The 116,319-nt window shown below is 44.7% G+C and overlaps 3 protein-coding genes and 3 non-coding genes across 25 annotated transcripts; 3 read left to right on the forward strand and 3 right to left on the reverse strand.

Moving 5' to 3' along the window:
- Positions 1-9,578: 9,578 nt before the first annotated feature.
- CSRNP2 (cysteine and serine rich nuclear protein 2) lies at positions 9,579-31,927 on the forward strand. 8 transcript variants are annotated; one of them, XM_055357213.2, is made up of 6 exons: positions 9,614-9,872; positions 11,751-11,784; positions 16,530-16,766; positions 19,098-19,357; positions 25,200-25,496; positions 28,469-31,927. In XM_055357213.2, the coding sequence occupies exons 3-6, from the start codon at positions 16,616-16,618 to the stop codon at positions 29,390-29,392; spliced, it is 1,632 nt and encodes a 543-aa protein (XP_055213188.1). In that variant the 5' UTR covers positions 9,614-9,872; positions 11,751-11,784; positions 16,530-16,615; the 3' UTR covers positions 29,393-31,927. The 8 variants fall into 8 exon arrangements, with proteins under 8 accessions (XP_004053174.2, XP_055213188.1, XP_055213189.1 ...); XM_055357214.2 differs by lacking the exon at positions 11,751-11,784 and adding an exon at positions 16,151-16,304; XM_055357209.2 differs by lacking the exon at positions 11,751-11,784 and adding an exon at positions 16,151-16,438 and having other exon boundaries at positions 9,765-9,872.
- A 779-nt stretch (positions 31,928-32,706) lies between these two features.
- On the reverse strand, positions 32,707-45,156 carry LETMD1 (LETM1 domain containing 1). Of its 7 annotated transcripts, none has more exons than XM_004053128.2 (9): positions 44,663-45,156; positions 43,958-44,109; positions 40,932-41,047; positions 39,286-39,368; positions 37,119-37,305; positions 36,894-36,995; positions 36,637-36,789; positions 35,017-35,113; positions 32,707-33,773 (listed from the first exon to the last, which is right to left on the reverse strand). In XM_004053128.2, exons 1-9 carry the CDS (start codon positions 44,782-44,784, stop codon positions 33,703-33,705), a joined length of 1,083 nt encoding a protein of 360 aa, XP_004053176.1. In that variant the 5' UTR covers positions 44,785-45,156; the 3' UTR covers positions 32,707-33,702. The 7 variants fall into 7 exon arrangements, with proteins under 7 accessions (XP_004053176.1, XP_004053177.1, XP_018894128.1 ...); XM_004053129.3 differs by having other exon boundaries at positions 44,770-44,824; XM_019038583.2 differs by lacking the exon at positions 40,932-41,047 and having other exon boundaries at positions 39,286-39,334; positions 44,663-44,861.
- Positions 45,157-55,517: 10,361 nt separating this feature from the next.
- Positions 55,518-55,621, reverse strand: LOC115930253 (U6 spliceosomal RNA). The gene has a single exon (XR_004066906.1). It is a non-coding gene; the product is annotated as a U6 spliceosomal RNA (small nuclear RNA).
- A 9,409-nt stretch (positions 55,622-65,030) lies between these two features.
- On the forward strand, positions 65,031-114,197 carry SLC11A2 (solute carrier family 11 member 2). 7 transcript variants are annotated; one of them, XM_019038584.3, is made up of 18 exons: positions 65,031-65,460; positions 65,560-65,794; positions 83,186-83,257; positions 85,329-85,477; positions 88,521-88,646; positions 89,050-89,169; positions 93,544-93,650; positions 94,552-94,622; positions 94,726-94,793; positions 96,998-97,153; positions 98,184-98,342; positions 99,341-99,427; positions 101,034-101,153; positions 101,626-101,775; positions 102,293-102,366; positions 103,019-103,172; positions 105,531-105,584; positions 112,174-114,197. In XM_019038584.3, the coding sequence occupies exons 2-18, from the start codon at positions 65,746-65,748 to the stop codon at positions 112,249-112,251; spliced, it is 1,794 nt and encodes a 597-aa protein (XP_018894129.1). In that variant the 5' UTR covers positions 65,031-65,460; positions 65,560-65,745; the 3' UTR covers positions 112,252-114,197. The 7 variants fall into 7 exon arrangements, with proteins under 7 accessions (XP_018894129.1, XP_004053169.1, XP_063550065.1 ...); XM_063693996.1 differs by lacking the exons at positions 65,031-65,460; positions 65,560-65,794 and adding exons at positions 67,675-68,276; positions 69,322-69,584; XM_004053121.4 differs by lacking the exons at positions 65,031-65,460; positions 65,560-65,794 and adding an exon at positions 67,510-67,633.
- LOC115930263 (U6 spliceosomal RNA) lies at positions 79,724-79,831 on the forward strand. The gene has a single exon (XR_004066916.1). It is a non-coding gene; the product is annotated as a U6 spliceosomal RNA (small nuclear RNA).
- LOC115930306 (U7 small nuclear RNA) lies at positions 82,892-82,953 on the reverse strand. The gene has a single exon (XR_004066949.1). It is a non-coding gene; the product is annotated as a U7 small nuclear RNA (small nuclear RNA).
- Positions 114,198-116,319: the final 2,122 nt, after the last annotated feature.

The raw sequence follows: 116,319 nt of genomic DNA on the forward strand, positions 1-116,319 counted from the left end.
TGGGTGACAGAGCAAGACTATCTCAAAAAAAATTTTTTTAAATAAAATAAAGTATAGAAATGAGGTCTCACTGTGTTGCCCGCCAGGTTGGTCTTGAACTCCTGGGCTCAAGTGATCCCCCGTCTCATCTTCCAAAGTGCTGGGAGTACAGGTGTGAGCCACCGTGCCTGGCCAAGACTAGGTGACTTTTTTGTTTTGAGACGGAGTCTCACTCTGTTGCCCAGGCTGGAGTTAAATGGCCTGATCTCAGCTCACTGCAACCTCCGCCTCCCGGGTTCAAGCAATTCTCCTGCCTCAGCCTTCTGAGTAGCTGGGACTACAGGCGCGGACAACCATGCCATGCTAATTTTTCTATTTTTAGTAGAGATGGGGTTTTACTATGTTGGCCAGGCTGGTCTTGAACTCCTGACCTCGTGATCCACCCACCTCGGCCTCCCAAAGTGCTGGGATTACAGATGTGAGCCACCGCACCTGGCCCAAGGCTAGGTGACTTTTAAGGTTTCTTCCAAATCTTTGCATTTGTGACTCTTACTGCAAATGATGCATAAAATTAAATGTATAGATGAGGCACAGTGGCTCATGCCTGTAAGCCCAGCACTTTAGGAGGCCCAAATGGGAGGATCACTTTAGGCCAGGTCAGGAGTTCAAGACCAGCCTGGGCAACAAAGTGAGATCCCCCCCACCCATCTCTACAAAAAGTTAAAAAAATTAGCCAGGTATGGCAGTGATTACTTGAGCCTAGGGTTGGAGGCTGCAGTGAGCTGTGATCATGCCACTGCACTGTAGCCTAAGTGACGAAGTAAGACCCCCATCTCAAAGAAAACAAAACAAGAATTATATCTCCCTCTGTCACCCAGGCTGGAGTGCAGTGCCAGTTATAGCTCACTGCAGCCTCAAACTCCCAGGCTCAAGTGATCCTCCTGCCTCAGCCTCCCAAGTAGCTAGGACTACAGGCACACACCACGAAGCCCTGCTAATGTTTTTTTGTAGAGACAGGATCTTACCATGTTGCCAAGCTAGTCTTGAACTCCTGGCCTCAAGCAGTCCTCCTGCCTTAGCCTCCCAAAGTGTTGAGATTACAGGCATGAGCCACCACGCCTGGCCTTTATTAATATATTGACTATAAATTACACTTAACTATTTTTACCTGAAGTCAGGGTTTTTTAGAGTAGTCTTCAAATTTATGGAAATGAACTTATACAACTTTGAAATTATAGATCCTTAAATTTACCAGAAAATCTCTTAGGCTTTCTTTAGCTACAAAAAATTTTTATTGTGCCAGTGATGTATAATTGGTAAGAATTGGCATAGTGATAGAACACTGTAATTATTCAGTTTGCTTTAAAACATTGCATATGTTCACTAATAATCCTTTCAATTAAGTGAAAATTTTATACTAGCTTTTTCATTATGAAAGTAATACACAGAATGATAAATTCAAACAATAAAGAATGGTATCATATAACTTTCCCCCTTACCTCTTAGTCCCACTCTGTAGAGGTAATCATTGCAAAGAATTTCCCCCATCACACATGCACACACATACACACACACACACACACACACACACACACACACACACACACACACACACACAGATGGGCTCATGTTATACTAATGACCTGCAATTTGATTTTTGTATTTAGCATATCTTGAATATCTTACTATATTAGAATTTTTAGTTCTACATCATTCTTTTTAAAAACTAGTTATTCTGTATGGATGCCATTTAGGTCACATATATTTGAACATGCATCTTTTTTTGTGTGTGCGTGTCACCCAGGCCAGAGCACAGTGGCACCATCTCAGCTCACTGCAGCCTCTGCCTCCCAGGCTCAAGCGATCCTCCCACCTCAGCCTCCCAAGTAGCTGGGGCTACAGGTGTGTGCCACCACACTTGGCTAATTTTGTATTTTTTTGTAGAGACAGGGTCTCCCTGTATTGCCCATACTGGTCTTGACCTCCTGGGCTCAAGCATCCTCCTGCCTCAGCCTCCCAAAATGCTGGGATTACAAGTGTGAGCCACCCACCATACCGGCCTAGGCCATTTAGAGAAGAGGTGTAGCATCCTATTTGACTTACTATTGCCTGTACTTCTTTGAAGTATAATAGGTTCCATGTAGAAAAATCTGCTGTATAAAGACTTGATAATTAAAAGGGAGTTATTGGGAAATATTAATAAAAGGGGAGGGAAGTCGTTGGAGGACTCTAAGGATTGAGTAGTCAGTACGTGAAATGTGGCTGTTGAGTAATCAGATTGACTGTTCAATGTTATGGCCCAATGAGAATGTTTGCCCACATAAATGATTTATTTAAGAAGCCATATAAATGGAGGAAACATGGCTGGGCGTGGTGGCTCACCCCTGTAATCCTAGCGCTTCGGGAGGCTGAAGCGGACAGATCACCTGAGGTCAGGAGTTTGAGATCAGCCTGGCCAACATGGTGAAACTCCGTCTCTGCTAAAAATACAAAAAAAAAAAAAAAAAAAAAAACAAATTAGCTGGGCGTGGTGGTGGGTACTTGGAATCCCAGCTACTCAGGAGGCTGAGGCACAAGAATTGCTTGAACCCAGGAGGTGGAGGTTGCAGTGAGCAGAGGTTGTGCCACTGCACTCCAGCCTGTATGAGAGAGAGAGAGAGAAGAGAGAAAAGAGAGAGAGAAAAAGAAACTGACTCTATCTAAAAAAAGAAATTTTAAAAAGACAACCCAAGACGTGACAAAAAAGTAAGGTCCACATGAAGGGGCTGAAGTTCTGATTCCTGGAAGTCCAGGTACTGGGTATGTTGTGAGGGCAGAGTATGATCTCTGAGCTGGAGGTTCCGGGGGAAGCTTGGCAAGTAAAGAAGGTGTGGGATAATGGCACCAACCATTTCTAATGTATGCATAATGGAGGAGTGTTCTCAAAACTCTGTGTATCCCCACATATTCTGAGAAAGTGTTTTGTATAGGGTTACCGCAGAGATTTGAACTGTCTTGCAAATCACCATGAAGGGCTGAGCAGAGCTTCGGTATTCAGTCTTGAAAGCAATTTAGAGTCCAAATATTTGAAGTCAGGATTGAGCTTCTCCCTCTTGTAGCTTTTTTCTCTGGCCAAACCTAACAATTCCAGATTTGGGGGGACAGGAGAACTGAAATTGAAGAACCATTTTATCATTTTACTGAATTATTTATTGGTCTGCTTCCTTGGTCACGGATGGTTCTTCTACAGGAATTTGATCTGTTATGGCCCCCATGGGTCTTATGAGAACTCCAGTCTCCGTAGGAATGGCACAATTGTCCCACCTAGCTGCCCCATTTATATATATATATATATTTCTTTTTTTTTTCTTTTTTTCCTTTTTTTTTTTTTTTTGAGACAGAGTCTCTGTCACCAGGCTGGAGTGCAGTGGCGCGACCTCGGCTCACTGCAACCTCTGCCTCCTGGGTTCAAGCGATCCTCCTGCCTGAGCCTCCTCAGTAGCTGGGATTACAGGTATGTGCCACCACGCCCAGCTAATTTTTATATTTTTAGTAGAGACGGGGTTGTACCGGGTTGGACAAGCTGGTCTCAAACTTCTGACCTCAAGTGATCCACCAGCCTTGACCTCCCAAAGTGTTCGGATTACAGGCATGAGCCACTGCACCCAGCCTATTTCTTCCTTAGCTTCTTTTTTTGTTTTTAAGAGACAGGGTCCTGCTCTGTTGCCCAGGCTGTGGTGTGATCATAGCACACTGTAGCCTTGAACTCCTAGGCTCAAGTGATCCTCTCGCCTCAGTCTCCTGAGTAGGTAGGACTACAGGCATGTGCCACCACACCCAACAAATTTGTTTTGTTTTGTTTGAGGCCGGATCTCACTTTGTTGCCTAGGCTGGAGGGCAGTGGCACCATCACAGCTCACTGCAGCCTTGACCTCCTGGGCTCAAGCGATTCTCCCACCTCAGCCATCCAAAGTGCTGGGATTACAGGTATGTGCCACTGTGCCCAGCCCTAATTTTTATTTTTCGTAGAGACAGGATCTTGCCATGTGGTCCTTGCTGATCTGAACTCCTGGCTTCAAGCGAGCCTCCCACCTTAGCCTTCCAAAGTGCTGGGATTATAGGTGTGAGCCACCACACCCAGCCTATATATTATGTCATTAGGAGTAATCCTACATCATTCTGCTTCTCCTGCAAATGCTCTACTTTCTTAGTTGTGAGTTAAGGCTTTCCCTGCTAGAATGCTTGCTTTTAGTTTGTGATTAATTTTTGTTTCATTATACCAACTCCAAAACTTAAATGAGGAAGAATATCCTACCACTGCAAAATGGAGTGAGTTGGGAAAGATGCCCTTTGTGACATGGGAGTAATGCCACCAGCACTGTTTTTTCTGCATACTTTATTTCTCCTTCCTGGTTCTTTTAGTGACCTTGTGTTTTATCTTCAACCTTGAATTTTCATCTATTTCCACTTCTTCCTTCTTCTTTTCACGTCTTTCTTCACACATTCTCTACAGCATTTCCCCTGTAGTGTTCCTTGTGAACATAGGCCTAAGCTAAAATCTATCTTGCTTGAAAATTTATTTATTTATTTTTCTTGAGGTGGGGTCTTGCTCTGTCACTCAGACTGGAGTGCAGTGGTACTATCTCGGCTCACTGCAAGCTCCGCCTCCCGAGTTCAAGTGATTCTCCTGCCTCAGACTCCCAAGTAGCTGAGATTACAGGCGCCTGCCACCATGCCCGGCTGATTTTTGTATTTTTAGTAGAGACAGGGTTTCACCATATTGGCCAGGCTGGTCTCGAACTCTTGACCTTGTGATCCACCCACCTCCGCCTCCCAAAGTGCTGGGATTACAGGCCTGAACCACCGCGCCTGGCCAAAAATTTCAAGTAAGTCTAGCATTTGCATTTTCAAATTCAGACACTGAAAAGTTTATATGAATTAAAGTTTTCAATTGGATTAATATCAATTATAAGGGGACTTGCTATTTAAACTAATATTGTATTATTTGTTGTCTTATTGTACTATTTTTTACTGATATGGTATTTTGGGACATGAGTTATAACTGGTTTACCTATTATGCGAATCTCTGTTTTCATATATTAGATTTGTTTAAGATGAGGTGCACATTTTAATTAATGTAGATTCTTGTTTTCTTTTCCTTTTTTTGTGTGGGGGGAGGACAGAGTTTCACTTTTGTCGCCCAGGCTGGAGTGCAATGGCGCATATGACTTCTTTGGTGTTTGTGCTTTCAGTTTGCTGTGGCACTCTTTTTGTCAGATTTACACATACTGTTCTCTTTTTGTTAGTGTGGAATTAGTCACAAAGAGGTGCCTGTCTAGATCTGGAATATAATTAAATGTCAATTAGTGAAGTAGCATAACAACTTTAGGGCTAAGTCTACAGACTCCTTTTCAGAAAAACAAACACAATGCCTTAGATTTTTATTTTAACTCTTTTTCTCTAAGAATTTCAACACATTATATCCTCTGTCCTATTTATTTTCACCTCTCTGGGGAATGTGTTCTCGTTTATCTTTTGGTGGTAAGAGGTAGTTGATACAGTATATATTTTGGTGTCAGGCCTGCATTCAAATCCCAGATCCTTCTCTTCCTGGATATGACTTTGGACAGAGTAATCTTTCAAGCCTCAATTTTATCATCTTAACCCTATGAATTAAGTATTAAAAAGGAGGTAATAATTCATAGAGTTATTTGAGTTTTAAAGGGATTATGAGTGTAAAACAGTTTATACTGAATACTATACACCTGTTCATTAGCTCAATAATCTAAGGATACTACTGACTATAAGATCACCTTCACACACAGACATAGCTGCAAGACCAAAGTATAAAACACTGCCCAGGGCCAGGCATGGTGGCTCATGCCTGTAATCCTTGCACTTTGGGAGGCAAAGCCAGGAGGACTGTTTGAACCCAGGAGTCCAAGTCCAGCCTGGGGAACGTGAGACCCCTCTCTCTATTAGAAAAGAAAAAAAAAAGGAAGAAAGAAAAGAAAACACTGCTCGGGCCATGATTTTTTTCGTTGTTGTTGTTTTTTGTTTTAGACAGAGTCTCGTTCTGTTGTCCAGGCTGGAGTTCAGTTGCGCGATCTCGGCTCACTGCAACCTCCGCCTTCCTGGGTTCAAGCGATTCTCATGCCTCAGCCTTCCAAGTAGCTGGGAGTACAGGCTCGTGCCACCATTCCCAGCTATTTTTAGTAGAAATGGGGTTTTGCCATGTTGGCCGGACTGGTCTTGAACTCCTGGCATCAAGTGATCCACCCACCTTGGCCTCCCCAAGTGCTGGGATTACAGGCCTGAGCCACCGCACCCAGCCTATTATTTTTATTTTTAGAGACAGAGTCTCTGCCGGGTGTGGTGGCTCAGGCCTGTAATCCCAGCACTTGGGGAGGCTGAGGCTGGTGGATTGCTTGAGCACAGGAGTTCGTGACCAGCCTGGGCAACACAGGGAGAACCCCCCATCTCTATTTTATTATTATTTTTAATTAAAAAAGAGAGAGAGAGGGTCTTGTTCTGTCACTTAGGCTGGAGTGCAGTGGCATGAACACAGCTGTCACTGCAGCTTGACCTCCTGTGCTCAAGTGATTCTCCCACCTCAGCCTCCCAAGTAACTGGGATCACAGGTGCATGCCACTGCACCTGGCTAATTTTTAAAAATTTCTTGTGAGACAGTCTCCCTCCATGTTGCCCTGGCTGGTCTCAAACTCCTGGGCTCGAGCAATCTTCCCTCCTCAGCCTCCTAAAGTGCTGGGATTACAGGTGTGAGCCACCATGCCTGGCCCAGATGATATTCTGACTGATCAAGAGCTTATTGCCAAATTGAATTCTGCCGTCTTCTCCAAGGATGTACTAACATTGGTTTGGCTATCTTCTAGTTTGGTGGCATTAACCAATTGAGGTTAATGCATTGGGCACTGGGGCTGATGGTACCCTGATGAATTTCCATGACTGCTGGAACACTGGATGTGTAGGCATATGAGACACTTTTTTAGCATCCTCAACATGGGCATCAGGCTGGTGTTTTGTTACTCAGCCTACTGATTCTATAGAGTGGTCTAGGATAGTTTTCTCTTCCCTTTTGTCTTCTGTATGCACAGGAAGAATGGGATCATGAACCAAACCTTCTACACAACTGAATAGAAAGCTTATGATTAAAAATAGCTAACATTTACACAGCACTGACTGTTGTAAACATTTTCTAATATATTAGCTGTTTAATCTTCACAAAACCCAATGAGATAGACATCGTTATCCCTGGCTTGCAAATGAGGAAGCTAAGGCAGAAAACTTATGTCCCTTGCCCGGGGTCATGCAACTAGTAAGTAGAGGAAGTGGGGTTTATATTCAGGCAGTCTGGCTCCAGGATCAATGCTCTCGATCACTCCAGGATCCATGCTCTTGATCACTCATTATATTGCCTCTGAATTTCAGCAAAGAGAGATGACAAGTGCATGTTACCAAAAGATTGCTTTTTTCTGATCTACTGCTTTTTTATTTTGCAGTGTAGTGTCCTAGCTTCTTGGAGTCTCTGATGTCACCTAGGGGAGAGAACTGAAATTCTTAGCATGTTTTCCCAAGCCATCCAGCCTCTCAATTCTAAAGCTGAGATGGCTTGGTAGCTAGTGGATCTGGCTTCATAGTTTCTTGGTTGCAGTGAAAAATGTACCAGGTTTTGGAACCAGCCTAACGTGAGTTTAAATCCTGCTGTCCAACCATCTATCCAATAAATACCTATCATGCTCTTAAATGTCAACTACTAGGCTTTGTACTGTGTGTTGAGGATACAGTAAACAAAACAATTCCTTGGTCTCACCGAATTTAGTCAAGTGAGACAAGACAAAAACAAATAGGTGGATGCTAAGAAGAAATATAAGGCACAGGGATAGAAACTAAGGAGAAGCACCATTTTAGAAATATGGTTAGGCATTTGTGCCCGGGAGTTTGAGGCTGCTGTGAGCCGTGATTGTGCCACTGCACTCCAGCCTGGGTGACAGAGTGAAATCCTGTCTCTTAATGCAGGGAAAAAGAAATATGGTTAGGGAAGATCTCGGATATGGGGACATTTGAGCAGATATTATGTGAGGGAGTAAGTATGTGGCTAGCTGGTGGAAGCCAGACAAAAGGCCCTGAGGTAAGAGAATGATTGCCCAATTGAAGGAGCTGCAATAAGGCCAGTGTATTCAAGCAGAGTATGGAAGGGGGAAAGTAGAAGCAAACAAGATGACAGAACAAAATGAGGGGGCGGGGTGGGGGGCGGGGGACAAGAGAATGCAGCTCGAGCTTGCCGAGCCTTATAGTTCAAGGGAAAGACAACAGAGAAGAAACCAAGGCTATGTGTCCTTGGCAAATCACATACAACTTTTGACTTCTTAATCTTGGTTTTCCCCTTTTTTTTCTTTTTTCTTTTCTTTTTTTTTTTTTTTTGAGACGGAGTTTCGCTCTTGTTGACCATGCTGGAGGGCAATGGTGCAGTCTTGGCTCACTGCAACCTCCGCCTCCCGGGTTCAAGCCATTCTCCTGGGTGGGCCTCCCGGGGAGCTGGGATTAAAGGCACGTGCTACCACCCTCGGCTAATTTTTGTATTTTTAGTAGAGACAGGGTTTCACCATGTTGGTCAGGCTGGTCTCGAACTCCTGACCTCATGACCCGCCCGCCTCGGCCTCCCAAAGTGCTGGGATTACAGGCATGAGCCACCGCGCCTGGCGCCCTTTCTTAAAAATAGGTTGCGGAAGGGCGCGGTGTCTCATGCGCATAATCCCAGCACTTTGGGAGGCCGAGGCGGGCGGATCGCCTGGGCCCAGGAGTGCAAGACCAGCCGGGGCAACATGGCGAAAACCCTTTTTCTATTTAAATAAATAAATTAGTTTGCAAAGTTGAGAAGATAATTTTTTTTTTTTTTTTGAGACGGAGTCTCGCTCTTTCCCCCAGTCTGGAGTGCAGTGGCGCGATCTCGGCTCACTGCAAGCTCCGCCTCCCGGGTTCACGCCATTCTCCTGCCTCAGCCTCCCGAGTAGCTGGGACTACAGGCGCCCGCCACCACGCCCGGCTAATTTTTGTATTTGTTAGTAGAGACGGGGTTTCACCTTGTTAGCCAGGATGGTCTCGATCTCCTGACTTCGTGATCCGCCCACCTCGGCCTCCCAAAGTGCTGGGATTACAGGCGTGAGCCACCGCGCCCGGCAGCAATTTTTTTTTTTTTTTTTTTAAAGAAAACACTCAAAGCACTCCCTCATATAAGTAGATAACTCAAGATATTGCTTGTATTCTTTATAACCTGCGCAGGCTGCAATAAGTCATATTGCTGAAGACTAAGACCCCATGAGCGAGGAGAAGGGGGGATCATGTTCCTAATGGCGTGTGGTCCTGGCGAAAGAAAAAGGGAACTTTGGAGGAGAATTCGTTTATTTAAGATCTGTAGCTGAGTCTCCTCTCTTCCCCCATTAAAAGGTTGCAGCAGAGCTGCCGCCTCGGGAGCCGGTTTGCCCGCCGGCTTCGGCTTTGCAGCAGTTACCGCCTACAACTCCCGGCATGCTGCTGGGTGTGGGGCCGGCACGTAGACTCCATTTCCCAGCCAGCCCCGGGTCTCGGTCAGGACGTGCCGGCGCCTATAAGAGCCAGTGCGCTGCGGCCGGAGCCTATTGTTAGCCGGAGCCGGGGCGGTTCTGGGCGTCTGCTGCCGGGGGCGCCCGAGTTGCCGGAGCCGCCCGGCCCTCTCTGCCTGCCGGCTGGGCTGCCCACCGCCCTCCCTCCCCGCCCTGCCGCCCTGGGAGCTCCCCGGCCGTCGCCGCGGGGCCCGGGACTCGCTCGCTCCTCCCTCCTTCCCACCCGGGCTAGGGCGGCGGCGGCAGCGGGGGCGGCAGAGACCATCACGGGAGGAGGCAGCTGCGGCGGGGCCGGTAATGGGCCTAGGGGTGCGGGGCGGAGGGTGCCGCCTCGTCCTTTCTCGGGATCGGCCCTCGGGCGGCCGTGGAGGAGTGGTCAAGCCCAGAGCCGTGCGGATGGAGGGGTCAGAAATGAGAGGCTCGGACGGGAGCGGTCGGGGGGCGGGGAGGTCGGGTGCCGTTGGGAAGGAACCGAGTCGGGAAGAGGCGTGGGAGCGAGGGGCACCGAGGACGCTGGCCCGGACTGCGGGGGCAGCTCGCGGGAGACCGATGGGCGGCTTGGAAGCCTGCAGGATTGCGGATGAGGATTGAGTTCGGAATGGAGTGGAGAATGATGTAGGATGGAGGAAAGTGAAGGAAGGGGAGGGGGAACAGAGGAAAATGTGGGAGGAGTGGTTGGGAATTTGTGAGTAGCAGGCAGGAAGGGATGAGGAAGGCTGGGTAGGGGCTGCAGAGGATTGGAATGAGCGGGAAGGTTAGCAGGAATCAGAGGGAAGTGGGCCGAGAGCTGAAGGGTTCGGCAGGAGTGTTCATTAAAAGGAACTGGTGACTTGACATGTCCCTTCGCTCCGGTTCCTGATGTCTCCCATATTTCTGGCGTCGTGTGGGAAAATGAAAGCATCAATTGCCCTGGTTGCTAGCTTGATCTTTTTTCATAGGCCCAATTACGCAGCCAACTGCCACCCGTCCCTTTTAGTGCTGTGGTCTTGATTCATCCTTTTAAAGGGGTTGAGAGTGGCAGTGTGACACACAAACTGTTCTTCAGAATGAAATGCTAGAAGTTATCCCCACAAGACAACACTGTCCCCTTGTCCTGCAGTTTTCAGTTCAAGGTAAATCCATAGTTCAGATTTTTTTCTTCACTGGCTTTCTGTCTTGCAAATCCACAAAGCCAGGATGTTGGTTGTGCCGGTGTTATAAATGACTGGATATCCTTGAGAGTTAATGCAGCATCATGTTCCAGTTCTCACAAAGATCTGTCTTCCACACGATGGTAGTTTAGGCATGGAAAATTCTAACCTTGTGTTAGTGAATGGGTAAAAATCGGGGAGTGGGGGTGGTGAGTGCACAGCTTTCTTTAAACACCTAGCTTAAGCGGGGGGTTTTCACTTGGGTGCTTTGTAAGTTCATGATCCTGGTGATCACAAAGACACATGGATCCATGAAATTCATAGTATTTGAGAAACAACCACAGTATCTTGTAAAAGGAGAAACAGGGCAGGTCATTTTATTCAGGTTTATGGTAATACAGCAGCAAGCCTTCCTTCCAACCCAGCTACAGATGGTAGCCCTGACCATCTTACTGGAGATTTTGATTCCTTGACCTTTAGCAGAAGGTTGGGTTCCAGTCAAGTGAAGAGGCTTTCTCCTGTGAGATGTAGCTTATTACTTTGGACTCATTTAAGAAAGAGACTTATATTACCTAAACTTTGCAAATAGATTCTTCCAGAAAATTTTGCCTGGGCAGTCCCTCTTGCTGGTCTCACATATGCTGTTTTTTTTGTTGTTGTTGTTGTTGTTGTTTGTTTGTTTGTTTTGGTGGTTATAGGAATCCTTTTAGGCCTGAAAAAAACTTAGATCTAGTACTAAAATATACATATGCTGGTGGAACTGTTTATTAGGTGCTAGCCTGATGTATTGTGTGCTCTGGATCTTAACTGTTTCATATACCATTGGAAAATGTTCAGCTAGAAACTCTTGAGAAAAGACCATTAGACATGTAGCCAGAAAGTGTCAGCTGACCTTTCATTTCACTGGCATTTAAAAGCTTTAAAGAGAGTTGCGTTATTTTCTCCAAAAGCATTTGTTGAGTTGGTCATTTTGACAGTTAACTGTCAGTTTTTACCTGCATTCCTAGGTGCTAAAACTTACAAGTGTCTCTCTTGAACACAGGCATTGATCCTCTACCAATGAATAATTGAGAGAGGTAGGAATGACTGATTTTTCTAGTTGTAGTTTGAAAGATTAATTTGATGAACTGGAAAGTATGGAAACTATTCTGTTACTATTGCAAAGAAAGATTTATTTTTTAAAAAAATTTATTTTTATTTATTTTATTTTATTTTTTGAGACAGGGTCTGGCTCTGTCACCCAGGCTGGAGTGCAGTGGCACAATCTCAGCTCACTGCAACCTCTGCCTCCTGGGTTCAAGCAATCCTCCCGCCTTAGCCTCCCAAGTAGCTGAGACGACAGGCACACACCACCATGCCCAGCTAGTTTTTGTATTTTTAATAGAGGTGGGGTTTTGCCATGTTGGCCAGGCTGGTCTTGAACTCCTGGCCTCAAGTGATCTGCCCGCCTTGGCCTCCCAAAGTGCTGGGATTACAGGCATGTGCCACCATGCTGGGCCAATTTTTTGAAAATACAGAGACAGGGTCTTGCTATGTTGGCCAAGTTGGTTTTGCACTCCTGGCCTCAAGCAATCCTCCTGCCTCAGCCTCCCAAAGAAGGATTTCTTCAGGGCACTATGGAAGTGAACAGGAGGTTTGTTCTTGGTGCCCAGTGAACGTCTTCATCTAAAAGTCGAGTTCATATCAGAGAGTTGGACAAGGGGAGCTGGGCTGAAATTTAATCTTATATTGTTGTTGGGACATAATCTTTTTTCTTTTTAAAAAAATAATGGAGCTAATGTCAGAGAAAATGCTGCTAACAGAGCCTGGGTAGGGTGAAGAGAGGAATCCTTGAGGATTTCCCTGAGTGCCATCCATGTGAGTGGAAGAGTTTGACCATAAGTCAGTGTACATGTTATTTACACACATAGCCATAGGTTCCAGTTATTCTCAGACAGCTTAAGGAAAATACTTTTCTCCTAGGTGTCACATCTTTTTTCTTCTTTCTTACCTATCTCCTATCATTGCCCAGAAACCACTATTCCAGAAGTAGAGAAAACACAGAAAAAGAGGAGGAGAATAGAACAAGCAGCCAGCAATCCTTGCTGCATCCAAGTTCACAAAAAGTAACCTAAAGATAACTGATACTCCTGAGGGCAACTGGGTTAAGACCGTGGAGAATTCTAGTAATAAAGATGATTTTGGAGCAGACCCAAGTTCATATGGGGCTTAAAGAGAAATATTCACAGGAGATACTACCAGAAGCCTGGGGACACCTGAGGAAAGAACAGGAGTGGACATTTACTTCCAGTCATAAATCCTTGAGTGTTTCCAGGCTAAGGAAAAAGACCGCCTGCCTGCCTGCTTGCCTGCCTGCTTGCCTTCTTCTCTTCCCTCCCTCCCTCTTTTTTTTTTTTTTTTTTTTTTTTTGAGACAGAGTCTTGCTCTGCCGCCCAGGCTGGAGTACAGTGGCGTAATCCCAGCTCACTGCAACTTCCGCCTCCTGGGTTCAAGTGATTCTCCTGCCTCAGCCTCCTGAGTAGCTGAGATTACAGGCACGCACCACCACACCTGGCTAATTTTTGTAGTTTTGGTAGAGACGGGGTTTCAGCATACTAACCAGGATGGTCTCGATCTCTTGACCTTGTGATCCACCCGCCTTGGCCTCCCAAAGTGCTGGGATTAGAGGCGTGAGCCACCACACCCGGCTTTTTTTTTTTTTTTTTTTGACAAGGTCTCCCTCTGTTGCCCAGGCTAGAGTGCAATGGCACGATCTTGGCTCACCAAAACCTCCGCCTCCTGGGTTCAAGTGATTCTCCTGCCGCAGCCTCCTGAGTAGCTGGATTACAGGCATGCGCCACCACGTCTGGCTAATTTTTTTTTTTTTTTTGGATTTTTAGTGGAGATGGGGTTTCTCCATATTGGTCAGGCTGGTCTCGAACTCCAGCCTCAGGTGATCCGCCCGCCTCGGCCTCCCAAAGTGCTGGGATGACAGACGTGAGCCACTGTGCCCAGCTTTATTCTGTCTCCTTAAAAAATTCCACCCACATAAGTATTCAGTCACAAGGGGCTCCCCCTCCCCGTTACAATAGAATGGAATGAGAAATTTGTTTGTTGATCGGTATCTTTTTTTTTTTTTTTAATACTTTAAGTTCTAGGGTATATGTGCACAACATGCAGGTTTGTTACATATGTATACATGTGTCACGTTGGTGTGCTGCACCGGTTAACTTGTCATTTACATTAGGTATAATCCCTCCCCCCTTCCCCCACCCCACGACAGGCCCCAGTGTGTGATGTTCCCCATCCTGTGTCCATGTGTTCTCATTGTTCAATTCCCACCTATGAGTGAGAACGTGCGGTGTTTGGTTTTCTGTCCTTGCGATAGTTTGTTCAGAATGGTTTCCAGCTTCATCCATGTCCATACAAAGGACATGAACTCATCCTTTTTTATGGCTGCATAGTATTCCATGGTGTATATGTGCCACATTTTCTTAATCCAGTCTATCATTGATGGACATTTGGGTTGGTTCCAAGTCTTTGCTATTGTGAATAGTGCCTCAATAAACATAATGTGTGCATGTGTCTTTATAGCAGCATGATTTATAATCCTTTGGGTATATACCCAGTAATGGGGTGGCTGGGTCAAATGGTATTTCTAGTTCTAGATCCTTGAGGAATCGCCACACTGTCTTCCACAATGGTTGAACTAGTTTTCAGTCCCACCAACAATGTAAAAGTTCCTATTTCTCCACATCCTCTCCAGCACCTGTTGTTTCCTGAATTCTTAATGATCGCCATTCTAACTGGTGTGAGATGGTATCTCATTGTGGTTTTGATTTGCGTATCTCTGATGGCCAGTGATGATGAGCATTTTTTCATGTGTCTGTTGGATGCATAAATGTCTTCTTGTTGATCGGTATCTTTAAACCCAGCTAAAATCTTAACCCATAAAAAGCCCTTGGCTCGTTCTTTCTTACCATGCCCTAAGAGTGTGACCTCTGATAAGATCAGTAACCTGAAGAACTAAACTGATACTTTGGGCTCGTTTTTTAATTTAATTACAATTTTTATCAAATACTTGATTTTTTTTTCCTCCCTGGCAAATTTATTTCAGGAATGTGCTTGTCTGAGACTTCTGATGGCTGAGGTTTCTTAGGTACGTCTTGTGACTCGAATGCAGAATTTGATAAAATCTGGATAGATTAGGAAATACCTTCTCTAAGGTACTTATTACGTCTGGTTGACTTTGTAGAGCTGATCCAAGAGCAGGCAAATTGCTTCCAACAGACACAGTCCAGAAAAGCAGCTCTGTAGCAGGCATCTCTTGACACCACAGTATATTCTGGGTAGCTGCTCTGCAGTAATGCAGCCCTGTCGTTCTGGGCAGTGTTGTTATTCCTGCTGCATAATTAGCAACTAGTGAGATCATAGTCTGGGGAGATTCTGGCATTACTGAGGCAAGGGAGGGTTCGTGTCTCATCACACATGGCTCCTGCTTTGACAGCATTTCTGCTGAGCAGATTCGTGTCCTTCTGGAACTTAAATCCAAAGATGGAGAAAAAGATTTGTACCTAGGGAATGGACTATCTCAGACTCCTTGGTTGTATGAAAGTGTGTTGAAAACAACACTGCTTGCCATATTGATGTAACCAGAATAAATAGTTACTTCTCTTGCTATTTGTTTTCCCCTTGCTGATTTCTTTATAGAGGGCAAAGATTGTAAAGCTACGATGTCCTTGCACAGAGGATGGTGACAGACCAGATGAGCCCTATTTTATGGAGCAGTATGAGATTGGGAAAGATTCTGGGTTTTGAAGCCATGCAGATTCTAATCTTGGGTCCATTCTTTGGTACCAAATTTGACCTTTATAGAAGCCTGGTGAAACACTTTACACTTGTGAAGATCTGGGTAAAGGGTTTTCCTGACTGCTAATGTCCTTCAAAATTGAGTGCCTGGAGCAGTATTTCCCAAAGTGTATTCCAAGCATTATTTGCACTCTAAAATACCTTGGAAACAGTGGGTTCCTTAATCACGTTTGTAGAAACACTGCATTCTGTGTTCTCTCAGCCTTCACCATCCTTATTAGTATATTAAAAGCCTCTAAGAAGTTCCACTATAGGCAATTTTTTAAACCCTTTTGACACAGCAGTCGTATTTCTATGTAAAAGCTATTAATACCATAAGACACGCACTTTGGGAAATGCCGGGCTGTATTATCACTAGGAAAAATAAGTGGGTCTAGCCGGGTTCAGTGGTGTGTGCCTTGTAGTCCCAGCTACTCTGGAGGCTGAGGCAGGAGGATTGCTCGAGCCCAGGTGTTCAAGACCAGCCTGGGCAACATAGTGAGACCCTGTTTCTAAAACAGATAAATAGTTGGGTCTAGTCTTGGTTTAGGCAAAGCCTAATTCTGCTTTTCTTTTTTTCCTTTTTTTTTTTTTTTTTGCCAACCAAACAAGCAGCAGTGATAATTGTGTTTTTGATCTCAAGTTCTTCTCACTGGTCCCTTGGAGAGCTTTTCTATATGATCAGAAGAGCAGCTACTGTGATTCCTGGGCTAATGAAGCCTAGACCTCAGCTGGATTGGAAGCAAAGGCCTTTCCTTCACTGGGAAAGGTGCTGCTGCTACCCATCTCATTATTCTAAGATGATTGAGAATGGAGGGGCTGAAGGGAAACGAAAGTAGGAGAATGTTGGCCAGAGCTAGTAGAGAAAGAACGTAATATTGAGAAAGCAGACATCAGTGCTAGGTGAGGTGCTTTCTTTAGAGAGCTGTGTGTATAGACTGGGGAGGAGTCTGTCTGGGGACAGGAATGCTGATTCCTTTTTTTCCCTGGGCAGAATCCTAATGTACCTGGCTAGCTGGTGGTGAGTAGGGGCTTTGGGGCCAACTTGGTGGGCTCCCCAAGGAAACCCCTTTGAAACCAATGGATGCATTCACGGGCTCGGGTCTCAAGAGGAAGTTTGATGATGTGGATGTGGGCTCATCAGTTTCCAACTCAGATGATGAGATCTCCAGCAGTGATAGTGCTGACAGCTGCGACAGCCTCAATCCTCCTACCACTGCCAGCTTCACACGTGAGTAAGCTGCTCCGTCCCTACCTATACCCACATTCCCCAAGCAGCAGAACCCATGGCAGCTCGAGACAGCGTCTGTGTGGCTTGGGGATTTGCCCTTAATCATCATCTTTCCTTGCTCTTTGGAGGACCTCATTTCTCTCATACCGTAGACTAAAGTCTGATTTATTCTAGCTGATTTTACTTGTCTTGTGAGTTGCTGGTTCCCAGAATGGGTTAAATTAGATTGAAAAAGGAGTCTAGGACTCTACCCTGCCCCCACCAGAGTCCCAGAGATTCCAGGAAATTGTAGCTGTAGCAGGATATAAATGCTTGCTGCTTGGACAACTGGGGCAAATCCAGTTTTCTTAATTCTTTTTTTTTCTTGTTTTGCTCTTGTTGCCCAGGCTGGAGTGCAGTGGCACGATCTCAGCTCACTGCAATCTCTGCCTGCCGGGTTCAAGTGATTCTCCTGCTTCAGGCCTCCCTAGTAGCTGGGATTGTAGGCGCCCGCTACCACGCCCGCCTAATTTTTTGTGTTTTTAGTAGAGACAAGGTTTCATCATGTTGGCCAGGTTGGTCTTGAACTCCTGACCACAGGTGACCCACCGGCCTCGGCCTCCCAAAGTGCAGGGATTACAGGCGTGAGCCACTGTGCCCGGCCAAGATTTCTTAATTCTTACGGCTCTATTAGTTCTTGGAAAGAACTGATAGTATATATGAGGGGTTGCCCATGGGCCAAATCTGGCCCAATGCCTGTTTTGTTGGAACACAGTTATACCCATTGTGTATGATTGCTTTCATGCTACAGTGGCAGAGTTGAATTATTGCAACAGAGACCTCATGGCCTGTAGAGCCTAAAATAGTTACTGTCTGGCTCTTGACAGTTTGCTGTCCCCTGCTACAGATCAATGCTATCCAATGGAATTTTCGTTATGATAGAAATGTTCTGTATCTGCATTGTCCAACAGTAGCCAGTTGCCATATGTGGCTATTGAGCACTTGAAATGTGGTTAGTGGCTGGGCGCAGTGGCTCATGCCTGTAATCTCAGCACTTTGGGAGGCTGACGTGGGTGGATCACTTGAACTCAGGAGTTCAAGACCAGCCTGGGCAACATGGCGAAACCTCGTCTCTACAAAAAATACAAAAATTAGCTGGGTGTGGTGGTGTGCAACTGTAGTCCCAGCTACTCTGGAGGCTGAGGTGGGAGGATTACTTGGGCCTGGGAGGTTGGGGCTGCAGTGAGCCATGATTGTGCCACTGCACTCTAGCCTGGGTGACAGAGCAAGAGCCTGTCTCAAAGGAAAAAAGAAAATAAAGAAATATGGTTAGTATAATTGAGCTGAATTTTTGTTTGTTTGTTTTTGAGATGGAGTCTTGCTCTGTCGTCAGGCTGAAGTGCAGTGGCACAATCTCGGCTCACTGCAACCTCCGTCTCCCAGGTTCAAGTGATTCTCCTGCCTCAGCCTCCCGAGTAGCTGGGACTACAGGCATGTGCCACCATGCCCAGCTAATTTTTGTATTTTTAGTAGAGATGGGGTTTCATCATGTTGGCCAGGATGGTCTTGATCTCTTGACCTCATGATCCGCCTGCCTCGGCTTCCCAAAGTGCTGGGATTACAGGCATGAGCCACCATGCCCGGCCTGAGCTGAATTTTAAATTTTATTTAATTTTAATTAGCTTAAATTGCCACACATGGCTAGTAGCTGCTGTATTGGATAGTAAAGCTATAGATTGTTATATCCAGAAAAGATTAACTAGAGATCCTCTTCCCAGCTGATGTCTAAAAATGGATTTTGTGGTCATCTGTTTAGGTATAGTCAGTCTGGAGGCAGTTGTATGAACCAGCTGAAGTTCAAGGTCCCTTCTGACAGAGCATTTAGGATTTGAAGATATTAGACAGTTCTCTAGATATAGAGAGCACGTTTAGAGAAGAAGAGTTGAGAGCCTAGATGGATGAGAAAGAGCAAGCTCCCCAAACAGGTCATCCCTGAGTTAATAAAGCATCTCTCAGCCAGGCATGGTGGCTCACGCCTGTAATCCCAGCACTTTGGGAGGCCGGGGCGGGCGGATCACCTGAGGTCAGGAGTTCAAGACCAGCCTGGTCAACATGGTGAAACCCCATCTCTACTAAAATACAAAAATTAGCTGGGCATGGGGACACACGCCTGTAATCCCAGCTTCTCAGGAGGCTGAGGCAGGAGAATTGCTTGAACCCGGGAGGTGGAGGCTGCAGTGAGCGGAGACAGTGCCACAGCACTCCAGCCTGGGCAACAGAGCGAGACTCCGTCTCTAAATAAATAAATAAATAGGAAAATAAATAAAACATCTCTCTGTGCTCCCTTCTCAGCCACATCCATCCTGAAGCGGCAGAAGCAGCTGCGGAGGAAGAATGTACGCTTTGACCAGGTGACTGTATACTACTTTGCCCGGCGCCAAGGTTTTACCAGTGTGCCCAGCCAGGGTGGTAGCTCTCTGGGCATGGCCCAGCGCCATAACTCTGTACGGAGCTACACACTCTGTGAGTTTGCCCAGGAACAGGAGGTGAACCATCGAGAGATTCTGCGTGAGCACCTGAAGGAAGAGAAACTCCATGCCAAGAAAATGAAGGTGCCTAAGGGTTCTGCTGCTGTCCATGTAGGAAACCATTTAGGTTCATTGGTTGGTTGATTGATTGATTTTTTTTTTTTTTTTTTTCTGGGACAGAGTCTTGCTCTGTCACCCGGGCTGGAGTGCACTGGCATGATATTAGCTCACTGCAACCTCGGCCTCCCCAGGTTCAAGCGATTTCTTGTGCCTCAGCCTCCCGAGTAGTTGGGATTACAGGTGTGCATCCGTCTTGTTTTTGTATTTTTAGTAGAGACAGGGTTTTGCCATGTTGCCCAGGCTGGTCTCGAACTCCTGGTCTCAAGTGATCTACCTGCCTCGGCCTCCCAAAGTGCTGAGACTACAGGTGTGAGCCACTGCACCCAGCTGATTTTTTTTTTATTTGACTGTTGTCCTTGGGGTATAGAAATTTCAACTCTTTCTAATGAAAAATCTCAGATTTGAAATCAAATCTCAGTCCAAGACTCCCTTCTTTGCATCTCGCAGGGGACTCTACCAGATATAGCAAAATGGCTTCCCTAGAATTTCCGCCTCCCAAACCCCCACTGCCTCCCTCAATTTTATGTATGTATGTATGTATGTATGTATGTATGTTTTTCTTTTGAGACAGGGTCTCTCTCTGTCACCCAGGCTGGAGTGCAGTGGCTCAATCACAGCTCATTGCAGCCTTGAACTCCTGGCCTCAAGCCATATGCCAATCTCAGCCTCCCAAGTATCTGGGAACCACAGGCTCATGCCACCATGCCTGGCTAGTATTTTTTTTAATAGTAATGGGGTCTTGCAACGTTGCCCAGGTTGGTCTCAATTCCTGAGCTCAAGTGGTCCTTCCCTCTTGACCTCCCAAAGTGCTGGGATTACAGGCATGAGCCACCATGCCCAACACCCCCCCCCCCCCCCCGCTAATTTTTTTTTAAGTTTAAAATATGAATATGTGAAGGCATTCAGGTCTGTCACCCTGGAACTCAAGGAAGCACAATTTTCAATTTCTGGTCAAATGATTGTCCCTTGGCCGGATGCACAGAAAAGGTTTTGGATATTTCACAGTCTCTGAAAGGATCCTGCTGTTTCTATAATCCCCATCACCCTTACGTGATAATCTTGTAGATACAAACAGCATTATCAAATAGTTATTTAGATTTGTATAATACTGTGCCTGCCACCTGATACAGCACCACCTCTTCAAGAGAGAGAGAGGCTGGGAAAAGACCCACCTTACATGGCTCTTCATAGCCACTCTTTTTTTTTTTTTTTTTTTGAGACGGAGCCTAGCTCTGTTGCCCAGGCTGGAGTGCAGTGGCGCGATCTCGGCTCACTGCAAGCTCCACCTCCCGGGTTCACACCATTCTCCTGCCTCAGCCTCCCGAGCAGCTGGGACTACAGGTGCCCACCACCACACCTGGCTAATTTTTTTTTTTCTGTATTTTTAATAGAGACGGGGTTTCACCATGTTAGCCAGGATGGGTTCGATCTCCTGACCTCATGATCTGCCCACTTCAGCCTCCCAAAGTGCTGGGATTATAGGCGTGAGCCACCGCACTTGGCCACCCGTTTTTCATCTTAGCACTGTTTGGTATTCCCACAGCCATAGTTTCTACTAGTTCTCAAAAATTTCTCCCAGAGATCCTGATTCCAAATTTGAAGAACACCAGTTTAAGCCTGGCCAGGTTTCTTTGAAGCCCAAAGCATGCTGACCCATATTAAAACAGGTAGCTCCATTATTGCCAGAGTCATGAGAGAGACACATTAGAATGTGGTGGAGTTGGAGAACTGGTGGCAGAGGATGTAGGCTAACCAGAGCATCTCATTCCTTTCTTTCTCTGAGAGCTCTATGTCTACTTCCCTCAGACTATTCCTAAAGCCCTACACCTGTTTTTCTCACTCTAGAATGACATTCAGGCTTCCCTTTCCTCTGTCTGAGGAATTCCATCACTGACCCTGTCACCTTCCAGCTGCCGTAGCAACAGCTGGGCAAATAAACACTGTTCTCATCAATTGCAGTGAAGGCATTCCTTCCTTTCCCTAGAAGAAAACTCCACTCTCCTAAATCTGGCAGAGGAATGATCTGTCAAAACAGTATACCATCCTGTTCTGTGTTCTCCACTTACAGGAATTCTAGGGACGAAGCCAGGCAAACCCAAGACAGATACAGGAGCTCTACTTGTTAGCAGGATGTTTAGTGAGCACCAGCAGTGATGGCATCTAATACAGCACTTTGTTTTTTTAAAGATGGGGTCTCATTTTGTTGCCCAGGCTAGTCTCAAACTCCTGGGCTCAAGTGATCCTCCCACCTCAGCCTCCCAAGTAGTTGGGACTACAGGTGTGGGCCACTGCACCAGGCTTATCTTTATATGTCGAGAGGAATCCCTTGCTTTACCTTACCTAGTTTATTCTTTGCTTAGATTTTTTTTTTTCTCTTGAAACAGGGTCTCACTCTGTCACCCAGGCTGGAGCGCAGAGGCAATCCTCAAGCGATCCTCCTGCCTTAGCCTCCCAAATAGCTGGGACTGCAGCTGCACCCCCCACCATGCTTGGTTAATTTTTGTAGTTTTTTTTTTTTTTTTTTTTTGATACAGGGTCTCACTCCGTTGCCCAGGCTGGAGTGCAGTGGCGCAATCTCGGTTAACTGCAACCTCCGCCTCCCAGGTTCAAGCGATTCTTGTGCCTCAGCCTCCCTCAACTGAGATTATAGGCATGTACCACCATGCTGGGCTAATTTTTTTATTTTTAGTAGAGACGAAGTTTTGCCACGTCAGCCAGGCTAGTCTTGAAGTCCTGGCCTCAAGTGATCCACCCGCCTCGGCCTCCCAAAGTGCTGGGATTACAGGAGTGAGCCACCGTGTCCGGCCAATTTTTGTAGAGACGGGGTCTTGTTCTGTTGCCCAAGCTGGTCTTGAACTCCTGGTCTTAAGCGATTCTTCCACCTTAGTCTCTCAGAGGTGCTGGGGTAACAGTCATGCGCCACTGCACCAGGCCTGTTTTTTAGCCCTCTATAAGGGAGGCAGTTGGTTTCAAAAAATGTACATTCTGCATCTCTCATGTACCATCTAATGTTTGTCTTCCTTTGGGGTTGTTCCAGCAGCTGCTTGGTGTTCCGCAACTTTAGTTAACTATAATTCTTCTAATATTTTTATTTCATTTGTTGTATTTTGGCCTGTTATCCATACGGAACTCATTATCATGAATAGTATATATTGGGAATCTTTTTTCCCCCAGAAAATATCCAGTTGTTCCAAAACCATTTAATAACTAGAAGACTTTTCTCACTGATTTGAAATGCCACTTCTATCTCGATATTTAAATTCTCACATCTATATGAGTGTCCTCGTGTTACATCTCTAATCCCTTGCCTATGAGAGGACAGCAGGAGGGGGTATGCTTAGTGGGAGGTCAACCCTGGAGATGTAGACAGGAGCAATCCTGAGATAAACAGAAAGGCCCTTTGTAGTTGGCCTGCCTAGTACCGAAATCACTGACTAGGAAACCTCCAGAAGCCCCACTTCTCTTCATTTCTCTACCACCTCCCCCACAAACAAGAAAACCAGGTGTGTAGCTGATTACCCAAGTCCATTGCATCACATCTCTCCCAGGAGTTGTTCCTTTAGCAGCTCTACTCTGGGGTTGTCTGATGAAATCAACCAAAGGCTCCAGTCACGTGGCTTTCATCCTGCTAGCAGCTTCCAGAGCCCCAGGGATTATGAGGCCTCATTTTCTTGAGTTCTCTAGTGAGTTTTCAGAACTCTTTCAGCCACGGCTTGTCTTCAATCTGTCCTTCCACCAAGACTCCCTTTCTTGGCTCTCTATCCATCTCAGCCCAGAAAACCCAGATTTCTCGGTGGCTCACGCCTGTAATCCCAGCACTTTGGGAGGCTGAGGCGGGTGGATCATGAGGACAGGAGATCAAGACCATCCTGGCTAACACAGTGAAACCCCGTCTCTACTAAAAATACAAAAATACAAAAAATTAGCCAGGCGTGGTGGTGGGCGCCTGTAGTCCCAACTACTCAGGAGGCTGAGGCAGGAGAATGGCGTGAACCCAGGAGGCGGAGCTTAGCAGTGAGCCGAGATTGCGGCACTGCACTCCAGCCTGGGTGACAGAGTGAGACTCCGTCTCAAAAAAACAACAACCCAGATTTCTGCCTGTACATAGTACGCTCAGTATTATTGATACCACCTTTCCTCACATACAGCTTTTCTTTGAAGTCAAATAAAAAAGGATTAGGCCCGGTGCAGTGGCTCATGCCTGTAATTATAGCACTTTGGGAGGTGGAGTTGGGTGTATCAGTTGAGGTCGGGAGTTCGAGACCAGCCTGGCCAACATTGTGAAACCCTGTCTCTACTAAAAATACAAAAATTAGCTGAGCATGGTGGCAGGAGCCTGTAATCCCAGCTACTTGGAAGGCTGAGGCAGGAGAATCACTTGAACCCAGGAGGCAGAGATTGCAGTGAGCTGAGATCATGCACTGCATTCCATCCTGAGCGACAGTGAGACCCTGTCTCAAAAAAAAAAAAAAAAAGTTAGAAAGGAGGAGGAGGCCGGGCGCGGTGGCTCATGCCTGTAATCCCATTACTTTGGGAGGCCGAGGTGGGCAGATTACAAGGTCAGGAGATTGAGACCATCCTGGCTAACACGGTGAAACCCCATGTCTACTAAAAATACAAAAAGTTAGCCGGGCGTGGTGGCAGGTGCCTGTAGTCCCAGCTACTCAGGAGGCTGAGGCAGGAGAATGGCGTGAACCCAGGAGGTGGAGCTTGCAGCAAGCTGAGATCACGCCACTGCACTCCAGCCTGGGCGACAGAGCGAGACTCTGTCTCAAAAAAAAAAAAAAAAAAGAAAACAGAAAGGAGAAGAAATACATTTTTTCTCAGCCAAGGGCTTTCTTTAATACCTGTTAATATATTTGCTTTTTCTCCTTACAGTAAAATGAAGCTCTTTAGTGCATGCACAGATCATTGTTCACACTGTGGGGATTTGGGTTCATTGATTAAGACCTGGTAGCTTTTTACTACACTTTAATTTGCCCTTTTTTTTCAAGAAGGTAGTTTTGCATTTAGTGGGTGCAAGTTGAAGGGTGTTTCACATTTTTCTGTATATCCAAGGATCATCCAGTCATTCACATACCTTTTCCTCTCTGTGTTAGAAGGCGAGTGAGTGTAAATTAGGGGACACATGTCTGGAAATAGACGGTATGTTTGTGGAAATAGATTTTCGTGTAGGAGGGAAGATGAGACGGGTCTTTGAGAAGCTTGGACCCAGAAAGGTGATGGTACGTAAGATTTCCCATCTTCCCACTCTGGATTTATTCTTTTGACTTGTGCTAGTGAATATAGCAGCCAGTAGTCACATATGGCTATTCAATTAAAATTATGTAAATTGGGCTGGCACAGTGGACCCCAGCACTTTGGGAGGCCGAGGTGTGTGGATCACTTGAGGCCAGCAGTTCAAGACTAGCCTGGCCAACACAGTGAAACCCTGTCTTTACTGAAAATAGAAAAAATTAGCCAGGCATGGTGACTCACGCCTGTAATCCCAACTACTTGGGAGACAGGAGAATCGCTTGAACCCGGGAGGCGGAGGTTGTAGTGAGCCAAGATTGCACCACTGCACTCCCGCCCTGGACGACAGAATGAGACTTTTGTCTCAAAAAAATAAATAAAATGAGAGTTTTCCAATTGCTGCATTTCTAGTGCTCAGTAGCCACATGTGCTAGTACCTGCCATCATTTTGGACAGCACAGATATTCCCATGATTGCAGAAGGTTCAAGGGACAGTGCTGCTCTGGGATGGTCACTGAGGAGGTGCATGCCACTCATGTCTATGAGGCTAACCTTTCCTGTCTCTTGGCAGCTGACCAAGAATGGGACAGTGGAGTCGGTGGAGGCTGATGGCCTGACGCTGGATGATGTGTCAGATGAAGATATTGATGTGGAAAATGTGGAGGTGGATGATTACTTCTTCCTGCAGCCACTGCCCACCAAACGGCGACGGGCCCTGCTGAGGGCTTCTGGGGTCCACCGTATTGATGCTGAAGAGAAGCAAGAACTTCGAGCCATCCGCCTGTCACGGGAAGAATGTGGTTGTGACTGCCGACTGTATTGTGACCCAGAAGCGTGTGCCTGCAGCCAGGCTGGGATTAAATGCCAGGTCAGTCCAAGTTGGCCTGAGATAGTATATCTACACCAGGGTCAGCAGGGTGAGGTGTGGGTGCCACTGAACATGGGAGGCCCATTCAGGGGTGGATTCCCTATGGTTGTGAACACTCTCCAGTTCCACAACCCTCCTCCATCAACAGAGTAAGCAAACAGCACACGGCCAGGCATGGTGGCTCATAACCTCTAATCCTAGCTATGTGGGAGGCTGAGGTAGGAGGATCTCTTGAGTCCAGGAGGTCAAGGCTGCAGTGAGCTGAGTTCACACCAGTGCACTCCAGCCTGGGTCACAGAGTGAGACCCTGTCTCTTAAAATTTTTGCAAAGAAAACAAGCAGGACAGGATTCTTAGGCTGTGGAGGTATCTCATCTTTTTTTGTTTCATTTCTCAGAGGTGATAAGAAGCAGCTATTAGGAAAGGGATGAAGAGGAGTTAGTACATTTAACATTTAGTAAATGTTTCCTAAATACTGATTCCTAAACAGTACTAAATACTGATTCCTTGAGATAAAAGGAAGCAGGACTGGGCATGGTGGCTCACATCTGTAATCCCAGCACTTTGGGAGGCCGAGGCAGGCAGGCAGATTGCTTCCCAGGAGTTCGAGACCAGCCCGGGCAACATGGCTAAGCCCCATCTTTACAAAAAATACAAAAATTAGCTGGACATGGTAGCATGGGCCTGTAGTCCCAGGTACTCAAGAGGCTGAGATGGGAGGAGGATCACTTGAGCCTGGGAGGCACAGGTTGCAGTAAGCTATGATTGTGCCACTGCACTCCAGCCTGGGCGACAGAGCAAGACCCTGTCTCAAAAAGTTAGCAGAGGAATGGTGTGGGCCTGTAGATTCTGTCTGCAAACACTTATTCTTCAGTACCTTTACTCCAATTTTGAAAAAATCAAAATAGTATTCAGAGCTTTATAATTCAGGATCAGACCTGGCCTAGCAGAGCTTAAAACCATAGTTATCTGAAAGAGAAAGTATCATCTCTTGTTGGCTGCCCTTTTTTTTTTTGAGACGGAGTCTCATTCTGTCGCCCAGGCTGGAGTGCAGTGGCGCGATCTTGGCTCACTGCTACCTCCAGCTCCTGGGTTCAAGTGATTCTCCCACCTCAGCCTCCCAAGTAGCTGGGATTACAGGTGTGCGCCACTATGCCCGGCTAATTGTTGTATTGTTGTAATTCTTTTTTTTTTTGAGACGGAGTCTTGCTCTGTTGCCAGGCTGGAGTGCAGTAGCGCGTGATCTCGGCTCGCTGCAACCTCTGCCTCCCGGGTTCAAGCAATTCCCCTGCCTCAGCCTCCCGAGTAGCTGGGACTGTAGGCACACACCACCACACCCAGCTAATTTTTGTATTTTTAGTAGAGACGGTGTTTCACCATGTAGGCCAGGATGGTCTCAATCTCTTGACCTCGTGATCCGCCTGCCTCAGCCTCCCAAAGTGCTGGGATTACAGGCGTGAGCCACCACACCTGGCCAGCTTTTGTATTTTTAGTAGAGACAGGGTTTCATCATGTTGGCCAGGCTGGTCTTGAACTGACCTCAGGTGATCTGCCTGCCTCAGCCTCCTGAAGTACTGGGATTACAGGCATGAGCCACCGTGCCTGGCCCCTTGTTGGCCCTCTGATGGGGAACAGTTTAAGACACATTTCAGTTGAAAACAGCAATACCATCCCTAAGAATGAAATTTATCTGGAACTTAATTACTGAGGGTGTAGATGCTGAGTCCTTGTGGTTGGATTTCTCCTAACTCACCCTTTCTTTATTTTTAGCTGGGTAACAAATAACTGTGGTAGATCTGGCCAAATACTGCTTTTCAGACCAAAGTCCCATAATGAGTCATTCTGTTACACACACACCTGAGAACAGTCCTAAGAATTGATGCAGCTGGGCCTGGCACGTTGGCTCACACCTGTAACTAGCACTTTGGGAGGCTGGGGTGGAAGGATTGCTTGAGCCCAGGAGTTTGAGGCCAGCCTGGGCAACATAACGAGACCCTATCTCTACAAAAAATTTTAAAATTAGGGCCGGGCACGGTGGCTCACACCTGTAATCCCAGCATGGCTCCAGGCTGCAGTGAGCCATGATGGCGCCACTGCACTCCAGCCTGGACGACAGAGCAAGACCCTATCTCCAAAGGAAAAAAAAATGGTATAACTGGAGTGGAGATTTCTATAAGTCAGTATCATAGACATTGTGATTTGTACATGCTTATTTGCTTACTTGTGGTTTTAATTTTTCCTTTTATTTTTGGTTTATGTGTTTTTCCTGTTGGAATACGAAAGTGATAAGGAGGTAGAAAGCATCTCCTTTCCAGATATCCCTGGTCTGTAAGTTAATTATCTTGGTAACTGCTTCAGAACTAAACTAGTCAACCCTCAGGGAAAATAAAGCAGGTAGCTAAAAAATTGGCCACTGTGTGAACCTGCGTTCTAGCACCTTAGCAAACTAAGGCACATTTGCTTCGTTTCCCCAGAATGTATTTTTTTTGAAGTAGCAAGATCTTCCACCCACTCTCCCATGCCTGTCATTGCAGGCCATAGGCTTGGGTCCAGCCTTTTGTTGTCTCAGTGAACCAGGTAAGTTCTGAAAAAGTCTCTGAGGCTCATAAATTTCCTCTGTGAAAACGATCAGCATTCAGAGAAGTATCTCTGGACTCTTAACTGGAAGGACCCTGTGCTGTGATTTTTGTCTACTTGTTATTTAGAAGAGGAAACAAAGCCCTAGAGAGATAAATGATTCTCTTGAGGTCACACCACTAATTAATGGCTGAGCTGGGATTGAAATGCAAGTGGTCTGATAACTACCATCTAGTGTTCTGTTAGCTCACACTGCATGCTATGCTTTGAATTGGTTGCTTTTCTTCTTATAAGGAGACCTCAAATCCCAACTGCCTGTTTGCCAGCTCATGTCTCCTGTCTCCACTGTTAGGATTGTAGGTCTCATCTTGCCCCAACCTTCTTGTCCCCGCTCAGGTGGATCGCATGTCCTTTCCATGTGGCTGCTCCCGGGATGGCTGTGGGAACATGGCAGGGCGCATTGAATTTAATCCAATCCGGGTCCGGACTCATTACCTCCATACCATTATGAAGCTGGAGCTGGAGAGCAAGCGGCAGGTGAGCCGCCCAGCAGCCCCAGATGAGGAGCCCTCCCCGACTGCCAGTTGCAGCCTGACAGGAGCACAGGGCTCTGAGACCCAGGACTTCCAGGAGTTCATTGCTGAGAATGAGACAGCAGTGATGCACCTGCAGAGTGCAGAGGAACTGGAGCGGCTCAAGGCAGAAGAAGATTCCAGCGGCTCTAGTGCCAGCCTGGACTCGAGCATCGAGAGCCTGGGTGTGTGCATCCTAGAGGAGCCCCTGGCTGTCCCCGAAGAGCTGTGCCCAGGCCTTACAGCCCCCATTCTCATCCAGGCTCAGCTGCCCCCAGGCTCCTCTGTCCTGTGTTTTACCGAGAACTCAGACCACCCAACTGCCTCAACGGTGAACAGCCCATCCTACTTGAACAGTGGGTCCCTGGTCTATTATCAAGTGGAGCAGAGGCCAGTCTTGGGAGTGAAAGGAGAGCCTGGTACGGAAGAAGGCTCAGCCTGTTTCCCAAAGGAGAAGGATCTGAATGTCTTCTCTCTCCCTGTTACCTCACTCGTGGCTTGTAGCTCCACAGACCCAGCTGCCCTCTGTAAATCAGAGGTGGGGAAAACACCCACCCTAGAAGCTCTATTGCCCGAAGATTGTAACCCTGAGGAGCCTGAAAATGAAGACTTCCGCCCTTCCTGGTCCCCCTCAAGCCTTCCCTTCCGCACGGACAATGAAGAGGGCTGTGGGATGGTGAAGACCTCCCAGCAAAATGAGGATCAGCCCCCTGAAGATTCTTCCTTAGAACTCCCTCTGGCAGTGTGACAGGCGCTAGAGGTCCTGCCTCTTACCCATTCTCTATTTATTCCCTTATTTTATCTAACACCATTTCAAAACAAAACTGTAGAAGCAGCTGCTGCTCCCATGTTATTTTATTGGGGTCTTTGGGGAATGGGTGGGAAAGGATTGTTTGAGTATTTTTTAAAAGGGAAACAGTACCAAGGAGACCAGCCCTACCTTGATCTGGGGATAGTCTTGGGGCAAAGAAAGCTGCGTAGTGCTGAACATTAAGCTTTCTGGGCCACTGGAACAAAGAACTAGGATCTCACAGGAAAAGCTGGGTAACTCAAGCAGCTATTCTTTCTGTAGGGACCAGAACACGAGAATTTGAAGAGCATGGCAAAGCCCTTTCTCTCCCAAGCCTCAGGCAGAGTACAAGCTCATTTTTCTCGGTGGTTATTCTGATATCCCATTTTGGTGTGTCATAATACTTCAAACTGGAAAGTCACCTGGTCGAGTCTAGGGAGGAGGGAGTGGAAGGGTCTCTGCTTCTGTACAAAATCTCCAGGATTTACAAAAATGTAACCTGCCTTCCTTCAATCCCATATTTGGTAAATAATATTTGACATGTTTGGTGTTCTCTGACCTGTTCCCCACACTGGGGATTCCTGGTCTGTAACTTGAATTGTTTCTTCCACATGTTCTTAAGTACTAGAGTTAAACTTGTCTATGTGTCTTTTTTTCTCTCCATCCTTTTTCCTTCGGAGAAAGAGCTGGATTGGCTGGGGATATGGTATAACGAGCCTGAGCCTTCTGTACGTGTCTGACACTAGCACTGTCAGGCAGCTTTCGGCTGGGGCTCACCCATCCCATAGGAGGCCTATGTGGAGCATTAACTGGCCAAAGGAGGCAGCGGGAACAGGCTGCTTGCTATCTGGAAAGATGACATATTTGTGCCATGCTTGTTTTTTTACCCAGGTTTTTCCCTCTTTGTGAGATCTGAGCTTTAGTGGAATGTAGAATGTGGCAATCTTAAGGTCACCAATCAGTTTTTGTTCTTTTTTCCTGGATCTACCCTCATGGTCGTTTTCAACATAGCGGGTTAGAGTTCTTATACTGTTCCAGTTCAATTCCAAGAATTGCAAATGTTTATTGGACCCCTCCATCTTGATGATACATAAAAATTGGAAGCCAAGCCAGTTCTTAAATGCTACATGCAACTCCCAGATTCCAAAGGATTCAAGTTCTAATTATAACCTTTGAAGCGTATAGAATGGAACTCATTCAGTTTGATTCAGTTCTTACCTCTGTCAGGAGGAATACAGTTCCTGTTCATCCTATGTTCTAAGATCTCCATTGAACAGCACTGATTTCCTTTCATTAGCAAAGTGATCTTTGTCTCTGTTCTAAAATGGAGGCAGTAGGGAGCAAAACTATTCTTCTCAAGCATCCTTTACACCATACTTTACTTCTGGTATGGTTTATTAACCACACACACACACAAAAGTGAAACACTGTTGTTGGGGGGGAGACACTACTCCTACTTATCTTGCTCATAAAGCCTTTTCTGGTGGGAAATTAAGGCCCTGGTGTCTTACAGAAACCATCACGTATGTCGCAGCAGCATTTCACCCCTGAAGTCTCTAAACTCTGAGCCTGAAAGGATTTGTATTTAATACACATAACATTTTTTAGTTCATTCTGCCTTTCCTATTTGTTCCAGTTTTTGCTTGGTTTTAGTTTGGAGGGGAACTTAAGTACATAGATCCTTATCTCTCCCCATCCCCTAGCCTCACAAACACAGTTGAGAGTCTTAAGTACCTGAGATCTCGAAGCTACCCAGAACTGAACTAGACTCCCCTACCTTAGACTGGTACCCTCAAACACAGGACTGAAGCTTAATTGGGAATTTGGCTTTATGGAGAAAATCTTTTTCAAAGTTTGTGTCGGAAGGGGAGGGTGAGGTTTGCACACTGTCTCTGCAGGAAGGCTCCAGCTTAATCTAGGAAGTAGATTCCAGCTGCACGATGAGGAACACATTAGCTTTTGGGATCAAACCAGGAATATAAATCTGTAATTATTAAGCTCATTGCCAACCCACAAGATATTTGATGTTTCTGAAAACCTGTAGTTTCTTAATTTAAGTCCATCCCCTTCATTAACTCTACAGTTGTGACTCACACTGATCCCAAACTTTTAAGTGCTAAATATTAACATTTAGCATTAACTGTCTTGTCAAGCAAAAGGCCTTCTCTACAACCTAGTCCATCTCGCTTCTGGTGCTACCTGAGTTGGACAGAACTCTAGCTCATGGTTGCTAGGAAAGCTAGGCCTCTGATCATAGAAGCAGATAGCTTCAGTCCCAGTCTAGGCCTAGATAAATGACTCTTATTACCACAACCCTTATTATTTTCCAATTTCCTTTCTCACATACTGTACACAGGTAGTATTTTCAATGTGAATCCAAAGCTTGTCTGGTTCTCTGAAAATAATTTTTTCCCCTTTAGGTTCTTTACATTGTGATAATGCTGTATTTAAAGAGAATATTTAAATGTAATATTAAAGAAATATTCAAAAGAATGGTGTGTTACTCTTTGTCTCGGCAGGCCACAATTCAGTTACTTGTTAGAAAAAGGATGCTTCTCTAGCTTCGTTATAAAACTAATTAGGTCAGTTAGGAATTAATGTTAACAATAGAAACATTTTGTGATGGAAAAATAGAATATTCTCTTTGGAGTACCAAGAGCTGGACTTGGTTCATATGCCCTTGTGTACCTGTTCAGCTGAAGCAGGCCTTGCTCCTGCTCTGTTGGAGCTTAGCCCTGTCCCTGCTCTGGGCTCCCATTTTCTCATTACATTAACTTTTTTTTTTTTTTTTTTTTGAGACAGAATCTCACCCTGTCGCCCAGACTGGAGTGCAGTGTCATGATCTCGGCTCACTGCAAGCTCTGCCTCCCGGGTTCACGCCATTCTCCTGCCTCAGCCTCCTGAGTAGCTGGGACTACAGGCGCCCACCACCACGCCTGGCTAATTTTTTGCTATTTTAGTAGAGACGGGGTTTCACCGTGTTAGCCAGGATGGTCTTGATCTCCTGACCTTGTGATCCGCTCGCCTCAGCCTCCCAAAGTGCTGGGATTACAGGCGTGAGCTGCCGCGCCCGGCCTCATTCCATTAACTTTATGAAATTCTCTTTTCCTTGTTATCACCTTAAAGTGTCCAGCAAGGAGATCAACTTCAAATCAGTTTCTGCAAAACTTCCATCCCATCAGAAGGTTCTATTCCAACCAATTAAATCCCCATTTGTTAGGTTATGTCAGTCTTGTAAAAGGAGACAGCAAAATGATTAGAGTATGCATAAGTCATTTCCATCAACAGGTTTCAAGCAGGCTTTACTTGGGTTTAAAAACAGTGCTTCATGCATTTACAATAAGTTATTACAGAACTCTTAAGTCACTGATGCACACACAAAAGCTAAACCCAACTTACTAACTCTACGCAGACCTCTCCTGATCTCCCCAGGCTGGGCAGTAATTAGTACCTTACAGGTGTGATCCATGGCCCAGAGAAGGCAGCCACTGTCAGTTACAGTTGGACTGCTGCATCACAGTGGAGGCAGCAGAGTTGAAGATCCACAGAGGGCTGTAATACAGCCCAGAAAAGGCAATGGAGAGTGAAGGCTAGAAACATTGAGGAAGGGGTCAAGAAGCACTTGTACTTCCTGTTATCTTTTCCAATAGAATATTCCTGCAAGTTACGCATCAAAAAAAGGTGTTCAGAGGGTTTGAAAAAGAAGTGGTTAGCCCATGCCAGTGAAGGTGACAAAAAACAAAACAACTTGATTTTTGGTCATATCAGAAAGGATGGACGGAAACACCCAAGTACATGCACGGACACGAGTGCTTCAGCCAAAGGAGTGCTCTTTTCGCCAGCCACAAATTTTCTAACAGCAACAACAAAAACCCACAGATGTAAGTAACATGGAAGTGGATCAGTCCTAAGCCAAATAAGGATTCCCACCTGGGGCAAAAGCTGACTTCCTAGGACATGAACTGAACACATCACAGTAAAAGCCCAGTAGAGGCTGCTGCCAGTTCCAGCTATTAGTAATTATGAGGGGGACAGGATGACACCTCACACGGGCCACCCCTGGCAAGAGGGTTTGTTTCAGTTCTAGCTGTGAGGGGAATGTCTGCAGTTCCCACATGTGTGCCATGCTGTGAAGCCCATGGCCCCTGCTCCTCTCTCTGCCTCCCACACACTTAACAGTACACACAGACTTTGCTGGCAAGTGCTGTTTGTTCCTGCACTGCTATACTATGCGACTGCAGGACAATGCCATCCGCTCCATGGTTCTTTCAGCGCCTTGTCCCAAGGTAGTTGGTGGAGAGCAGGACCACGTTGTGCAGCAAGAGAGACAGCTCAGCTTCTGAAAACACCACAGTGTTAGTGGTTTGGCTTGGGAACACTGCCTTATAACTGCCTTGTTATATATGGCTTAAGCCTGGAGGCAGGAAGCCAAGTGCAGGGAGGGGTGGAATGAAGAAGCTGTTTTTCTCAAAGTTCCCTTTCTTTGTTTCAGCCCCTGTATGCATGCCTTCCTTTCCTTCTAATATATATTTGTATCAACTCATCCTCTATTTCTCATGTGATTGCAGTAGAAAATTCAGAGATGGTAATGGTACTAAACACCAGTCGCCTTGGGATTCTTCTGGTAGAAGTTGGTGCTCTAAGGACATTTCTCAGCTTCAAGATTAGTAGGCCTACCCTAACATCCAAAGGCCCAGAAAACATCAAGACCTAGCCTAAACAGGGGGCAAACAAGCCTAATACATACCCTCAGATGTTTTGTGTTTGGTCAGCAGACTGGTTTTTTTCTGAGTTTGAATGCCTTTAGACCAGTACTTCTCAATGGGGACAATCCTGCCTCTCTCCTCCCCACCCCTAGGATATTTGGCAATGTCTAGAGACATTTTTGGTTGAGACAACTGCGGGTGAAGGGGTGCTACTGGCATCTAGTGGGTAGAGGCTAGGGATACTGCTATAATAAATACCTATAAAGAACAGGATAGGCTGGGCATGGTGGCTCACGCCAGTGATCCCAAAACTTTGGGAGGCTGAGGCCAGCGGATCACCCGATGTCGGGAGTTCGAGATCAGCCTGACCAACATGGAGAAACCTGGTCTCTACTAAAAAAAAATACGAAATTAGCTGGGCGTGGTGGTGCATGCCTGTAATCCCAGCTACTTGGGAGGCTGAGACAGGAGAATCACTTGAACCCAGGAGGCAGAGGTTACGGTGAGCCGAGATCACACCATTGCACTCCAGCCTGGGCAACAAGAGCAAAACCCCGTCTCAAAAAAATAAATAAATAAATAAATAAATAAAGCACAGGATATCCCCCCATAAGAAAGTGCCAAGGTTGGAAAATTCACACTAGCATGCATTCACTCTTATGTTCCCACAGTCCCCACTACTCCCTCTTGTCTTATGGCCTACTTCGTTACCTGCCGGGCATGCAGTAGGCATGTGAGTTTGTGCCCTTTCAATTAGATGTATATATATATATATATATGTCTCACAGTACTCAATAATTAACTCCAAAATGACCTCAGAATAAAATACAAAAGCGACTTGGATTTTAGTGGTATAACCACAGAAATGTGTTTTACCTTTCAGGCTGCAGGAAATCTGCAGCCATTCTCCCAGCCAAGTTCGACACCTATCTTCACCAATATGCGTAGAATTCAGGCCACGGAGATAACAAGCCTATACCACTCAGAAGAGAAATGGTCCTTAATAATCACAGAGTAATTATGCCAAGGAAATGGAAATCCACAATCCTAAATCTCCTTTAAATAAGTTACAATCTCACCGGGCACAGTGGCTCATGCCTGTAATCCCAGCACTTTGGGAGGCCGAGGTAGGCGGATCACGAGGTCAGGAGTTGGAGACCAGCCTGGCCAATATGGTGAAACACCATCTCTACTAAAAAATACAAAAATTAGCCAGGCGTGGTGGCATGCACCTGCAGTCCCAGCTACTCGGGAGGCTGAGGCAGGAGAATCACTGGAACCTGGGAGGCGGAGGTTGCAGTGAGCCAAGATCATGCCACTGCACTCCAGCCTGGGCAACAGAGCGAGACTCTGTCTCAAAAAAAAAAAAAAAAGTTACAATCTCATTCCCACATGAAGCCTCTCCTCGTGGCAATTTGAAAACTAGTGATGGACAAGATGACAAGCAAAGAGTCCTATATAATCTAAAATAGTAGGTCTAAACTGCAGTATCCTTGCTTTCTGAAGTGCCAGAAGAAAAGAAATACAAACCAAAATTTCTGTGGGCAATTCCTTCCCCCTAGCTAAGTTTATTGAGAAAAAAGACACAGAAATGAGGTGAGGAGCTGGGCGCAGTGGCTCATGCCTGTAATCCCAACACTTCGAAAGGCCAAGGCGGGAGGATCACTTGAGCCCAGGAGTTCAAGACCAGCCTGGGCAACACAGTGAGACCCTGTCTCTACAAAAATAAAAGATAATTTCATTTTTTTTGGGGGGTTTTTTTTGAGACAGAGTCTCACTCTGTCACCCAGGCTGGAGTGCAGTGGTGCGATCTTGGCTCACTGCAATCCACCTCCTGGGTTCAAGCAATTCTCATGTCTCAGCCTCCCAAGTACCTGGGATTACAGGCATGTGCCACCACTCCTGGCTAATTAAAAAATAATTTTTAAAAAGGCCGGGCACAGTGTTTCACGGCTGTATTCCCAGCACTTTAGGAGGCCAAGATGGGAGGATTGCTTGAGGCCAGGAGTTCAAGACCAGCTTGGTCAAAATAGTGAGACTGAAAAATAAATAAATATGCTGGGTGTGGTAGCTCACACCTGTAGTCTCAGCACTTTGGGTGGATGGATCACTTGAGGCCAGGGGTTCGAGATCAGCCTGGCAAACATGGTGAAACCATCTCTACTAAAAATACAAAAAATTAGCTGGGCGTGGTGGTGCACACCTGTAATCCAGCTACTTGGGAGGCTGAGGTAGGAGGATCACTTGAACCGGGAGGCAGAGGTTGCAGTGAGCCAAGACTGTGCCACTGTACTCTAGCCTGGGCAACAGAATGAGACTCGTCTCAAAATAAATAAATAAATAAAAATAAATCATAAATAAATAAATGAAGTGAGAGAATAAAGAAGCTGGGTTCTATATAACAAACAAGACAAGGAGCCCCTGTAAACCTCCGGCCTGCCGTAGGCTCAAAAGCACACCAAGGGTTGAGGGTTGATGTTGCAATCAAGCTCTTACCGATTTTACTTCCTGAGCAGTCAGCTGGCCAATCCCCAGCTTTGCCAAAGCCTTGTCCAGTTGGTGAATCACAGTTGTATGAGTCTTCAAACGATGTCTCAACAAGGGAGGAGGCAGGTAAGATGTGAGAAGCATGGCCCGGCTCAAGGCTTTCTGTAACACAACCACATAGGAGGGGAAAGGCAAATAGTATGAGCTCAAGCAAACACCTGAAATATGGTGATGCTATGGAAAAGAGAAGCCCTCAAAGTGCTCACCACGTGCAAAGCCTGGAGTTGGTTCATGCCCAGAGGATGGTTAGAGAAACACTCTCTCAGAGCCAAAATATCATGTATTGCTGGGTGGGTACCACGTTGTATCTTGGAAGAGGTAAGAGATTTGTAGATGTTAGGAAAGTCCTGACTACCCCTCTTACCTAGTTTTAGTGCACACTGAATCTAACAAGATTCCACATTTGTAGGAAGGGTTAACTGCAGGAATACCTTGGTGCACAGATCTGTCAGACGCCACCGGAGTCCTGCATCAGAAATGAGAGGGATGACCTTTTCTAAATAACTAATAATTTCTGGGTGGGACTGCTTCCGGAAAGCATGATAGATATCTAAGAAATCAGTTTGTTGTTTTGGGGTCCAGAAATGCCTGATCAGTAGTTGCCTGGGAAACAGGTACCTGAAAGGAGAAAGAATCACAAACTCACTTGCTGAAACTGGCTTCTTTCAGAGGAAGCCAAAGAAAGCATTTGGTAGACATGAATACTAGGAAGAAGAGATGGAGACACTATTTCCCTACCTCAGTGTTCTTTTTCTGTTTTAGTTTTTTTTTTTTTTTTTTTTAAGAGACAGGGTCCCCTCTCTCACCCAGGCTGGAGTACAGTGGCAAGATCACAGCTCACTGCAGCCTCGACCTCCTAGGCTCAAGCAATCCTCCCACCACAGCCTACTGAGTAGCTGGGACTACAGGCACAGGCCACTATGCCTGGCTAAGTTTTTAATTTTTTTTGCAGAGACGGGTCTTGCTATATTGCCCAGGGTGGTCTCGAACTCCTGGTCTCAAGCAATCTTCCTGCTTCAGTCTCCCCAAGTGCTGGGATTACTGGTGAGAGCCACTACGGTCAGCCCTTTCTCTTAAGTGACTCTCAGACCAAAGTTTATAAGACACACTGAAGCACACTTTCAAGCACCATTACTGAAATGTGATGTGAAAGGAAGGACTAGCAGAATAGCCTGCCACGCAGCAATCAGATATAATGACTCATTTTGAACTAAAGCATGTGAAGAGCATGCTTTGGAGAGAGTCGCAGCCTGACCTGGACACTATATGTGATGCTGACAATCTAACTATAGCACAGTCCTTATGTGGACCCAGTATGTAAAAGGCAATTGATTTGTTGTTTTTTTTTGAGACGGAGTCTCGCTCTGTCACCCAAGCTGGACTGCAGTGGCGCGATCTCGGCTCACTGCAACCTCTGCCTCCTGGGTTCATGCGATTCTACTGCCTCAGCCTCCCAAGTAGCTGGGATTACAGGCACCCGCCACCACGCCTAGCTAGTATTTTGTATTTTTAGTAGAGACAGGGTTTCACTGTGTTAGCCAGGATGGTCTCAATCTCCTGACCTTGTGATCTGCCTGCCTCGGCCTCCCAAAGTGCTGGGACTACAGGCGTGAGCCACCGCACCTGGCCACGATTTGTTTTTTAATTTATTTATCTACGTGTTTGGTGGTTTTAAAACATGACCTCAAATTCTCTGGCACTTGTCTTATGGAGAGCTGAGGTCTACATCCTCCCCTTTTTTCATTCTAAGTGACTGATTCAATCAATAGGACAGAGCAGCAGTGAGTCTATGTGACCTTCAAGACAAGGTTATAAAGTCATGTAGATTCTTACTAGAACCCCTCACTCTTGGAGCCCTGAGCTCTCAAGTTAGAAGTCCCACTATCTTGAGGCTGCCATACTGAAGAAGCCACATCTGAGCACTCTGGTTGACAGTTCTAGCCATGTAGCCATCCCTGCCAGGGCACCAGACATAAGAGTGATCTTGGACCTTCCAGACTAGTCCATTCAGCAGCTAAATATCACTAAGGGACCTCTGTCAACCCTACATGGAAGAGAGAAATCAACCGCTCACCTGAGCATTGCCCTAATTCTTGACCTACAAAATCATGAAAATGATTTGTATGATTGTTTTATGCTATTAAGCTTTGAAGTTATTTGTTATGCAGCAATAGATAATGAATGACATGCAAGATCACAGTTAAGAAATGTCATTTTTGGATATGAAGTAATAAAAATGTTATCAGAATACGAAATGTACTTTTTTTTCCTAAAGAAATTAGTCTAAAAGTACTCTCTCTCAGGGAGTGAGAGAGAGTATAGGGATGATGGAGAAGGTCACTATCTTATTTCACATGACTCAGGGCAGCTAAGAGATAGGGAGAGTCTAGGCCACCTACACTTATAGCTGTGATGTGTCACAGTAACCAAGGTCTTCCTAAGTGGCTTTTATGAACCTTGGAATAATGAGAAGATTGGAGCAGAAGTTTGATAACCTCTGCCTATCTTCTGAAATGAGCAGTTCTGTTTAAAGTTAATTCTTAATTTAAAAAATTGATACATCTTCAAGATGTTGGGGAGAGGGAAGTCTGTACTCACATTAGCAAGAAGACCAGGTAGTTGGCAAAAGGTGGAATGGAAATAATACCTAGGAAAAGACACTTGGTGACGTCTTGGCGGAACTAAGCAGAAATAAACACAGATGCAGTTTTAACCCAAATAAGTTGTTAATACAATAGACAATCCATCCACCCCACTGTACAGTAAACTTCTATTACAGCCCAGAAAAAGGACCAAATTTCTTTCTTTTTCTTTTTGAGATGGAGTCTTGCTCTGTCACCTAGGCTGGAGTCAGGGGTGCGATCCTAGCTCACTGCAACCTCTGCCTCCTGGGTTCAAGTGATCCTCCTGCCTCAGCCACTCGAGTAGCTGGGATTATTGGCATAAGCCACCACTCTAGGCTAACTTTTGTATTTTTAGTCGAGACAGGGTTTCACCATGTTGGACAAGCTGGTATCAATCTCCTGACCTCCAGTGATCTGCCCGCCTTGGCTTCCCAAAGTGCTAGGATTACAGGCATGAGCACTGCATGTGGTCCCCAAGTTTATTTCTATTTACTTCTGGATGGTTAGTTCCTTGAGGACAAAACCTCTGACTTATTTACTTTTGCATCCCAAATAATGTCTAGTACAGAGCCTGACATTATACCAAATCCTTCAGTGAACTCTTCCTGATCTGCAGAATGGGTCCTAGATTCTTACTCTCAGCTTCAAAACGACCCATCAAATCACCACCAAATACTACTTTCATGCTGCCCTTTGGATCCTTGCAGACTTTTTTTTTTGTGAGACAGAGTTTCGCTCTTATCACCCAGGCTGGAGTGCAGTGGCGCGATCTTCACTCACTGCAACCTCCGCCTCCCAGTTTCAAGCAATTCTCCTGCCTCAGCCTCCCGAGTAGCTAGGACTACAGGCGCCCGCCACCATGCCCAGCTAATTTTTGTATTTTTAGTAGAGATGGGGTTTCACCATGTTGGCCAGACTGGTCTCAAGCTCCTGACCTCAGGTGATCCGCCCACCTCGGTCTCCCAAAATGCTGAGATTATAGGCGAGAGCCACTGTGCCTGGCTGCCCTTGCAGACTTTTATTTTCATTTTATTATTATTTTTTTTTTGAGATGGAGTCTTGCCCTGTCGCCCAGGCTGGAGTGCAATGGCATGATTTTGGCTCACTGCAACCTCTGCCTCCCGGGTTCAAACGATTCTCCTGCCTCAGCCTCCTGAGTAGCTGGGATTACAGGCGCCCGCCACCACACCCAGCTAATTTTTGTATTTTCAGTAGAGATGGGGTTTCACCTTGTGGGCCAGGCTGGTCTCGAATTCCTGACTTCGTGATCTGCCTGCCTCGGCTTCCCAAAGTGCTGGGATTACAGGCGTGAGCCACTGCGCCCAGCCCCCTTGCAGACTTTTGTATGTTCAGAAACTAATTAGATTTTAGTATTTACAACTTTCATTCAGAAAGTGTGCCAGAAATTCTGTGGAGCTCTTGCTATGGAGGGCTACAACTCTGGATGAACCCAATTCTTACAAATAATCTGATGCCTCATTCAGTTCAATATTTTGTTCTCATGGCAAAGGGCAAAAGCTTGATCAATGGTGAACAACAAATGAAAGAAAAAACCTTGAGATCTTGATTAAATGTAGTTACCTCACCATGAACTTCTGGATATCTGCCCCTGGCCCATACCTGTCTCAAATGCTCCATCTCCCGGTATGGAAGTTGATGAAACTTTATATTGTGCTTCCACATATTTGTCTTTATTCTTCTAGCCTTTTTGGCATCAGCCCATAACATCTGCAATCCTGCCTCATTAAAGTAGAGGACAGAGTGTGATGTTATCCCAGTTTAAATCTTAACCACAGCTTCCTACTCCATGTTCAATCACATGCAAACACTCTCACCCCTCCCCAACAATACTCAAAGCTTTAAACTAGGTAACTTGAAACTCCTGAGGTCAACCCGAATCTCTTTTCTCAACCTTTTTTCCCCTAGCACATCGCCTCTCTTCTAGCTACGTTTGGCTTCTGTAATCTGCTATGGAATGGTCTCCCTCTTCTGTTTCATTGGTCACTCCTTTTTAAAAATCAAGCTCCCTAACTTCAGAAAGTCTTGCTAAATTAACCCTATGTATTCCCCAGCCAGATATTAATTTAATCTCCTTTCTGGAACTTTTTTTTTCTTTTTTTTGAGATGGAATCTCACTCTGTTGCCCAGGCTGGAGTGCAGTGGTACGATTTCGGCTCACTGCAACCTCCACCTCCCAGGTTTATGCAATTCTCCCACCTCAGCTTCCCAAGTAGCTAGGATTACAGGCGTGTGCCACCATGCCTGGCTAATTTTTGTATTTTTAGTAGAGATGGGGTTTCACCATGTGGACAGGCTGGTCTTGAACTCCTGACCTCAAGCAATCCACCTGCCTCGGCCTCCCAAAGTGCTGGGATTACAGGCATGAGTCACTGCGCCTGGCCTGGAACACTTATTTTTATTTTTGAGATGGAGTTTTGCTCTGTCGCCCAGGCTGGAGTGCAGTGGTGCAATCTCGGCTCACTGCAACGTCCACCTCCTGAGTTCAAGCAATTCTCCTGCCTCAGCCTTCCGAGTAGCTGGGATTATAGGTGCCCGTCACCACACCTGGCTAATTTTTGTATTTTTAGTAGAGACTGGGTTTCACCATGTTGGCCAGGCTGGTCTCAAACTCCTGACCTCATGATCCGCCCGCCTTGGCCTCCCAAAGTGCTGGGATTACAGGCGTGAGCCACCGTGCCCGGCCTGGAACACTTTTTAAAGTAGTTTAGTTCAATATATTTTTATGATTACATTTTAAATTTTCATTCTATGAAAATTCTTGCATCTAATTTTTTTCTTTTCTTTTTTTTTTTGAGATGGGAGTTTCACTGTTGTTGCCCAGGCTGGAGTGCAATGGTGCGATCTTGGCTCACCGCAACCTCCATCTCCCAGGTTCAAGCGATTCTCCTGCCTCAGCCTCCCTAGTAGCTGGGATTACAGGCATGTGCCACTATACCTGGCTGATTTTGTATTTTTAGTAGAGACGGTGTTTCTCCATGTTGGTCAGGCTGGTCTCAAATGCCCAACCTCAGATGATCCGCCCGCCTCAGCCTCCCAAAGTGCTGGGGTTACAGGCATGAGCCACTGCGCCCGGCTTCTTGCATCTATTTTTTTAATGCTTTCATATTTATCAGTGATTTACATGTCATTATATGATGTCTCGATTGTCTTCAAAATAATACATAAGGCAAGTATATAAATAGGATTGGCAGCCATGAGTTATGATAATGAAGTGAGGTGAATACATGGAAGTTTGTTAACTACTCTCTCTACATCTGTGTGTGTTTAAAAATTTCCATAATAGTTGGCCGGGCGCGGTGGCTCAAGCCTGTAATCCCAGCACTTTGGGAAGCCGAGGCAGGCAGATCACGACGTCAGGAGTTCGAGACCACCCTGGCCAATATGGTGAAACCCCACCTCTACTAAAAATAAAAAAATTAGCCTGGTGTGGTGGCAGGCGCCTGTATTCCCAGCTACTTGGGAGGCTAAGGCAGGAGAATTGCTTGAACCCAGGAAGCAGAGGTTGCAGTGAACCGAGATCATGCCATTGCACTCCAGCCTGGGTGAGAGGGTGAGACTCTCAAAAAAAAAAAAAAAAAAAAATTCATAATAAAAAGTTTAAAAACAAACACAAATGCTTTCATCCCTCTCATTTCATCCTATTTATCTACATGAAAACAGAAAAAGCAGCCAATTTTATCTCTACAGATTAAGGATAAGTAATTTTTCAAGTCCATGAAGCTAGTAATAATTATGATAATGTTCAGATTTGACAATGTAGTTTATTATAGTGTTATGATAAAAGCATAGAGCATATTATAGATTTGGTGCAAAAGCAATTGTGGTTTTTGCCACTGAAAGCCAAAAGCCACAATTACTTTTGCACCAACCTATAATATTGTTAGGTAACATTTAGATGAAAATAACTTAACATTTACTTGGCACTTACTAGGGATCAGGACCTGTTCTAGGTACTTTACATGTATCAATTTTTAAAATCTTCACAACCATGTGATAAATAGGTAGGTTCCATTACTCCCATTTTACACATAAGAAAACCAAGGAAAGAGGGGTTAATTAATTAGTCCAATCACACAGTGACGAACTGGGATTTGAATCAGGCAATCTGGCTCCAGAGTAGTCACTTGACATGATACATATCTTCTTCTAGTAACTAAGGATCTCTGATTTGAAACAAAACATTTAGAAACCAAGTATTATGTAGTGCTATTACCACTACAACATACTACCTAATATAGATTCGTAACAAGGGTTAGACCTCATTTTCCTATGGGTAAGTCAACTGATAAATCACAGGGCAGGTCTATACAGCCACAGATCCCTGCCCTGTGCAAGGCAAAAAATTTCTACTATAGCCAGGTGTGTGGTTAAGAAAGTACGAGAACATACCTATATTCTCCCTCCCTCATGTTGCTGTCATAAGTTGTTTCTCATAACATCTTTCTAGAAACATTCTCAAGAAGTGCTAATTTATAAGAATTAGTTTAAGGCACAGGCATTTATGAAATATAAGATATCTCGGCTCACATCCCCATAGCAGAACCTGCAAATGATCTTATTTATGCTAACTCTTTGACCCTGTCCAAGAGCTGATTCCGGAATTTCTATTGTAGTTTCGTTTTTACCTTTCATGAAGATTGTGTACAGGACATAGAAGCGGGGGAAATGACGACCCAAGAAACGATGGTATTTCCCATTAATCGCTTTTGTCTTGGTTACCACATAAGACATCAAGTTCTTCACATCTGCCTTTGGAGAAAGGTGAAGCTTTGAAGACCTACAAGGAAGATCAAAGAGACTATCTGGGAATCAGTCCTAGAAGCTCCCTCACGCCTTGAGTCCCTAATGTAAAGCAGGAGTCTCGGAGGTTGTATCCCAAGGCTTGACACTTCTGAAATCCAAGGAAGGTCTTGGGGTCAAGAAGAGATAGGCAATCAGACTGAAACACAAATCAGGCAAAGGCCAGGCAGGAAAGGAACTCAGGGTATGCCTCTGGAGAGAGCGCAATGCCTGTGGGACAATTTGAACTGCAGGCTAAGTCAGAAAGAAGTGGAATCGAGATAGCAGCGGTAAAACCTGAGCCGAAAAAGTGAGGCTGAAAGATGAGCTCAGGACACGCGGGGAAACCAGACAATATGGGGCACTGAGAGTACAGAGGGTCAGGAAGCCGGGTCACTAGTGGGGATCGGAGTTTGAATCCTGAACAGAAGAATAAAAATTCCAGGGCCAAGGCGTGGAACTCTGAGAATTAAGAGACAGAATGCAAGCAAGGTTGAGACACTGTAAGAGCCTGGACGTCAAAAATGCTTTTCTCGCTACAGGTCCCTCACCGAGGGGCCCCCCAAGCCAGGCCAGAGCGACCAAGTTGCAGCCTCCGGGTGACAAAATGTCCAGGGGTGACTGCCGAGCCCCACACAGCCGACCGAGCCCAGCACACCCTGGAGAGCGCCATCTTCACAGCGAGGGAAGCGGGAGAGAAGAGGTTGTCTTTGGGTCAAAGTTAACCGTACGTCGCGTTCGTTCGAAGACGCATGCGTCTTTTCTGAGCGCTGATTGGTAGCCATACCCTGCTTGGCTCCAGCACAAGCCAGGAGAGGGAAGGACTCAAAGACTAAGTGCGGAAGGAGGGCCAGGATTGGACACAGCAGTACTTCCAGGTTTAAAGGCGCCGGAAACAGGGTGACCCAGAAGGAGCGAGTTCTTATGCCACTGGTGTGGGTTTGCGATGCGGAGGGCACCCTCTCCTTGAGGCGCCCAGTGACCCTCCGCGATTCCTCAGGGCTTCCCAGCGCCGCCCTTGCCCTCTGCCTGGACTCGGGGCGTCGGAGCCTCGACTGTTAGGTAGCAGATGTCAGTTTGCCAGTGCCTGGGGCTGGGAGGACCCGCGGCGCCCTCTAATGGTGCCGGCGTGGATAGGCCGGGAACTGTCCACTTTCCAGTCAGTCTGGCGGCTAAGGTTGGAGGCCTGGGAGCGGCCCCTGTGCGGACTGAGTACACTTTTTCCTCTCTTTGTCGTTTCCAGAACTAAGTTTGTGGGAAAATGGTTTTCGTTAAGCACCTACCGAAGACCAAGCTCTGTCTCAACTTAAATGTTACTATTCTGAGAGGATTTCTGTGACCACCCTATCTGAAGCAGTGCCGGCGAAAAGGACACACTTCACACTTATTCTCATGTTACTCTGTTTTGTTTTGTTTTGTTCTTTTGTTTTTGTGACAGTTTTGCTCTGTCGCCCCGGCTGGAGTGCAGTGGCGCGATCTTGGCTCACTGCAGCCTCCGCCTCCCGGGTTCAAGCGATTCTCCTGCCTCAGCCTCCCGAGTATCTGGGATTACAGGCGTCCGCCACCACGCCCGGCTAATTTTTGTATTTTTAGTAGAGACGGGGTCTCACTATGTTGGTCAGGCTGGTCTTCAACTCCTGGCCTCAAGTGATCCGCCAGCCTTGGCCTCCCAAAGTGCTGGGATTACAGGCGTGAGCCACTGCACCCGGCCTTGTATTTTCTTTGTAGCATCTATCACTTACAGTGTTTATGTATTTGTGTCCTTGTTTGACAGCTCCCTGAACTAGAATGAGGGTAAGCATCTTCTCTGCCTTGTTCATTGCTGCACCTCCAACACTAGGTGCCATACTTAGCACATAGTAGGTGCTCAGTAAACATGTTTGAATAGATTCATACTTGAAACTAAGAAGGATTCCCAGAAGTGGTACTTAACTGCCTCCAAGAATTAACAGTCCTCTTGGATATATATGAATATTTATTCTTCATGGAAGGTGGTAGAGCATCCCATGTGGGTTCCCTGGATATAGGTTCAATCTTGGCATTGACATTTGTTTTAGTGAATGTTACCTTGGATATGTCACTTTAGCTGTGAGTTTATTTCCCTTATAATAGTACCTACTTTATAAGAAATCTTTGAGGATCCAAAGAGAATACAGCTGTGAAAGCTCCCACATCTGTATAATGCTTTATGGGTCACAGAGCTTTATATTAGCACAGGTTATTAATGACTGTACCACTCGTGCAGTCAGAGGAAAAGTTTTAAAAGATGGCCCTGGATCTTCACAAGTGTTGGGTAGATGGGGTGGACGGGATAGAAAGTTGACTAAGATGGCTGGGCGCCGTGGCTCATGCCTGTAATCCCAGCACTTTGGGAGGCCGAAGCGGGCTGATTACCCGAGGTCAGGAGTTCGAGACCAGCCTGGACAACATGGTGAAACCTCGTCTCTACTAAGAATACAAAAATTAGCCGGATGTGGTGGTGGGCGCCTGTAATCCCAGCTACTCGGGAGGCTGAGGCAGGAGAATCACTTTAACCCAGGAGGCGGAGGTTGAGGTGAGCCAAGATCGCACCACTGCACTCCAGCCTGGGCAACAGAGTGAGACTGTCTCAAAAAAAAAAAAAAAAAAAAAAAGTTGACTAAGATGTGGTCTTCATATTCAGGTAGTTTTTTTTTTGGGTTTTTTTTGGAGACAGAGTCTCACTCTGTCACCCAGGCTGGAGTGCAGTGGTGCAATTTCAGCTCACTGCAACCTTCATCTCCCGGATTCAAGTGATTCTCCTGCCTCAGCCTCCCGAGTAGCTGGGTTTACAGGCACCCGCCACCATGCCCAGACAACTTTTGTATTCTTTTTTTTTTTTTTGACACGGAGTCTCGCTCTGTTGCCCAGGCTGGAGTGCAGTGGCGCAATCTCGGCTCACTGCAACTTCCGCCTCCCGGGTTCACACCATTCTCCTGCATCAGCCTCCCGAGTAGCTGGGACTGCAGGTGCCCACCACCACACCTGGCTAATTTTTTGTATTTTTAGTAGAAACGGGGTTTCACCATGTTAGCCAGGATGGTCTCGATCTCCTGACCTCGTGATCCTCCCACCTCGGCCTCCCAAAGTGCTGGGATTAGAGGTGTGAGCCACCACACCCAGTCCAATTTTTGTATTCTTAGTAGAGACGCGGTTTCACCATGTTGGCCAGGCTAGTCTCGAACTCCTGAACTCAGGTGATCTGCCCACCTCAGCTTCGCAAAGTGCTGGGATTACAGGCGTGAGCCACCGTGCCCAGCCATCTTTAGGTAGCTTCTGAGTCATGTCAACTACTCAAGAATGTTCAGCTCTAAAATTCTGGAACTCTCTTGGAAAGAAGGAGACAAAATCAGAGTTTTGTGGAGAAAATAGGAAGGAACTGTGTCTGAAAGGATGGAGTAAAGGGGAAGGCATTTCATGCAATGAAAGAATGTGGCAGGAACACAGGTCATTCCTCAGACTTTTCTTTCTTTCTCTTCCTTCCTTTCCTTCCTTTCTTTCTCTTTCTCTCTTTCTTTCTTTCATAGGGTCTCGCTGTGTCGCCCAGGCTAGAGTGCAGTGGCCCCATCATGGCTCACTGCAGCCTTGATCTCCTGGGCTCAAGTGGTCCTCTCACCTCAGCCTCCCAAGTAGCTGGGATTACAGGCGCATGCCGCCACGCCCAGCTAATTTTTGTGTTTTTAGTAGAGATAGAGATTTGCCACGTTAGCCAGGCTGATCTTGAACTCCTAGACTCAAGCAATTCCCCTGCCTTGATCTCCCAGAGTGCTGGGATTACAGACTTGAGCCACTGCACCCAGCCCTTTCCTGAGATATTTATTTAGTGTTAGGCCTCTTCCCCCTTTCCCCCGCTACACACACACACACACACACACGCACACACACACATGCATCTTGTTGGTTCTATCTTCTAGCTGTTCTTCAATCAGCCAGCTTCCTTCTATCTTCTCTGCCACCACCCTAGGCTAAGCTGCAAGCCTCTGGTCCCCACTTCTACAGCAGCCTCTTTACTGGTTTCCCTGCCATATGTTTTGTCCTCCCTCCAACCAGTTCTCCATGTTGTATGTAGCCAGAGAGAGCTTTTAAAATTGCAAATCTAAGCTTGTCATTTCTCTTTATAAAACCTTTCAGGTTTCCGACTGGGCGCGGTGGCTCACGCCTGTAATCCCAGCACTTTGGGAGGCCGAGGCGGGCGAATCACGAGGTCAGGAGATCAAGACCATCCTGGCCAACATGGTGAAACCCCATCTCTTCTAAAAATACAAAAATTAGCCGGGCATGGTGGTGCGTGCCTATAATCCCAGCTCCAGCTACTCAGGAGGCTGAGGCAGGAGAATCACTTTAACTTGGGAGGCGGAGGTTGCAGTGAGCTGAGATCACACCATTGCACTCCAGCCTGGGCAACAGAGTGAGACTGTGTCTCAAAAAACAAACAAACAAACAAAAGGCTGTGGGCTGGGCACAGTGGCTCACACCTGTAATCCCAGCACTTTGGGAAGCTGAGGCAGGCAAATCACCTGAGGTCAGGAGTTCAAGACCAGCCTGACCAATATGATGAAACCCCGTCTCTACTAAAAATACAAAACTTAGGCTGGGTGCAGTGGTCCATGCCTGTAATCTCAGCACTTTGGGAGGCCAAGGCAGGTGGATCACCTGAGGTCGGGAGTTCAAGACCAGCCTGACCAACATGGAGAAACCCCGTCTCTACTAAAAATACAAAATTAGCCAGGCTTGGTGGCGTATGCCAGTAATCCCAACTACTCAGGAGGCCAAGGGAGAAGAATCGCTTGAACCCGAGAGGCGGAGGTTGTGGTGAGCTGAGATTGCGCCACTGCACTCCAGCCTGGGCAACAAGAATGGAACTCCATCTCAAAAAGAAAAAAAAAAAACAAAAATTAGCTGGGCATGGTGACATACACCTGTAATCCCAGCTACTCAGGAGGCTGAGAGAGGAAAATTGCTTGAACCCGGGAGGCAGAGGTTGCGGTGAGCCGAGATCATGCCATTGCACTCCAGCCTGGGCAACAAGAGCAAAACTCTGTCTCAAAAAAAAAAAAAAAGAAAAACCAAGCTGTGCCACAACCACCTTGGGCACGTGTCATCAGGACCTCCTAAGGCTGTGTCATGTCCTTGACCTTGGCAAAATAAACTTTCTAAATTGATTGAGACCTGTCTCAGATATTTTGGGTTCACATAGGTGTGAGTCACTAAGCCAGACCTATCTCCACTTTATACATGAGGAAAATGAGGTTCAATAATCTGCTCAAGATTGAGTCAGAATTTGAACCCAGGCAGGCTGGGCATATGAGTTAGTGCTGCACTGTATATAAACAGCTCCGTTACAGGAAACTCTTAACCCCACAGACTGAGGTTCCTGTTACTCACTTTGTAGCTAGCTATACTTATTTTTCATAGTACTTAACATCATAATTAGCTGTGTCATTATACATTTCATGGCTATCTTCCCCACAGGAGTCTAAGCTCACTGTATTCCAGTCCCTGGCACACAAGGGGGGCTTATTAAATATTTATTAAATGAATATGGCCAAGCGCAGTGGCTCACATTTGTAATCCCAGCACTTTGGGAGGCTGAGGAGGATGATCACTTGAGGTCAGGAGTTCGAGACCAGCCTGGGCAAGATAGTGAAACCACGTCTCTACCAAAAATACAAAAATTAGCTGGGCATGGTGGCACACGCCTGTAATCCCAGCTACTCGGGAGGCTGAAGCAGGAGAATCGCTTGAACCCGGGAGGTGGAGGTTGCAGTGAGCTGAGATCATGCCACTGTACTCCAGCCTGGGTGACAGAGTGAGACTTCATCTCAAAAATAAAATAAAAACTACAGAGGCTGAGCACAGTGGCTCATGCCTGTAATCCCAGCACTTTGGGAGGCCAAGGTGGGCGGATCACGAGGTCAGGAGTTTGAGACCAGCCTGACCAACATGGTGAAATCCTGTCTCTACTAAAAATACAAAAATTAGCCAGGCGTGGTGGTGTGCACCTGTAATCTCAGCTACTCAGGAGGCTGAGGCAGGAGAATCACTTGAACCCGGGAGGGGGAGGTTGCAGTGAGCTGAGATCATGCCACTGCACTCCAGCCTGGGTGACAGAGGGAGACTCCATCTCAAGAAAACAAAACAAAAAACCAGAAGGGGTTAGGCACAGTGGATCATGCTGTAATACCAGCACTTTGAAAAGCCAAGGCAGGCGGATTGAGACCAGCCTGGCCAATATGGTGAAACCCTGTCTCTACTAAAAATACAAAAATTAGCTGGGTGAGGTGGCAGGCACCTGTAATCCTGGCTACTCGGGAGGCTGAGGCAGGAGAATCGCTTGAACCTGGGAGACGGAGGTTGCAGTGAGCTGAGATCGCACCACTGCACTCCAGCCTGGGTGACAAACCCAGAATCCATTTCAGTAAAACCCAAAAAAACAAAAAACATGCCGGGCGCGGTGGCTCACACCTGTAATCTCAGCACTTTGGGAGGCTGAGGCGGGTGGATCACCTGAGGTCAGGAGTTTGGGACCAGCTTGACCAACAAGGAGAAACCCCCATCTCTACTAAAAATACAAAATTAGCCAGGCGTGGTGGTGCATGCCTGTAATCCCAGCTACTCAGGAGGCTGAGGCAGGAGAATCACTTGTACCCGGGAGGTGGAGGTTGCAGTAAGCCGAGATCACGCCATTGCATTCCAGCCTGGGCAACAAGAGCAAAACTCCATCTCAAAAACAAACAAACAAACAAACAAACAGAAATTATATTGTATAAGCCAAGAACATACAAACATAGCATGAACTAAAAAAAAAAAAAAAAACTGTCCTCAACTTAGATACATGTAAGGATGTCTTGCTCTGCAAATTGGGCTAGTTAACGATAAAAGTGGCGTGAATGATGATGACATTGATGATTTGAATAAAATTATGATATAAAATTTGACTGAGAAAGCATTATTTCTAAATAAATGTTTTATATGTGATTTAAAATATGTGTTGCTAAATAATATTAGACTTACATTTTCCACTAAGTAGATGTTTAAAGTAGACATCTGACTACTTCATAAAAGGTTGGCCAAAAACTATCTTCTAGTTCTTCTCCTTGGGAAACATAAGGCATTGCCTTACATTAAAATGTGCAGCTGGGTGCAGTGGTTCACACCTGTAATCTCAGCACTTTGGGAGGCCAAGGCGGGAAGATCTTTGAGGTCAGGACTTTGAGACCAGCCTGACCAACGTGGTGAAACCCCATCTCTACCAAAAATACAAATATTAGCCAGGCGTGATGGTGCTTGCCCACAATCCCAGCTACCCTAGAGGCTGAGGTGGGAGGATCGCTTGAACCCGGGAGGTGGAGATTATAGTGAGCCGAGATCACACCACTTCACTCCAGCCTGGGCAACAGAGTGAGACTCTGTCTCAAAAAAAAAAAAAGTTGAAGGAGTAGTAAATTCATAATTTTTTTTTTTTTAGACAGAGTCTCGCTCTGTCACCCAGGCTGGAGTGCAATGGTGTGATCTCGGCTCACTGCAACCTCTGCCTCCTGGGTTCAAGCACTTCTCCCTGCCTCAGCCTCTTGAGTAGCTGGGATGACAGGTGTGAGCCACTGTGCCTGGCTGTAAATTTATAAATTCTGATGGTGGTGGCAGTAGTGGTGCTTCCAGGTGAAGAAAAGTCAGATTTGAAGTAGGTTGTGGAGAGTCAATTGGAGATTGCTTGGCAGACAAGTAGTAGGAATAAATGGCACAAGATTGGAGTCCCCAAACCCAAGTATCACTGGGATTATCATTTCTAGGAAGAAAGAAGGAACAATATGTGCAAAGATACGAAAGAATGCAACCTTAGGGAAAGGTAAAGTTTCTTTTTGTAGCAGAGGTAATAACTGCAGTGATTTGCCACTTTTAGTTACTAATTCACTAAATTCGACAAGCTGATTCGGGACAGTTATTCTTCCCAAGGAACTGGGGGGAAAATACCAGAATGAAAGAGTTTTTGTTTGTATTTTAATCTGTTTATAGAGAGGTGGTCTTGCCATGTTGCCCAGGCTGGTCTTAAACTCCTGGCCTCAAGGGATTCTTCTACCTTGATCTCCCAGAGGACTAGGATTATAGGTGTGAACCACTGGGCCCAGTCTTAAAGAGGGATTTTTTTTTTTTTTAAGTGAGTTTTAATTTTTTTGTAGAGACACGGCCTCACTATGTTGCCCAGGTCAGTCTCAAACTCCTGGCCTCAAGCAACCCTCCTACCTCAGTCTCCCAAATTGCCAGGATTACAGGCATGAACAACACCGAACCCGGCCAAGGGTATTTATTTATTTATTTATTTATTTATTTATTTATTTATTTATTTATTGAGACAGCGTCTCGTTCTGTTGCTCAGGCTGGAGCGCAGTGTCTGAATATCAGCTCACTGCAATCTGCACCTCCTGAGTTCAAGTGATTCTGGTGCCTCAGCCTCCCAAGTAGCTGGGACTACAGGTCATGTACCACCATGCCTGACTGGCTAATTTTGTTTTAGTAGAGACAGGGTTTCTAGCCTGGCCTGTTGCCCAGGCTGGTGTTGAACTCAAGTGATCCACCTGCCTCGGCCTCCCAAAGTGCTGGGATTACAGGCATGAGCCGCTGTGCCCAGCCCTGCCAAGGGTTTTGTTTTGTTTTGTTTTGTTTTGTTTTGTTTTGTTTGAGACAGTTTCACTCTTGTTGCCCAGGCTGGGTGCAGTGACACCATCTTGGCTCACTGCAACTTCCGCCCTCTGGGCTCAAGCAATTCTTCTGCCTCAGCCTCTTGAGTAGCTGAGATTACAGGCACTCACCACCACACCCAGCTAATTTTTTGTATTTTTAGTAGAGATAGTGTTTCATCATGTTGGCCAGGCTGGTTTCGAACTTCTGACCTGAGGTGAGCCACCCACCTTGGCCTCCCAAAGTGCAGGGATTACAGGCATGAGCCACCGCGCCCAGCTCTGGCCAAGGGTCTTAATAACCAATGGTTAATACAGTTTTATGATACTCTCTGAGCAAGAGTAAAACCTAATTCCCAAAAACCCACCTAATCCTATTTCTTTTGTATGTATTAAAAATGTTTTAAAAGGATAATAAGAAAGAATACTATAACATTCCTCTATGTATCCACTACCAAAAATGAATAAATAGTATCATACCTATTTTCGCCTTTCAAGTCCAATTCTCTTCCTTTTCTCCTTCCCTTTAGACATCACTTTTATATTAGCCTGCTTTCATTTTTTAAAAATTTTTAATTGTTTTATTTTTTGAGACAGAGTCTCACTCTGTCTCTCAGGCTGCAGTGCAGTGGCACAATCTCGGCTAACTGCAACCTCCACCTCCTGGGTTTCAGCGATTTTCCTGCCTTAGCCTCTGAGTAGCTGGGACTACAGGCCCGTGCCACAATGCCTGGCTAATTTTTGTATTTTTAGTAGAGACGGGGTTTCGCCATGTTGGCCAGTCTGGTCTCGAACTCCTGACCTCAAGTGGTCCGCCCGCCTCGGCCTCTCAAAGTGCTGGGATTACAAGCATGAGCCACTGTGCCCAGCCTAGTCTGCTTTTAATTCTTTGAATATCTATCTATCTATCTATGATGTATTTACACACACATACATATATACATACATACATCTATACACACATACATATACATACATATGAACATTTACATATATATGGTATTTCTTAATGTTTTAAAAATTCATGTAATTTGTTTCATGTGGCACTTATTTTCCTGCATCTTGTTTTGTTTCCTTAACTTTGTTTTCATAATTTGTTCATCTAGATTAAGTTCATTGATTTATTTTATTTTCTCAATTTTTAAAATTTTTATTCTTTTCTTTTGAGATGGAGTCTTGCTCTGTCACCCAGGCTGGAGTGCAGTGGCACGATCTTTGCTCACTGCAACCTCCACCTCCCGGGTTCAAGCGATTCTTCTGCCTCAGCCTCCTGGGTAGCTGGGATTACAGGCATATGCCACCACACCAGGCTAATTTTTGTATTTTTATTAGAGACAGGGTTTTGCCATGTTGACCTGGCTGGTCTCAAACTCCTGACCTCAGGTGATCCACCCACCTCAGCCTCCCAAAGTGCTGGGATTACATGTGTGAGCCACTGGCCCAGCAAGTTCATTCATTTAGCTTGCTGAATGGTGTTCCATCACATGAATACACCCCAATTTGCTTATCCATTTGCTACTGATTGACATTTACATTGTTTTTAGTGTTTCATTATTACAAACACTACATTTCAGGGAATATCCTCCAACAGGTCTCCTAGTGCTAATGGATGAGAGTTTCTATGAAGGAATGTTTTTAGAGGTTTTTTTTTTTGAAACCACTATGGAAATATGTTTTATATTAAGACCCAGTTCATAGATGAAATAAAAATTTAACAAAATAATACCTGCCCTTGCTATATGCACTGTTTCCTACTCTATTGCATTCTGTCCTATTTCATTTTTGTAAAATGCTGGACATGACTCACTACATTGATTTTATGACTCACTAATGGATTGAAAAACAATGCTCTAAGGCATTTATCTGGAAGTAGACTTTCTAGATCAAAGAATAAGTGCATTTTCAACTTGAGTAGATATTATCAAGTTGCTCTCCAAAGTGGGTGTATCAGTTTTACAGGATATCAGAGTCCTAGTTTTTCCATATCCTCACTGACACTTGAAATGGTCAGAATTTTAGATTATTGATGGTCCTGTAGATGTGAAACAAATATCATTGTCAGTTTAATTTGGAAAAAATTAGCCAGGCGTGGTGGCATGTGCCTGTAGTCCCAGCTACTTGGGAGGCTGAGGTGGGAGGATCACCTGAGCCCAGGAGGTCAAGGCTGCAGTGAGCTGTGATTGGGCCACTGCACTCCAGCCTGGGCGACAGGGTGAGACTTTGTGTCAAAAAAAAAAAAAAAAAAAAAAGAAAAAAAAGTTTTTTAGATGGGAGTTTTAAATATTTTTAATAGTCAATTTAATCAGAATGGTCCATTTTTACTTCTGCTTTTTCATAATTTTATTGTTAAAATTTTATCTTGAGTATAAGAATACTATATATTTTTTCAAATAATTTTGTTGTTGTTTTTGAGACAAGGTCTCACTCTGTCACCTAAGCTGGACTGCAATGGTGCAATCTCAGCCCACTGCAACCTCCACATCCTGGGCTCAAACGGCCCTCCTGCCTCAGCCTCCCAGGTAGCTGGGACTACAGGCATGCACCACCATGCCTGGCTAATTTTTGTATTTTTTGTAGAGACAGGGTTTCACCATGTTGCTCAGGCTGGTCTCGCACTCCTGGACTCAAGTGATCTGCCTGCCTCAGCCTCCCAAAGTGCTGGGATTACAGGTGTGAACCACTGTGCTCAGCCTTTAAAAATAAATTTAAAAAAATATATATGGAATGCTTCATGAATTTGCGTGTCATCCTTGCACAGGGTCCATGCTAATCTCTGTATTGTTCCAGTTGTAGCATATGTGCTGCCAAAGTGAGCACCAGATAATTTTGAAGTTGGTTGGTGTTTTGTTTTGTTTTGTTTTTACAACTTTAGATATTTAATTGCCCTGGAGTTTATTTTTGCCTATTCCTTTTCTGTCTTGTGATACTTCAGCGCCTCATTATGTGATTCTTCACCATCTTTGGGACTCTCTGCTTCTAATCTCCTCCCTCAGAGTCTTTTTCTTGAAGAGAATGGGAATATAAAAGGCCCCAGGCTTAGAATAGCTCTTCAAAGGCCTTATTTTTTTTTTTTTTGAGACAGAGTCTCGCTCTGTCACCAGGCTGGAGTGCAGTGGTGATCTTGGTTCACTGAAGGCCTTTAAAGAAGCAAGTGGGAGGGCCGGGCGCAGTGGCTCATGCCTGTAATCCCAGCACTTTGGGAGGCTGAGGCAGGTGGATTACGAGGTCAGGAGTTCAAGACCAGCCTGGCCAACATGGTGAAACCCCGTCTCTACTAAAAATACAAAAATTAGCCGGGCATGGTGGCAGGCCCCTGTAATCCCAGCTACTTGGGAGGCTGAGGCAGGAGAATTGCTTGAACCTGGGTGGCATATGTTTCAGTGACCTGAGATCGAGCCACTGCACTCCATCCTGGGTGATAGAGTGAGACTCCTTCTCAAAAAACAAAGAAACAAAAAAGAAGCAAGTGGGAAAGAAGAGGTAAAGAGAATCCTACGTGCTTTTTTTTTCCTGTTTTTTTTTTTCCAAAAGATTGTGAAACTGAAGCAGAGTTACACATAAGTTGTTGGTGAATCTAAGATTAGTACCCGGATCTCCTGACCATCAAACTGAAAGGTTTCAGGAGAGTCCACCTGAAACCAGTTTGTGAGAGACGACTTGAAGAGGAGACTAGTATCTCCAGAGAAGGAGCAGTATTCTAAACTTACAAGAAGTAGCTTTTTTTTTTTTTTTTAAGAGCCAGAGTACAGGAGTATACCACCACGCCCAGCTAATTTTTGTATTTTTAGTAGAGATGGAGTTTCGCCATGTTGCCCAGCTGGTCTCAAACTCCTGGGCTCAGGGGATATGCCCTCCTCGGCCTCCCAAAGTGTTGGGAATACAGGCCTGAGTCACAGTGCCCAGCCAAGAAGTAGCCTTTGATTTTCGTAATTGCAGTCATCAAAAAGCATCATCAAAGAACTTTTATCAGGCCGGGTGCGGTGGCTCACGCTTGTAATTACAGCCCTTTGGGAGGCCAAGGCGGGCGGATCACCTGAGGTCAGAAGCTCGAGACCAGCCTGGCCAACATGGTGAAAGCCTGTCTCTACTAAAAATACAAAAATTAGCTGGGCATGGTGGCATGCACCTGTAATCCCAGCTACTTGGGAGGCTGAGGCAGGAGAATTGCTTGAACCCGGGAGGTTGCAGTTAGCCGAGATCATGCCACTGTATTCCATCCTGGGTGACAGAGTGAGACTCTGTCTCAAAAACAAACAAACAAACAAAAAACAGAAAAGTTTTTATCAGTGATTGCTTGCAATGGGCAATTAAGGTAGACACTGAACTAAATTTAGAATGTATTATTCACAAATATAGCCTAAGAATTTATACTCTGAAAATTAATAAAACAGATAAGCAAAGGACAAACCATATAACAATAAAAAAGAGCAATCTAGAACTACTGTATATAGTAAAGAATTAACATCAAACACATCAAAGTCGGTGCAATTCAAGGATAAAGGCATCACTGGGTGACAAGCAGTGCCTAGTATGTATTTGTTATAGGGGTTCCAAGTTCAGGGAAACTGTCATCAATCAACTAGGTAGGGTGGGTCTCTTCTGACTTCTCCCATCCTCTCCTTTTCCATCCTCCACCCATGTGCCCCACTCCAAGCTTTTTCTCCTCCAAGCAACATAAGCCTCACTAATGCTTGAAATCAGAGGAGTTTTTACTTTGTGTTAGCACTTAGCTCTCAATAAGTGGACCTTTACCCAGCATCAGCAGGAACCACCCTCAGGAGTCACTTTGTGCTGCCTGGCACGTCCACAGCAATTAGAGCAAAAGGACAGAGTTAAGGAAACTCTTTGAGGAAAATTTTCCCCACTCAGCTTTGGCAGGGTCACCTGGGAGCCCTCTCATCAGTATTGATATTCACTGTGGTACCCCCGTTGTTCCACTAGCACCATTTACTGAGCTTCCTCTGTGTTCAGTTCCTATAAAAGAAAGGAAGCCCTTGCCTCAAAGTGCTCTCAATTTATTTATTTATTTTTACTATTTTTTAATTTTTGAGATGGAGTCTCACTCTGTCCCCCAGGCTGGAGTGCAATGGTGTGATCTCGGCTTACCACAACCTCCACCTCCCAGGTTCAAGAGATTCTCCTGCCTCAGCCTCCCTAGAAGCCGGGATTACAGGGGCCTGCCATCACGCCCAGCTAATTTTTGTATTTTTAGTAGAGATGGGGTTTCACCATGTTGGTCAGGCTGGTCTCCAACTCCTGACCTCAGGTGATCCCCCCCACCTCAGCCTCCCAAAGTGCTGGGATTACAGGCGTGAGCTACTGCACCCGGCTGTGCTCTCAATTTAAATGCATTTGCACATTCAGCAAGACTCATAAATGTCTTACCTAGCTGAATCAATATTAGAAAGGCCTCAAGGATTTTGCAGTTTGATATCACTGTCATAACAATTGTTTCAATGTAGAAAAAAAGGTTAACATATTTCATATATATTCATTAAGAAATGTACATGGGCTGGATGCAGAGGCTCACACCTGTAATTCCGGCACTTTAGGAGGCCAGGGTGGGTGGATCACTTGAGGTAAGGAGTTTGAGACCACCCTGGGCAACATGGTGAAACCCCATCTCTACTAAAAATACAAAAGTTACCCAGGCGTGGTGGCATGCGCCTATAATCCCAGCTACTCAGGGAGGCAGGAGAATTGCTTGAACCCAGGAGGCAGAGGTTGCAGTGAGCTGAGATCGCGCCACTGCCCTCCAGCCTGGGTAAGAGTGAGACTCTCTCTCAAAAAAACAAAACCAAAAGTGGCCGGGCGCGGTGTCATGCCTGTAATCCCGGCACTTTGGGAGGCTGAGGCGGGTGGATCACGAGGTCAGGAGTTCGAGACCAGCCTGGCCAACATGGTGAAACCCCATCTCTACTAAAATAAAAAAAATATAAAAATTAGTCGGGTGTGGTGGCCCACACCTGTAATCCCAGCTACTCAGGAGGCTGAGGCAGGAGAATCGCTTGAACCTAGGAGGCGGAGGTTGCAGTGAGCCAAGATCGCGCCACTGCACTCCAGCCTGGGTGACAGAGCTAGACTCTGTCTCAAAAAATAAGATAAATAAATTTAAAAAAAAAGCAAAAGTCACTGAGCGAGGTATTTAACCGTCTCTTCTGAAATAGTCCTGATCTCCCACCTATAGCTCTTGCTGCTCCATTTCCTGATTTTTAAATTTATTTTTTAATAAAATTTAATGATCTGTACTTATCGATGTATACTTATTGACTGGTTGTTATCTGTCTGCCCCACAGAATATAGGTTTTCAGAGAACAGGAACTTTTTATGTCTTTATCATTGCTATATCCCACTGCCCAGAATCAGTGCCTGGAACATAGTAGATTCTCTACAAATAGTGCACTTGTTAAATGAATGAAACTAAATTAAATGAACATATATGTTGTGTATCCTTACTGCATTGATTGGCATATGAGAAAATTAAACAGAAGAAACTAACAGCAAGATCAGTAGTGTCCTAGACTCCAAGAAGTCTTTCCAGACTAATCCTATTCAGCATTAGAAGTACAGTCATAGGCCAGGTGGGGTGGCTTTCGCCTGCACTTTGGGAGGCCAAGGTGGGCGGATCACCTGAGGTCAGGAGTTCAAGACCAGCCTGGCTAACATGGCGAAACCCTGTCTCTACCAAAAAAACACAAAAATTAGGCCCAGCACGGTGGCTCACGCCTGTCATCCCAGCACTTTGGGAGGCCAAGGCGGGTGGATCACGAGGTCAGAAGTTCGAGACCAGCCTGGCTGACATGGTGAAGCCCTGTCTCTCCTAAAAATACAAAAATTAGACAGGCGTGGTGGTGGGCACCTGTAATCCCAGCTTCTTGGGAGGCTGAGGCAGGAGAATCACTTGAAACCAGAAGGCAGAGGTTGCAGTGAGCCGAGATAGTGCCACTGCACTCCAGCCTGGGCGAAAGAGTGAAACTCTGTCTCAAAAAACAAAACAAAACAAAACAAATACAAAAATTAGCCAGGCGTGATGGCGGGCACCTGTAATCCCAGCTACTTGGGAGGCTGAGGCAGGAGAATTGCTTGAATCTGGGAGGTGGAGGTTGCAGTGAGCCTAGGCGTGCCACTGCACTCCAGCCTGGGTGATAGAACGAGACTCTGTCTCAAATAAAAAAAAAAGCGCCATCATTCTGAATCTCTCACTCTACCCCTTGAGAAGACTCCGCCACCAACCTCTTTTTCAGTTCAGGTGACTCAAGCAGGGCTGACCCCCCCCCTGCCTCCAAGGATCAGCTTGTGTCCCAGGCACCCCATGGTCACTGTTTTTGGTTTGGGACTGGCTCATGACCCAAGCTAGGTAGCAGGCAGAGCTTTCTGTGTTAGTCTGGAAAGACTTCTTGGAGTCTAGGCTAGGACACTACTCATCTTTTTCCTTTTGTTTTGTTTTGTTTTTGTTTTTGTTTTGAGACAGAGTCTTGCTCTGTTGCCCAGGCTGGAGTGCAGTGGTGCAATCTCACTGCAACCTCTGCCTCCTGGGCCCATGTGTTCCTCCTGCCTCAGCCTCCCGAGTAAGTTTCCCTGGGACTTTTGCTGGAACTATAGGAAAAAGGACCAAGTCAGCCCAGTGCAGATGGTGGTCACTGTTCTATCATGCAGGGAAACCTGCCTGAGAACAAAACCACACTGATTCTAAAGCAGAGACTAGAGAGTGAGAAATAGAAAGAAAGAGACAGGGCCTGGTGCAGTGGCCCTAGCCTGTAATCCCAGAATTTTGGGATGTTGAGGCAGGAGGATCGCTTGAAACCAGAAGTGTGAGATCAGCCTGGGCAACAAAATGAGACCCTGTCCCTATTACAAAAAAAAAAAAAAAAAAAAAAGGAGGAGGAGGGGTGGGGGAGGGAAAAAAGGAAAGGGACAGGTGGACAGTGACTTGGTGATATCTGGGTCCCCAGCTTCAGTCCTGCCTACAGTGAGCTGTGTTTTTGGGTTTCCCAGTTTATGTGAGTGATTCAGCTCCTTTTGAGCACAAGCAGTTTGAATTGGGTTTCTGTCATTGACAATCACAAAACACAACAAAACAAAACCTTACCTAATGCACATTTAGCTGTATAATTTCTACTATGTCGAATTTCACTTGTTTACTTAATATTATATACAGGTTTTTACCTAAGACTTATGAACATTTTTATAGTTTATAAAATAATCTTGTATTTACATATCACTTAATTTTAACACAATTATGTGAGGTAGGGCATACATATTTTTTTTTATTTAGTAATTTTTTTTTTTTTGAAACACAGTCTCACTCTGCTACCCAGGCTGGAGTGCAGAGGTATAATCATAGCTCACTGCAACCTTGAATTCCTGGGCTCAAAGGATCCTCCTGCCTCAGCTTCCCAAAGTGCTCAGATTATAGGTGTGAGCCAATGAGCCTGGCTAATTTTTTTTTTTTTAAGAGATGGGGTCTCAGGCCAGGTGCTGTGGCTCACGCCTATAATCCCAGCACTTTGGAAGGCCAAGGAGGGTGGATCACAAGGTCAGGAGTTTGAGACCAGCCTGGCCAATATGGTGAAATCCTATCTCTACTAAAAATACAAAAATTAGCCAGGCGTGGTGGTGCAAGACTGTAGTCCCAGCTACTCGGGAGGCTGAGGCAGGAGAATCGCTTGAACCCGGGAGATGGAGGTTGCAGTGAGCCGAGATCGCGCCACTGCACCCTAGCCTGGGCGACAGAGTGAGACTCTGTCTCAAAAAAAAAAAAAAAGAGATGGGGTCTCACCCTGTCACCCAGGCTGGAGTGAAGTACGCAATCATAGCACACTGCAGCCTTGAACTCCTGGGCTCAAGGGATCCTCCTGCCTCAGCCTCCAGAGTAGCTGGGACTACAGGAGCAGGCTACCATGCCTGGCTGAATTTTTTTTTTTTTTGAGATGGAGTCTCGCTCTGTCGCCCAGGCTGGAGTGTAGTGGTGTGATCTCGGCTCACTGCAACCTCCACCTCCTGGGTTCAAGCGATTTTCCTCCCTCAGCCTCCTGAGTAGCTGGGATTACAGTCTTGCACCACAATGCCTAAGTTTTATTTTTATTTATTTATTTTTTGAGACAGGGTTTCACTCCCATTGCCCAGGCTGGAGTGCAGTGGTGTGATCTCAGCTCATTGCAACCTCTGCCTCCCGGGCTCAAGTGATTATCCTGCCTCAGCCTCCCCAGTAGCTGGGACTATAGGCATGTGCCACCGCTCCCAGCTAATTTTTGTATTTTTTTTTAGAGATGAGGTCTTGCCATGTTGCCCACTTGGTCTCAAACTCCTGAGCTCAAGTGATCGGCCCACCTCAGCCTCCCAAAATGCTGGAATTACAGGTGTGAGCCACCGCGTCTGGCCTAATTTTTTATTTTTTGTAAAGATAGGATCTCATTATGTTGCCCTGGCTGGTTTTGAACTCCTGGGCTCAAGTGATCCTTCTGCCTTGGCCTCCCAAAGTGCTGAGATTATAGGTGAGAGCCACTGTGTCCAGCCAAGAAATATATTTTACAGTAACCCCGTACATATGTACACACACACGCACACACTCTTAAAGTTGCACAAAACAATACCTACCTTAGTGCCTGTGACATTCTCTGATATTTTCTATTCTATTTTTTAAAAATTCTGGCTGGGCGCAGTGGCTCACGCCTGTCATGCCAGCACTTTGGGAGGCTGAGGCGGGCAGATCACAAGGTCAGGAGTTCGAGACCGGCCTGGCCAACATGGTGAAACCCCCGACTCTACTAATAATACAAAAATTAGCTGGGTGTGGTGGTGGATGCCTGTAATCCCAGCTACTTGGGAGGCTGAGGCAGGAGAATTGCTTGAACCTGGGAGGCAGAGGTTGCAGTGAGACAAGATTGTGCCACTGCATTTTAGCCTGGGTGACAGAGCAAGACTCTGTCTCAGAAAAAAAAAAAAAAAAAAAAATTCTGTTTTATTTCAGCACTTTGGAAGGCCAAGGCAGGTGGATCCCTTGAGTCCTGAAGTTTGAAACCAGCCTGGGCAATATAGGGAGACCCTGTTTTCTTGCTGTGTCCAACTACCTAGAACAACCATTGAGTCAGGAGAAAGAATTATGGATCTCCTGCCCAGGGACCCAGATGAAAGGTCTCTTTGCTTCAGGGCTCTCTTAATAAAAAAAAGAAAAGAAAAAATATTCTGGTTGCAACCTACAGGTTTTTTTTTTTTTTTCGCTGGAATGAAGTGGTGCCATCTCAGCTCACTGCAACCTCTGCCTCCTGGGTTCAAGCAATTCTCCTGCCTGAGCCTCCCAAGTAGCTGGGACTACAGGCACCTACCACCACACCCAGCTAACTTTTGTATTTTTATTAGAAACAGGGTTTCACCATGTTGGCCAGGCTGGTCCCAAACTCCTGAGCTCAAGGGATCTTCCCGCCTTGGCCTCCCAAAGTGCTGGGATTACAGGCGTGAACCACTGTGCCTGGCCGCAATTCACAGTGTTTTTTTTTTTGTTTTTTTTTTTTAAATTTTTTTTTTTTCAGAGACAGGGTCTTGCTCTGTTGCCCAAGTTGGAGTGCATTAGCATGATCACAGTTCACTGCAGTCTTGAACTCCTGGAGTTTTCTGTTCTTCTGTGACTACCCTATGTTATTCTTGTCTCAATTTTTGAATGGAAGGGAATTGTTTAAGGTGTACAAGATGGAGGCAATATGGTGTGGTGGTTGAGTCTTGGCTCGTGGGTCTAACAGATTTGTGTTCAAAGCCTGGCTTTGCCACTAACTAGCTGTGTCGTTAGGCAAATTATACTCCAAGTCTCAGATTCCTAATTTGCAAAATGAGAATAATAATAAATAATACTTCCTGCCCCATTAGTTTATTATGAGGATTGTTTTTTTGGTAGAGACATGGTCTCGCTATGTTGCCCAGGCTGTTCTCAAACTCCTGGCCTCAAGTGATCTGCCTGCCTCGGCCTCCCAAAGTGCTGGGATTGCAGGCGTGAATTTTTGTGCCAGCCTACTACAAGGATTAATGCTTGTGAAGTGTTAAATATAGTGTTTGGTACACAATAAAAATTCAATTAAGGTTGTCAGTTACTCTTGAGTATAAATTGGGAACCGAGAAGGCAAAAATGGAGTGTGTTTTTTGCAGATGGACAGAGGGCAGCCAGGACACAGCTCAGCTTGCTCATGCTCAGAGAGTTAAGCTGCTGACCCTGAAGGCAGGGGGCACACAACTGTGTGTGGGAGCCAGACTAAGCAGTTGAGACAGGGCAGACAGTGTGAGAAAGCTGTTGATGAGAGCTGCTGCTGAATAAAATCATCTTTCACCTGTCTACAGCTCCCCAAGTGTTCTTTCTGCTCATCCACCCACTGCCTCTGGACCTCAACATGACCTTTGGCGTAGTCTAAACCTGACACTCAAAACAGTTACAGATTTCTTTGTCCCTTCTCCACTCCCACTTTTCTGAGACAGGGTCTTGCTCTGTCGCAGAGGCTGGAGTGCTCTGGTGTGATCACGGCGCACTGCAGCCTTGACCTCCTAGCCTCAAATGATCCTCCCACCTCAGCCTCCCAAGAAGCTGGGATGTTCCACAGGCACATTCCACTACACCCAGGTAATTTTAAAATTTTTTGTAGAGAGGGGGTCTCCTTATGTTGCCCAGGGTAAGAATTCCTAAACTCAAATAGGCTTTTTCCTGCCAAGACTTTAGTTCGTGGGTGATTTTACAGGTGCTTCTATTTTCCCTTCAAGTGGAACAAATTGGCCCCCAGTCCAATCTGCAGAGACAGCTTTGCCTTGGGGAAGTTACCTGATGTAGAACAAGGACAGGAGACAGGTCAAGTTGTAGTTATTTGACTTTCGTGATTAAGAGAGCCCTGAAGCAAAGAGACCTTTCAACTGGATCCCTGGGCAGGAGATCCATAATTCTTTCTCCTGACTCAATGGTTGTTCTAGGTAGGAACCAGAACCACTTGCTGGAAGCCTGCCTTGACTTATTTGAATCGATTACTGCTTTTCTTTCTTTTCCATTCTAAGCTATTATGTTTTTATGGTACTAAGCAGATTTTCTTGAAAACTTCTAGAAAACTGCCTGCTACCTGAAAGAAACTGTTTTCTTCTCTCCTGTATTTTACGCCACCCCAATGCTTCTCCTATGCAGCTTTGTCATCTAAGTTATTTCCCTGAGGCAAAATTTCCCCATTCTTTCAGCTCCCCTCCTCCCAGATTGAGAAATTCTAGGCTTGCCCTGGACTTCTCTCCTGTAGTCTCTGGGTTTTTTTCCTTTCTTTTTCTTTTCCATCAGGCACCAAGTCCGGAGTTTGCGTGGCTCTGATGTCTGCTCGTGGATCACTGATTGACCAGGCTGAAGCCAGCGGGTCCTTTAGATCCCGAGGGATAATAGAGCAGGCAGCATTTCCACCCACGTTCTGAGACTCCTCATAATTGCCTCAGTGCTGCACGTACCTATATGGAAAATACAAGTGCACCGTCAGGCTTGGGGTTAATGGTTTCACCTCACGTCTCAGAGGAGCAGAGTCCTAGTGCACCTGTGGAGCCTGAACCAGCTGCACTCCAAGAGGAGCAGAGAAGGGAAGCAATTTCTTACTCCACCCCTTTCAACCACTGGCACTCACAGGCTTGCCACCTACTCTTGCTCCTGCCAAATGGTACAGAGATGAAATCTTAGAATAAAATTTTTGAACTCAATAAATTGTTAATTAATATCTAGGAGTGGCAGATATATAATGCTTCTCTTTTCACGGCAGGTCAAAGATGAAATCTGATTAGGCTTTGGAGGGCGTGGTTTGCCTCTTGAAATTCCTTGCCCGTCTTTAGAAAGCTGTGTTGCTTAGAGCACCCAAAAGTGCCCTTTTTCTAACTGAGGGAGGCGCACTTGTCTTCATATATAGAGGCAGGAGCTGGCATTGGGAAAGTCAAACTAGTTCTACACCATGAGGAAGAAGCAGCTGAAGACGGAGGCAGCTCCACACTGTGAGCTAAGTAAGTAGCCCAGGGAAGCTGCCCAGCTGAGCAGACGTGAAACGGTGACAAGTACAGCTTTAGCAATTTTATTTTCTAGTTATAATAGAAGTTCCCAAAGGAAAGGTTCCGGTCTGGAGGAACTTCATCAAACCTTTCTGAAACTCCACAGATGTACTGTAGCGAGAATCTCAGAACTAATTTGTGCATTTTCTTTTTTCTCCAGGAGAAATTCTGTATGAAAACCAACCTGCTCCAGGAAGCCAAGCCCCTCCGCCTTTTTTTTGGTCCCCGAGTTTGTTCTTACTTTGCACTTTATTTGGATTTTTCTCTTTGCAGTTCACGCTCCTTTCCTCATTTCTTGGTCTCTCTTACTAATGAAATTTTCTCCTAGCTGTTTTTACGTGAATGAAGAAGCTCAATTACCTTTAATGCTGTAAGCAGTGCGAGGGGTCGGGGAGTGAGGGTGGCGGGAGGATCTAATGTTTTTGGTGGCTGTAAACGACATTGTAGAAAATTACGGTAATTTGTTAGGCCATTTATTCCCTCTTCACCAGTCTGGCAGTCTCATCTTCAGAGCAAAAGATACGGTGTGAGGCTGAAACTGGCGATAGAGTGGGATTGCTTTTGGGTAGGTAGGATGAAGTCTGGGGAGAATCGAGTCAGCTGGGCGAGGAGGAAAACAATTCACTACGGAGGCTTGGGAGGACACCTAAGGCGGTCAAACTGGCTGCACTAGCTGATGTTTCTCGGTTCCTCCCAGGTGTGGGGTGCTCTTGGTGGGGCAGCAGATACTATGATGTGGCTTTGGGGGCGCGAGGAAATGTCCCTTCCAGGTGGCTATCCTTTTTTTTTGAGACAGGGTTTTGCTCTGTCACCCAGGCTGGAGTGCAGTGGCACGATCTTGTCTCACCGCAGCCTCCACCTCCCAGGCCCAAGTGATTCTCCCACCTCAGTCCCCGAGTAGCTGGGACCACAGGCGGGCGCCGTGATGCCTGGCTAATTTTTTTTTTCTTTTTTTGAGACGGAGTTTTCGCTCTTGTTTCCAAGGCTGGAGTGCAATGGCGCGATCTCGGCTCACCGCACCTCCGCCTCCCGGGTTCAAGCGATTCTCCTGCCTCAGCCTCCCGAGTAGCTGTGATTACAGGCATGCGCCACCACGCCCGGCTAATTTTGTATTTTTAGTAGAGACGGGGTTTCTCCATGTTGGTCAGGCTGGTCTCAAACTCCCGATCTCAGGTGATCCGCCCGCCTGGGCCTTCCAAAGTGCTGGGAGTACAGGCGTGAGCCACTGCGCCCGGCCTTTGCTTGGCTAATTTTAAAATTTTTTGTAGAGACCGGGTCTCACTATGTTGCCCAGGCTGGTATCGAACTCCTGCACTCAAGTGATCCTCCCGCCTCGGTCTCTCAAAGTGCTGGGCATTACAAGTGTGAGCCTCCGCGCCTGGCCTGGCTACCCTTTACAGGATAGAGCTATACCTCGTAGCTTGTCAGTACCTAACGTGGCGCCACGGCGAACTAGGGCAGGAATCTTATCTGTCCCCAGACTGCTAGCGAACTGGAGCTCCCCAGTCCATGGGCTGTGTGGGTCTGGCCAACGCAAGCAGCAACTAGGCAGCATGCAGCTCCCGCCGGGTGCCCCAGGGGCCGTCGCATCCAGACTCCGCGTGGGCGGAGCCTCGGTCCCTGGTCGGCGGGCCACGCATCCCGGCCGCTGCAGGGACTCCAGCCAATAGGGATGTGCGGCTGCCGTCCTGTCGACCAATCGCGGGGAGGGGAGGGCGTTAGCCAGCTTGGCGCTGGCTCCCGGAATATGGAGCCCTGGGCGCGGGGGCGGCGTGTCAGGTGGTTGCGGAGCTGGTAAGGTGAGGGGAAGGCAAGGTCAGGGGTCACGGCATTCCGCTCGCTGGCAGGGAGGGGCGCGGGGCGGCTCGAGGGCCTGTGTCGGGGGTCAGGCTCCGGGGCTAGGATGCGACACCGGCTCGCCGTGCGGGGCTGTGAGGGGAGGTGTGGCCAGGGAGGGCCTCAGGCCCAGAGTCCAGGACTGATGGAGTCGCGCCATTCAGAGAAAGACCCAAAGATGGGGGCAGGGAGGGAACGCCGGAGGTCGCGGGGGTCTCGCCCCTTCCCCGCCACGGCCTAGGACACATGGCCCAGCTCCCAGCTGCACCGGATGGCGCGTCCGGCCCGTGTCGGGGTGCGCTGACCTGCTTCGACGCAGCGAAAAGAGGCCGACGGGCACAGGGCAAGGTCTTTCGTGGCCTCTTCGTCGGCGCCGCAGGGGGCCGGGCTGCTCTCCGGGGCCTCCCGCCGCCCCGCTTCAACAAAAGACTCGTTATAGCCTAACCGACTTCAGGGAGCGCCTTCTGTGTGAATAGCCTGCATACGCGGCTCAGTAGTTGTGCGTAGATTGGTTTTAAGGCTGTTTGTGTAGCTCTCAGGGACCCTCTGGATTCCAGGCTCCAATGAGCAGGGTTTTTCTACAGGGGGATATTGCACATATGTAAGTGGGCTGGATGGCTCTCCCAGCTGTTCGTTTCATGTGTCCCCACTTTTAAAGCTACCGCTTAAATGTGACATCTCTTGCAAAAGCAAAAATGATATGGAAGGAGAGTTTGCAAGGGGAGATAGGCTTCTAAAAACTTGCTGGCCTCAATCTTAGTGACTGTTGGTGAAAAATGGAGAAGCTATGTTTACATTGACTTCTGGAACCCGAAGCCCCACCAGTTCGCATGATTTCTTGGCTTTGTAAATCTTTGAGCATGTTGTTTGCCTCTTTCTTCTTTTGCTCCACCTACTTAAAATGGGGATTGATAATATCAGTCTTACAGGGTTGTTGGTATGAAATTAGTTAATAAACAACAAAGTACTTAGAACTCTTGATGTGGAGGAGTTTTTGTTGTTGTTACCTTCTTTCCCCTTAACACTTCTAAAGAATTCTAACCTTATTACTTATTCTTTGCTCAGAGTCTCATGACTTATCACCAGTGAACCCGCCGGCCTATACTTTCCATTGACATCATTAACTTTGATCTGAGGGTATAGTGTAGTTATATGTGACTAGAGGATTTCTGCTGCGTGTTTGTTTTATTAAATACGGTTGGAAACTTTCATTATACTAGGTCATTTATTGTGATACCTGTGTTGGGTAAATGAAACCTGAAACCTTCGGCTGTTTATTTTTTCATTGGACAGTATTTCATTGACAGTCTTGCTTGGCCTACGCAGTTTATTTTGGAGCCAGTACTAAAAAGGCCATGATTGCAGCATACTTGGTTTCTCATGTTTCCGGAATGGCAGTGGGACTCGGGAGGGGAATTTCTGGGTAGCCTGGCAGCACTTCTTGTTAAGGAATGGGGAAGCTTCTTATGAATCTAATCTTACTCTAATGTTAGGAAATCAGCAGTGGTCCCTTGGATTACTCTACAAAGCTAGTAGGCAGCTTTGGTTCAGTTATGACTCAGTGAAGGTTAGAGAATTATATCTACAAAGTAGGATCTTTTTCTTTCTTTCGTTTTTTGATACGGAGTTTCGCTCTTGTTGCCCAGGCTGGAATGTAATGGCGCTATCTCGGCTTACTGCAACCTCTGCCTCCCGGGTTCAAGCTATTCTCCTGCCTCAGCCTCTTGATGCCCGGCGAATTTTTTTTGTATTTTTAGTAGTGACGGGGTTTCACCATGTTGGCCAGGCTGGTCTGGAACTCCTGACCTCAAGTGATCCACCTGTATCGGCCTTCCGAAGTGCTGGGGTGGTGTGAGCCACCGCGCCCTGCCAGATCTTTCTTGTTTGACTTTCATTGCTAAGAATTTGGGTGAGTGTTGTTGAATCAAAGACATCTTTATTCTCTGCCTCCTCACCATGCACATATGTACAAATGTCTGCTGACAGATATCTGCCCTTCCTATGGCCTTAAAAAGCCTTCTCATATTCTCATGGTGCTATCTGGGATACTCCAGTGGAAGACTGCTTTGTCTTCTAATTCTTCCCTTCAAAGAAGCTGCTATTTATACACATAGCATTATTAGGAACTAGTCAGAAAATGAGAAACTTTAAGTTTATGAAAAAAAAATTGCTTACTTCAGCTGCATGCTGGCCAAATTTAGTTGAAGTGCAGATGGTATAAGTTTAGTTGTTTAGTTTTGGAATAAGAGAGTTCAAGACTTCCCCTCCCACCCCCCGCAAGACAAGGTCTGGCTCTGTAACCCAGGTTGGAGTACAGTGGCATGATCACAGCTCACTGCAGGGTTGACCTCCCAGGCTCAAGTGATCCTCCTGCCACAGCCTCCCTAGTAGCTGGGAGTACAAGTGCATGCCACCACCCCTAATTTTTAAAAATTTTTTTGTGGAGATGGAGTCTTACTAGGTTGCCCAGGCTGTCTTGAACCCCTGGGTGCCAGCCACCGTGCCCAACCAGTTTAATACTTCTTTAGGATTTAAAGTTGGAAGTTGGCCTGGTAAGAGTGAAGGACAATGTCTTTGTAATCTGTTTTTGCCTGAGAGGCATGGGAATGACACCTTTAAAGAACTGAGTGTATTTGAGGCAGAAAGGGAAGTCTGCTGCCCTACTATTGTCATTATTATCATCTCTCTGAGGCTCTGTAGTTTGAGTAAAACATTCTGGGAAAAAAGGTAGGGGCATTTGAATGAGCAGAATATAATGAATTAGAAAATGCAGACCATGTCTCACTTACTGGCTGCCATTTATTCTTTATTTTTATTTTTTTGAGACAGGGTCTCGCTCTCTTGCCCAGGCTGGAGTGCAGTGGTTCAGTCTTGGTTCACTGCAACCTCCACATTCCAGGCTTAAGTGATCCTCCCACTAGAGCCTCCTGAGTTGCTGGGACTACAGGCTTGCGCCACCATGCTCAGCTAATTTTTAATTTTTTTGTAGAGTTGAGTTCTCACTATATTGCCCAGGCTGGTCTTGAACTCCTAGGTTCAAGCAATCCTCCTGCCTTGGCCTCCCAAAGTGCTGGGATTACAGGCATGAGCCACTGCGCCCAGCCTTGCCATTTATTCTTTTTATAATTTAACAAATATTTATGGAGCAATTTACATTAATTGGCCCCTTGAGACACAAGAGCCTTCAAGGCATCATCAGGAATATTCTAGGTACAATAAAATGACATGTATATAATAAGGTATATTTTAATGAAATCATAATGGAATATAAAACAATTGGCCAGCAATGATCAAAATGGCCTAACTTCTCTTCCACTTTTAATTTCAGGTTAAAGTAATTTATATTTTTTGGCATAAGGAACAAATTAGGGTTTTTAGTCTTGTTTTGGTGCTTATTGCCGATAAGTCATTTTGTGTCAGGTTTGTGTTTGTTTTGGTCTCATCTCTACTAAGCTGATAGCTGTTAAAACTCCTAGGAAATGAAAGAAGAAAGCTACAAGTTAATTATTAAAACTTTACCAGGTTTCAAAGAGCAGAAAGAGGCTTGTTAAAGGCTGGAGAATCTTGTAGTATATATTGTCTTAATTTTTCTTTGCTTTTAGGAGAAGAAACTTGGAGGACAATATTTACTTAAAGTTGTTAAGGTCAATCTACATCATTTGGGAGCCAATATCCATCATTAGGAAAAATGGGTTGAATGTAATCTAATGAAAATTCTTCATATTTGCCAGAGAAAAGCTACTTAAGTGTGAGGGCAAAACATATTTTCTGAGGCAAGAAATAGGTATAGGCTGGTTTAATAGGGGACTTTTTTTTTTTTTTTTTTGGAAAAAAGTAATTTTTTTTTTTTTTTTAATGGAGACTGGGTTTCTTGCTATGTTGCCCAGGCTGGTCTCAAGCTTTTGGGCTCACGCAATCCTCCCGCCTCAGCCTCCCAAAGTGCTAAGGGATTACAGATGTGAGCCACCATGGCCAGTCTAATAGGGAATTTTCTTATTCCAATAGAAAGGGGTCTTTGAAATTGTTCACAGAGCTTGGCATTGTGTTCCATGATAGAGGTGTCAGATCAGGAGGCCAGGTTTGTCCCCCAAAAGGAAACACACTGCTGTAAACTTCTGGTTAGGAGGAAGTTTAGAGGAAGCTCACACTGAGAGTTGGGAAGAACAAAGACAAAGCTATAGTCACTGGAAGTAAGACTTTAGTGACCCTGACTTGTGAGCATTCAGGGAGATTTGGAAGCTGGTTAAGCCTCAAGAGCGCTGATGGGAGAAGATGAAGAGTTGTATTTAATGGGTACCAGCCCCTTCTAATTCTGATGTCTCTGGTTGATGTGTGATATTTTTGTTTAAAAGATAAGTACTCCTTGACAGCCTGGCCACATTTCTCCCAACTGTTATCGTTTTTTGACACCCAGGCAGCTGGTTTCATTATCAGCTGTACTCTTCCTCCTTACATCTTCCTCCCCCCTCCTCTTCTTGCTTCCTAACATTTTCTCCACTTTCTCTTTTTCTTTTTTCTTTATCTTAAGATGGTCTCAATGTCAGGTTTTTCATTCAACTACAAAACACTTAAAAGTCCAGCTCAGGTGAGAAACAGCAAACTTGGTGTTGAGTTGAAGTTGTGGTTGTCTTTTTTTTTTTTTTGAGACAGGGTCTCACTATGTCACCCAGGCTGGAGAGCAGTGGTGTGATCTCAGCTCACCGCAACCTCTGCCTCCCAGGCTCAAGCGATTCTCCTGCCTCAGCCTCCCAAGTAGCTGGGATTACAGGCGCATGCCACTACTGCCTGGCTAATTATTGTATTTTTAGTAGAGATGGGGTTTCACCATGTTGGCAAGGCTGGTCTTGAACTCCTGACCTCAAATGATCCACCTGCCTCAGCCTCCCAAAGTGGTGGCATTATGGGTGTGAGCCACCGCGCCTGGCCTGAAATTGTGGTTTTGTAAGTTAAATAGGATGTCTCCAATTTTGAGATTATTACTAGGGCATGCAAAGTATGGTTTGGTATCTGTAGGGGATTGGTTCCAGGACCTCACTCACATGCATACCAAAATCCTGGGATGATGCTTAAGTCCCTATAAAATGGCATAGTATTTGCATTTAAACTCTAGATTAGTTATATCAATTATAATCCCCCTCTTTTTCTTCTAGACAGGGTCTCACTTTGTCATCCAGCCTGGAGTGTAGTGGTGCAATCATGGTTCGCTGCAGCTTTGACTTCCTGGGCTCAAGGGATCCTCCCACCTTAGCCTCCTGAGTAGTTGGGACTACAGGCGTGTGGCCATCACACATGGCTAATTCTTAAATTTTTTGTAGAGACAATGTCTCACTATGTCGCCCAGGCTGGTCTCAAATTTCTGGGCTGCCTCAGCCTCCCAAAGTGCTGGGATTACAGGTGTGAGCAACTGCACTGGATCTATAATACTTAATACAATGTAATTGCTATGTAAATAATTGTTTTGTATTGTTTAGGGAATAATACCAAGAAAAAAATGGTGTATATGTTCAGTACAGGCACAAGCAACCGTTTCTTCCCCCAAATCTTTTTGATCTGCAGTTGTTTGAAACCACAAATGTGGAACCCAGGGTTACAGAGGCCTGACTGTATCTCAGTGGCCATTATGCCAGAGAGAGAGAGAGACTGGTTCATGTTAAGCGCATTGTATAATAGCAGCTCTGTTTGTACTTTATAAACTGAGTGTGTTTGTGTGGCTTTTGGTTGAAGACGTTCTAATATTACTCACTTGAGTAGAGGGGATTAGAGTTTTGAGGCCTTTTTCTAAAATGAATACTTACCACAGGGGCTTTTCACTGTTTACCATGAAGTACACATAATCAGTCTTCAACCTGACTTTTTTTTTTCTGTGTATCATTTTATATCAAATTCATTTTAATAAGAGGAAAACAGGATAAACTTACTCCAGTGTAAAAAATAATACCTCACTTGAGCTCAGGAGTTTGAGACCAGCCTGAGTAACATAGCAAGACCCCACCTTTACAAAAAAAAAAAAAAGCCAGCTGTGGTGGTACATGCCTGTAGTCTCAGCTACTTGGGAACTTGGGAGGCTGAGGTGGGAGGATCACTTGAGCCTGGGATTGTGCAACTGCACTCTAGCCTGGGAGGCTAGAAATATGTAAATAATTGTTCTGTAAGACCCTGTCTCAAAAAATAAAATAAAAAACAATACCAGACTTTATACCTTCAAGAACAATTTGGAAATTCACATGTCTATTCTAAGCTGTTTCTTTCCCCACACCTCGAATGGGAGCAGATTGAGTTTTAGAACTAATTGGGCTGGGCATGGTAGCTCATACCTGTGATCCCAGCACCTTGGAAGGCTGAGGTGGATGGATCCTTTGACCCCAGGAGTTCAAGACCAGCCTGGGCAACATGGTGAAACCATGTCTCTACAACAAATACAAAAATTGGCAGGGCATGGCACACGCCTCTAGTCCCAGCTACTTGGGAGGCTGAGGCGGGAGGATCACTTGAGCCTAGGAGGTTGAAGCTACAGTGAGCTGAGACCACGCCACTGCACTCCAGCTTGGGTGACAGAGCAAGACCCTATCTCAAAAAAAAAAAAAAAAAAACAAGTTGGATAGATATTTTTGATAGACTCAGAAAATGCTGCTTCTTCATGACCTAGAATGGAAAAATAGAGGGAGAGTAATAATCTCTTATTTTAAAAAAGTGATTAATAACCTTCCTCATTAAAATACATAGGGTTCAGAAAATAATTAGCTCTGTTTGAGCTGCTAGAATATTTCAGAAAGTTTTGTTGACAGTCAGTCATCCAAATGGCAGGAGCCCACCTTCATGAAGAGCACCTGGTACAACAAGGTGTTGTGTTAATAATACAGTAATGGTTTAGTAGAACTGTCAAGTACTGTGGCCTTGAAGTAGACCATTAGGGAAAAGAGAATTTTAGAAGAATCTAGAAACCTTTTCATTTTCTTTAGGACAAATATAATTTTTTAAAAAAATCAGAATTCTTTGTTATTCTCTAATAAACACTTTGGGTGTCGCTAAGCCTTGATCTGTGCACCTAGCAGTTTCTCTTTTGTCACTAGCATGTCTCTGGCACTGAACAGTGCTTGAGGAAGAATGAACTGAACAGTGTCAAGAGGAAGAGGTGGCTTTGCCATGTAGCTTGAACACATTCTTGCTAGCATTTATTTCATCAGTTACTTCCATGAAGACACCTTTCTGGCTGCTTCTATGAAAGTTTTTTCCTATTTAATATTGTCTTTGATTTTATTGAGATGAGGAAGGTGATGAAAAAAAGGAGGAAAGAATTAAGGGACTGTATTTAAAAACATTCCTCTCTAAACCTTAGAATTAATTTTAGGGAGACCTTTTCAGCTGTAAGACTAGTGAAATGGTTTTGAGTACCTTTATTCTCTATAGGGGAATTTTATATGAAAACGAATTATTTCAAACCCAAACTATTTATTTATTTATTTATTTATTTGTTTATGACAGACAGGGTCTTGCTCTGTAGCCCAGGCTGGGGTGCCCTGATCACGGCTCACTGCAGCCACAACCTCCCAGGCTCAAGCAGTCTGCCCACCTCAGTCTCCCAAGTAGCACGCACTACCACACCCAGCTAATTTTTGTATATTTTTTGTAGGGATGGGGTTTTGCCCTGTTGCCCAGGCCGGCATCGAACTCTGCTCGCCTCGGCCTTCCAAAATGCTTGGATTACAGGCTTGAGCCACCGCACTCGGCCCAAACTTTTGTTTTAACTGTAGATTAAAAAAAAAAAATGTTGAAGTTGTATATATTAATACTCAGTATTTCAAACTTTCTTAGGGGCAGTTTTTTGTTTTTTGTTTTTTGTTTTTGAGATGGAGTCTTGCTTGGTTGCCCAGGCTGGAGTGCAGTGGCATGATCTCGGCTCACTGCAACCTCCACTTCCCAGGTTCAAGCGTTTCTCCTGCCTCAGCCTCCCGATAGCTGGGATTACAGGCACCCACAACCATGCCCAGCTAATTTTTGTATTTTTAGTAGAGACGGGGTTTCATCATGTTGGCCAGGCTGGTCTCGACCTCCTGAACTCAAGTGATCCACCCACCTTGGCTTCCCAAAGTGCTGGGATTACAGGTGTGAACCACCCCACCCAGCCAGGGACAGTTTTTAAAACAGGTTTGGGCTATCCAAATTGTTCTTCCAGAGTTCTTATAAATGCTAAGAGAATATACAGAATTACTGTTAATTAGATGTTAGAATTTATTATAGCTAGTATGTGTTTTGGGGGGTAACTTAATTTTCATATAATTTCAAACTTGCAGAAAAGTTGTAAGAGTAGTACCAGGGAATGGATGATTTCAAGAAAATGACAGTGGTAAGCAGTGGGTGCCTTGAGGGAACACGGAGGAGCCACTTAAGCCAAATTAGGGAGTCAGGAATGCTTTCCTGAGAGGGGATTTTTAATATTTTGCATTTAGGTGGCACTAAGACAAACTAGTAGTAAGTTAGGCTTAAGGCAATAAATACCTGCCAACTAGACAGCTGTAGACTTCTGATTATCTATTGCAGAAGCTTTATCAGAGAGTTCAACTGAACATCCCTAAAATGTTTGTTGAGAAGCTGAGTGAATCTATATGACCTTGACATTTTTTATAAGGCAAATAATACATGTATCTGGTAAAACTTCTTTTTATGTGCAAAAGGTTTACAGTGTATATTCAGTGAGAGGTTTTCCTTTCACATGACCTCATTTGGGCTCTCCTACTCCTTCCTTCTCTCAGGGATGGCCTTTATTACCAGTTTTTGGTGTGTCCTTTGGAGATTGTATGTGTACGTGTGTGTTTTCTCTTTTTTCTTTTTGCTACATACATGATAGCATGCTGCTCAACACATTGGTTTTTTGACTTGACAACATGTAATATTTTAGAGATTGTTTCCTATCAATACATGATAGATCGTCTTATTTATAGTGGTTGAATGGTATTCTGTCCAATGAATGTGCACAGTTTATTCAACCTGTCCTCTACTAATATCAAGGTTGTTTACAGTCTTTTCATACTACAAACAATGCTGTGGGAAATATCCTTGTACATATTTCCTTGATGAGTACTTTTTGCTTTTTTTTTTAAAGAATACATTTTTAGGAGTAAAATTGCTAGATCAAAGAATATGTAGACTTTTGAAATTTTAGACAGAAAATAAAATTTTGTTAGCATTTTTATCTTGTAAAACAGTCTTACAACATTTTTTTTTTTTGAGACAGGGTCTTGCTTTGTCACCCAGGCTGGAATGCAGTGGCCTGATCAACACTCACTGCAGCCTTGACCTCCCAGACTCAGGTGATCTTCCCACCTTAGCCTCCCGGGACTACAGACGCCCACCACCACACCCAACTAATTTTTTTTTTTTTTTGAGACAGAGTTTTGCTCTTGTCACCCAGGCTGGAGTGCAGTGGTGCGATCTCGGCTTACTGCAACCTCCGCTTCCCAGGTTCAAGCGATTCTCCTGCCTCAGCCTCCCCAGTAGCTGGGATTACAGGTGTTCACCACCATACCCGGCTAACTTTTTTTTTTTTTTTTTTTTTTGAGATGGAGTCTCCCCCTGCTACCCAGGCTGGAGTGCAATGGTGCGATCTCAACCAACTGCAACCTCTGCCTCCCAGATTCCAGTGAATCTCCTGCCTCAGCCTCCTGAGTAGCTGGGATTACAGGCATGTGCCACTACACTGGCTAATTTTTTGTATCTTTAGTAGAGATGGGGTCTCACCATGTTGGCCAGGCTGGTCTCAAGCTCTCGACCTCACGATCTGCCCGCCTCAGCCTCCCAAAGTGCTGGGATTACAGGTGTGAGCCACTGCACCTAGCTTTAATTTTTGTATTATTAGTAGAGATGGGGTTTCACCATATTGGCCAGGCTAGTCTCGAACTCCTGACCTCAGGTGATCTACCTGCCTCAGCCTCCGAAAGTGCTGGGATTACAAGTGTGAGCCACCGTGTCCGGCCTCCACCTAGCTAATTTTTATATATTTTGCAGAGATGGGGTTTCTCTATGTTGCCCAGGCTGGTCTTGAACTCCTGGGCTTAAGCAATCTGCCTGCCTTGGCCTCCCGAAGTGTTAGGATTACAGGCATGAGCCACTACAGCCAGCCAGTCTTACAACTTTTGTTAGAGAATGGGATAAAATAGGCTGGGCATGGTGGCTCACGCCTGTAATCCCAGCACTTTGGGAGGCTGAGGCGGGCAGATCACAAGGTCAGGAGATCGAGACCATCCTGGCCAACACGGTGAAACCCCGTCTTTACTAAAAATACAAAAATTAGCCGGGCATGGTGGCATGCGCCTGTAATCCCAGCTACTAGGGAGGCTGAGGCAGGAGAATGGGATAAAATAGTCATATTACATTTAACCATGAGTGCCATTTTTTTTTCTGTCAATTGCTGTTCGATAGGAAGAAACTTAATGGGTTTAAGAGAAGGTGACACTTTATGGTTAGCGGTAAGCTGGAATATCAAAGCAGTATTAATCGTAATTGTGATGGTTACTTATCAAAGTATTGCTGGGTTGATTCTAGTTGTTTGTGTCCTAACTCTGGATCTTTTCCTTAATGAGACGAAGTAACTGAAACAACCAGGTGCTACAGCCCTGGAGAGCAAAACTGTCTTAATATTAACTTACTGCTTCCATATGGGTCATAAATTTTCATGGAGACTTGAATGCTATGCATAACTTGCCTGGCCCTTTCTATTCCTCCCTAGTTTTTTTTATTTTTTTAATTATTTAATTATTTATTTTTTATGAGATGGAGTCTTGCTCTGTTGCCCAGGCTGGAGTGCAGTGGCGCAATCTCGGCTCACTGCAACCTCCACCTCCCAGGTTTAAGTGATTCTCCCGCCTCAGCCTCCTGAGTAGCTGGGATTACAGGCATGCACCATGATGCCTGGCTAATTTTGTATTTTTAGTAGAGGCGGGGTTTCTCCATGTTGGTCAGGCTGGTCTTGAACTCCCGACCTCAGGTGATCTGCCTGCCTCAGCCTCCCAAAGTGCTGGGATTACAGGTGTGAGCCACTGCGCCTGGCCCTTCCCTAGCTTTATTAATTTTTTTTTTTTTTAAGGAGACGGAGTCTTGCTCTGTTGCCCAGGCTGGAGTGCAGTGGTGCAACATTGGCTCACTGCAACCTCCACCTCCCGGGTTCAAGCGATTCTCCCGCCTCAGCTTTCCGAGTAGCTGGGATTACAGGCATGCGCCACCACGCTGGCTAACTTTTGTATTTTTAGTAGACACGGGGTTTCACCATGTTGGCCAGGCTGGTCTCAAACTCCTGACCTCAGGTGATCTGCCTGCCTCAGCCTCCCGAAGTGATGAGATTACAGGCATGAGCCACCACGCCTGACCTCTTTTATTTTATTTTATTTTATTTTATTTTATTTTATTTTATTTTATTTTATTTTATTTTATTTTATTTTATTTTGAGACAGAGTTTTACTCTGTCACCCAGGCTGGAGTTCAGTGGCACGATCTTGGCTCAGTGCAACCTCCACCTCCTGGGTTCAAACGATTCTCCTGCTTCTGCCACCCTAGTAGTTGGAATTACAGGCACCTGCCACCATGCCTGGTTAATGTTTGTATTTTTAGTAGAGACGGGGTTTCACCCATGTTGGCCAGGCTGGTCTTGAATTTCTGACCTCAGGTGATCCGCCCACTTCAGCCTCCCAAAGTGGTGGGATTAGAGACGTGAGCCACCGCGTCTGGCCCCAAGTTTTATTCTGTAGGCACTGTAATGAAACATGTAGTTTGTTGACTAAAAGCTTTGTTGAAAAGGCTGGAGACTGGAATCTAGAATTTGTTTTCTTTCTTGAAATAATTCATTTTTGAGATTTCAGATAGAAGACGAAACTTTTTGTATTTGAACGGCTCTGTATGTACTTGGTATAGGAATGAACTTAGAATATCACTAATAATTATTTAAAATTTTATCATGAAATATTTCTGTCTAAAAATATTTGCAGACTACAGTCCTGGGAAGATCACGCTATTACCTTAATTGTTTGCTTTTAAAATATAACTTAAAAGCCTATTTTGGTGCTTGCTTCGGCAGCACGTATACTAAATTGGAACAATCAAGAGAAGATTAGCATGGCCTCTCTGCACAAGGATGACACGCAAATTTGTGAAGTGTTCCATATTAAAAGAAAAATTTTTGGCCAGGGGCAGTGGCTCATGCCTGTAATCCCAGCACTTTGGGAGGCCGTGGTGGTGGATCACCTGAGGTCAGGAGTTTGAGACCAGCCTGGCCAACATGGCAAAACCCCATCTCTACTAAAAATAGAAAAATTAGCTGGGTGTGGTGGCACGTGCCTGTAATCCCAGCTACTCGGGAGGCTGAGGTAGGAGAATCGCTTGAACCCGGGAGGCGGAGGTTGCAGTGAGCCAAGATCGCACCACTGCACTCCAGCCTGAGTGACAGAGTGAGACTCCATCTCAAAAAAAAAATAAAAACTTTTAAGGCCTGTTTTGCCTATTCTGGATAAAAATCTTCCTCCGATGTAGACGAGACATTTCTGTGTCTTCTTTTTCTTCTTTTTTAGACAAGGCCTCGCTGTGTCACCCAGGCTGGAGTGCAGTGGTGCGATCATGGCTCACCGCAGCCTTGACCCCAGGGCTCAAGCAGTTCTCCTAGTTCAGTCTCCCAATTAGCTGGCACCACAGACATGCACTACCATGCCCACGTGATTTTCCAGTGCCTTAAACAGTGCCCAGCTGATTTTCCGGTGCCTTAATGATATTAATCATCATTACAAAAGTGATTTACAGCCTGGCCAACATGATGAAACCCTGTCTGTACTGAAAAAAAAAAATACAAAAATTAGCCAGGCTCGGTGGTGGGCGCCTGTAATCCTAGCTACTTCGGAGGCTGAGGCAGGAGAATCACTTGAACCTAGGAAGCAGAGGTTGTAGCGAGCTGAGATCATGCCATTGCACTCCAGCCTAGGTGACAAGAGTGAAACTCTGTCTCAAAAAAAAAAAAAAAAAAAAGCAATTTAATTCATTCAGCTCATTTTGATCAGGGCCATAATTGGAAACTTGAGTTATTATACTTGTAGTAATATTCTCAGAACTGATTGCCGCATAAGGAAGGACTGTTTGCGTCATCAAATAGCCCAAGACTAATTGATGTACTTGAGTTTTTTGATTCCTCAGTGTGCCAAGTTCCTCTTTTCCTGGAAGAGCTATGCATAGTTCCAGATCTGATTTGTGGTTTCCAATTTATTGTGGGTTAAGACAGTCTGATAACATTAGTTTGTTACAATTATATGTAAAACAAAAGTAAAAAGGCTTTGCCGGGAACGACGGGGCTGTGCTGTGATTGGAATCCAAGTGAGTACTGCTACTCTGAGTGGTCAAATATTTAAATCCCATTTAGGTGAGGTGCTATTGTCATTGACTGAAAGAGGGGTTGAATTTAGTCAGTATTATTGGGGGCTGTTGGCTGATGTTTAGTCATCTGGTGGCTTAAAACCTGACAGGAGACACATGGCTAGTTGTCCGTTGTAATATAATACTTGGCATTGGTGACTCTAGAGAGGAAGGATTGTGTTTTCCAAATTAGCAGGTGGTGGTATATATGCCCCAGAAGACAGATGAAACCTAAAAAGAAAAGAAAAGCTCCTTTCTGGTCTGAATTCTGTAATTCTATAAGTACAGAATATGTTGGTAGATAGGAAGATTACCCAAAACCTGAAACAGCAAGTAGAAGATTGTTCATGTAGGAACAACATATAAGGGACAAGGGTGGAAAAAAGACTAGATTTAAGCAGTAAAAGATCATTAAGCGAGGCTTCATCACTTCTTCAGTAGGACAGTTACTATTGGGATTCAAAGAGGGGCTTATCAATGAATACCATGTTGTCCTTCCCCTTCTAAATTTGAAATCAACTGAGAAGTAGATAAGAAGATTGAAACATTTTTTTTAGTAGTCTTATTGGTGAGGCTCAATGGAGAATATGCCATAGATCTGTGCCCAAGTGAGCTTGCTAAAATCCTCCCTCCCAATTAAACTTAACAGGATGATGGACATCTGGAACTTCCACCCCACCCCTGACTCCATCCACCCCACTGCGGGTTGCTTAGTACAGGACCTGTAGACAAAGGCTGGCATCCCACACGCTATGCTTAATCCTGCTGGTGCTTCAGCTCTCTTGGAGAGCTTGGGAGGGGCTGGGCCACGGGTGACTAGTTTCTTCTAGTTGTCAGAGGGTTGAGGAATGAGGTCTAGAACATTATGGCTGTAGACTTTACTTTCTTAGGAAGATTTGAGGCTGCCAAATAGTGGCCCTCCACTACCAGTATGCTTGTATGGTGCTTTTTCCCACCCTTTCTAGAAGATTGAACCACGAGCTTAAATTACATATTTTAGACCAAAGAGAATTACAGATTTCTGTCCTTAAAAACTCATAAAATAGGCTGGGCGTGGTAGCTCATGCCTGTAATCCCAGCACTTTGGGAAGTGGGGTGGGCGGATCATGAGGTCAGGACTTTGAGACCAGCCTGGCCAACATGGTGAAACCGTGTCTCTACTAAAAATACAAAAATTAGCCAGGCATGGTGGCACACGCCTGTAATCTCAGCTATTCTGGAGGCTGAGGCAGGGGAATCGCTTGAACTCGGGAGGCGGAGGTTGCAGCGAGCTGAGATCGTGCCACTGCACTCCAGCCTGGACAACAGAGTGAGACTCCGTCTCAAAAAAAAAAAAAAAAAAACTCATAAAATAGGGGGAAATGTGTCTGGCTTTAGACACTTGGGATAATTTGGAGGCAAAGGCGGAGAATGGATACTTGCCTAGCAGCCTCTGTGTAGATGCTTATTAAAAAAGTATTTGCCTGGCCAGGTGCGTTGGCTCATGCCTATAATCCCAGCACTATGGGAGGCTGAGGCGGGTGGATCACGAGGTCAGCAGATCGAGACCATCCTGGCTAACACGGCGAAACCCTGTCTCTACTAAAAACACAAAAAATTAGCTGGGCGTGGTGGCGGGCACCTGTAATCCCAGCTACTCGAGAGGCTGAGGCAGGAGAATCACTTGAACCCAGGAGGCAGAGGTTGCAGTGAGCTGAGATTGCACCACTGCACTCCAGCCTGGGCGACAGAGCAAGACTCTGACTCAAAGACTCAAAAAAAAAAAAAAATGGTATTTGCTGTCTCACTAAAGTACCTCCTGTTCAATTTGTCCACCACCCCCTGCCATCCGTGAAGGGTTTCACAGCGAAAACCAGAAAGCCTGCTAGACACATTCTAAAAGAGCTGTAACACTTCAATTTGGTTTTGAAGTCTTGCCAGCAAAATCTTGACTAAGACTTTTCTTTTTTTGTTAAATATCTGTCAGTCATATTCTGAAAACTGTAATTATTTTCAAGGTTACCTAATTCAGTAGAAGAATTACTCTTTTCATAGTAAGGATTCAGTCATACAGAGTAACAAACTGCTGGTTCTGAACTTGTTAGTTTGTTCTTCCTAATTCTTCTCCCTCACTTTTCTCCTTTCCAGAATCATATTCTAAGAACTCAGCCACTCAGGTATCCACCATGGTGCTGGGTCCTGAACAGAAGATGTCAGATGGTAATTTACCACTTTGTGTTATTGTCTAATTTTATTCGTAATTAGGTTTATGTTGGTAACAGAAATTTATCATATTTTTCCTCTTGTCATCATCTATCATCATCTATTCTAACAACTCCATTCAAAAGTCACCATCTGGTGACTTAGGCTGTAAATGAAAATGGATTTTTTTTTTTTTTGAGGTGGAGTCTCACTCTGTCACCCAGGTTGGAGTGCAGTGGCACAATCTCGGCTCACTGCAACCTCCGCCTCCTGGGTTCAAGTGATGCTCCTGCTTCAGCCTCCCAAGTAGCTGTGACTAAAGGCACACACCACAATGCCTGGCTAATTTTTGTATTTTTAGTAGAGACAGGGTTTCGCCATGTTGGCCAGGCTGTTCTCAAATGCCTGACCTCAAGTGATCCGCCCGTCTCAGCCTCCCAAAGTGCTGGGATTACAAGCATGAGCTACCGCGCCCATCCTGAAAACAGAATGTTTTTTTTGTTTGTTTGTTTGGTTTTTTTTTTTGAGGCGGAGTTTTGCTCTAGTTGCCCAGGCTAGTTAGTGTTCAGTGGCACTGTCTCGGCTCACTGCAACCTCCGCCTCCCAGGTTCAAGGGATTCTCCTGCCTCAGCATCACGGGCACCTGGGATTACAGGCACCTGCCGCCACGCCCGGCTAATGTTTTTGTATTTTTAGTAGAGATGGGGTTTTGCTATGTTGGTCAGGCTGGTCTTGAACTCCTGACCTCAGGTGGTCCACCCGTCTCAGCCTCCCAAAATGCTGGGATTACAGGCGTGAGCCACTGTGCCCGGCCCTGAAAACAGATTTTTAACCAGAGACCTGCTTCATATCTTTTTTACAATTCTGAGTTGAGCCAAGATTAGCTGAAATTTGGTTTCTGGCAGTAATGCTTGCAAGGGCAATGTTATTCCCAGACCCAGGATAAAAACCTCTGGAGTGTTTTGGCTACTCATGATGCTTCCTGGTGTTTCAGATGTGTATGGAGCAGTAAAATACAGGGCGAGTACCTTATGCTCTGTATTTGATTGGAGCTTCTTGAGTGCTTTGACTATTCCTTCCTAAATCTGAGCTTCTTTGGAATTTCTGTTCCTTTTCTATAAATTTCTTCATTAATTCAAAGCTGCTTAATTAAGATGATATGAGTCAGCTCCCTATGGAAAGAAAGCTCTTATTTGTTTAAATTAGAGGTTGTAAGGATTTATTGCAAACACAGAGATTAGAGCTTTGTGATTCAAAATAGCCATTTGATGGCTGAAGCAAACTAGGCTCTGTGTATTTCTGGCAGGGTATCCCTTTTCTCCCAGACCTTCTGCTTCCCAATATTTAAGATTGACTGCAAAATGCAGAACTCAGGGAAACGCTGATATCAGTCTGAGATGAGCCCTGCCATCACGAGGGTGCCAGTACCCCGTGACCAGCGGCACTTTACTGCAAGCCTTAGTCAGAGTACAAAGGGTTCCTGCTTGGTGGTTTTGCTGCAGCTTCAGAGTTTAGCCTGAACTGTGGCAGGATTTTGTAACTTGCACATTTTTTGAGAAGTCTGATGGAGGTATAATGTCCACGGTCGATTCTTTGAGTAAGTCCTACCAAATATAGGAGGTGGGGAGGACATTTCGCTAGACAGGCCTGGTTCTTTTCTTTTAAAAGCTAGGATTTTAGGTTACCAGGAGCTGGTCTGGGAATGTGATATTTTGAGCCCATATGTCAGTGTTTTTAGAGGAAAATGAAATGACTCTAAAAATTCCCAAGTAGGAGTAGAAGTGTGGAAGTAGGAAAACCATTGTGAGTTAAAACTGATCTAGAGAATTGAGTGACTGGGAGAGGGGGAGGGAGATAACTTTTTTAGTGTAGGCTAAATTTTTTACTTCCTGAATTTTTAACCATGTGAATGTATTACTTATTCTAAAATGTACATTAAAAATAAACTATTCAAAATAAATTGAGCTAGAGTCAGGTTGGTCTCTTGTGCATTTAGATAGTCAACTATTTAATTTCAGTATACTAAGGATGAATTGTTAGTGTATTTTGTTCATTTTTTACTAATTTATTTTCAAATCTGTTAATTCAGACAGTGTTTCTGGAGATCATGGGGAGTCTGCCAGTCTTGGTAACATCAACCCTGCCTATAGTAATCCCTCTCTTCCACAGTCCCCTGGGGACTCAGAGGAGTACTTCGCCACTTACTTTAATGAGAAGATCTCCATTCCTGAGGAGGAGGTTAGTATCAGGTCCTTGGAGGAGAACACTATTGTCTGGGGAAAACCTGTGAGTGAAAGATCTGCTGGATGGCTCAAGTTCAGCAGCCTCAGGTCTAATTTTGGCTGGCAATCTCTGAAGACTATATCTATATATCTATATATACACACACACACACACACACACACACACACACACACACACACACACACACACCCTATCTATATCTATCTATCTCTGTCTGTCTGTCTGTCTGTCTGTCTGTCTATCTATCTATCTATCTATCTGATCTTTTTTACAGACAGGGTCTTGCTCTGTCATCTAGGCTCCAGTGCAGTGGCACAACCATAGCCCACTGTAGCCTTGAATTCCTGGGGTCAAGTGATTCTCCCACTTCAGCCTCCCCAGTAGCTGGGACTATAGATGGCATGCCACCATGCCAGGCTCATTATTTTTATTTTTATTTTTAGAGACAGGGTCTCACTATGTTGCCCAGGCTGGTCTTGAACTCCTGGCCTCAAGCTATCCTTCCTCTTGTTTGTTGATGAAAAAGAGTCAAACTCTGGCTGGGCCCAGGCTCACACCTGTAATCCCAGCACTTTGGGAGGCTAAGGCAGGAGGATCACTTGAGCCCAGGAGTTCAAGACCCGCCTGGCCAATATGGCGAAACCCTGTCTCTACAAAAAATACAAAAATTAGCTGGGCATGGTGGTATGCACCTGTAGTCCCAGCTACTCGGGAGGCTGAGGTGGAAGGATCACTTGAGCCTAGGAGGCAGAAGTTGCAGTGAGCCAAGATCATGCCATGCTACTCCACTCTGGGTAACAGAATGAGACCTCCTCTCAAAAACGAAAACCAAAACAAAACAGGCTGGGCGCGGTTGCTCACACCTGTAATCCCAGCACTTTGGGAGGCCGAGACGGGCAGATCACCTGAGGTTAGGAGTTCAAGACCAGCTTGGTTAACATGGTGAAACCCTGTCTTTACTAAAGATACAAAAGTTAGCTGGGCGTAGTGGTGGGTGCCTGTAATCCCAGCTACTCGGGAGACTGAGGCAGGAGAATCACTTGAACCTAGGAGGCAGAGGCTGCAGTGAGCCAAGATCGTGCCACTGCACTCCGGCCTGAGCAACAGAGTGAGACTCTGTCTCAAAACCAAACAAACAAACAAACAAGAGTCAAACTCTGTAAAATGTTTAAAGAGGTTTATTCTGAGCCAAATATGAGTGACCAAGGCCCGTGACACAGCCCCAGGAAGTCCCGAGAACATGTGCCCAAGGTGGTTGGGTTACAGCTTGATTTTATACGTTTTAGGGGTCAGAAGTTACAGGCAGACATCAGCCAATATATTTAAGATGTACATTGGTTCCATCAGGAAAGGTGGGACAACTTGAAGTGGGGAGGGGGCACCTTTCAGGTCAAAGGTGGATTTAAAGATTTTCTGATTGGAAATTGATTGAGGCTGGGTGCAGTGGCTCATGCATGTAATCCCAGCACTTTGGGAGGCTGAGGCGGGTGGATCGCTTGAGCCCAGGAGTTCGAGACCAACCAGCTTGGGCAATGTGACAAGACCTTGTCTCCAAGTAAAAAAAATAAAATAAAATTAGTTGGGTGTGGTGGTGCACACCTGTGGTCCCAGCTACTTTGGAGGCTGAAGTGGGAGGATTGCTTAAGCCCAGGAGTTCAAGACCAGCCTGGGCAACATGGCAAAACCCCGTCTCTACAAAAATAAAAATAAATAAAAAAAGAAATTGGTTGAAAGAATTATTTTCTAAAGACCTAGTCTAAAATGAAGGGCTGTGGAGTGTCTAAAATGAGGGGTTGTGAAGACCGAGGTTTTTATTATGTAGGTGAAGCCTCTAGGTAACAAGCTTCAGAGAAAATAGATGTAAATGTCTTTTATCAGACGTAAAAAGGTACCGGACTCCTAGTTAATTCTCTCCTGGATCAGGAAAAGACCTGAAAAGGGAAGGAGATTCTACATATTCTAGGTTTTGCTCATAAGAGACAGCTTTGCAGGGTCATTTCAAAATATACAAAGAAATATATCTTGGAGTAAAATACTTTGATTTCTTTCAGGGCCTGTTATCTGTCATGTGATGCTATGCTAGAGTCAGGTTGGAATTTGGCATGTTATTGCTACAAGGAATCTGTTTTGTCAGTTTTAAGATCTCTGGTTTTTGTTTGTTTGTTTGTTTGTTTTTGAGACGGAGTTTCACTCTTGTCGCCCAGGCTAGAGTGCAATGGTGCAATCCTGGCTCACCGCAACCTGCTTCTCCCGCGTTCAAGCGATTCTCCTGCCTCAGCCTCCCGAGTAGCTGGGATTACAGGCATGTGCCGTTACGCCCACCTGTTTTTGTATTTTTAGTAGAGACAGGGTTTCTCCATGTTGGTCAGACTGGTCTCGAACTCCCAACCTCAGGTGATCCGCCCGCCTTGGCCTCCCAAAGTGCTGGGATTACATGCATGAACCACTGTGCCTGGCCAAGATCTCTGTTTTAATGCTGGTCATTTGTGTCTGAATTCCAAAGGGAAGGGAGTATAATGAGGTTTGTCTGACCCCTCCCTCCCATCATGGCCTGAACTAGTTTTTCAGGTTTTCTTTGGAATGCCCTTGGTCAACAAGAGGATCCGTTCAGTTGGTTGGGGGAGCTTAGAATTTTATTTTTGTTTGCTCTCCTCAGTGTCCCAAGTAGTTGGACTGACTATAGGCACACACCACACAGCACCACACCTGGCTTGTTTCCTTTTTAAAATGGTGGCTCTTGTCCTTTTTGGGAAGTGTTTGGGCACAGAGGTACTGTTACTGTTATTCTGGTTTTAGAATGAGAGGCTGATGGAACCTGCAGGTAAGGGAAGAGCTTTGACTTGGACAGAGAAGTGGCCAGCTTCTTAATAAAAAGTGGGTAAGATGGAGGTGAAACTTGGACACATGCAATATCTGACATTGTAAATCCTTTTTTCTTGTGAGGCTGGATTTTGTTGCTTCATATGTGATAACAGATCAATTATATCAGTAGTTCAATGGTGATGTTCAGTTTAATCTCTTTTCCTCTCTTGTACAGTACTCTTGTTTTAGCTTTCGTAAACTCTGGGCTTTCACCGGACCAGGTTTTCTTATGAGCATTGCCTACCTGGATCCAGGAAATATTGAATCCGATTTGCAGTCTGGAGCAGTGGCTGGATTTAAGGTGAACATCTAGTCCTACCCCTGTCCTTTTGGGAACATAATACACTCTCACATCCTTTTCTCCACCCTGCATGTTGGATAGTAGCCTCAGGGGCTACATGCAGATACTTCATTGGCAGTGGCTCTTATGTGTAAAGTACTTTCCATTTGGTCTTATTTTTATCCACATAGTTTCCTTGAACAAAGGAGAAACTACATATAGGAGAAACTGAGGCTCAGAAAGGTACAAGGTGACTTAGCAGGTCATGTGCAAAATCTGTTATAGAACTCAAGTCATTTGATTCTTGACCTGGGCTCTTTTCTGAATGCAGTATTTACCACTCATGTTGCCAAACAACTAAACAAACAAACAGACAAAAACTCAGTTGTTCAATGAGTGTTACAGGAGATTTTGTTCTTCTTAGTTGCTCTGGATCCTTCTGTTGGCCACCCTTGTGGGGCTGCTGCTCCAGCGGCTTGCAGCTAGACTGGGAGTGGTCACTGGGCTGCATCTTGCTGAAGTATGTCACCGTCAGTATCCCAAGGTGAGCAATGTATTGTCCTGTTTGTCTCTCACCCATGCCATAGGAATCTGTGTGTCTGGCAGTATGTGCTGGCCTCATTCTATAGTGAGACAGTCAAGGACTTGGGGGTCAGTGGCCCTGAAGACGGACGGTACCAACGGAAATACTGTAGCTCCTCCTGCTGCCAGGCCATGTTTTCCCCCTCCTTCAAAATCTAACTTGAGACTCGCATTTCCTAGAAGGTTTTCTTAGAAAAACTGTGTTACCATTCACTCTGGCTTCCAGTATCTAGCAATGCCCAGCCCAAGGGGAGGAGGATACTCTCTCTAAGCACTTTTATTCATACCTCCATGTTACTCCATCAGTTTGCATTTTATATATGTTCTTTTTTTGTTTGACTTTGCCATCACTTTGAAAAAGTAATTTTTTTTCTTTTTACTACAAACTATATGTGGCAAGATCTTTGGATTTGCTAATAATTATTTTTCAGTTTCCCCTCCCCCTGGGGGCTACACTATCCTCTGCAGCTTCTTCTGGACATTTTGGGCCTTTCTTACTGTTGCCTAAGGCAAGAATGAACACTATGTCTGGAAGATATTTTTAACTTAGTTTTGTCTTTTGTTTTGTTTCTTTTCCTGGGTGTGAGCAAAAAGTATCCTTATCTGCTTTTCAAAAAAATAAAAAAATCTTGATAATATCCCCATTTACTCTGATGTGATTATTACACATTTTATGCCTATATCAAAATATCCCATATGCCCCATAATATATACACCTACTATGTACCCATAAAATTTTTTAAAAACAAACAAAACGTTGGTAATTTATAATCCTTCTAGCTTCGTTTTCTTTCTTTCTTTTTATTTTTTGAGAAGGAGTCTCACTCTGTCACCCATGGTGGAGTGCAGTGATGTGGTCATGGCTCACTGCAGCCTTGACCTCCCAGGCTCAAGCGATTCTCCCACCTCAGCCTCCCAAGTAGCTGGGACCACAGGCGAGCACGACCACACCCAGCTAATTAAATTTTTTTTTTTTTTTTTTTTTGTGGAGATGAGGTATTGCTATGTTGTCTAGGCTGGTCTCAAACTCCTGGGCTCAGGCAGTCCTCCCACCACAGCTTCTCAAAGTGCTGGGACGACAGGCATGAGCCACTGCACCAAGCCTAGCTTCTCTTTCTTCATACACATTAATAGTTATTTTGTAATAATAATTATATATATATTTTTGTTTGTTTGTTTTGTTTTTTTTTTTTTGAGACAGAATCTCACTCTGTTGCCCAGGCTGGAGTTCAGAGTTCAGTGGTGTGATCTCAGCTCACTACAGCCTCTGCTTCTTGCAGTGAGGCGATTCCAGTGATTCTCCTGCCTCAGCCTCCTGACTAGCTTGGATTACAGGCACGTGCCACCATACCCAGATAATTTTTGTATTTTTAGTAGAGATGAGGTTTTACCATGTTGGTCAGGCTGGTCTTGAACTCCTGGCCTTAGGTGATCTGCCAGCCTTGGCCTCCCAAAGTGCTGGGATTACAGGCATGAGCCACCGTGCCCAGCTTGCTTTTTTGTTTGTTTGTTTGTTTGTTTGAGACGGAGTTTCACTCTTTCACCCAGGCTGGAGTGCAGTGGCGTGATCTCAGCTCACTGCAACCTCCGCCTTTAGTTTCAAGCGATTCTCCTGCCTCAGCCTCCCGAGTAGCTGGGATTACAGGTGCCTGCCGCCATGCCTGGCTAATTTTTGTATTTTTAGTAGAGACGGGGTTTCACTATGTTGGCCAGGCTGGTCTCGAACTCCTGACCTTGTGATCTGCCCACCTCGTCCTTCCAAAGTGCTGGGATTACAGACGTGAGCCACTGTGCCTGGCCTTGTTTTGGTATTTTTGAGATGGAGTCTCACTCTGTTGCCCAGCCTGGAGTGCAGTGGCGTGATCTCAGCTCACCACAACCTCTGCCTCTCGGGTTCAAGCTATTCTCCTGCCTCAGCCTCCTGAGTAGCTGGGACTACAGGCGTGCATCACCACGCCTGGCCAATTTTTGTATTTTTAGTAGAGATGAGGTTTCACTATGTTGGCCAGACTGGTCTCAAACTCCTGACCTCGTGATCTGCCTGCCTTGGCCTCCCAAAGTGCTGGGATTACAGCCGTGAGCTACTGCGCCTGGCTCTGCCTTTTTTTTTTTTTGAGACCAAGTCTTGCTTTGTCACCCAGGCTCGGGTACAGTGGTGTGATCTTGGCTTACTATAACCTCAACCTCCCAGGTTCAAGCAATTCTCCTGTCTCAGCTTCCAGAGTAGCTGGGATTACAGGTGCGCACCACCACACCCAGCTAATTTTTGCATTTTTAGTAGAGACAGTGTTTCACCATGTTGGCCAGGCTGATCTCAAACTCCAGACCTCAAGTGATCCACTTGCCTTAGCCTCTCAAAGTGCTGGGATTACAGATGTGAGATACTGTGCCTGGCCTGTTTTTTTGAGATAGGATCTTGCTCTATTACCCAGACTAGAGTTCAGTGGCACAATCATGGCTCACTATACCCTTGACCTCCCAGGCGCAAGCAGCCTTCCTACCTCTGTCTCTTGAATAGCTGGGACCACAGGTGTGCACCATGATACCCAGCTATTTTTAAAATTTTTTGTAGAGACAGGGTTTTGCCATGTTGCCCAGGCTGGGCTTGAACTCCTGGGCTCAAGTAATCCTCCCACCTCTGCCTCCCAAAGTTCAGGGATTATAGGTGTGAACTACCATGGGTGACCTGACAAATTTTTTGGATGCTAGCTCTCTGGAGGTGTTTTTTCCTGGCTTCAGTGACTCAGCATAACTAAATCTGATTTTCAGCTGTATTGTTTGGCCAGATAAGTTTCTGACTTTGTTATATGCCACCCAGTTCCAACCATATTCCCTTGAGTCCTTTTGCATACCTGGGCATTATTATTACATTAAAGGTGACTCCAACCTCTTCTGTTGTTGTGGTGGTGGTTTGTTGAGAGAGTCTTGCTCTTGTCTGTTGCCCACTCTGGAGTGCAGTGGCATGATCATAGCTCACTGCAGCCTTGACCACTGGGGCTCAGGCTGTCCTCCTGCCTCAGCCTCCCAAGTAGTTGGGACTACAGGTGTATGCCATCATGCCTGGATACTTTTGTACTTTTTTTTTTCCTGTAATTTTTATTTTAGGTTTGGAGATGGATACATGTGAAGGTTTTTTTTTTCTTTCTTTCTTTCTTTTTTTTTTTTGTGAAAGCAAGTTTATTAAGAACGTAAAGGAATAAAGAAAGGCTATTCCATAGGCAGAGCAGTCACATGTGAAGGTTTGTTACATAGATAAACATGTGTCATGGGGGTTTGTTGTACATATTATTACATCACCCCGATATTAAGCCCAATACACAATAGTTACCTTTTCTGCTTCTCTCTCTCCTTCCACCCTCCCCCATCAAGTAGACCCCAGTGTCTGTTGTTTCTGTCTGTGTGTTCATAAGTTCTTATCATTTTGCTCCCAATTTTTATACTTTTTGTAGAGATGGGGTTTTGCCATGTTGCCCAGGCTGGTCTCAAACTCCTGGGCTTAAGGGATCTACCTTGGCATCCCAAAGTGCTGAGATTACAGGCATGAGCCACTGTGCCTGGTCCACCCCAACCTTTTTTTTTTTTTTTTTTTTTGAGATGGAGTCTCACTTTGTTGTCCAGGCTGGAGTGCAGTGGTGCAATCTCGGCTCACTGCAACCTTCGCCTCTCAGGTTCAAGCAATTTTCCTGCCTCAGCCGCCTGAGTAGCTGGGATTACAGGCATGTGCCACCATGCCCAGCTAATTTTTGTATTTTTAGTAGAGACGGGGTTTCGCCATGTTGGCCAGGCTGATCTTGAACCCTGACCTCAGGTGATCCACCTGCCTCAGCCTCCCAAAGTGCTGGGATTACAGGTGTGAGCCACCGCGTCCGGCCTGACCCCAACCTTTTCATGTTTGTTTTGTCTTCCCAGCTATGGTCAGGATAGATGTGTTCTTCTGCAATCATTTAATATTCTTTCTTGACCCATATTTGGACCGTATTAGCATCCTTATTCTCCTCTAAACTTTATAGAATTGTTTTTAGGAAATTAAGTGCAAATTAGTAAATGGTAATTATATTCTTCTCAAGTAGAAAGGAAAAAGAAAAAAGTAAGATCAAGTACTGCCTTGACCTTCGTTCACAGGTTCTGCCACGTGGTAGCACGCTTTTCCTTCTCCAGGTGAGAGCCACAGTGCAGTGATCGGCCAAGTGGAGGCACGTTCTGGTATTTCTTCTCTAGTCTGGAGGCTTATAAAGGACTGTTTATGGTTTAGTGCCAAAATGTGAATTCCAAATTGTGGAGGAATTTTTTAGAAATGATTAATCAGAACCATGTCTTTCTACTGTTTGGTGTTTAGGTCCCACGAGTCATCCTGTGGCTGATGGTGGAGTTGGCTATCATCGGCTCAGACATGCAAGAAGTCATTGGCTCAGCCATTGCCATCAATCTTCTGTCTGTAGGAAGGTGAGGGGTTTTCCTCTAGAAAGTCATCAGTGTTTTGCTGGATTTCCAAGCAGAGATAAAAACAAAAACCCAATTCATTTTTAATTTTGAAGACTCAACTCAATTGTTATTTCTTCCGTGGAACCTTTCTGGAAACAATTTCTTCTCCCCTGGTAGATGTAGACTCTACATCTTCCATTTCCCATGGTGGGTTATGCTTACCTTTATTAGAATATGTGGCGTTTTGTATCGCAATTATTGATTTGTATGTCATTTTATCCCGCTAGATACTATCTTTTTTATTTTATTTATTTATTTACTTTTTTGAGACAGAGTCTTTCTCTGTCACCCAGGCTGGAGTGCAGTGGTATGATCTTGGCTCACTGCAACCTCCGCCTCCCAGGTTCAAGCAATTCTTGTGCCTCAGTCTCCTGAGTAGCTGGGATTACAGGCACCTGCCACCATGTCCAGCTAATTTTTGTATTTTTAGTAGAGATGGGGTTTCACCTTGTTGGCCAGGCTCGTCTCTAACTCCTGACCTCAGGTCTAGGAATGCCCGCCTCAGCCTCCCAAAGTGCTGGTATTACAGGCGTGAGCCACTACACCCAGCCCCCACTAGATACTCTCTGTCTAATCCTATAAAATTCTATCTGTCTAACTCCATGAGGGTAAGACCCAAACTTTTCAGCTTTGTATCCTAAGAGTGACATAGTAGACTCTCAATCAAAGTTTAAATGAATGTAATTAAGTTGATGCTGTTACCCTACTTTACCCAAGGCCTAGTTTTCTGCCATTGTCCCTCCTCCCTCAAGTCCTAGCTTCTCCAAGTGTTCTTCATCTGGAGAGCTGTTGGGAAGAGAGTGTTTTTCAATGTTTCCTTTCTTTCCGTCTCTCTGACTTCCATATCTCATCTGTGACCTAGAATTCCTCTGTGGGGTGGCGTTCTCATCACCATTGCAGATACTTTTGTGTTTCTCTTCTTGGACAAATATGGTAAGGAGAGCGGGAATGGGAGGGTCAAAGGAGCTGCTCTCTGTCATGTGGCAGATGGGGAAGTCTACCTTCTCTGAGCTCACTGCTGCCTTTTTTCCTTTAGGCTTGCGGAAGCTAGAAGCATTTTTTGGCTTTCTCATCACTATTATGGCCCTCACATTTGGATATGAGGCAAGTGGTACAGGGTATTCATTAGCTTCTTAAAATAAGTTTTTGTGGGTTTTTTTTTTTTAGCCTTTTATTATAAAAGACAGTAATAATGCTAGTATGGTTCACTTATAGTGGGTGTATCAACAAAAAGCCAATTTTTCCCTGGGCCAATTTTAAAGGAATATGATCCATAGCAAAGATTAGCGTGCAGAAAGGCCTGCAGGGGCTCCCAGGTTTAAAATGACTAGATATTTTAGGGCTTTCCAGACTAGATTCTTTGGTCCCAAGTTGACCATCTGGCAACAGAACAGCCATGGATAGGATTAATTAAGGAGGGGGTTGCAGGGTTATTCTTGGGTGTTAACTTAGAGGAGTTCTGCTTTTGCTCATCCTGGTTTATATTAATTGCAGCTTGAACTTTCCCAATATTAAAACAGTTAATGAATTATATGAAATATCCTGGATATTTCCTGGTTTGTGCCCCAACCCAGAAACTCCTTAGAGTCACTAACATTATTTGCAGTACTAGCACCTTTCTTTGTACAATTCTTCTAAACTGATTTCCGCTTACTGGTCTGGCTGAACTTTAAAAAATATATGTAATCTATGGGTTGATTGTGCCTCTTGGCCTAAGGCTTCCAAGAGAAATACTGAACCGGGGAAGAGTATATATGAGAGTGTTTAAGGATGAGTCTCTCATTACACACGTACTAGTGGCAAACAGCAAGTGATTTTTAAATGAACATGGGTGAACAGAAGTATACTAAGTATGGATAATAAAAATTGATTCTATATTCTTTTTTAATTTTTAGATTTTTATTTATTTATTTATATTTGAGCCAGAGCGTTGCTCTGTCATGTAGGCTAGAGTGCAGTGGGTGTGATCTCGGCTCACTGCAGCCTCCGCCTCCCAGGTTCAAGTGGTTCTTGTGCCTCAGCCTCCCAAGTAGCTGGGATTATTGGCATGTACCACCATGCCTGGCTAACTTTTTGTATTTTTAGTAGAGATGGGGTTTCTCTATGTTGGCCAGGCTGGTCTTGAACTGCTGACCTCAAGTAATCTGCCCATCTTGGCCTCCCAAAGTGCTAGGATTTCAGCTATGAGCCACTGTGCCTGGCCCTGGTTGTGTATTTTTGAGCCTTGTGGAATTACTAATAACCACAAGTCCCTTAGCAGCTTTTTCTTTTTTCTTTTCTTTTTTTTTTTTTGAGATGGAGTCTCCCTCTTTCGCCCAGGCTAGAGGGCAGTGGTGCGATCTCGGCTCACTGCAACTTCCACCCCCAGGTTCAAGTGATTCTCCTGCCTCAGCCTCCCACGTAGCTGGGATTACAGGTGCCCGCCACCGTGCCTGGTTAATTTTTGTATTTTTCGTAGAGACGGGTTTCACTATGTTTGCCAGGCTGGTCTTGAACTCCTGACCTCAGGTGATCCACCCGCCTTGGCCTGCTAAAGTGCTAGGATTACAGGCGTGAGCCACCATGCCTGGCTTTTTTTTTTTTTTTTTTTTTTTTTTTTTGAGACAAGAGTCTCACACTATTGCCTATGCTGGAGTTCAGTGGCACGATCTCAGCTCACCTCCTGGGCTCAAGTGATCCTTCCACCTCAGCCTCCCTAGTAGCTAGTACTATACGTATGCACCACCATACCGAGGTAATTTTTGTAGAGATAAGGTTTTGTTGGGTCGTCAGGCTGCTCTTGAACTCCTGGGCTCAAGCAATGCACCTGCCTTGGTCTCCTAAAGTGCTGGGATTATAGGCGTGAGCCACCGCACCCAGCCCTTTCTTTAGAAATTAATTATGTATCATACACATCTGTTTCATATATCTAAGATGTGTTGTAAACTATCCGGATACTCAGTCTTGAATTCTCTGGCCCCTGATAGTAAGCCCCTTATGTTGCTTGGTCCTATGATGATTCTGTATTCCTCATTATCTTAGGTAGTTGCAGAAGAAAAGATTGTGGCCAGGTGTGGTGGCCTGTAATCCCAGCACTTTGGGTGGCTGAGGTGGGAAGATTGCTTGTACTTGGGAGATTGAGGTTTCAGTGAGCTGTGATCATGCCACTGCATTCCAGCCTGGGTGACAGAGCAAGATCCTATCTCAAAAAATATAAAAATAAGGAAGAAGGCATTGTAAGGGATAAAGGATGCTAACTGTTCCCTGGTACTATGTTACTCCCGTTTCACGTTCCTGTAAAGGCTAATCATTGTTATATTGGTATGTAGTATGTTACAGTGAAACCCAGCCAGAGCCAGGTACTCAAGGGCATGTTCGTACCATCCTGTTCAGGCTGTCGCACTCCACAGATTGAACAGGCTGTGGGCATCGTGGGAGCTGTCATCATGCCACACAACATGTACCTGCATTCTGCCTTAGTCAAGGTGAGCAAGGCCCTTATCTCCTTCACCTCCTAGACAGTTCATGGGATCGTTTCCTTCAATTGCAAGGGACACAAAGTTAGTTTACAATTATTAGGACCATGAAGGAGCAAGGTATTTTCCAAGCCTGGACATTTATAAACTCCATATACTTAGATGCTGTTTTTATCACCAAATTGACCAGAGATTACTAACTGCATAAAGCAGGTGGGGCTAAAGTTCTTTTTTTTTTTTTTTTTTAAATTGAGATGGAGTCTCACTCTGTTGCCCAGGCTGGAGTGCAGTGGCGTGATCTCTACTCACTGCAAACCTCTCCCTCCCGGGTTCAAGTGATTCTCATGCCTCAGCCTCCTGAGTACCTGGGATTACAGGCGTGCACCACCACGCCTGGCTAATTTTTCTATTTTTAGTAGAGATGTGGTTTCACCATGTTGGCCAGGCTGGTCTCGAACTCCTGAGCTCAAGCAATCCACCCGCCTTGGCCTCCCAAAGTGCTGGGATTACAGGCATGAGCTACTGCACCCAGCTGGGACTAAAGTTCTTCATAAAAGGTTGGAAGTGCATCAAGTCTCTTGTGTTTAAATTTCAAAAGCTCGAGTGGCCTTATGGAGGTCGGGAGTAAAGGAGCCCAAACAGGCTTTTACTGTCAGTATTATGTAATAGTTTGCTGGGAGATTTCAGAAACCTTTATAAATAGGTATATACACACCTTAGGACTGAAATCAGGTCGTTTTTATAGGTCAGTGGTCCTTCCAGCCACTGAGAGTAACTGAGAGCTCAGTAGTCATTTAGTCTCTGTTCCATATTTGGGGAATGTACAGTTCAACGAAAGGGCATGAAGTTCTTTTTTCTCCCCCCATATGAAGTTCTTAATTGCTCAGTGAACTAGGATGTAGGTGAGTGTTGGATCTCTCACTTTTCGTCTGGTCAACTTTTGTCCCCTAAATCTCTCAGCTGACTCCAAACTCCTGAAATGTCACAAGGAAACTTGTTCTAACTGGTCAAAAAGTGACTGCTGTTGTTATCTTTCTAGTCTAGACAGATAAACCGGAACAATAAGCAGGAAGTTCGAGAAGCCAATAAGTACTTTTTCATTGAATCCTGCATTGCACTCTTTGTTTCCTTCATCATCAATGTCTTTGTTGTCTCAGTCTTTGCTGAAGCATTTTTTGGGAAAACCAACGAGCAGGTGGTGAGTAAGCCAGGGTTATGGGTGGTAGTGAATATGAGGGTAAAGTGAAGACTGCAATGGGATGGGGAAGGAAAATACCTCATTCTAGTGTTAATGTTCAGGAGAAATAATCTCTAGCTTCTCCTCTGCCCCCCAAAATCACCGTGCACCAGTCAGAGTCTACAGTATGGGGCTGACCAAGCCTGGACCCTCTTCCTCAGCTTTTGTTTGGGAGTAGTCAACAAACAGAAAACAGAAACTGTGATGATGACAGACTTTGTCTTGTCATTTTGAATTCTATATCAATCTTGATTTCTGATTACCTATGTAGTGTTTTTTTTGAGACGGAGTCTTGCACTGTTGTCCAAGCTGGAGTGCAGTGGCACAGTCTTGGCTCACTGCCTCCACCTCCTGGGTTCAAGCGATTCTCCTGCCTCAGCCTCCTGAGTAGCTGGGATTACAGGTGCCTGCCACCACACCCAGCTAATTTTTTGTAATTTTAGTAGAGATGGGGTTTCACCATGTTGGCCAGGCTGGTCTCAAACTCCTGACCTCAAGTGATCCGCCTGCCTCGGCCTCTCAAAGTACAGGGATTACAGGCGTGAGCTCCTGTGCCTGGCCTGCCTGTGTAGTTTTGATCACCATTGGTTTCCCGTCTATGGAACCTCTGACTCCTCTGTCTGCTTTGACTGAGGATTCTATTCTGGGTGTTCTCGCATGTCTGAAGCCTTCTTCAGAGCCTCTCCTCCTGTCATCATTTAAAGTACCCCAGCGTTTGTACATTATTACCATGCACACTGTAACTCAGTAAAGATTTTTGATGACCTGTGGGTGTAGAAGGATTATAGAGGAAGATCCTAGATGACATTGCTGCTAGTCTCTGCCCACATCATAGCATATGTCCAGTGTTTTCCCTCCAGCCTACCTCTCATAGATGATTGTGTATGATATGTAGGAGAGCTCTTATTTGGTCCTTGCTTCTGAAACAAAAGTTGCTGTTGAATTGCTTTGGGTTCTAGGTTGAAGTCTGTACAAATACCAGCAGTCCTCATGCTGGCCTCTTTCCTAAAGATAACTCGACACTGGCTGTGGACATCTACAAAGGGGTAAGCATGTTTGGATTTGTGATCTTTGTTCCTGAATCAGTATTTTTAGCATAGTATGTGGTCTTTTTTGTGACTTCACTTCAGATATGAGCATATCTCCTCTGGAGTGTCATTTATTTCAGAGTTCCAGACACCAGACAAGCATTTTGGATTAAATGGGAAGGAATAGAGGATCAGTTGAAAAGATATATAATACAGGCCGGGTGCGGTGGTTCACGCCTGTAATCTCAGCACTTTGGGAGGCTGAGGCGGGTGGATCACTTGAGCTCAGGAGTTCAAGACCAGCCTGACCAACATGGTGAAACCCTGTCTCTACTAAAACAAAAATACAAAAATTAGCTGGATGTGGTGGTGGGCACCTGTAATCTCAGCTACTCAGGAGGCTGAGACATGAGAATCGCTTGAACCTGGAGGGCAGAGGTTGCAGTGAGCCGAGATTGGGCCACTGCACTCCAGCCTGGGCGACAGAGTAAGACTCTGTCTTTAAAAAAGAAAGAAAAGAAAAAAAAGATGCAGTATACACCCCAGCTTTTTTTTTTTTTTTTTTTGAGACAAGGTCTTGCTCTGTTGCCCAGGCTGGGGTACAGTGGCTCGATCATGGCTCACTGCAGCCTCCACCTGCATGGTCCAAGTGGTTTTCCCATCTCAGTCTTTTGGGTAGTGGGACTACAGGCAAGCACCACCATGCTTGGCTAATTTTTTTTTCTTTTTGAGATGGAGTTTTGTTCTTGTTGCCCAGGCTGGAGTGCAGTGGCGTGATCTTGGCTCACTGCAATCTCTGCCTTCCGGGTTCAAGCGCTTCTCCTGCCTCAGCCTCCCAAATAGATAGGATTACAGGTGTGTACCACCACGCCTGGCTAATTTTGTATTTTTAGTAGAGATGGGGTCTCTCCATGTTGGTCAGGCTGGTCTCGAACTCCTGACCTCAGGTGATCCACCCCCCCCGCCTCGGCCTCCCAAAGTGCTGGGATTACAGGTGTGAGCCACCATGCCTGGCCTTGTATTTTTTTTGTAGAGTCAGGGTGTTTGCCATGTTGCCTAGGCTTGTCTCAAACTCCTGGGCTCAAGGGATTCTCCAACCCTGGCCTCCCAAAGTGCTGGGATTACAAGCGTGAGCCACCCTACCTAGCCCCAAGAAAATGTTCTTAGTAAAGTGTTTTTACTGGAGTCTCTCAGTTCTTTTATGCTGGTTACATTGTGATCCTCCAACAGTAGAATATATAGTGTGTAGCATTTCACCAATTTATTTGATATTTCCCTGTACTTCTATTGCGATTTTCCAGAATAGTGTGTAAGGGAATATAATTTGGGGAATGTGGTGTAGACCTCTTTTTTTTTTTTTTTAATATTTAAGATGGAGGTTTAGGAGCTTGGAGAAGAGAAAGGACTAGGCAGAGAAACGAAGGAGCATCCAGTAAAGTTTAGACTGAAAGCTTCTGGAATGAGGTCAGGACTTGAGCCTAGCTTCTGGCACAGTGCCCAGCACAGCACTTGGTGTTGGTGGTGCATAGCAAAGAAGGGAGAAATGCCACATGGAACTGCTGTTTTGGATATTGTCTGAGCAGATTATTGCCACAATCATATCCTTCCTCTTGGCCTCTCACAGGGTGTTGTGCTGGGATGTTACTTTGGGCCTGCTGCACTCTACATTTGGGCAGTGGGGATCCTGGCTGCAGGACAGAGCTCCACCATGACAGGAACCTATTCTGGCCAGTTTGTCATGGAGGTATGTGCTGGTATAGGATAGAGGGAGATAACACAACCCTTTTGTTACTTCTTCTTCTTTTTTATTTTTATTTTTTTTTGAGATGGAGTCTCACTCTTGTCACCCAAGCTGGAGTGTAATGGCACGATCTCGGCTCACTGCAACCTCCACCTCCCGGGTTCAAGTGATTCTCCTGACTCAGCCTCCCGAGTAGCTAGGATTACAGGCTCTGGCCACCACACTCGGCTAATTTTTTGTATTTTTAGTAGAGATGGGGTTTCACCATGTTGGCCAGGCAGGTCTTGAACTCCTGACCTCAATTGATCTACCCGCCTTGGCCTCTCAAAGTGCTGGGATTACAGGTGTGAGCCACTGCACCTGGCCTCTTTTGTCACTTCTTAATCCCATTCTTCTGAGGTCTCTCCTGAACCTCCCCAAGACTTTTTTTTGTTTCCTGTTGCAGACAGTCATCTGCTCCTATGTTTTCTTCCAGGGATTCCTGAACCTAAAGTGGTCACGCTTTGCCCGAGTGGTTCTGACTCGCTCTATTGCCATCATCCCCACTCTGCTTGTTGCTGTCTTCCAAGATGTAGAGCATCTAACAGGGATGAATGACTTTCTGAATGTTCTACAGAGCTTACAGGTGAGGAGGAAGCTGAGGAAACATATCCTAGTTATTCAGGTAGCATTATATACTGCCCTTGGGTACCAAGCCTAGCTGAGTGCTGGGGGAACATTGAGAGGAAGACAGAGGCATGGTTGTGCTCTGCAGTAAATGTGTATGAAACCCTTGGCATCTAAAAGGATTTTAGAAATGGTTGGTTTTTTAAACCTGTTGAATGGGAACTATAAACTTTACTTACATATGGGACACAAAATTGTAGTTCATTAATGCAAGCAAACATTAAATGAACATATAGGACACTGTGCTAGGTCCTGTGGAGGTTAAGAAGACAAGTCACATAGAAAGGTTTGTATACTAGGTTAATGACAGCTCTGCAGAATTCAGCATAATGCCCAAGCATGTTGGGATGATAGGAATAATTATTTCTTATGGAGTAGTTGAGGCAGCATTTATGTTTCCCTTTCATTAATTGTGCTGTTCTCTAGGGTGATACAAGGACCCATAGTAATCCCATCTGATCTTCTTTCTTTTCCAGCTTCCCTTTGCTCTCATACCCATCCTCACATTTACGAGCTTGCGGCCAGTAATGAGTGACTTTGCCAATGGACTGTGAGTGTACTCCTCTTCGTTCCCAAAGGGGATGCTGATATGGGGAAAGGGTATCTTCATGCAGTAGGCCAGTCAGACGTGAGACACAGAGGGAAGCGATATGCTTTGAGAGGTGATTGCTAGCTGCTTCCTCTTTGGCTTAGAGAATGGAAACTGTGAATATAGTAAAGGAAGAGAAAGCACGTCTTTCATTTGAAGGGGAGAGAAAGTTCAGCTTTTACAGCATAACTCTTCAGCTTCAGCCACTGAAGTTTGAGGCACCTTAATTCTTTGTTAAATGATCTTAACAAAAAAGGCATAAGTTAGTACCTTTTATATATATCTTTAAAGGATATGAGGTATCTGAAGTGACTTGTTGCATTTCTGGGAATGTTAATAAAATGGCTCATTGCGTTTCTAGGCCTTGTTGCATCTCTAGGGACTTAAATATTAGGGATTATTTGTTGGTGTCTTTTCCCCCCTCTTTCTCCCTGTCTACCAGTATCTAACTTCGGGTGATTTAACTTAGACTTATGAAGAATCTTTTTTTTTTTCAAATTAAGAACAATTTTTCCATTCATTTTGAACTGTCTCTAATTCCCATCCTGTTTCCTTTTCTGTCTGTGGCCAAGTTGGATTATTCCATCAGTGACTGTGCTGATTTCTTTTACAGAGGCTGGCGGATTGCAGGAGGAATCTTGGTCCTTATCATCTGTTCCATCAATATGTACTTTGTAGTGGTTTATGTCCGGGACCTAGGGCATGTGGCATTATATGTGGTGGCTGCTGTGGTCAGCGTGGCTTATCTGGGCTTTGTGTTCTACTTGGTAAGTCTAGCCTGGAAGAGCAGGGGCATAGATATCAGGGATGGCTGAGGTGGGGTTCACTGACATTCAGAAATGAACAGACCCAGGCTGGGCACAGTGGCTCATGCCTATAATCCCAGTACTTTGGGAGGCTGAGGCGGGAGGATTGCTTGAATCCAGGAGTTAGAGACCAATCTGGGCAACATAGTAAGACTCTATCTCTACAAAAAAAAGAGAAACGAACAGACCCAAAAGAGCACATAACAGTCTACCTCCAGGTGATCGAGACAATGTATATGGAATTGTCAAATCAGCTGTTTACAAAATAATATTTCTAACCATAAAATTCACTTTGGTTACTAAGATTTGTCATTTTTCAATTTCTGTCACTTCTGTAGTTTCCATTCTTAGTAATTCCTAACAAGAGAGTATAGTATGTTTGAGGAACTAAAAGAAGGGTAGCAGTACAGAGAGTGGAGAACGGTACAAAACAGAGGTGGAGAATAGGGCATGCAGTGTGATTTAGAGATTCGGGGTGGGACACATGCGGCACACAGCCCTGCTCAGCTCCATCACTTACTAGCTGTCCAAGGAAATAAGTAAATAGTGATAGTCTCCCCTTGACTCTCATTCTAGAGTCATTTTTTAAAAATCATGGTTATAAAACTATAGCTACATGAAAAAGGTATGTAAAATTTATATTCCAATTATAAAAAATTTTTTAAGAAGTCTAGAATTATATAAAAAAGGCAATATAGTTGTTGTAGGAAGCTAGGATTATAGATATATTCTTCTCTATTTTCCAAATCTTCTTTAGCATTGCTTATATTAATGAAAAACAGCCAAAATAAGAACAGATCCATTTCCCTGTTCTATACAGGTTTGTTTGAAAAGACACAGGGGTTAGGGATAAGGAATAGTAGAATTTATACCATTTTTGCTGCAGAGAATGGCTAAAGATGGAGGCTGGAAACCTGCTGTTAATCTCTAGAACACTTCCCCACACCAGTGTGCCACACATTAGATACTTTATTAAGAAAATCACTTCAGTAAATTTTGAAAAATTATTTCCTAGATCTCTTCTTTTCTTCCCAATAAACTTTGCGCACACAAAGACTGTACTGACCCTGTGATCTAGGAACTTAACTTCAAGGAAAACCAAGTAACTGAATATGTCCTTGACAGGAATTGTTTTTAAAAATTCACTATAGAAGTTAGGGGGATCCTTTCAGAATGCAAATTGGATATGAAGGTGCCAGTTTGTCCTCAGTCAGCCTAAGGCTAATAAGCTTGTTGAAGACCCATTTTTATTATTATTTTTGAGACAGAGTTTTTCTCTATCGCCCAAGCTAGGGTATAGTGGCACGATCTTAGCTCACTGCAACCTCTGCCTCCTGGGTTCAAGTGATTCTCCTGCCTTAGCCTCCTGAGTAGTTGGGACTACAGCCACGTGCTAACCATGCCTGGCTAATTTTTGTATTTTTAGTAGAGCTGGGGTTTTGCCATGTTGGCCAGGCTGGTCTCAAACTCTTGACCTCAGGTAATCCACCTGCCTCAGCCTCCTAAAGTGTTGGGATTACAGGCGTGAACCACCGCGTCTGGCCTGACGACCCATATTGAGAGGAGAGGGCTGATTCTAGAGTGGGTTACTGCTGTTTAGCTTCAAAACAGGAACTTCATAGAGCAGCTTAGGAGACTACACCAATTGTATTAGTCTGTTAGTCATTCTCATCATGGGGAGGACTGAGGAAAAGTGGACTTCTGAGAGCTTACAGTTGGGTAAAAGAAACAAACAACAGGCTGGACGAAGTGGCTCACGCTTGTAATTTCAGTGCTTTGGGAGGCCGAGCCAGGAGGATTGCTTGAGGTTAGGAGTTTCAGACCAGCTTGAGAAATATAGCAAGACACCTTGTCTCTACAAAAAAAAAAATAAATTAGCTGGGCATGGTGGTGTGCATCTGTAATCCTGGCAACTCAGGAGGCTGAGGAGGGAGGATTGCTTGAGCCCAGGAATTCGAGGCTTCAGTGAGCTATGATTGCACCACTATACTCCAGCCTGAGCAATAGAGGGAGACCTTGTCTCCAAAATGTAAAATAATAATAAAGATTTTTAAAAAAAAGGAAAACCACAGACACAAAGCAGTAAGAACAGAGAAATTCAATATTAAAAATAGTATGGACAAACTTTGTTGAGGAAGGCAGATGATTTTTTGAAGGGGGAGTGGGGTTGAGAGAATGACTTGTGCAACCCTTGGTGATAGAAGATAGGCACAGCTGGATGTTCAAGGAAGGGAGCAGGTTTGCATTTGAGAAGTGCTGTGTGAGCAGTCATGGCTCTTCAAAGAGCCTGGTAAGTGATGACCATGTTTTGTCTTTCAGGGTTGGCAATGTTTGATTGCACTGGGCATGTCCTTCCTGGACTGTGGGCATACGGTAAGCATCTCTAAAGGCCTGCTGGCAGAAGAAGCCACCCGTGGCTATGTTAAATAACACTGGATTAGTCTGTCTTCTGCAGGTAGCCATCAGAGCCAGTGTGTTTCTATGGTTTACTGTGTGAACATAGCCAAAAGTATGTGCCGTTGCACAGACTGTGTTTATGACTCAACCGTTGGTTGGAAAAGACTTTGTTTCATGTGTATTTGAAAGATGGAATTATTTTTTTCTTCCTGACCTAACCTTGGAACTGGATTAGGGTGGGATCTTTGAAAAGCTGACATTTGCTGCTATCATTCCGACACTAAATTCTTAAGTAGTTGCCCAAGGGCCAGCTCAGTTTATCCTTCGGAGAGACAAGGATATGCATGATTCTTAACCAGGCTACATGTTAAAAAAAAATTGGAAAATGCAATACATTTTTTATTATACAAACTACAGAATGAGTATGCAAGTTTTATTTATCAAAATGTAATGGATTTTTAAAGGCTGAGAAATTTTCCTTATACCTACCTTTTCAGTTATTTTAATTATACCAAATTATCAACTAGAATAGCTTCATCCATATGAAATATAAAATGAAGAGACACGTAGCTCTATCAGGCTTAGGATTCTTTGAACTTATTTCCACTTTAATTTCTCAGTGGAAGTTAAGAGGGGTGAGAAAACAAAGAAGGGGAAAAACTGACAACTAACGAAACCAGCACCACATCGCTAGGTGGTGCTTACTAATTACCTTCTCAGGATTTTCCTCAGATTGAAAAGCTTATGAGGATTTCTTGGGAGTCTTAATAACCTGCCTGTTAGTACAGAGCTTTCCCGATGATATTTACTCTTGAGCACATGTGGTTGTAAAACCTTAACTTTCCTTCTCCAGGAGGGTGGTGATAGAAAAAGATGGTAGTATTTATGAACTGATGTTCTCGTGAAATGTTGAGGGTGGGGAGAAAAGACTTTAAGGGAGAAGGAGAGCCATCTATTTTGTTCCTAAAGCCACCTCTCACCAGAATCGTCATGTTTTTCTGATGCACCGCTCTGCTTCATGCCCAAGATGACTTGCGAGGCAATCTCAGGAGCTGCGGACTTAACCATTGCAAAGCACACTGTCTTTCTCAGCGTTCTCTGCAAGTCAGTAGGTGTTAGTATGGTTGCAAAGTTCACTGTCTCAGCAAGGTTGAACTGGGCTACCTCTCTACAGCTGTTTCCTCAGAGGGAAAAATCTTGAGACCAGATGGTGGAGCTCTGGAGTCAGAGGAAATGGGTGTCTTCAGCACAAAGCTGCTGCTTTTACTTCAGCCACTTCTGACATTTTTACATACCGAGCCTGAGATTTTGTGATTATCTCAAATCAAATCACTTTGATGGAGATAAATAATCAAAACTGTTTTATAGCCATTGATTTGGTGAGAACAGTAATGGAAAATGGTGTTGAAGGACTTCTCATTTTTGGAGCTTTCCTTCCAGAGTCCTGGTTGATTGGTGTTCGCTGTTCATCTGAGCCCCCAAAAGCATTATTACTGATACTTGCACACAGTCAAAAGCGCAGACTGGATGGATGGTCTTTTATAAGGCATTTAAGGGTACACTACTGTGTTTCACTGACCATACATTTTTCTTAGCCCCTCAAGTAATATAGCACAGAGTCATGAATGACAATTCCCCTAACCATTCCTCTTCATATCTGCCTCTTCCCCTTACCATCGTAATTCTCCAAACTGGTTATAAAGGCACTCTGTGAAGATATTGGGGACTGACATCTTAAGCTCTCACCTGGCTGCAGTAGGAAAGGCCAAACTGACGACAAAAAAAAAATTCTTTATAAAGATGATATGGTAACATGTATCTTTGCCCTGGGTCTGGGTGGGTCCAGTCAGTCTCAGATTTACAAGCATTTAGGAGCCTAGGTAAAAGCTGCTAGTATTCTTTTAAAAGTTATATTTATGACTTGCAATGATAGAAAACTCCTTCCAATTAAATGGCATTTTATAATATTATGTGTGTACTTCACAGTGTTAAAAATACCCTCATACGTTATTGCATTTGATCCTCACAGAGAGAAAGTGCATTTTAACCAGTACTCTGGGTGCAATAAATAATATGTAGAAATTTAAGTCCTCCAATTCCAGCATATCCAGTGAGTTTTGACAGTGTGTTTATGTGGAATGTTTAAGGATATACAATTGTACTTTATATAAATTGGTTCTTGTTCTTCTTAAATGTGACATGAAATAATTGTGCTGCTACATTATACTGGAAATTAACAGGGGAAAAGGGAAGAGCTCTTGGCTCCCTTGAGGTTCTGCTAGTGGTGTTAGGAGTGGTTACAACTGAGCTTTTAGTAACCATTTAACCATATGTAAACTTGGTTTCTAATTAAAAAAAAATTTCTTTTTCCAATTTGGTTTCCTGGGTATTTTTTTAACCTTGAAATAATTTATTAATAGGGTTACAACAACTTTGATACAAAAATACTGAAACAGCAACTACCACCTGGAATGGCACACTAAGTCCACACTGTTAGGATTTTCTCCTTAGAAAGGATAGAGAAATAAATGGATTTAGTCCTCAGAAGGCTTGGATTAATTGCAGATACCAGGACATTAATTTCCATTTACCCACTTAGTCAAATAGTTTTACCATAGCTAAAGGTCACATCATTGCCATGTTTAAACTTGGGAAAAAAATTTTATTCTGCTTTTCTCTAAGCTGACTATTTTCTACCTGTAGTTTATTTCACTGTTTCACTTTTACATTCTATATGTGCTGCCAATGAAAAATTAGTATTTGAAGAGAAACCAAACTCATTTAGCTTAAAGACCAAGGAGCATTTTGGCAGACCTGATATAAATGGAAATATTGACACCATTTATTAAAAACAAAGGCAGAGCTCAGGCACAGTGAACTTTACTAGGCACATGACAGGAAAACTTGAGTCAGCACTTGATTTGTCCCAGGAGTGTCACCAGAACTTCATTTTCCCTTTCTCTGTTGCAAGCCTTCCCTGTAAGTAACACAGTGGAATTCATCTAGGAAGAATTTTGTTCTCCATGTTGTCCTTCCTCATTTAGTGCTCTCTCTTTACTTTGGATTTAATTTCAGAACTAAAATAGGATTCAAAACAATGTGAGGATCCTGTTTTGAAACATTTCCTTTAGCTCTGCCCTGTGGAATACCTTCTGCTCCTTCATTGGTAGGACCAATGAATCTAAATCTGTCAGCTTCTCTCAGCCCCTTAGCTTATGAATTTAAAAGTGGCTAACTCAGTACTGTGTTCTAAGGCCTGGCCTGAACACTTGTATTATCTCATTTAATCCTTGTAACAACAAGAGGATCAGCCTCTATGTAGATGAGTCAACTGGAAGGCCAAAAGTAACTTGCCCACATTTACATTACTAATGAAATGTGCAGTTGGCATTTGAACTCGCATAGCTTAACTCCAGAACCCATGTTTTCATTCCCAAACTATCCTGTGTAATATATAGTATACCCTTCATGTTGGGTTGTCACCAAGCTTCGTTGTTTAGCAGCACAAGGAACATAACACATTGAAGCATTTGTTTCATACTCTGATTAGTGCTAGAATATGCATTAGGCAGAAGTTGCCAACTGGTAGATTTTGGTCCCTGTGCAGAATTTTTAAAAGTAAGTTTGAATGCTTTTGGCAAGTGTAGAGAATGGACAGGGCCCTCTATGGTCCTATCCCAGCAATAGCCAAGAGTTACTAGTTAATAAGTTCACTCATTTGCATTAGCTCTCTGCCCCTGGAAGTATTTTAGCCTATTTCCAGGCCATTTAGTCTCATTTCTCAATGTCTCAGAACAATATAACAAACATCTCCAATGAAGGTGGTCTATCAACTAAGTCATCTAAGTGACACTCTGTGGGCATCACAGGACCAATACTGCAACCCTTGCTTACTACGTATTGAAGAAGTCTACCACCATTGCTCACTTGGGAAAGGCTTCAATGAATTGTCAGTATATTTAATTGCTGTTATTTACTTAAGCCTAAATTAAGCAAGCTGATGTCTGAAGAGCTGTTTCCATATCCTAAAGCCAGTGTAATACAGTGTTTTCCTAGCCCACTAGTTGGAAATAGTTTTATCCTGGGCATCATTTGGTCTAATCTGTCTTCACATAGTCATCACTGCAAGTCTGTGAGGTTATACACTGCAGTTTGTAATGTGTTAAATATATGTGTCGAAGACTCACATGAGATAGTATATTGGTGTACTTGGCATTTTCTTTTTTTTTTTTTTTCTGAGATGGAGTCTAGCTTTGTCACCCAGGCTGGAGTGCAGTGCTGTGATCTTGGCTCACTGCCACCTCTGCCTCCCAGGTTCAAGCAATTCTCCTGCCTCAGCCTCCCGAGTAGCTGGGATTACAGGTGCCCACCACCATGCCTGGCTAATTTTTTTTTTTAAGACAGAGTCTCACTCTGTTGCCCAGGCTGGAGTGCAGTGGCGTGATCTCAGCTCACTGCAACCTTCCCTTCCCAGGTTCAAGCAATTCTCCTGCCTCTGCCTCCCAAGTAACTGGGACTACAGGCACACACCACTAAGCCCAGCTAATTTTTGTATTTTTAGAGATGGGGATTCATCATGTTGGCCAGGCTGGTCTCAAACCCCTGACCTCATGATCCACCCACCTCAGCCTCCCTAAGTGCTGGGATTACAAACGTGAGCCACTGCACCTGGCTAATTTTTGTATTTTCAGTAAAGCCAGGGTTTTACCATGTTGGTCAGGCTGCTCTCGAAGTCCTGACCTCAAGTGATCTGCCTGCCTCGGCCTCTCAAAGTGCTGGGATTACAGGTGTGAGCCACTGTGCCTGGCTGTACTTGGCATTTTCAAATGTAGCATTTATTCACATTTTACAAATGAGTAGAATAAGGCTCCAAAAGTATATGTGACATGCTGAAGGCCATAGAAAGTGGCAGAGTTAAGGGCTTGAACCCAACTCCAGTGCCTTTATATTACACTAAAATAGGGATAGTTGCTACCAATAAATTTATAGTCTGCATTCTGCATTAACTTAGAGGCTGTTGGTGCCAAAGGATAACAATAAAAGCTCTGCGTAATAATAGTAGGGCTAAAATGAGACTCAAACTTGTCTCAAGGTGTATTCGAGAAGAGAAAAAGTAAAAAGAAATAACTTCATAGCCAGCCTAGGAAACATGGCAAAACCCTGTCTACAAAAAAATTAGCTGAGTGTGGTGGCACACGCCTATAGTCCTAGCTACTTGGGAGGCTGAGATGGGAGGATGGCTGAAGCCCAGGAGGTAGAGGTGGCAGTGAGCCAAGATCGTGTCATTGGCACTCCAGCGTGAGTGACATAGTGAGGCCTTGTCTCTACAAAAAAAATAACAACTTCACAGGTCCCAACACAAACCATCTAGACTCAGTTCTTTAGGAGTGGAGTCTGGAATTGTGGGTTTTGTTTTGTTTTTTTTTTTTGACGGAGTCTCGCTGTGTTGCCCAGGCTGGAGTGCAGTGGCGTGGTCTCAGCTCACTGCAGCCTCTGCCTCCTGGATTCAAGTGTTTCTCCTGCCTCAGCCTCGTGAGTAGCTGGGATTACAGGCATGCGCCACCATGCCCTGCTAATTTTTGTATTTTTAGTCGGGGGGTTTCGCCATGTTGGTCAGGCTGGTCTTGAACTTCTGACCTGAGGTGATCCATGCGCCTCGGCCTCCCACAGTGCTGGGATTACAGGCATGAGACACCGTGCCCAGTCGGAATTGTTTTTTGTTTGTTTGCTGTTTTGTTTTTTGAGACGGAGTCTGGCTCTGTCGCCAAGCTGGAGTGCAGTGGTGCAATCTCGGCTCACTGCAGTCTCTGCCTCCTGGGTTCAAGTGATCCTCCTGCCTCAGCCTCCCGATTAGCTGGGATTACAGGTGTGCGCCACCACACCTGTCTAATTTTTTTTTGTATTTTTAGTAGAGACGGAGTTTCATCATGTTGGCCAGGATGGTCTCGATCTCCTGACCTCATGATCCGCCCGCCTTGGCCTCCCAAAGTGCTGGGTTTACAGGCGTGAGCCACCGCACCCAGCTGGGGATTGTGTTTTAAAAGCAGCTTCAGTGATTCTGATTCAGGCTGACAAACATTTGGGACCCTCAGGTCATCTTTCTCCCTCTTAGTACATGCCATTTCATGTTTTTGTTTTTTAAATGAAAGGCTTTTCTCTGCTCCAGTGCCAAAGGATAATAGGGCTCAGGATTGAAACCGTTGGGAATTTGATTTCTAATTCACACAGTAGTAAAATACAAAAGCATTCTGCTTGTTTGTTCTTATTCTGATTTGAAGCGCCCATCCTGAGGCAGTGTGTGTCACAAGAATAGTCAGAGTGCTAATTTTGCTGAGGACATTTGGTACCATCTCAGTCCTTAACTATTTCAGCTCCTACCTGTTATTTTGCATATCAGAAGCCATTCATGTATGTATCTGTAAGCCATTTCTTTTCTGAAATAAAAATCAATATAGCAGTACAGAAAAAAAGGCCTAAATTGATGTGCTAATTATAGGTACTTAAAAGCTGATTTCAATAAATACGTGAAAATCAGTCTAACCCTCTTCCATCTTTTTTTCCTTAGTGCCATCTGGGATTGACAGCTCAGCCTGAACTCTATCTTCTGAACACCATGGACGCTGACTCACTTGTGTCTAGATGACTGACAGCCTGAGAGACTCTATAAGAACATGTTTTTCTAAGCCCTTTTTGTGCCAGGTGTCCTGTTAACATCTCTGTTAGTTCAGAGGTGAGTTTTGTTCAGACGTTTTGAACAAAAGGCAAAGATTTCCTCATGGGAAGGGTGTTCAAAACTGACAGCTATAAATGTAGGTCAGAGACCCACCCACCTCATAACAGTCATACACTCCCAGAGTTAAACGATTGGCCTCTGATGGCCACACACCCCTATGGGCTTGTGTCTTGGACTCTGGGATTTAAAAGATATATATGTATCTATATTTATGTAAACCTGAGCATCTCAGTTTGGGTAGAGTTTTAAGGTCATATGAAACTGATAGAACTTTTGTATTTTTTTTTTAAATATTGTTTTGATATATCAGATATTTGTTTTGTCTGGATCACAAGTGAGAAAGAAAAGAGAATAATGCTCTTTTTCACAATGAACTGGTCAAATTGACTATCTTGTAAAGTGATACTTTACTATGTCAGTGAAATTTCACTTTGATTTTAGTCAACCAGATTATATCCTTTGTATCTACTGATATTAACACATCATATTAACACATCATTTCTTAAAAAAACATTTCTTCTGTTTGGCAATCATAATTAACTCTGGTTATCAGCCTATTTTGTAATTATTGTCTTTGTCATCACTTTTCTTGAATTGTTTTCTAGTCATTAAACAGATATGAAGGCATTTACCAAAGAGCTTTAATACCCAGTAACAAGATCCAGAAACCACACTTTAACCAGTGATCAGTTTTCCGTGCTGCATTGTAACTCAGCTCATTCTGGCATTCAAGTTTTAGGCAAAAAAAAGAGGAAACTTCTAACATTTAGCTTGTAAGTCCTGACATAAGATAGTGAAGATATTTATCTTCTTTCTAATATTTGTATAGTCCGCCAATGTATTTTCTTCCCACTATTCCCATTAACATACCAAACACTGTTTCTAGGTCCAAAGTCTATTTCTAGGAGTGGCCAATATTTGTATTGTTGAATCTCCTAGGGAATGCTAAATGTTTCACTTTAAAATACCTATTTATACCAAGTAGCATGAGATTAGTACTAGAGTGAGATTTGGAAGATTAGTCCACATATCACAAACTGCTTGCCTACATGTATAGATTTTTTTTTTCACCCACCTTCCTAACCAGGAATTTGTTTCCTTAAATTTTTTTGTTTTTGTTGTTGTTGTTTGTTGTTATTTTTTTGAGAAGAGTCTTGCCCTGTCGCCAAGGCGGGAATGCATTGACGTGATCTCAGCTCACTGTAACCTCTACCTCCCGGGTTTAATCGATTCTCCTCCTTCAGCCTCCTGAATAGCTGGGATTACAAGCACCACATTTTTAGTGGAGATGGGGTTTCACCATGTTGGCCAGGCTGGTCTCAAACTCTTGACCTCAAGTGATCTGCCTGCCTCAGTCTCCCAAAGTGCTGGGATTACAGGTGTGAGCCACTGCACCCAGCCTTTTTTTGTTGTTAAGACAGGGTCTTGCTCTGTTGCCCAGGCTGGAGTGCAGTAGTGTGATCTCAGCTCGCTGCAACTTCTGCCACCTGGGCTTAAGCCATCCTCCCACTTTAGCATCCGAAATAGCTGGGACTGCAGGCACACACCACCACACCCAGCTAATTTTTGTATTTTTTGTAGAGACGGGATTTCACCATGTTGCCCAGGCTGGTCTTGAACTCGTGAGCTCAAGTAATCTGCCGGCCTTGGCCTCCCAAAGTGCTGAGATTATAGGCGTGAGCCACTGCATCCAGCTCACTCCTCGTTTCTTTCTAGCCCCAAAGGTGTTGAGTCAGCAAATCCTGCAGCCTTTGTGTGACTTTGAGCATCACTTTCCCCTTTCAGCATTAAATATATGACCTCTCTGCCTTATTTTAGAACTTACTACATTTCAATAAAACTTTTTAAAAAATCCAGACATTGCCTATGTTCGTTTATAATTGGCCCTTAAAGAGGCAGGGATTTTTCTAAAATGACACTTTAAAATTTCCTCATTTCTACTTCAGGACCTTTTGAAACTTCAGATAATGAGAGCAGCCAACCCTGCAACTCAGGCTATAGAGTCCTTCTGATCTTAAAACTGAGACTGAATTCACATCAGTTCTACGCTTTTACTTGAAAAAGAGACTCTTAAGTGTTTTTGGTTTCTTTATACAGGACAACAACTCTAGATGAAACCAGTGTGTTGGATTTTCCCCGCCTCCCTGGGTGGTTTTATTTCTCAGTTGTTTCATTACCAGAGAGTGTTGGGGAAAGGAAGGTAAAAAATAAAAACATCCTGTTGTGAAACTCATAGAAAGGTGAGGTGGTTGGTTAGGTACTTATGGAATTTCTATAGCTCTTTTCCAGTCCTGAACTATATGTTACTAGGAACAGAGAATACAGGTTTCCAAGTATACCCTTCAGGTCACAGAACTCCTGTAATCAGAAAATGTCATAATAAAGCAAACTGAATCATGTCAAAGCCAGTAGAGGAGGTTGATAACTAAGAGTGAGTCTTGGGTAAGCTTTTTTCTAAGTTAAGAATATTTAATCACTCTCCAATTTGTGGTATATAAATCTGGATTACTATAAGTGTACTTATGCATGTATTAATATATTCAATCTTAAGAATAACCTGAGTGCATTCACTTAATTCCTGGGGTTCAACACTATAGAGTCAATCTGTAAAAGGATGCTCTGACAATGTATACACAGAATGTCAGAAAAAGTGCAATTACCTAATTGTTACTGAGCAGTCACTGCTACATAACTGTGCCAGCCTAATATAAAAGGCAGGTGAGTGTATCCAGGTATATGAAGTAGTTTCATTAGTAACAGAGGCAGGGGTTTTAGTAGCTAATATAAACAGCCTTCTCAATTTCAGACATTACAACATGAGGCCACTAAAACTTTGCCCAGGAAGTCTTTTGCAAATTCAAGTATTGTTATGTTATCTGTTTATAGGGTCTTCATGCAATGACCCTCCCACTTTACCCAAGCTGAAGTGGGTAAATTCACATCCTGCATACTTCCTAACTTTTCTTCAAATGTGATTTTACATTTTTTTTTTTATTATTATACTTTAAGTTCTAGGGTACATGTGCACAATGTGCAGGTTTGTTACATATGTATACATGTGCCATGTTGGTGTGCTGCACCCATTAACTCGTCATTTACATTAGGTATATCTGCTAATGCTATCCCTCCCCCCTCCCCCCACCCCGAAACAGGCCCCAGTGTGTGATGTTCCCCTTCCTGTGTCCAAGTGTTCTCATTGTTCATTTCCCACCTATGAGTGAGAACATGCGACGTTTGGTTTTTTGTCCTTGCGATAGTTTGCTGAGAATGATGGTTTCCAGCTTCATCCATGTCCCTACAAAGGACATGAACTCATCATTGTTTATGGCTGCATAGTATTCCATGGTGTGTATGTGCCACATTTTCTTAATCCAGTCTATCATTGTTGGACATTTGGGTTGGTTCCAGGTCTTTGCTATTGTGAATAGTGCCGCAGTAAACATACGTGTGCATGTGTCTTTATAGCAGCATGATTTATAATCCTTTGAGTATATACCCAGTAATGGGATGGCTGGGTCAAATGGTATTTCTAGTTCTAGATCCCTGAGGAATCACCACACTGTCTTCCACAATGGTTGAACCAGTTTACAGTCCCACCAACAGTGTAAAAGTTCCTATTTCTCTGCATCCTCTCCAGCACCTGTTGTTTCCTGACTTTTTAATGATCGCCATTCTAACTGGTGTGAGATGGTATCTCATTGTGGTTTTGATTTGCATTTCTCTGATGGCCAGTGATGATGAGCATTTTTTCATGTGTCTGTTGGCTGCATAAATGTCTTCTTTTGAGAAGTGTCTGTTCGTATCCTTCACCCACTTGTTGATGGGGTTGTTTTTTTCTTGTGAAATTGTTTGAGTTCTTTGTAGATTCTGGATATTAGCCCTTTGTCAGATGAGTAGATTGCAGAAAATTTCTCCCATTCTGTAGGTTGCCTGTTCACTCTGATGGTAGTTTCTTTTGCTGTGCAGAAGCTCTTTAGT

The sequence above is a fragment of the Gorilla gorilla genome, chromosome 10 (assembly GCF_029281585.2).
Source record: "Gorilla gorilla gorilla isolate KB3781 chromosome 10, NHGRI_mGorGor1-v2.1_pri, whole genome shotgun sequence".
In the NCBI taxonomy this organism is placed as follows: Eukaryota; Metazoa; Chordata; class Mammalia; order Primates; family Hominidae; genus Gorilla; species Gorilla gorilla.

What these genes read in the sequence shown, in the direction of transcription:
- LETMD1 (XM_004053128.2), bottom strand. Translation starts at nt 44,784, where the DNA reads ATGGCGCTCTCCAGGGTGTGCTGGGCTCGGTCGGCTGTGTGGGGCTCG. An exon ending in GTACACAATCTTCATGAAAG is followed by an intron (nt 41,048 to 43,957) that starts GTAAAAACGAAA and finishes TTAATGAGGCAG; the next exon opens with GATTGCAGATGTTATGGGCT. An exon ending in CTGCTCAGGAAGTAAAATCG is followed by an intron (nt 35,114 to 36,636) that starts GTAAGAGCTTGA and finishes TGAGTGGTATAG; the next exon opens with GCTTGTTATCTCCGTGGCCT.
- CSRNP2 (XM_004053126.3), top strand. Translation starts at nt 16,616, where the DNA reads ATGGATGCATTCACGGGCTCGGGTCTCAAGAGGAAGTTTGATGATGTG. An exon ending in TACCACTGCCAGCTTCACAC is followed by an intron (nt 16,767 to 19,097) that starts GTGAGTAAGCTG and finishes CTCCCTTCTCAG; the next exon opens with CCACATCCATCCTGAAGCGG. An exon ending in TCCATGCCAAGAAAATGAAG is followed by an intron (nt 19,358 to 25,199) that starts GTGCCTAAGGGT and finishes GTCTCTTGGCAG; the next exon opens with CTGACCAAGAATGGGACAGT.
- SLC11A2 (XM_019038584.3), top strand. Translation starts at nt 65,746, where the DNA reads ATGAGGAAGAAGCAGCTGAAGACGGAGGCAGCTCCACACTGTGAGCTA. An exon ending in CTGTGGACATCTACAAAGGG is followed by an intron (nt 99,428 to 101,033) that starts GTAAGCATGTTT and finishes GGCCTCTCACAG; the next exon opens with GGTGTTGTGCTGGGATGTTA. An exon ending in AGTGACTTTGCCAATGGACT is followed by an intron (nt 102,367 to 103,018) that starts GTGAGTGTACTC and finishes TTTCTTTTACAG; the next exon opens with AGGCTGGCGGATTGCAGGAG.